Here is a 144,179-nt window from a genome sequence, read left to right as displayed (position 1 = left end):
AGAACGGTTGTGTCCTCACTTACACTAAAACCAGTTTAACGAGGCAAAGCAATCTTGAAAACTACATCACGAGGTGGTTTTCCAAACTGATTTGGAAGATCGCTTCCAAGACTGCTTTGACCGTTCTCACTACGCGATCGATAAACTAGTTTCCACTAAACTAGTTTTAGGAACGTAGTAAGAACAGCCTATATCCCGCTAATGGGACAAAGGTTTTACTGCATGATCTTTATGAGTGTCATGCATTTATTCTTTGATTATTAACCTCTTGGATACATACCACTGTGGAACATACTAGTAGTATCCATGAAAACATCAAATCATATCAGATGCAATGTGTTAAAACATGATGCTCACTCAAGCCATCGTAATACACAGCAATATTTCTTCCATTGGTTTGTGTTTATAGAATGGGAGGTATAACTGTCAGTGTGTTTATGGCACTAACCACCCCTGTATTCCATGATATACGTCCCCCTGTTGACTCCTTCTGCCTGTTCTTCAATGTAGATGGTAGGTTTCAAGAGGGAGGATTTGTTGATGCAGATGCTTTCTAGGAATCTAAAAGCACTCATATTTTACTACCACATCAAGGCATTTATTCATCTGAAGTGTGGATGGGTAGGTGGGTGGAATGATAGAGATTTAATGAATCTATTAGTCTTCACAATATTAACCACAGGACCATTCTACTTTGAACTAAATCTTGGAAAAATGCAATTAGGAAATTATTTGTTAAAGTTGATCCATCATATTAAAGCCTCATTAGCTTTCAAAATCTGTTATAGCCCACTTTCTATGTCATATATCAAACTATTTTTTTTTGTCTGTATAATGGGGATCATTCAAATGCAGAGTGATCGTGAGACCTATTGACATTGCAGATATGAGAGAAACATTTCTTAAATTCAAAAGTTGTCTAATGTGATTGTTCTCTTTTGGATCAGAGCTGACTTACACCTGACGTACATGTGACGTTTGATATTGATGTGGTGTGTATGTATGTAAACCAAGGAATGAAGAGAATTGTCAGAACAGTTGCTCAATATGTTCTTGTTTACTGATCTTGTAATGCTGATGCTGGAAATTTAGGATTGTTGTATTGACTCTATTTTTTTCTTCATCTTGACAGGCTAATACCCCTTTCATAAATATCCTCCAATTAGTCGCCTAAGAGTAATGGAGATGATTTGATAAAAATTGCGTTCATAAATTCAGAAAATAATCCGCACTATTTTTATGAGCGCCTGTCCTGAAAAAGGAGGATAATCGTCATGGCAACCGCACACACCCCTCCGATGCGGTTGCGTTGGAAAAGGGTGACCTTGTGACCGCTCCATGGCAATTATCCGCATTACTTTCGAAATGCGTTCATAAAGTCAAAATCTGGTCCCGACGCTGCTATTATGCGGATAATTGCAGCATCAAAATAATGCGGATAACTCTGGTCCTCCCATTTTACGACCAAATTATGCTGCTATTAGCCACATAATTGGGTTTATGAAAAGGGTATGAGAGTTCATACAGTAATGAGTTCTCATTCTGCTATATAAATGGTAGTGTTATCCGAAGATGGTACAGTTAAACAACAGTTGATAATTTGAGACTTTAGGGATTACATTTGAAGTGAATGATAAATTTTGACTGAGGAGTATCCTCTATTTGTGATGTACGGAAAGTGGCTGTGGACTTTAAGTTTCCACTGACAATATATGATATACCCATATTTATACAAGTAGGAAATAGAAGGAAACAAGTATCAAATTAAAACATTGGACCGTAATGCAATTTCTTTCTACTAGAGAGTTAGCTTTTCTTTGAAAATGTAAGAGCTGTGCTATGGTTATTTACTTGTCAACTCAATCAAGATGAAATCTGTTTGTTGATGATCCCCAAACAAGCCCTAAAACACATTCTGTTAGGCGTTGGTTTTGACAATGAATATGAGCAAGTATTTTGATCCATCTTCTATGAATACCTGATAATATTAAGACATTCCCATCTGTCTTAATTAGAATTCATGTTGATATGTAGGCCTACATGCATGGTGAACTTGACCGTGCTCAGTGAAGATGTACATGTACTGCATGTGTCAACCAGCAACAGTTTGTAGTGAGATGTATCATATCTAGGAGAAGACATAGTAGGGGAGACCGGGGTTAGTTGGAACATGGGGTAAGATGAAACATTGAAATTTTCTTTAACGCCTGTAAAATAAATTTATGCAATACTGCCCTCAATTTATTGCAATAATAATTCAATACTGTTGTATTATTAATAGCAATAAATTGAGGGCAGTATTGCATAAATTTATTTTACAGGCTTTAAAGAAAATTACTATGTTTCAACTTACCCCATGTTCCAACTCACCCCGGTCTCCCCTATAGTTTCAAATCTCAAGTTCAGGCCTATAGAGAGGGGGGATCATGTTTCTAACTCCACCCCATAACCTATTTTACAAAGGAAGGATCCATACATGTATTAGACCTCAAACTAAGACACAGAATAGAAAGTGATACTCGTGTTGTTGATACTACACGGGTAACGGAATACAAATAGACCAACAAGTACATGAATGGTGAATGCTAGTATCAGACAGCGACATGAAAATGTATACAAACAAATAAAGGTATATGATACTCTAAACCAATTTGATACCATTGCCAAGGTCACACATTTCACCATATAGCAATTTCTTTGATAGTGGAGTGTTAACCGGCTTCTCTATTTTGTTTGGGCTATTAACACATTAGAAGCATGTACAAATTGTAGGCCTACTATTGCATTGTAGTTGTTTGCATGGAAAATAAAGTGGTATGGAAATAAAATCAAACTCTTCGACTTTCAGATAAATCTACAATTTATGTATGAATTATGTTACAGATTTTATGATCTTATTTTGAGTTTTTTGCAGTCTTGCCCGATCTTATTAACCAATATAACTGAGCCTATCATTCAGTATGCTATCCTGGACCCTTTAGTCCACCATAGGCTGTCCATGGTATTATTTCATTGTGCATAGTTGGAGCTTCCCAGACGCTGCATAGTTCTTTTGTTTACCCCATGGTGTAGCTTCCACTTCTATAAGGGAAGTCTTTTGTGAACCTCTGTTTTTCTAACACTATTGATTTTATGATTTTAGAAAGAATTTGATGTAATCAGTGTGTGAATAATTAATCATGTATGGGTTAGTTGTCTTCACATACGTGCAAGTATAGGCCTTTTCAGCTTCTGCTATCAATAGTGGATATTAATACACATTGGAAGATTTGAATATAGTCTTTAAAAAAGTGGTTGTTACAATTTTTGTCATGATATCCAGTCATATAGGATGAAACTATAGCATCAAATTAAAATTCTCCTAAGCACAGTATTGCTTCATCATGTATTTTTGTCAAAGATTACCAAAAGAGACAGAGAGATATATTTTAACACTGCAGCGTCTTTTGAAAATGAAAAGAAAAGTTTGAATTTCTTATTGATGTTGATTAAGCCTGAGTCGAATCGATTTTAAAATCGGTGTTCGATCGATGTCATCGAACACCGGTGCAGATTTTGCAAAATCGGTGCATCGAAAAAAAAAAAAAAAATACGTCGGCCGGCCGATTCGTTTGGTTTACACAATCAATCATCAAAATATCAGTAATGTCCAACTTTACTACTACTTACTTGATTTCTATTGCCCCCAAAATGAAACCGATTGAGTACATGTAATTATGATGCTATTCACCATTAATTTGAAGTTTATTTCGATCATAGTTCGAGTCTTACTCGTCTGCTCGTGCCGAGATAATTTATGCACGATGAATTCATGAATGGAAAGTCATGGCCATCGATCGTGCATGCGCAGTACTGTTCTTTAGTCAAACCAGGAAATGGCCGGAAATTGACGCGATCAACGTAAAATAGATCTTGCTTTCATGAACAATATTAATATCATGACCATAGAACATTATTTAATCGTAATATTTTAACAATAATTTGCATATGATAATCATTAATGTGAATTTAGAGCTTGATGTGAAACGTTTGTATTTCGTTTCAATGGCGGACATCTCATGACGATCGACTTGACTTCGAGCTAGTGCACTTGTCTAAAAAAAATAATCATCACATCAGGATTGATTCTCGAACATTGTCTACATGCAAAAACTCTGTTCAAGTTCGTAATATCACCATATAATAACATTTTACATGACAAAACAGAGAAAATTGCGTTTGATTTTTTTCCCCATCAATTTGAAGCTAGTTTGTGCCCCGTTTGTGCCCAACTTTGGGCTCTGATTTCATGAATGGGAAAATATGTCATACGTCATCGAACACGCATGCGCATTGTGCTTATTTTCTCGGAGCTTGGAGGAGACGTCCAGAGATGGAATAACAATAGAAATAATCCGGCCAGTATTAATTCTTCCATATGAACATAACATACTTTGCTGACATCGTCAATATTCTTAGTATGACCATAAAATCTTGTTAAATCGTAATAATTTAGATGAATTTAGGGCTCGATTCGAAACATTCGTATTTATTTTGATCGCATGCTCAATTGCGTCTAAAAAACTGGATTGTCATCAGGATTAATTCTCGAACATCGTCATAACTCATATTCCACAATCTTTCCTCACAATCGTTATATCAGCATTGAATAGCAATTCAAATGACCATCCAGAGAAAATTACGTATTTATTCCCATAAATTTATTTGGAGCTCATTTTGGATCCAACTACACAATCTCAGGCAAGTTATAGCGCTCTCCGTTGATTGCATGCGCTGACGTCAAGCACGCCTGTCGTTTCGGGAGCTGGAGAGTGAGTGTACGGAGCTGCGGACGGGGCTGGTGAATGGACTGCGAATGCTAGTTGACCGAAAATCATTTGGATCGACTCTGCGCGATTCATGTCTTTATTATTGTTTCATTTTAAACTTATATGTTGTCATCTGCAAATATCGTTGTTGAAGATATTTTGGGAAGAATTCTGCTTTGGTCCCCGTTTTTTTTTTGTGTGTTTTGTGATCATGGAAAATACAAACAAACTTTGCTGTCATCTGCTTGTGCAACGCTCATGATCACCCGGCCAACGCCAGCGCATACCGTCAGTGCGTATGCAAAGCGCATCGCATCGACGCAAAAACAAAAGACTAAATTTCCCCGCCTTCAATATTCGATGCATCGATGTTCGATCGAATTAGAGCTGTCGAACACCGATTTTCAAAATAATCGATATGACTCAGACTTAATGTTGATTACTTGTATAGGCATCCTATATTGAATTGAAGGAGTTACAACAACAGTTGACAATGTATTTAGAAATGTATTATAGAAATAGTAAATGACAAAATGGTATTGCACTAGTTTTGACAAATTTTATAATACACATTTGTTGCTTTAAAAATGCAATCTTTTAAATTTTTGTTGTTTCTATTCCATTTATATTACTTGAACAAAAACACCAGAGTCAATTTATGACCCTCAGTTACATGCAAGCTATCTCTCTTGGTTTATATTGCTCAACTCACAGTTTATTTTGCTAGGGGTAGCAGAACAGGGCAGATATTTTTCTTCTCTAACCAAGTTCATGAGCCATAGGCTCATAAATCACCAGGGCTTGTGAGCCTGGCTTCAGAGCTCCTATGAAAAGGTCAAAATGGCTCTTAATTTGTTCACATTTGTGCTCTTTGTTTTATGAGATCTTCTTTTACAGGAAATATGTCGGAAAAAATGGTAAGGAATATTCCTTAAAAACAAAATTTTCATCACTTGTAGGCACATAATTAAATAAGAAGTTGGTATGGGTATTTATGATGCTGTCACCTGTGTATTGCATTATTTCGACTTGGATTTTTGTAATTCAGTAACAGCTAGTGTATTATTGTTCTGGCTTAGAAATTATTTGTGAAGTTTACTTCCATTCTGATTGTAAGTTCCTCCTCGTTTCATGTTAGATGCAACTTTGAATAAGCTGACCTTCTATGAATCATGTTTTAGTTCTCAAGAATCTCACAGCTACATGCTACATTCAGTGCATAATATGAATACAACAATCACCTTCCATGAATGATTTGCAATCACAAGCTCTTATATCTGGAGACTGTGTATTTAAAGATAAATTCTATAAAATTACAATGAGAAAAGTCTCACAGCAATTTGGGGTGTAGGTTATATTATTCTTTGATTTGAAAGGTAATACCACTCATGAATTGAAATATATAGAGTACTGCTGGGGTGTTTATTGGTGCTCATATTAAAATCATCTGATTGATCAGTTAAAATGACTTGATCTTGACAAAATGGGTAGGCCTATATGAAACTACAAGTACGTGCAGACCCTTATGAACATAATTCCAGTTTGGTCTAGCTTGCAATTCCCTGGTCCAGATAGCAGTAACATATCCATTTTCAATATTAAAAGAAAGAATATACCAATTCTTTTCATGAGCCATTTTAATATGTATCTTTATTGGACTGTCAAAGGAATTATTATTTTGTCTAGAATGTGAGCTTCTCTTTAAGTGCCATTTTTTCATGTTTCAGGGCCTCCTCAGAGGAGTGATAGATGAGAACATTTCACCAGCCTGTATGGGTCTCTGGGGCCTCTCAACAACACTTGTTTATTCCTCGAATACCCCATTCAGTGTCTCTACCTCCTTTACTCTAGCCAGAGGAGGTGTGGGTTGAATGTGGTGTGCTTTGACAAGATAAAGTTTCCATCATCAATCTTCATCAAGTTTTAATCTAGTTGAGTAGTGTAGATCATAGTTGGGTGATAAAGATATATATGTACATGTATAACGTTTTCTCTGTTTTTGGCAGATGGAGAAGTTATATTGCAAAATTGGGGAACAGGTATACTAGATATGAATAATGCTGCTCTGGCAATGTAGAGCTGTGGTGGTTTTACTCTTCACAAGAACCAGTTGTATGGCACTCCTGTCAACTAGAAGGTGTATTAAGGCCTATACTTTCATTCCTCATAGGTTTCTTGTCTCTGTTTATGATTGTGCTCTTCTATGAATATGAACAAATAGACATGAAAATAGTCGTTAACCAACACTATCACTATCTCAACGTTTGGGCTGTTTTTTTTTTTTTTTGGGGGGGGAGGTGGCAGCTACTGACTTTCTATGTTCATGCATTGATTGCTCTTTGGTATTGATGAAAGCCTGAAATCAAACTGCAGGGCCTTGGTAATGGTGCATGTCCTCTTCTGAGGCATTGAGCCATTCAAGATTGCCTCTGAGCTCCTTAGGAACTACATGTACACCAATGGTCACCTTACTGGATTTCTTCTTCAGTTTTCACTGAAATGTCTGTCAGAATGATCAATGCAGTGATTGCTGATGAGTGGTTGTGAAATGAAGGATGTAATCTGCCTTTGCTGGGTCACCAAGCACAAAATTTCCAATTAAGATGTGGCTGCCAAGTTCTTCCTGTGGAAGCTGATGCAGGGAGTAGATTGAAAGCAAGAGGGAGCATGCAAGAGTTCTTCTCCATATGTTTGGCTTCATGGTTTCATTCAACAGAAAGCTGAGAGTCGGTTTGATGTTACGCCCTCATGAGAAAATGTGAAGGGGAGGGGATGGTTTTGAAAATTCATCGGTTATAGGGGTGCAGTTTTTCTTAGAACAGATGCAAAGCATGCAATGTGATCATGAAAGGAGAGCTGCATGTCATAAAGACTGTTAGATGGAATATTCAAGTAAATGTTCATGCCATTAATATTAAGACAATGTTTTGTAATGAGTGAACTAAGCTAGTGTTTCATGAAGCATTTTGTCAATCGTTTTCATTGACTAATTTGTTCAGAGTCGATCATATACTCTGATTTCAGTAGCTTATAACAGTTGTCAGTGAAAATTACTGACTTATTTTGTTCCATGAAATACTTCTCAATACTGAATGTGTTGCTGCATTCCTGTCAATGTCTCACTGTAATACGACCCAACGCTGTCCTGTCCCTCGGTGCATGCTCATGGTGGATGCTCAGGTTCTGTTGCTGTGTTTCCAAGCTGCTTTTATGCACGTGCTTGTAATATCATTATTCATTCATGTGATGTGTCCTTATTGATGGAATGGCTGATATCTTCATAAATGTGATCCTTTCCTCAATTATCATCCATTATGGGAATAGTTTTAAAGTGGATTTGGACTATCAGATTATAGCAATAGAGCATCATGCAATGCTTAATTTTGAACATGCATGAGGCAAGCTTAGCTCAACCCCTCTAGCTATTCATGATTAGCCTTTTGAAATGGTAATGTAACTCTGTTCATGTTCAAATCTGTGGTTACCATATGAAAATATCAGATAGTACATTCGTTTGAGGATAGGAAGTACCAGTTCAGTTAAAGGATTCTTCATAACATTAGGCTCTTTAAATGTTGAACGTGATCCGCTGGTTTGCATTTCAGTGCTTATCGATCAGTGAGGGTAGCTATTATAGCCTCCAAAGTTTAGCGAATGGGCTATTTAAGCAGGAGACGAGAGAGTATCAGAGAACAAACTTTAGAATGGATGCATATTGCTGGCAGGGATTAAGTAAAATGCTACTCCTTTAACCTGATCGGAAGACATTTAATTAATACATTGTGTTTGTTACTTCACAGAGCACAGTGCACTTGGATATACAGGTTTTGTTTTATCATTTCAATAAATACATTGCTGTTCTGTTAAATGAAGAGGGAGATGGATTATTTGCATATTTTAAAGTAATTATGAAAAAACAATAATACATGTAAGATGAAATAAAGTTGTGTGGTAAAAAATAATTAATAGCATGAGCCCAAATTTGATTTCTAAAGAATATTGATTACTTTTGGAAATGCAGTTCAATATTTCCTTATCAAATGCTATCTTTGATGTCTTTATTTTGATTTGTTCATTTTATAATATATTAGTGCCCTATATACTTTATGTAAAGTTATTCTAAATTAACCTTGCTAATACTGGTAATTGATAATGAAGTTTGAATTTATTTGAAATGATATTACATTCCAAGTGAGATAACTGTAGTGTATGCTCATTTTACTTACACTGTTAAAAAAACCCTGATTTTACAGAAAATAAAAGAAGATTTTGCAGAAAGCAATACCAGAATCATTCTTTAAATTCATGAAACAGGAATTTTTCTGCAATTTAACAGAACAGGTCTGTTAGAAAAAGGGGAAAAGAGGGTTTTATTTAAGGAAATTTGTAAGATTACACACACCAAATACCAATTTCCTGTAAGATTACGCAATCTGGTAAGATTACAGGTGTTCGCGAGACTCTGCTGCAGGAACTTCTTTTAGTTTAAGGATAAATTTTCTAACAGTGTAGAAAGAAATGACCCATGTGAAAACATCGATTACAGCATTCTGTTTAATGATTCTTATATAGATAGATTACTGTATCTTCTTTTTGTCTTCTAAAAGAAATCAAAGATTTAGTCTGATATGTTCTTGTCCTCTCCATTATAGATGCTTTCTTGTATGTTTTTCACTTCCAAAGCATACATTGTAAGGATCTCTTGCCTGCTCGCTTCCTTCCCGTAAAACCCCATTGTTTGTTCTGCGCGTTTGCAGAGAACAGCATTGGGTAGAGGTTAGGCCTTTCACATCCATATTAAAACCTGACCCTCCCTGGGTCGTCTCCCCTTCTGCCCGCTGGCTATTGCTTGGGGGTATCCTCCCTGGCTTTAAAGAGAGTTCAACCTATGGGTTTGGCTCAAGTTCATGCATAAATATCCATATTTCTTGATGGGGGCTTTCTCAATTACTGACAAATGATCAGATGTTTTATGGCTGTGATTGTATTATGATGGTGAAAGAGTAGGAGACAGGCATGCTAAAATTCATGTTATTGTAATGTGTCATCCATGTAACATGACTTGATGGCTTTGATTACATGTAATATGCTTTTCAAGCCATCCAGAATCAATATTGTCACACTTCAAAGATTCACAAGGCTGATCTATGAAAGGAAGAAAGTACACAATTTCCTTTGGTTAAAGCGCTGTCTAGATTAACACTAGCTGTTCCTAACCAGTTAATGATGTCATAAATAGAAAGGAGAGTGTATTCACTATCTCCTGTTTGAATGAATCATCACTGTTCTTTCCCCCTGAATTAGATTAGAGATGCATTAAGAGAAAAGAGCTGTGTCTTTGCAAAAACTGTTAACTACTGAATCTCAGATGTAAATTGCATCCATTAATCTGTGCTCCCAGCATGAGGTCCTTTTCAGCATCTTAAACAAATTTGTCTCAACGTTACAACTTTTAAAGATTCTGAAAATTAATTTGTATCCAGCCCAGCAGTGCAGAGAAAATGATTTGATGGAGAAAGGGTATGCACCCTATTTCTTTTTACACCGTCTTCACTTAAGTGTTAATAAACTCAACACTTCAGCATGCATCCACAAAACTGGAATGAGTCATCGTTGACTGCTTTGAAAAATCCAGTACGCTATTGCCGTGGCGATACGAAGCCAGGTTCATCAGGTGATCAATAGAAGACGAAACAATGATAGAGGGTGCATCTGCTCTTCATCCATTTGTCACTGGTTAATGATTCCTAGACCAAAGGCAAAATCGGCCCAGCATTTCCTCCTCCAAAAGCAGTTCACGATTCTGCTTTTAATCGCATTTAAGAATCTCTTTCTGCATGAATTGTCTGAATGTTTAGGTGTCCTGGGGAGCAGTATTGATTGCATGTTGCTGGTCTCCTATTGATCTCGATAATATTCCTTCTGGATGATAGACATCAAGGTATTATTTCTCTTTTAGAGGTTTGTTCCAGATGAGAGCTCTTGCCCTTCCTTTGTTTGCATTGATATCTTCCATTTCCCTTATTCCCAAGTTGCACTTTGTCTGTTGAATAATGTATTCAGCTTCAAAGTGTTTTTACTGTTATTTGCTTGTCTGGAATGTGTATGTAGGCTCCTTCATATTTACTCATGGCAATGCTTCCAGTCTGGATCAATCATACATGTATAACTTTGACAGTAATCTGAAACCCAACATTGATTGGACAATTTTGTAACACTTGAACCAGAGAAATCATATATTAGCAATTCTCTGAAATGTCATTTTTACTACCATATTCAATTTCCATGCAAGTCTTTTAAACAAGTGCTATTCTTGACCTGTAAGCTTGCCTGAGGGTTGTCAGACATAACAACAAGCAATGTATGCAGACTGCATTCTAAGGAATACCTTGTTACTAGGATTCCAAGAAACAGACAACCATTAAGCGGAATCACTTATATTAAGCAGGCAGATTCTGATGAAGCTAATTTTAGACAAGAGAAGAAAAAATAAAGTGTCTACCCATCTATCCATCTTTTTTTGTTTACTTTAATTATCCAAGTATAATATGCATGTACAGTATGTCAAATAGAATTTCGTTATGTGATTTAAAATGCATGGTTTGACATGCTTGTCAGTTGCTTAGTAGGTCCTACATGTATACTTGTGTATCATTTCCACCAAAGTGTAATAATTAAAATAATGCAAAGACCTGTATTCAGGAATACCTATCAAGAGCTTGTAGAAACATACCAACTCTGTTTAAAGCTTTTCCATTTTATTTCCTGTCATAAATAAGTATACAATCTATAATTCAGATTATGAGCTGTTGAAAAAAATCATAATATGATTATTTGTATTCATTATGCTTCTCCTCGTCAAGTTGAATTTAAGATTGTCACCGGGTAATGACCCTGCATTTGCATAGTATATCAGCCATATTTAATTTCCTTTTGTTATACATTGAAACATTCATGCATCATGTTTGCAAATCATTTTCATAGCTTGGGGCCTTAACACCTCTGTCTTTTAACACTTGAAGCACAACATTAATCAAGTTCATGCATACTCTGGTGTGGTGCGAAGAGAAAGCTTGCCTCATATTATGTGTCTTTGATACATGTCATGTGCATCAGTTGAAAGCCAAGCTGCTTGAGACAAATACACTCTCTCTGTAAGACTATCTGGAGGAGGCTATTCACCCTGGTCGAGGTTCTTAACCTGTCATCTTTTCTTTCCTGAGCATCTCATTTCTATTTTATATTTCTGATATATTGGTCTTGGTGTGTTGTCCTGAAAAAAAAATTATACATACTAGTATCCAAGTGGAATTTGATCATCATATAATTTTTTAGTAGAATCACTGATTTTCTCGCCTGAATTTAGTTGTTTTGATAGGAGTGATCTTTAATTTATGCAGAACTGTAGAAAAAGGATATAATCAGAATACAAAAATCAGAATAAAGGACAAAAACAAAATAGGAGAAAAGGAAGATTAAGAGTTGGAAAAAGAGAGACAAAGTTTCCCAGCTGAAATTGCTAACACATATGCAGGTGTTTACAGTATTGTCAAAAATATTACATATTTGAACAACCATCATGTCTGTGTGTTGCCAAATATGCCATGTTTGACAAGTTTCTATTAAAGTACCTCCATTGAATCTAATACCTCAAAATGAGTTCAATAGGTCCCGAATATGAGTACAAATTGCTTGACTAGCATGGCTATTGTGAGTATTTGTAGGTTCTATTGTCCAGCTGAGCAAAATGCATCCCAATGAGGTCAGTTCTGATGGACAGAACCTCTAATCTTTCACAAACAGTTAAGAGGAGAGGCTTCTAAAGCATGAAAAATTTTATGATTAGGGGTTATTTCCAGGTCAGTTATTAAGCTATCTGTTTTCTAAGTATTATCATTCTTTCATATTGATCGCCAAAGCTTCACTGATTACTATTATATTGGGAAAATCAAATGGAACATGTTAAGTGTAAGCCTGCTCCTCAACTGCAAACAAAAAATACCTGTTCAAAATATTTATTAAAGATAAGAGTCCACACCTGCATCATGCATGGTGGTATTAGGCAATATTCTGCTTTTTGAATGATGTATATCAGAAAGTAATCAAGTTTTATTTGATTTATTTAAATGATACATGGTAATTTGGTGTAGGCTACGTACATTGTATAATTTGAATTTTGTTTAACACATATAATGTGTACATGCATCACCACCAAAAAAAAATTATACAGTGTAGGCCTACTTATTTATCTAAATTTGCAGATTTTCTTTGTTGATTGTCACAGAAATTATTTCAGTTTAATTTTCTTTGTAAGATCGGCCTATCACTGATCAGATAACACGGGTGATTATTGTAATTAGTAACCATCTATTTTCTGGATAGAGAGAAAAAAAAGTTTTTTTTTCTTCTGTTTTTAAAACTGCTTACATGGGAGATATCTTAATGATATATTGTGAGAGATATGTGATCATAACACACACAATATGAAATCTGTATTTATCATGACTTGTAAAATAGATGCAATTAGGAATACTGCTGTATCGGCTCCTCATGACATGGCCGACTTGGCATCTAGAAAGGAAAGTCTTGATCTCGCCTCTTTCCCTCTTGAAAATCATCTCCTTATTTACGCAGACTCCATGGAGTCTTACTCGTCATTGAACGTGATGTTGACAGCCCTTCAGAGCAGCGTAAGATTAAAGCACCACTGATTAATTAATCCATTCCATCGCTATTGTCATTGTCAAGAAAAGAAACAAAGAAAGACATGGAATTTTGAAATATAGTGAATTTCATCTCATTTACATGGCATCACTGTTTGTTACTGAAAGAAAAGAATTAATGAAAACAGTCTTTTCACTTTCACAGCAAAGAAGATATTTTATTCTAGAAATTTTTCCTATCTGAAGAAGTAGATTTTAAAGGAAACTGACCATACAAATCAGGCTGTACTGTCTATTCATGAAGAGTGGATAAATATGCTTATAATTAATTTCGTAGAAAAAAGGTTTTCCTTTGTTTTACAGCATATTCAGCTACATGTATCAGTTGACAGATTTTCCTGTTAAATATTCGTAGATATTTTGTTTATGTTATAAGGTGTTTTTTTTTAAGATAACACCAGATCATGCAACATGGAATTTCATCTTGCAGTAATCATATCTGTGAAATGAAACAGTCTTACCATCCATTTTTCTATGACAGTTATATCATAAAGAGTGTCAGATTTTGATTCTGAAGTACATGGAGCACTAAAAGCCTGAATAATGGCCATTGAATTGCCAATGTACAAAAGGAAATCTTGTGTTTTTTAACAAGCTTATACTTCATTCACTATTTGAGAATTTATCTCCACTCTTTTTTTAATCTCATGACAATTGTTTAGATTCAGAAGGGTAATATTTATGAGCTCTGTTTATTCAACTATTCTTTCAATCTGCAAAGTGCTGAAATATTGATAAACATAAATGTGACTTCTGATCACAAAGATACACAAAAAGTTGCTTCCTCTTACAAAGTTTCCTCAAAATCGGTTTAAGATAGAAAAATGGATATGGTATAAAGTAACATGAGTGACAAAGAGAAAGTGAGAGGTGATGAACGAAATGGGAAATGCAAGGGATCAAGTTTCTATGTTGAATTCACAAAGTGACAAAAATACAATCGTGAAAAGATCAATTTTGTAACAATGATAATTTTTTTAATGTTCATCGATTCCATTTCATTTTATGATGCCAATCATTCCATAAAACTATTCTAATTTTTAGCATTTAGCCATATCTCATGGGCAGGATTAGTATGAATCATTTAGATACTGGAAACATGGAAGGGAGAAGACTAAATGGTCCATATTTCTCTTTTAGCAGAGAAGGAGAATGGCTATTACTATTGATTTATTGGAGTGCTAAAGGTCATAGAGCCTTCAAGGAGTTACAGACACTGTAGGTGGTTTCAGACCGCCTCGAAGTTCGCCAGTTCCAGGTATTCTCTGATCGGGAAATTTACCCCGATCAGAAAATACCAGGTATTTTGGTAATGTGAAAGCAAACTACGCGTAATTTCCCCGAAAGAAAATACCCGCTAAATAGTAGGTACTTGGCGAAATTACGAGAACTTTCGTGGGGATTTTTCCAAGGTCGCAGGTATTTTGGCGATGTGAAAGCAAATTACGGGAACTTTTAGCCCAGCGTGGGCGCGGCGGCGTGGGTGGCTGCTGGGCTAGTGATTTTGAATCTCGCGCCTTACCTGCTTATCAGACCATACTGCGCATGCTCGTAACTTCGGGAACTTATCCCGAAGGATGTGTTTCGGGGCGGTGTGAATGCAGGAATAATTAACGGGTATTTTGTAGCCTTAAAAAGTTCTCGTAATTTAACGGGGATTCTTGTGATCGAGGCGGTTTGAAACCGCCTACTGATGATAAATTGGAGGAAATAGTCTTCCCCATCATCTAGGTACCTTGATTTAGGATGAAGAAATATGCTCATCATGAATATCTGCACTTTAGATAGATTTGGCAACCAACAACATCAGCGGGATTGATTTGTCAAATTTAGGAAATAAGAGTGAGGGATGTGATGATAAAGGTAGTGAGAAAAGAAGTTATGAAGAAATGGAGGAACCCAATAGATTGGAAATAAATGGAACAATGAGAATTGTGGAAAGTGATGCACTATATGTTTAAAAAAAAGTTAAAGAGAATATGCCTGTTATTACATGTACGTCAGGGAAAATGAGTCCTTCACAAATTTCACTTGTCTGGGTAACTACACTAATGTGTAATTTTGGTGAAAGAACCATGCACCATGGGTAGATCAAGTTAGATAATTAGCCAATGCTAAAAAGACAAAGATGTAAGAAATTTTAGTGATGATGGCTTTTGAACCAAATCCTTCAAACAAATGCCGTACAAAAATATATTACAGTTCAAAATGTAAAATATATAGTGCTATTTGTACAGTGATAAGAGATGGTTTTAATTAAATAAATGATATCTGCATAAAATCTAGAAAGAGATAGTAGAAAAGGGGGGAAATACAGTAGGTGTAGAATAGAGAGGGAGGGAGAAGAAGACAATGAGATATAAAAGAGAGATGTGGGGTGGGATATAATGGCAGGGAGAGAGATGGGATGCTAGGCATGAAGTTTTTTAAGTTTTTCATATCAGATTATATTTCATAAAGCTAGTTTGAATGCAGACTACATGCATGGAGAAGAAATTCCATTTCAGTATGAAAAGAATGGTGAAAACAATCCAAAAGATCAGATTTACCTGTCTGGTGATTCATATAAAATTCATAATGCAATATGCATTCTTTAATATTGATTTGAATTAGCAAGGCTCACGTATCACCTCCATTTCCTGACCCACTAGCGACTCCAGCACGTACCTCGTCAGTGAGACGACATCGGCTTCTTCACAAGTGCACCGAGAGATACCTTTATCCCAGATCCTTCCCAGGTTAGGAGGATCAGTGTCTAGCTAGTTATTTGTCCTACACTGTTCATCCTTCAGTCCTACATGTTTATTTTGGTGTATATCTCTCAAATGTTTGTGAAACGTGGGCTACATGGATTACACTGTGTTCTGCACAAGAGAACCCAAACCATGATTTTTGAAAGAGAAAGGATGTCTTTTTAATCCCTGTTTGTAGTGTACTTGCAAGGTGCTTGCCATCATTTCTAAATTAATTTTTGTTGATAGTGCCAGTGATACTTAAAATAAGTTATGGTCTCAAAACCATCCTTCATTATAATTTTAAAGTCAGAAGTACTAATTATATTGGTTACAAATATGTTAAAAACAAACACACCCTCACTTGAAAATGGGTCATATTTCACCATTTGTTTCTTAATAATATTAATTTCCGAAATGGTTTATGGATATTTGTTGTGAAATATCAAAGAGGTTGACCCGATTCTTAGTTTTTTTTTAAATCTTTCTGCAGTTAAACCAGATGTTAAGAATAAGAAACCCTATACAGGCTTTGCTATAAATTTCTAAAATATCTACCACTAGACTTATGTTAAAAGATAATAACAATCCACTTTTATGTATTGTTCAATACATCAGAACAATGACTCTAATTGCTTTACAACTATATATTACCCTGGTCATCAGATTTTGACATGCATACAAGGTATGAACTTACACTCCCAGGGGAGCATTCGGACAAGAGTTCCAAGACTTGATTGCAAGGCATACAATATTAATTGTGGAAGTTAATTCATTGCATGTTTTATGGCATTGTTAAAAAAGCTTTTTTACATGAAATTATAATGAGTTGATATGTGAAGCAAGAGTAAGCCTAACTAACTACAGTACTCTGTTTATTAATATCTTCTACATGTAGAATGGATAATGACAACCACACTTACTTTAGAACCTGTCATGATTGGAATACATTAGCCTGGTGATTCATAAGCAACTAATATACCAATTTATTTCAAACATGAGAAATACCGACAAACAAAAGTGGCTAGGTGTTTCAAAGCTTCAAGCCATGCTCCAGATTATTATGGGCTTCTTGACGGTTTCCGATTCTCGTTTCACTTTCTTGGCACCCCTTCCATAAGGCAAGTAGCTTGTCATGCTTTAAAAAGTGAAGTGCATTTTCCTGTCTCTGTTTAATGCATATTCAAGATTTAGGTTGTGAATCTAGGACATATGATTGACATAGAATGACAGCTAATTTTCACCTGTCTTGGAGGAGAGCCTAAATCGTTTTTCCAATTTTGATATGAAATTTTTTTATTGCATATATTTTTATGTCTTATGTCTTGTAAGGTCTAATAATTAATACAAGATGTCAAATTCAATTAAACATACATGTAGTGATTGAAATAATGATGTGGCCATTATGATGAAAATGGTGTATAATGCGTCGGCCTATACAAGTCCATAGCATGATAAAACTTTGTGGAGGCTTTGCATGGTTGTACTGCTGAGTCGCCAAAGAATGCACGAAAACTTGAAACGGGTGTGTTATGAAAAATCCACAACCTCTTCTATGGCATAGGCCCTGTACTTGAGTATTCTGAGATGAATAAATGTTTTATGGATATAGGACAATTGCCCAAGAATGTTTCACCCAAACCACTGTTTTTATTTACATCCTATGTTGAATGATAAGAGCATTCAGGTCCTATTGTATATCATCTGAGATGGTATTACATGCATGTTGCTTTGGTATTAATTTATCAGAGAGGAAGTGTATTTCAGATGAACAGATGAAAGGATTGGTTTGAATTTGGTTACTAATTCTGGAAGGCCATGGACCTACAAAGTACAATGGAAAGACTTTAGCTCTCAACAGCCACTTTTACAGAACACATGAAATTACACACAAGAATGACGTACAGTGCATTATATGCTTTTAACCACATTGGTACTCAATAAGATACTTAATATTTGCTACAGGCATGCAACAGGTGATATATTCTTTATAATCCATTCAACTATACCGTGCCAAAAGTATTTGCAGTGAACCCTTTCCAGTTAACTTTTGAGCATACTACCCTGTCTGACCCCACAAAGCACAGGCTTGCAAGGGGAACTGAAATCTCTGACTGAGAAATTTTGCCATAAAATGGTTGAAAGCCCAGAGGTGCAACAACGTTCTAGATTCGTAAAGAAATGCAAATGCACACATGACTTGTTTGGCCTCAAGCAATACTTATTTTGATGGACCTCTTCTCAGCACCACTCGAAAAACGATGTCCGTTTGCTATCCCATAATGCATTCGTTCTTAAATCAAGAGTGATAGATGTTCACTACCCCCCCTCCCACACACACATTTATATCTGCAAGTGCATGCAGTGCTCATAATTTTATCATGAATACAAGTCTGATATATCTGACTTTGCATAAATCTTGTGCAATTCAAATCACCATCTATGTGATTCGCCAATAGATGTATTCACAATTATAGTGATTATTTAACATTTATTTAGCCCTAGTGAAAAAAACAATGATAACTAAGTATCAACAACAATCAATGTAATGTCACACGAACTACATTGACAATGATATCAAAATGAAACTTAAACATATGCACAGACATATACATTCAAAAGCAGCACATTAAATAAGAATCAAGTACTCCATTGTTTCACTTTAAGTGATTATCCAACAAAACCCAAATTTCAATATAAACTAAGAAATTGTCAGATCTCAGTTGTTTTTAAAGAGAGGAGTTTGTTGAAAATATGTTTTAATAATGCCATGATAGGGGCCAAAATATGCATTACAAAATGCATCCTTTCCATTTACTTAATAGAAATCTAGAATGCTGATTGACATCAAGTGCTCAAAATGTTCAATTTTAAAAGGTGTAACATATATGATTTATCTGGAACGCTATAAACATGTTTGCTATGTATTTACATTATGTTGCACTTGACTGTCTGACTATGCCTTTCAAGTTGATCACAAATTAAATATTCCTCTCTGTGAATGGCAGAGTGAGTCTGAGTTCCAATGCATTTTGGGACAATCTAATTACAATATTTAAAATAAATGCAAACACAATCCAGAATGTGGAGATAGAGGAAATCTTTTACTGTCTACGATAACATGATGATATCACTATATCAACCCTAGATTCATATCTACTCTGACAAGTTTTGTCATCTGTCTTGATGCCACTGTGCCGATGGTAGATCATTCCAAATTAAGTCTAACCATTCTGATTCAATTGATCATTATCGTGAGAAAGCCATCCAATGAGTGGAGTACCAGGATATTGTTTACTATACTGGGGTATGAATAGCAATTTAGATTTCATTTAGGTATATTATCGGCCTTCAAAATCAGTGCCATCTGCTTCGATTCAATAAATTTAGAAAAAGATTATTCGAAAAGGTTGACAAAAGATTAATGTCAAGGTTAAAATCATTTTTATTTCATTGTTAGAATTTCCAAATAGCATCAATCTTACATCAACAATACACCAGTCGGGGGGGGGGGGGGGATTTCATCTTGTGATAATATTCGGGGAAATGATTCTGATTCAAATGGAAAGTGATGAGAATATGAAATTGATTTTTAAATGCTTATAATGTAACTTCTGCTAGTGTGATAATATTTTTTCCTGGTCATCTTATTTATTAACCCACATTTTCTGTTATAAGGAAAGATAAATACAGGCATCTTGGAATTTTGCACTTAATTATTGGATCAAAGTCCATTATTTGTTAAAGTGAAAACTATATCTATGTTAAAATTTAACATGCATGTACTAGTACTGTTAGTAAAGTTTCGATAAAAGAAAATGTTTTTTTTTCTTTACACCAATAAAAGAATAGAAAAACACAGATAAAAATGTCAAATAATGACAAATACTGCAAGTCTGTTTTTTTCTTATTCCAGAAATTGAAGAGCATTACGACCCTGCTTATCAATAGATATCCATCAATAAACTGCCAACCCTGTCCATTTCTTCCCTCGATCATAGAAGGGGTCTTTCGCATACTAATCTCATTCCTTCCTACTCTGTAATCAATTTTACCCCGATCGATGCCCACATCAAGATGCAGACACGATGCTGACTTTTATAGAAGAAGACATTGTCATGAAAAGAACCCACTTACTTTTCTTTTTCCCCAATCTGCCATTAGCCTACATAACTGAATGCTAGATCGTGAGTGGAATATGACATTTGAAATAAATTTTATTAGTTATATTTTTACATCCCCTGCAATTTTACAAATTCCTCTGTAGTTATATGAGTTAGTTAGCATGCATAAGAGGGAGGGGAGTAACTAGATTGATATTCAGTTAAATATTGTTATTAATACAACAAAATAGATAGAGTTGATTATGTGATGACATTTGTGGAGGAGTATTGGATATGATACTGGTTTTATCTCCTCTGTTAAATCTTGTGAAATAATATTTAATGTATGTATAGATAATTACTACATGTAGCATTTTCATTTTTTTCTATTATCACCCAACAGCAAGAATTTTCCTAATGCGGGCTATTAGAAAATTGTATTTCATACAGCCACCATGCATCATTTATCACTTGAATGAATATGACAAAACTATTTTGTTATCATTCCTGTTGCTCCAGAAAATTTAAGCACATTGAATATGGGGAGAATTTATGAGCTGCATTGATCCTCTCTAACAGACTTGCTCTTTAAACTCTGTCATACAAAATCAAATGAAATCAATCAATTTATTCATAATGTTTGTCATGGTACATGAGAATTGCTGTCTGTTCATGGACATGCAGCTCGATGCCAATAAAGGGTCAATTGATTTTTGGATAATGCACCACCATGATGCCATGATCCCTAATGAAATGGTAGACAGAACTTCGCTATCATGCATAATCATGGCAGTGCCATAGCTATTTCTGTCTATTACGATAGATCAAAAATCAATCCACCCAATTCAGTCTAATGGCGTGGATTGGCTACTGAGACCATCCGGTAGAAATGGATCTATCCTTTCCTAATGAGTGAATTTCAACAGAGATCAAGAGCTGTCTCACAAAAAATGTTCTTTTATATCAATGTCAAAATCATTTATAAGCTATTTACTTTATGAAATCTGATTCGATGTCATCCGTTCTTTCAGACATATCAAGGATGGTAACAGTGGTTATAAATATGGAATGATCTGGAACGGAGAATAAGAATGCCTATCAACTATCGTAAAAGAATGATATGATGGCGAATAAAGTCAAATTGACTGGTTGCCTAATAAAAATAGAACCCCCCTCCTATCGTAAAAGAAGTGTTAACAATTTCCAAATTACTCTTTTACTATATTTGTTGAAAATAAATTACTTATTTTTGAACATTTTAGATACTGATGACAAATCAGACAAATGTAAACCAAATTGAATGCAGTATTATGTCAGATTTTATTGGGGAGTGTCAATTTCCCAGCTATGTTGTATGAATCTTCTAACCATGGTGAACTTGTCTGACCTTTTTAGATGAGAATTTTTTTTGAGAGGAAGTGGGTCTTTGGAGGTTTTCGGGAGAAACATGGCGATATAGGCTGGATAAATAAGTTTGGTCTCAAGGGTTGTTTGCTAGTGCCACTCTCATGTTCTTAAACCATAAAGTAGTTATGTGAAAAAATATGCAGGACAATCACAGGAGATATAAGATATGATAGTCTGTACTATTCCTGAAAATTGCATTAGAGTGATTGAAAATATTTAAATGAAATTATCAAATGTGAAAATACATGAAAGAGTTGGCATGTGAAATAAGAATAAAAAAACTGATTTACTACATCACAAAAATACAAGGTTTTCCCCCCTTTTTGTGCTGCTCTGCATTGCAATGTGATCATTATTCTATTTTTAATGAAAAATAAAATTCTTTATTTTTCCCTTTGTACAAAGTTTTATATTTAAAGTGATCAGTGATGTTTTATTTTTATGTTTACCATATTAAATAGATTTGCTTTTTTATGATTTTGCCAAGTAAATGTTTAGGCCTAAACATTCTGACTTAGATATTAACATAAAAATATTCATGAATATGAAAGTAGGTACAAATCATTACAGGCCACTGGTGGATCTAGGGAGGGGGACACAGCTGGCCCGTGCCCCTTTTTGAGAGGCACAATAACAATTTGTAATTTAAAAATGCCAGTAAAACAAAAGTGCCCCTCCCCCTTTGAAAGTGTAGACCTTTTTTTCTTCTTTTTGCTTGTCAAATTTTTTCTCGGGGAAAATGTGCTCCCCCTTTTGAAAAATCTTGGATCTGCCCCTGTTACAGGCCACAATGTGGCTGTCACGCGAGTAAGAGAGCATGCCTTGTGTCATAATGTACACTTCCATTGCAAGTAATGAGATTTGTAAACTAAAATGTGAGAGGTAATTTAAAGCGATGACCTCATATTGACATTAACACTTATGAATGCACTGCTTTCTGTTTGAACTGTGGCATCTCATTTTGAGAACATCATATTGAAGTGGACTTTATATGACTTGTAAACTCAAATTGCAGCTATACCAATGATGGCCTCATATTGACATTAACGCAAACATGCTTCACATAATCTTTTTGGAAAGAAAAATTGTAGGAACTCGTTCATATTTAGAAAGATGCCTCAAGATGTATTTATAACCCTCTCTTGTGAACCCCTATTATGAAAAGGCAGTGTCAATTTCCACATGCTTAATAGTGGGTTTGAAAGGAAAGCTGGGGGAGCAATGCTGGAGAATGCTCACACATGTTAGGCACAGATCGACATTAGGATAGTTTGAAGCATGTGAATGTTAGATGAGGTTGAATTGGAGATGATAGAGTATGTCACTATGGGGCCAGTATTAAGATTAGGAGAGAGGTGTGGGAGAGGAATGCTTAGAAGGAAGACACAGTACTAGGCAAGAGGAATCGTTATGCTAATAGTAAAGGTATCATGCAAGGTTTTGATTTGAACTTGTCCAGGATGTAAAACGAAAATCACCCTTCTAGCATTCGTCGTAATCATAATGCAGACTTTTATGTCAGGTAGCAATCATTTGAGCTTTACTTAGCAGAAATTCATGAATTAACAGTATAAAATGTTCATGTTCAAATAATTTACCCTAAAGAATTCTCATAGTTATAGCTTTTCATGTGCTGCAACTTCCTTTGCACTACTTGGCATTGTGTAGGATGATGAGCCTTGACTATTTATTGCTTTATAAGATACTACAATTTTGTCTAAAACATTCAGGTATTGCTTGTTGAACACTAGGAAAAAATAAGCAAACCTCTCATTCCATGAGAATTTTTTAGGGGACAATATTGATTCTTTCCTATCAAATAACATGAAAGCGAAATTCAAGTCATCACCATTCACAATAATTTCTGAAATAGATTTTAATGCTATGAAATAAAAAAAACTAGCTGAAACAAGAGTAATGCTGAAAATATACAACATGAATAATCAGACATTGGCACACCATAGACTACTATCAGACATACCCATCCAAAGGCTGAATGCCTTAAAATATGTGAAGTCATTTCAATTTAATAGTCAAGGTTTGATATTGTTACCATAGAAATGTCCATATATGGAAATCTTTCCTTATTCATATTGCACTGTGGATTGCAATCATATAATCAACAGTGATATATACAACACATCTACAAAACTGTACTGATCATTTGAATGAATTATTAAGTTTTAATTTCTATTTTTTTCGTCTGTAATGAGTAATAAATTTTTCATTAAACTATGTTGGCACTTTTATGATCTATTTGGATTTTAGGGGATATAACTTTAAAATATATGAAGCTGAATCCATCCAATGTACATTGCGAGCTAGTCTTCTTGTTACACTTCCATACCTAATCACCCCATCTGACACCAACAGTGAAACATTGAGAAGATCAAGTATATATCAGTGTGTGGATCTGGGTAACTATAGCTTCCCATTTTCAGGTTGAACCAGGAGCTGTGATATTCACACCCTTGAGGCCAACCTGGGTTGCACATGGAATGCTACATCAGTAACATTTGTAACCCCGGGGCCCAAATGTCACCGGATGTATCAAGCACTGGGATCATTCTCTGGTTCTTCTTTCAGATATGATATCTGTGTTCAGACTTACACGATTATTTCAATCATTGTGTAGAAAGAAGTTATGAACTTGTCTGTAGTTTAAACATCATCATAATAATCCAGAATGGTTGGACCCGTAAGGGCAGAAGTAGTTTTTTCTAAGAGTAAAGAGATTACCCAGTTTTCTCTTTAAAAAATGTGTGCATGTTGCACTTTTTAGAAGATGTTTCTTTGGATGATGCTTATATTTTCAAAGCAATGTTCCTCTTCAGTTGGATATCTACCTTTAATTAGATTCCTCACTTTCTCCTTCTGAATGCCTATCTAAATACTATGTCCATGTAATGCAACTAGAATGAACTAGAAATTGTTGACCTATAGAATTTTCTTGTAAGTTTAGGATATCCTTAGTGCTCCTGAAACATGTAGACACTGTAAAGTGTATGATAATTATCAGAAATCCACAATTTTCAAGATGTGTTTATAGTCGAATATAGAGTATACTTTGAGAGCTAGATTGTTTCATGCATGAACACGGATAGTATTAAGTAAGTTCATGTATCAAGAACTATGGCGCTGGAATCTGTGTTCATGAAAAGAAGAAAAATAGCTCATAGCCAGGCTCTGCAAACAATCATGCCCGATGCTCACATAGAGAGAATTTTGTTGAATGGAATCAAAGGAAACTAATATTTATGTGAGAGTTGAGGCAATATTTTGGCAAGAGCTCAATAAATATTTGCAAGCTCAGTTTAAATTGAGTGTTTGTAAATCTCTTGGGGGCACTATTCTCTTTTCCTTTTTTTGTGTTTGTTGATGAATTTTAAATGATATAAAGGATGAATTATAGTAAACCTAGAGGAAATTTTGATTTAAATGTTATGATATAAATGAATGGATTGATGACTGCCATCTTGGATGTTGTATCAGCAGTGATGCATGAATTAGAGTCATGTATTATAAGTTTAGTTTAATATTTGTATTGGAAAGAATAATTAATTTAAATTTGGGGAAATATGAATGTCAAATGTAAACTGTAAAACAAAGAAATCATTGGAATATATTCAAATAAGGAAATTAGCTGAAATAGCTACTGCTTGTAATACACTTTCATTCTTAATACTACCTAGTTCTAAACTGATATTGGTGATATAAAATTTTCGCCCTCCTTTTCGTTTTCCTCTACAGATGGTGTAAACATTGAGACGGCAACCTGTAAGTTTCGGATGATAATGGTGACCCACGACATGCTCTTCAGCAGTGTCACTGTTCAGGTAGAAGATATGCAGTCTCATGAATTCCTGTCTCCAAAGCTTCTTCAGTTCATTGATGCCCTTGCTGGTATAATTCCTGCCAACCAGGACCTGGTCTACCTCTTCAGCATCAAAGATGAGGAAACTATGATCCTCAACATCACCTTTGCTGCACAACGTCCTGATGGATCCTTCTTCAGCTCTCAATACCTACAGGAAAGGGTCTATCTCAAGCGTAGCCAGCTTTCTGAAGCGCTAGGTGCTACTGTTCTTCCATTTGGGGATAACCTTTGCCTCAATGAGATTTGCAGCGACTTTTACCAGTGCATTGCCCCTCTTGTCTTCTGGACACCAGGTGGTTTCATTGCAACAACTTCGGTCATCTTCCGTTCCATCCATCCAGAGACGATCTACAAATGCGACTGTCCTCCCGGGTTCACAGGGAACTACTGCATGACAGAGATCAACTTCTGCTACTCCAACCCATGCATGAACCAAGGAGTTTGTGTTCAGAAAGAAGCTGGTTATACCTGCCTCTGTGAAGAAGGATTTATAGGTAAGTTCATTATGTGTCTTGTGATTTGTCCTAATTTCCACATTCAGTTAACTATCATTTCCTTCTTTCACCACATCTTTATTTAGTACCTCAATAACTGGTGACAAGTTTATGTATATGTTTTAAACAGAATTTTATGAAAAATTTAACTGATAGAAATAAAAGCATTTGCAACTTTGTGAGAATTTCTAGCAGTTTTCATTATGATGGAGGAAATGCAGGCTTACATTACCTTTTTGGATATTTCATATTTGTTAGTCTCTCTTGCAAGAGAAGCAACAGTATACTATTTGTTATGGAGAAAATGACCTGCCTTACATTTTCCAGGTAAATGTGCAAACTGCATGCATTTCCACTCAAGGCAAATGAATCCCTGATTGATCATTTAATTTTAATCAAGCGGATTTACCATCCACCAGTCTCTCCCTGGTACTCTGATGATAAAGCGCCAATAAATCACCAACAGGTCTGCCAGACATACTGCACATCATTCTGAAATTGTGCCTGGTGGCGGAACAACCAGCTCACATGAAAACCTAAATGGTTTAGCCTCTCATCCCATCAGGCACTGTTCACATTGTCAATATTGAAATACAAGGATAGGGTTTTCAAGGTGTAATTCTGGATCTTGAAAATAATTTGCTACTGAGAAATCCTCTGCATATGCACACCATACAGTACGGTATTTTCTAATCAATGTTATATATATTACACAACAAACCACACAGCATTTGATAGTTTTCATTTAACTTGGTAAATAATGTTTTAAATACAAAATACGGAAGAAACACCTCAATCCAGAATTAATTTCAACGTATGATATAATGTCTGTATGATATAACGCCTGTATTTATTTAGACTTGCTCTTGATGACATCAGATATTTCATTGATTGAAATTCTTAAGTCATGTTTGTAGTCAACTTTTCAATATGAATACAGACCCTTATCATGGCTAACTTTTAAGTGGATTTGATGGCTGTTTCGGGCTGGGCGTAAGAAAGTCAGATCCAATAAAACATGTCCCCACTGCATCACAAATCATAGGAGATAAACCCAATTGGGAGTCATGCCATTTCATAATATTTTACCTTTCCTCTGTACTCTAGTCTTGAGGTGACAGATCAATTACCCATTTGTACAGAAAAAAGGAGAAAACAACATGAAATATTTCAAAATGCAGTCTATTCCCAAGAAAAAATTTGTCTTTATTTTTTTGCTGAAAATCAAAACCTTTTGCAATTTTTACATTTTGCTTTAAAATGCATAGAATAGAAGTGGAAATCATAATTGTATAATCAATAAAAATGAATAGTACTGAAATAAACTTTAACATAAAGGATATGAGTATCAAGTTTATGAAAATCCATAATTTATTGTTCGAAATAGACATGAAATGAAATACTATGAAAATTTGCTTTGCCCAATTGATCGTGGGCCCGGCAGCCACTGTGCAGCGCCAGATCGACGAGGCTCTATCCCTTTAATCGTTGAACGCCAAACAGGGTAGCAGCAACTCCCATATTTTCACGTCTTTTGGTCTGACGCGGCCGGGGTTGAACCCCTGACCTCCCGGTTGTGAGACGGACGCTCTACCAACTGAGCCAACACACCGGTTATCATATGAATTATGTCTAAATTTGTATTTATTTTCTAAAATTAGATAAGCTTTTTGTTATGATGAAATAAAAAAAATGAAATCTTACTCATTTCTTTCTTACATCTTGATGAAAACATTTAAAAGGATTAATAATCCACCTGATATTTGTTGGGATATTGAGACCTCTGATTATTTTTTTTCTTTAAAGATTAATGTCACTGAGTGCCCACACATTGACCTCTGTGTTAGAATAATGAATTGGTTCCTATATCTCTCTCTTTCTGGATAATGGATGCTTGAAGTTACCCTCAAACCCTGAGGCCTTATTGTAAATTGAATTGCATGCTAAGTGGACTACACCCATTTCAGCTCCATCACTGGAAGGACTCTATTATCCCTTGTGAGAATTGTAAACAGAAATGGAAATTTGGTTATTCATTATATTTTCAAGATGACTTGACGCATGGCACTTTCTGTCTTATTTTAACTGTTTGAAATGTATTCCTATCTTCTTTAGATAACATCTGTTAGTCTCCCTATTTTTGGTCTCTCTCTCTGTCTCTCTGCTGATCATTGCATATTTCATTTTCTTTTGTCTTTCCCTTGAAAATATATGTTTTAGAAGTACATTTTCAGTTGATGATGACACTAAATTCAATTTCTGTACTTGTTCATATGTCATGTACACTCCTCCATCTTTTTATGTGAACAAATATCATGCAGAGAACTATACTTGGTATTATGTAGAGATATATTTTTCATAGGACAGCGCCCGGGGGGGGGGGCACTCAGTATATAATGCATAGTGGGTATGTGCCGCAGAGGGGACCCCCATTTTTACACCCAAATTTCCGTTCCAAGGCATAGCATTTTTGTCTTATTGAGAAAATAAAACAAAGAAAGCCGCTCCAAGGCATAGCATTTTGTTCTTATCGAGAAAAAAGAAGAAAGAAATCCGCTCCAAAGCTTCGCATATTTTTCGTTACGCCTCTCCGGTCGCATTGATCTGCAACAATTTTGGTGAAAAGCGGCCGCCGAGCGCTGTCCGACCATCGTCTCTGGCGAGCGCACCCGGCGGAGGCCGCGTTAGCTGCTTCATGCACGCATACCCGTTCCATAGGGGTGCATACGCACGTACTCGCATGCTGGCGACCCGTTCCAAGGACCCCCGTTTTCACAAAATTGTAGTTCCGAAGACCGTTCCGAGGACCCTCCTTTTTACAATAAGCCCGCTCCAAGGCCCCCGTTTTTTGTCTCGTCCGCGGCACACCCTACCACTTTTTGGTCGAGTGCCCCCCGGGGGACAGCGAAAGTCAGTAGAGTTTCGGTAAGATGTTTCAGAGGAAGCTGGAAGCTTGATATCAGCTAAAACTTTTCAAATACCTCTTTGGTCTAAAATACTAAGAAGAAGAACCCTAGTTTGCATGGTCCATAATGTTCATTGAACTGCAGTGTTAAGGTAAGGTATAGCCTCACAGCTTGATTGACACAAACTCACAAATAGGACGCATGCTACAACATGCCAACATACAAATAGAATACAGACAGACGAACAAATATGTGTGTGCTTCAAGAAGCAGCAGGAGCCCTCTTTGCTTATGAAGGTTGAGCAAGGTACACTTCGCACCTCCTGCGGTTCCAGTCGTAGTCTAAGTTTAAGGAAGAAAATTGGTGTGATTATACAACTGAAAACCCTCATGATTTTCATTCTTTGATAATGTTGCCTCATTAAAATTACCAAATATGAGATTCATATTTTCCTTTCACATGAAATTTGCTTTTTAAGCTGAGAATCAACCTGCAATATCTTTCTTCAATTTGTTTTAAAAATTAAACATTTTGGAAATAAGATCAAGTTAGATACATTGCCAGATTGAATTAAAGTAGTCAGTATTACATTGAACCCGTAATGCCCAAGATTAGGCATAAAAAAATGATCATTTTCTGTGGCTTGACTGACAGTATAAAAATCTGCTAACGTGTATTTTTTAATCAATTCGGGAAGAAAAATATAAAAATTTGCAAACCAACTCTAATTTTTATATTTTTTAGTTATAATTAAGTTGATAAAACTTGGTAAATAGTGTGGTAGAATGTTGTTCATATTGTAAGCAGAACTTTTATGTCTTTTATCATGTTTATAGCGTTAATCATAAAAATATTTCAAAAGTACAACCAGAAGACCTAATTATTTCCACCTTCGTGGCAAACAATTCTTTTTTTTTTGGGGGGGGAGACTCCATCTAGGGTGTATGGAATTAAATATAAATTGAAATCAAACAGGCTCAATTGGATTAAAGTGTCCAATGGGCTTAGGCTAATATGGCTTTTAGTAAAAAGTGATTAAAACACTTTACTAAATCTATGAAAGGATAAAACTCAAAACAATGTTTATCCACCGGAATGCTATCCCATCACATTGTGGGATAGGAGACTAAGCAAGAGAAGATAGCACTTGCATGAACTTTCAGTATTTTCATTGACGAAAAACCGCACAAGCCATCGGCACAGCATGGTGTAGAGCATTGATGGTTACAAAGCAGGCGGTGAGGAAACTACAAGGCATCATTGGTTTGATGGACGCTAGCTATCACCTTTCGTTACATATTCATTCTGCCATGTTTTTGCAGGAGTGTCATCTCAAGAGCATGGCATGGTGCAGTGAAGCAATGTGACTTCTGGGCTCAATATTCTGTTTCTTAACTGCTTTCATTTCTGTGGCCCTCTTCGCACATTGGATAGAAAATCTAGATTATTAGAACTTAATTGAAGATGAAAATGTTGAAAATCAGTAGATTAGATAAATTATGGTCTTGCATTGGTTTGGATTTACTTATAAAAAAACATGCATGAAAGTTGGCATTGGTATACCCATGTATTGATCTGTAGGCCTAAATTCTGGATCAAAGTGTGACAAATAATGTCTACTATAGTACAATTCAAATTATATGCACTGATTTCAGCCATGAAAGAAATCAGCCATTTTTAGTTGTCTGCAGTGGATGTAAATACAAATGTAGACTCATAAATATATGATAATTCTTACTTTAGAATTTCTTATTTTTGGTCAAAAAACCCTTCAATGTGCCAACTCCCATCATGCTCCAATCTGAAGTTATTTCCATTACAATCCCCAAGACTTTCCCCATTCTTGAAATTTTATCCACTATGCCCTCAAAGTACAGTCCCATTTTTGTCAATAAAACAGGTTTTTGAATGGCATCTTGAATAGAACCCAACTTGCCAGGATAATCTGCCCTCTCTTTCTTTCATTCTTCCATTTTCGCCCAAGTTTTGTTCCTTTAAAAGAGAGAGAAGAAAATACCTGCTGTTCTGGAAGGTCTGTAATAAGTTCACCCTCTGGTTGAGGTGAATTTCCTTTCAATAAAAGCAAGATCAGAACAGTTGGTATAGAAAAGGTGTTAGAGACAGAGGCATTTTTGCCCACTTTGTTGTGATTTGTTCCACGTCAGTTTCGCTTACCTGCAGAGTTCTATTATGAATCCTGTAATACCTCCAGTTTAGTGACATGTTTCTTTAATTCATCACACTCATTTCAATGCTACACATTGTGTAAAGATTAAATCACTTTGCGTTAAGTAGATTTATGCTTTGTCACCTCATAATGTGTGAACAATAGAAATTAGAAGAAAGAACTTGCCATGAAAAATACTGAAGAAATAGATGACCTCCTCCTGGCCCTGTAGTCTAGTCAAAATAGAAGTCAACCAAGTGGCAATTTGTTTAAAGACAAACAAACCAATTTGAGGGATATGTATAATCTAATATACAGCTGATATCTCATCTTAGTGTGACTTTTAATTAGTAAGTACCATAATTTACATGTACTTGATTAGAATATATCCAATGAAACAAAATACATCCCCTCTTTTCTATATTATTCTATTAATTTTATCCTTTCATTAAACATGTACAGGCGTGTTCATGATGACAAGTATATTGATATTTCTTCGAACCATTCTTCTCGCCTCTGTCGGATAGTTGTGTCCAGGATAAATACAAAATGAATTTAAAAAATGAATCAAATTTTAATTATGAAATATGGCAATATTGATGAGGGGTGGATCCATGATTTTTCGAAAGGAAAAATTTGACAAGCCAAAAAAAAGTCTTCACTTTTGAATAGAGGGGGGGGGGCCACACTTCTATTTTAACGGCATTTGTACATTACAAATTTTTATTGTGCCTCTCGAAAGGGGGGGGGGGGGCACGGGCCGGGTGTGCCCTCCTGGATCCACTGGTGATTTATCACTTTAAGCTGTAAAAATTCTTTGTTTGAAAAAAATTCAGTTGTTTGACAAAAGTTGCCAACTTTTTTATTTTTACTTTAAAGACATAAAATTTAGCATGCATGCATGCTGATGAATCATGTGTGATTAATTTACATTTTTGCAAGATTTTATACTATAAAGTAATTTAACAAAATATCCACAAGACTGGCAATAAGAATTTCATGTAAATATTCTGGCACATTGAAGTTATGTAAATATTTAATTTTGCTATCATGTTCAATGAGTCACCAACTTAATGGTTATATTCATAGGTTTGATGAACTATAAACACTATTCAATTGTTGCCTGTAATAGAGATGATTATAAATAAAGGAAGGACCTATTAGTGTAGTACACGATACCACAATGAGTGAATGATCAAGGCTGATCTTTGTCGTCCATCAAGAACTAATTGATTCATCATCACTTTCTATCTCTTCAATCTTCATAGCAATGTAAGATGGGGTATGACATTAGATACAGAAACTTATCACATTGTAGACAAGTAATCAAATCCATTAATAAATTTTGAAACTTAAGGTAACACAAAATCCCTCATAATATTCAATGCATTGTTACAATATAATTATATTTTTATGTAGGCCTATGCCAAAATTTGACATTCATTGATTTTAATTGATTGCAGTAAATTTTTTGTTTGGATTTTGTTTGGGTATTTTGCATGAAAAAAAAAGAAAATGATTTTCTCCAAAGAAGTTTGTGTTAGAGGCCACTTAAAAAAGGCAAAATCAAGATGATGGTGATATCGTGTGACATATCTGACCAATTTTCTCCCAACTGTAGCATTGTAGCCTCTGGCCAGGCATTAAACCATTTCAATGAAAGCTAATAAATAATTAGTATATACGACCCTACCAATACTTCAATCTTGCCATTACAAATGAAAATCAGTATGATGATGATAATGAATGTTGACACCTCCATCAATAATCAATCAACCTTACAATGAATACTCTCCTCCTCTGACTACCCATACTCAATCTGGTCATCTCATTATCATTTATCTATACCTCTCCATCTTAGAGTCTCATTCACACTTAATATAACATGTTTGATTGACGTAAAGAAATACCAATATGTAATTAAATACTTATCAACTTTCTTGTCATTCCATGAAGGAGTTCTTATTGATCACACATCATATAACATGTTCGATGGATATGAAGAATTTTGTTATAATTGAATTTATATCCTGAAAGTGAAACTTGTACCATAGAACAGTGTCTTTTCTCTGTGTGAAAATGATGAAATTGAATATCTCTTTTTATGTTTCTTATACAGCTGACATTGGTATGCATTTATCAAAGGCAACCACCAAAGACTTATCTTCCATTGGCCCATGTTCATTTTGAACTATAAACCTTTATTTTTCCATCAATGTGCTATGACTATTTCATGAAAATTTCCTGTTATTCTTTGGAATGACACTGTTTCAAAAGTACTGGGCCCTATGGTAACAATGGTTAACAATCGCTAAATGGAATGGGTCGAAGAGATCGTCGTTGCATGCGTATTTTGCTCAGTTAATTGACTATGAACTCTTTTATATTGGCGATAAATCGCTAACCTTTGTGTTACTGTATACAGTATAGGGTCCTGGTTATGAGAAATAACGCCCAAATCAGTTTTGTTCATTTTTGTTTGAATTATGCAAACTACTCATAAGACATATATACCGTGTTTACACATTGACTCGGCTCGGGTGTTGAATCCGCGAGCCGGGTTGAACACTGCGAAGAAGGGATCAGAGATCGCGTTTATTCGTACATATAAAAAGGCGAGTTCAACACGGCTCGCGGATCTCGAACGGAAGAAGAATTATGACGTCGCAAATTAAACGCGGGAAATTCACCGCCGGAATCGAATATTGTCCGTGCGAACAACAACAATGCCAAAAGTGAAAGCGCGCGCAGTGACCTGGTCAAGAGAGTTCGACACGGCTTTCTGTTTACACACGAAAAAATTGCCGAGTCTGACTCGGCTCGCGGGTTGAAACCTACGATTTTGGCGGATCAAAAAAGCCGTGTTCGACACGGCTCGCGGATCACACTGATCGCGTTTACACAGCATAAAATTGCCGTGTTGAGCACGGCTCGCATGTCGAACCCCCGAGCCGTGTCACTGTGTAAACACGGTAATAGTCCATAAGAACCATTGAAAGAGGGTGAAAAATTAAGAATTATGTGTAAGGATTCTAAAAGTTTTGTTTTTGTCTAAATGGATATCTGGTGGGTATGATATCAGTATGTGTGAGTAGTCTGGTCAACAGATGGTGATGTTGAATTCATCAGTCAAACAACCTGTCATAAGGAATTTAGTTTGACTCTCTTGATTGGTTCAAGTATACCTTGATAGGGTTGCAGGTTGGTATGTAGTCCCCACTCTATTCAACCAATGATTGGTCTAGTTAACAGACCTTATAAAGATTTGCTGTTTAGTTAGTTCTGGTGAGCATTTCATGAAACAATTGGTAATTTTAATGACTATCATAAGCTACTGAAATCCTTGCTTCTGATTGGCTTAATACAAATTTGTGAGTGAAGATCACTGATGAGATGCTTCATGAAACATTGTATAGACTCTTGTGCTTTGCCATTGGTCTCTGACGGTAGATTTGCTACAAGATTTGTCTTTTCAATAGCATGGCATAAATGATAGGATAGCAAACAAATTGAACTTTTTTATATTGATTAGCAGTTTGTATAGGATGGGTTTATTTCACCATGCATGGACCTATGAGCAGAGAAGATTTAATCATTGTGGAAAAAGACACTCCTGTGGTGTTCAGGGTCCCATTGCATAAAGTTACTATTATGGTAAACTTGCTATTCAGTGGTAACAACCATGGTAACAATGCTTAACAGCCAATCAGAATCAAGGATTACATGTAAGTTACCATTGGATGGTAAAGTTACCATAATAATAACTTTTCTGCAATAGCACCATTGATTGTATAGTGTACTGATGGAGGGTAGATATAGGAGCAATTCAAATAACTTGTCATTGGTTTTGAGTTTCCTCAATCAGTTTTGTTAAGTACCATTTAGTGTTTCAGGTTGATTAGTTCCCGCTGTGCTTTAGCACTATTCTAACCCTCTGAGGTTTTTAATAGATTGTCAAACTAGTAGTGAAAAACCTCCACTTACCTACTAGTGAAAACCTCCATTTACCTCCTCATTTATATTTCAGTATGGTAGATTAGTGAGTACTTAAACAATGTTATATGGTGCATGCAAGATTTTTTAAAAAATGTTTCCTGAAATTCTGCTTATAGCTCCAAAATGATAATATCAAATTTTCATTTTCAGTTGGAAAAAATAAAGAGGGCAGATATCTTACTATTGAGTGAATAACTGAAGATAGAAGTATGATTTTTCAGGAGAGTGTATGTTGTTCTTTAAATATCATTTCCTTTTGTGAGCTGGCATTGAAATGCATTTTATCAAGGGCCATTATTTCAGTTAAAAAGAATGCCCGTTTATTGTTCTTTGTGATCAAATGATTTGAGCCTGTTCTTCATTCTATTTCACTTAGGCCATGTTTATGCTTCCACTTTTGAGGCCAGAATCAGCATTTCCAAACGTGATTAGTCCAAAACATGGTTGCGTCCATGCTTACTTTCATTTAAACGCTGTTTCAAAACGCCGATCGTAAACTCACAAAAAGGTGCGTTTGTAAACTTCGTTTGACCAGAATCAGGCTTTCTGGGGAAGTATAAACAGAACCACGATCGCAAACGTGTTTAAATGACGTCATTTGGTACATGCTTCCGGTGAGATGAAAATCCGCGGGCAAATACAGTCGCATTGCCCCATGTTATCTCCACGTAATAACAACTCTCGGAAAAAAAAACTTTCGAAAAAAGGTGCGCCCGATTTGACCCGCTTTCCTGTGAAGCCAGCTGGAGATCGTGATTTCGCCTCAAAAAGTTAAGCATAAACAGCACTCCCAGAACCACGTTTACGATCGGCGTTTTGAATCGACGTTTGAAAACGCCGATTCTGTCCTCGCAATGAAAGCATAAACACACCCTTAAATAACAATTCAAAAACTTTCCTGAAATACAATTCTTTTAAATTTAAAAAGAATGGACTAGTTTTGATCCTTTATAAATCCTTCATGAACTCTTGTGCAAAGTGCATCTATTGCTTTGTCAAAGGGGATTCAAACCCTGATAAGTTAAAGGTTACGTGACCTTTAACCTCTTATAAAGGACATGATATTGGATGTTTGCTCTTAGGTTTCAGATGGAATTCAATTCTTTATCATATTTTTCAATGTCACCTGTGTTCTATTGATATGAGGAAAATCTAAGAAAAGATCTGTTCAATAACACTAATCAACATGAAAGTCAATATCATGAATAGAAGTGAGGTTTCAAAACACTAGGTCTTTATTGTACAAGCCAATTCTTGATATGAAATCAGAATGTTATGTATAAGATTTTGAGAGAAAGAAATTCCATTACCCTTGATGCAGGATAAGAAGGAAAGGAAGAGCTACTTATGGTGAAACAAAATCTTGTCCTCATATTTCTGCTTCCAACCTTGTCATTTTGGGTTGAGTTAAATTTGACAACCTCCACCCCCTCTCCTCTCTTTATATCAGTCAGTCTGTCACATAATTTTTTACTTCACCCTTCACATGTTGCTCTGGAGCAAAATTTCCTCTATTTCATTTTTTTTCTGAAGAGCAGAGTGTGCCTTGATTTGGTCATCTCGTTCCTAGAAGATTCTCTCTGCCTTCCCTCTTCAACTTCCTTAATCAATAAAATCAATTGGGAGTGTGTAGAGAGTGGTGCCCTTCATATTGCCACCCATTCCTGCCCAATAATTTCAGCTCCAAATTTGATCTTTTTACTCCCCTACTCTTGCATTCATGAAACTGTGAGGTGGCTCTGGCATGTAGGAAGAGGGGGTTAAAGTCTGTATGTGTGTAATTCTGCCGTCCCTTGCCCCGAATGAGAATTTAATAATTCAGAAGCAGTACAGAAGGATAAGAGGATTGGTATTTGATGGGAGGATGGTGGAATCATGTGGAAATTCAATTTGACCGATTAGTAAATGGAATCAGTGGATGCCCCACAGGTTCTCGTTATTATTTTTTCATTTGTTTGTGTTTTGGTGGGGTGATAGACTAGGGGTAACTTGAACATAGTTTGATTTTTAAATTGCCTTCATTTATGATATGTGATAAATCATATCCATCTGATTTTTATCATTGCTACATCATTGTAATTATGCATGCTATTAACGACTTTACACCATTATTATCAGTCACTATTTATCATTTCAATTTGTCATATTGCGATTTCTTGCATGAATTCTTGAAAGGTAAAAGTAACTAAGTTGTGATATAAAATCAAGCCTTAGCAATTATATATCCTAAATTTACCCTTACATTGATCTTGAATGGAGCATGGATCCACAAGACAGCTGATTGATATACTGGAGTCCCTTTCTTTACCGTGGTATTATTCATGAGAAGAGATGCATGATGCAGTGAACTGGTAAGAGTGATGGAAGTTGATCTCACCAAGTGGCATGCATTTTACAAATGGAAAAAAAAGCAACATTGTGGCTTGTGTTGTTTCTCGTTTACAAATCTACATGATGGTTGTGAAGTTAATGTAGCTTTCAGCATTCACTCCTTGTTCTAGAAATGGAGTACATGTCAGTATCTCTATCACAGATTCTGTAACATAAGGGGAAGTATTCAGGAGATTTCTTAATTCTTTCTTCTAATGCAAACAAAATATTGTGTAATGTGTATATTTCATCCCAAAACAAAAGGAAAAATAACCTGTGAATAAGAACTCCCATTTATTTTACCCATTTCGTACATTGCTATATTTGGATGGAGCGTCTCAGATGTGTGAATGTCATGTGGGTGTCACAATATTATCTTCAGATAATTGCTATGGTTAGCAGGCAGTGAACGACTGATTCCGCTGACCTCCTTCAGCAAATTGGCAATAGCTGTTACCTGACTTGGCCTCCTGCAGGTGCTCTAGTACAGAGTGTAGTTGCAGGTGTCGTTTGATGACATTACTGAACATAGCAATGGATATTATACAAACTGTTTTGACAAAGGTTAATTACAATCATTTGTCATGACAATTTTGAATATCAACACAATTTTTGTTTCCCAAGTAATTATATTTTATAAGGAAACAAAAATAAACCCTTATGTAACAGAGATTATCAGGGGTAGATATTAACTTAGTAAAGATGATAAATTATTAACCAGGACAATAGATGAATTACACGGAAATAATGGTGTTTCGAACCTCAGTAGATCATGTTATTTCTTCACTTTTGTAACTCATATTTTATATCTTTATTATAAAATTGTTGAACATTCTAATGACAGAGATATTTACTTGAAATGATATATGTAAATTGCAGTGATAAAAAATGTATATAACTTACATTTGCCTATTCTGCATTGAAAGGTTTGAAAAACGGAGGCAAAGTGAGAGATTTTGAGAAGGAAAGATGGGGATTAGAGTTAATTTTTTTCAGTTTACAAAATCAGCTGCTGAAATGGCCGATGCTCCTGGTAAATCAAATATGATTCGATACAGAGTGAGAGAGAGAGTTAATTGATGCACACAGTCCTAATCAGCATAATTTTCCAGTCATTGCAGTTTATAATTTAATCTGTGTATGGGATGATTGAGCTCTATAACATAGCCACAATGATGATATTCATTTATAGGCAAAGCAGGGAATTATGTTTACTAGGAAATACAAACATTCTTTCAATAGGTAATCTACATGTTAGGATCATCAGGAATAAAAAGTAATGTAAAAAGGTAATGTTGTAGATCACAAGTATGGATGATCAGCATAATAATTGATGTTGACATTATAAGGATAGCATGGAAATATCAACTACATAACCACTGATGAATTCTTCAACATGTATAACTTGTTGAAATTTAGTCTTATGAACATGTGTTTATGTAGTAAAGGTTAAAGTAGTAATAATAGTTGTATAGTTGATTTATACAAACAGATTTATGAAATAGATTTACAAAATAGTCAAGGGAATAAATAACAAGGTGTGATCATTGATCATAGATTAAGACAGCTCTCATATCTGCAAAAAAATCAAATATCCCACTGGCTCTTTGTTTTTTTGTGTAGGGAGATATATTTCTACATTTAAATATATATTTTCAAGTACTCAAGGCAAGCAGCCTATGTGTAGTTTCCTTTGTATAATGGGGACGATCGTGAATTCTAGTTACCTCTATTTGCAAATCAGGGCCCCACGCCTTGAAAGCATAGGAACCTGAATGAGTTGAAAATTACAGCACAACAATCATGCAATCCATCAGGCGGCTGCATGCATTTAGCAATGGAATAATGCAGAACTATAGATCGAGTGGATTTGAATTATCTGGAAAAGTGTGGTTTTGAGGGAAAATGTGGTTGTTTAGGAGATGAGTAGTTGTAAGATGTGAATTTTTGAGTTATCATGGGATAGCAAAATACATGATTTATTCCCCTTGAATGCTGAGGATGATGTTATATGGAATAGAACTTGTTGGAAATCTATGTTGAATTTGTTGAGATAAAGGGAGTGAAAGTGAGGAGTAGAGGAATAGAAGATGAAGAAATAGAAGAAGAGGAGAAGAAAAATAATCTTATGAAGAAGAGGTGTTCAAGGAAGAAGAAAAAAGGAATAAGGGATAGAAAAAAAGAAAGAGAAATAAGGGGAAAAGAAGAAAGCTTAGAAAAAATAGAGAAGTGGAAAAGCTGAAGATCTTTAAGTGAAGAGAGTTAGAAAGAATAATTTACCAGTATGCTGATAAATTTCATTCCAGAATTTAAAAAAATCAAATAATTACAATATTGTACTAATACATCATTTTATATAGTGCATTATAAACAAGACATTATGAAATATCAAGGCTTCATGATGTTCACTTTTGAAGCTTTATTTGGGAGCTGATTGCAAAGTAGAAAAGCAAGGGTATTATAACTATTAATCTACTTTTTTTTAAATCTCAAAATAACATAATTACAAATACCAACATGAATCACTGGTCAAATGCATCAGGACCTTCCAATCCAACACTAAGCATTTCATCGATAAAAGATAACATTTATAGGCCATCACATATCCCACAATTTTCTATAATATTCAAACAAAATGTTTTAACATTTGATGTGACAATCTAAAAGGAACAAATAATCTGACTTGTTATATAAACACTTTAAGTGGAAATTTAAGACTATCTTCCATTCCTCATCATATGTACAAGAGCAAATTCAATTCATTATCCTAATCATAAACAGTGATTGTACCATCGGCTATCACTAGAAGCCAATTCGTCCCTTACTCTGAACTAAAGGCTTGCAATTTATCATTAAGTATAGTATCAGTAATTTACTCAAGAAAAATAAGATAGTAAGTACAATTTACAATAAAGTGTTCAAAATGTTGTTTCTTTTATAATTGTGTCTATGTAACATATAAAGCATTCAGCTTTTGGAAACAACATATTTTTTTATATATATTTTTTTCTAAACCTTCATTTGAATTTTGTAGACTCTTCATGAGGTGTGTGATGGCATCTCTTAAAAAGTTCTAAAGCTCATGAGTACATTATAATTGTTCTTCATCATATCAGTGGTTGTTCTTTCAGTCATATCATTCTCACACTATATCATAACAAGAAATGCACAAATGGAATTGAAAAATTTTGAATGTATTTTGAAATGGAATGAAAGAATGTGGCAATAAATATTGTTAGATAAGTGTTTCTAGAAGATTCATTATTTGCCTAGTGTATTACATGAATGTTCACTTAGAGCATTAATTTCCAATTGCATTAACCAGGTCATCACTTCTCAATTAGAGATCACTCAAAGTCAAGTGCACTACCATCCCACTAATTTAAGAAGCTACACCCGCAGGCCATGTATTATCTGTCTACTTTGCTTTAGCTGAACTTCACCCATCCAATTTGTAGCCAATTGGCTGTTACAGGGGCGATAATGTCTGTTCCGTCCGGAGCCATCTTGCTTGGTTGCATAGGGCATGTTTACATTCTTATTTATGCAAGGAATAGGTAATATAAGGGGAAAATATAATGCTGATTAGAGCATTAAGTTATCACTATTTTGATATAGAATTTCAGCAAAGGAGAATATTCATCCATTGGAAGTAAAAATTATTTCAACAAAATATACAATAGTTCTAGGGGGGAAATACTATACCATAAATATCTTAAATGAATATTTCTATTAGAACGATAAGATAACGCTAACCAAATTCTATTTCAATGTTGATGTCTGGTAGTGATTTATAAGAACATGATTCCCAAAATCAGCAAATAACACTTAATAGTGGTTATAAATTTATAATGGTTCACTACACAGAGCGGATCATAATTATGTCTCATTTTCACTTGAAATCAATCTTTAACCTGGTGGGAGTTCTATAAAGCCATTTGTAAAACTTCGTACAACTGGAACGTATTCTCAGAAGCTAAGTCAGCTACATAAGGATCATTTATCAATAGGAGTGGTCACCAGTCATTCTCAAAGTCAGTCATAACTTTTGCACCCAAAGTCTTAAGATATATACACCTAAAAATAATTTCTAAAACCATTTTACATTTTCTGAAGCCAGAAGGGCAAAATTATTTTGTCAAAGGGAGATGCCAGTTTAGCTATAAATGCTATGATGGAATAATTTATTTCAATAGCATTTAGATTATAATAAATACATTTTTCCTCAAGATTAATCATAATTATTTGAACACAGCCTTGAATAATGTGTATGTCAGATGCACTGCAAGCGGCAGTGATAACGATTAGTCGGCTCCACAAAATGGAGTGCTTTGCCTGTGGGATAAATACATTATCCAAGGAGTATGGGGAATAACATTCAACTGCTGGTCAATATGTCATAACTTTATCTTTAGCCAAATCCATATGTCATTCATATTCTGTCTTTCCATTTTTTTTCTAGGGAGTTTATCTTTATATATATTGCAAAATGAATTTAGTATTAATGTGCCTTTTTTGGAGAGAGATTCTTCTCAGAATGGGAAATGAAGTCATTTTCCTTTGCTTCATGCCATTTTTATTGAAGCGTAGATGCATCTGCCATAATAACCTCAAGCTTTTTATGTAACATTAGTATGACATTTTCAGGGATAGAGCTAAGCTAATCCTCCCTTATGGCATGGATTGTGCATGAAATAATGCATGATCACAAATTTGCCTATTCCTTCATTTATTTTCTCAGTTGTATCCCACTCTATTTTTTGAATTTCATTTTGCTCCCTTGTCATTTTGCTTTGTCTCTTTCTCCTATCTTGTATCCTTTTGTTTTTCTATCTTTATGTTCTGTGAGCATGCATTCATTTTCTTTTTGTTAACTTTTGCATCAGTCCCCCCATCTCAATGCTCTCCCCATCTTTAGCTATATTTCCATAAGACCATTTTTTAAACCTCACATTATCTATAATTACTTTTTGCTTTGTTCTTGTTAGGTTTTATATTTTGACATTTGGTCATGTGATTCACTGTTTCTTTCCATTTGTCTAATTGTAAAAAAAGAAGAGAAGAAACATGATGTAACCGAGATATTAGTAGTTGACAGATAATCCTCAGTACTTGGTAATTATACTCGTCCTTTATAATAATCCAGGGTCATTCAGAGTAAATTCTTTCATCTCTTACATACTTCAACCTTCAGATGACCCTTCATGTCCTCCAGTGAAATCTTTATCCTTCTTGTATCCTTCACAGTTCTATTTAAGATTGATTCAAAGGAGTATTTCAAATTTTCAAGCATCTTTCTTGAGTACACTGGTAAAACAAGGATGGGTGAGGGTGGTGGATTCCAAGTTGGGTTGGGAGGGGGGGGGGGAATCTTTTGGTGGTTTGAAGGTTGAGGAAATTACAAAAATTACATTTAATTAAGTCAACTATCTATAGCAATCTTTTTTTTTTTTTTTTTTTTTTACTTTGCATTTGAAAATTCATGATATTTTGTTAATATCTCCTATAAACCTTTCCCTCCCCTGCATACTTCTAGATGTTAAATGATATCCTTGGATGAGAGGCAAGGATTACTGGGTATCCTTTACGCCTTTGTTAGTTCAGGGTGTTCCATTGTTGCTGCAGCTATTCATTGCGGCCCATTTCTGGAGGGTGGGGGGGGGGTTGATGGTGAGAACCCATCTCTGATTGTCCCTTTGCTGAGCATACACATGAATGATGCTAGGGTGAAACCCCAAACCTCGTCCATATTTATCCTCATCAAATCAGACACCCTCCATAATTCCCACAAGTCATGCGTGAGTGCTTCTCCGATTACATCTTTCTCACCTACTAAGGGAGGGGTTAAAGCAAGTTTTTATTCTCCTAATGTGGGGTATTTATCACCTTGCCATGCTTCCCTTTTTACACCCTTGACCAGATCTTTGTTTTCCTTTAATTATTCTTTTTTTTTAAATGTGAGAGATATTAGTCATCCTGAAGAGATCCCGAGGATAGAGGGGTAATTAGAAAAGAAATTAGGTCAATGATAAATACAGCAATTAAAAATGTCTTTGATCTTACCCATTCATCACATGGATGTAGGGTAATGTGACAGCCACATTGCTCTAAATCACTGTTCAGAGATTTGAATTAACACTTTGGACTGGTGCAGATATAATTAGAGCCGAGAGCAAAAGTTAAACACAAGATAGTGGGAATTTGAAATGATCTTTATTAAATGGGTACTGCAGGCTATATTTTTTAACAGATTAAGAAAAATCAGACAAACAAAACACCAAAGATTTGATCAAAATCGGATAAGGAATAACAAAGCTATGGCATTTTAAAGATTCACATTCTGGAAGCAATTCTAGGCATGTCTTCATAAATACTCAATGAGCAAACTGATGTCATATCTCCCCTTGTCCTTTTGTATTTTATTAAATGAAATTAGGTTCATTCATTTTTTTTCCTCCGAGAACCAAAAGTATTGGAATAACAGTTGATTAAGTGCATTAGATATTCATTGCTGTAATTTATTTCATTACAAGGGAAGCCTATCATCCACACATTTGTATTAAGCGCTATATAAATGTTACATATTATTATTGTTATTATCTAATGAATATTCATGACAACGTTTCACAATATATTGCTAAACTATAAAATTCAATAACATCGCTATTTGTTATCAGATTTTTGATGAAATTTTCAGCATTTTGCTCTTTGAATTTTACTCTTATTCATTTAGGTATAGATATTTTCAGCTCGGAGCATCCCTTTAATATTTTAATTTCATTCACACCTTATAGCGTTCATAGAACACAAGCATTACATACGTGAAAATAGTAAGATGTGATCAAGAGTTGAGGGGTTAGTAGAATGTAGACAAGAGGGATGGTGTCTAAAGATATAAGATAGGAATACAGAAAGAAGAAAAGAGAGATTTGTTAAGGGGAATTGAAAAGAAAAAGGGAATACTTGTCTCCTGATTATACTGTTTTTCTCTGTAACCCATGAAGATTCTTAGATTCATGTTATTTTTTTTTCTGTGAAAATAAGTTTTTATGAAACAGCAAAAAATAATAGAAGCAAAAAGATATGAATTTTGTGGGTGCTCAAAGTGATGGAGGAAGAAGTCAGAGAGAGATCTGGAAGATTGACTGGTATCCTTTATATTATTTCATAAGAATCTTGCATGGTGGATCAACCTTGGGTAGATTGAACATCCTCTATACAAGGAGATCAATCTAACAGATCTCTTGAGAGTTTCTGAAGGTGGAAGGTTTGTGTTTTCAGGGCAAGTTTTGATCTTTGGCACTGCAAAACAAGTATATCTATGGCTGGGAGGTTCCCCTGTCAATTGAAGAAATATAAGGGAATGAATAGAGAATAATAGGGAAGGTGAAAAAGTAATTACATATTATATCCTTGATTCTCATTCTCTTGTTAAGCCCCCCTCCCATGGGAAAACACAACATTCTTAGACAATTGCAGTTCAGAATAGGCTGTCTGTAGGTAACCTCAAAATGTATCATTTAGTGCCTCTGGTGTTTCTTGAATAGACATATTGAAAGTTAGCTCTGTTGAAACTGGCTTGAGATCCTCATGATTTCAAGCTTATCATATGACCTGTTCATACCATTTGTACATTTAATTTATGTAACAGTGAGAGATGAATTTAGGCTTTATCTAATAATATTACATGTATGTTGCTATATGTTATGATATGAAAAATTGATAAACCCTGCATAGTATTATATTATAATATCAGTAAACTGTTAATCTTTCTGAAATATCTTTGTTCACTACAAAATAAAATTCATTCATGCACTTTCTAAACATTTCAAACGCGGCATTTGGTATATCAATTCAAGTCACTCTATGTTAGAATTGTAGACATTTAGCTTATAGATCTCCAATCCTATAATCCAGTTTAATATACTCATATAATTTGAAATGTTTCACTTATTTTTACTTTGCTTCATAAGTTGTAAACATAGCAGAACGAGACTTAGTATTCTCCTCATGCATATTCTGGACTATTTGCTGAAGACATGCTTCATACATCATTTTTACAAATCCCACCATTCATCATTTGAAAATAAATCCTCTAGTATCGTACTCAAGAACTATTCTATAAAGGAATACTAAAATAAACCAGGAGTCAAAGAGCAGAATATGCCATATTTTTGTGATTAAAAATGGATGAGGAGGATTGATGTCTGGGATTGGGGTTTTGAAAGAGGACTCTTCGTCTGTCATAATGAAGGATATTTGTCATCACACATTTTACAAAGTGAAGCAATGAATAAACAAGGGTGACTAAAGGTTACTCATTATCACAATGTGTGGGCTGTCGCAAACATTTACTTCTATTTTCAGAGAAGTTGTAAAAGTTCCCAAGTTGATGAGGTTTGTCATAAAATCTCTTGAATTTAATGTATGATATGAAATGAAAAACATGTTGATTATTTATGAATACAATGATTTTCCTCCTCATTATGTATTTACACTTATATACTACAAAGAAAAGGGTGAAAAGAAAATACAGAAGAAGTGAATAAGTAAAAGTAATTGTGAAGTAAAACATGAATATCGTTGGAGAAAATGATAAATTTGACCTCAGATTTTATTTTGCCATGTCCAGATGCATATTTCATTTGCTTGGTTTTTTTTGTAATAGTTTTTCTGCATAAATCACAAATATATATAAATAATCTAATGAAAATCAAGACCTGGATAATATGATTAACGCCTACAATGATTTGAAATAGTGTGAAAGATATATGCAGTAGACAACCATAGCCAAATACACTATAGAATAAAATGGAAGATTTTCAGTAAGGTGATATCTTCATGAAGTTCATATCTTCATCAGATTGTATTGGAGAAAACTGAGGAATATATATTTTACATCCCCATATGGGTGAATGATAAACCTGAAGGATTCTGTAAGATTACCTTTAATAGCAGAACACTGTTGACTGATAGATTGTAGTCACCCTAGAGCTCCTAACAATCTATCATCACTGAAGATACTCAGACATTATTAAAACAAGCTCTCTAAACACTGGCTAGATTGGGGTACACACAAACATAGAAATGCACACATGGGGCTATCATCAAGAAATGATTCATCCAAATATTTTATTTAAAGAGGGCCAGCCTCCAGGAATTGTTTTTAAACACATATACTGATATTTCAAACCAATTTAACAAATTTACATGTATGATATGAATTTGGTACAATTTCATTCCTCATGAAGGGTACTTCTATCACCTGTGAGATAAAGAGATGATGGGACTTTGTAAAATTGTATTCTGAATCAATTCCTTTCTGGCTCTCAACAAATGAAACACATAATCACTCCAAGCTGACCCTTGTAATGGTTTCACTATGTGAGTGATGTCCAACATCTCATTAAGATGTCCACAACACCCTGCATGGTAGAGTGCTCATCCCACCGGCTGCTCAAACATTGGCTACTTGGGCCCGCTTGACGGCGGTGGACAAACTTTAATTTCCTGTTATTAGTGTAAGGCACAAACATTTACTCCTTGTTCTAAATATTGCTTTCCATGGCTGGCTCGTCTGTATGTGTACTTGCTAGACAGTAATCATTCAGTCATATTGCAATATATTGGAATGATCAGAAGATAAAACCATGTTCTGTCTACCTCATATAATTCATGTTTAACAAGTTTCATTGTGTTATTATCACACTCGACTTAGATTGGTTTCCTGTCATATGAAAAAAAGTGTGATTTCTTTTCATTATACAATGTCAGTAATAATTGTGTTCAAGCATGAAATGTCTAGTCTTTCGTGGACAGCTTCTATGGTGTTCTATCTGTATGCATTCATGGTCACATTCATTTTGTGGTATTGAACTCACTGATTCTTGTTTGTTTGGGCATATATTATAATGTATTATCCCTGGATAAAAGGTTTTACATGAATTTGCACCTGTTACAATGTGTGTATAAATATCCAAACTTCACTTCAAACCCTACCTTTAGTAGATATACATAGAGCAATGAAAGTCTCTTGAAATAGATTTGCCTTCTTACTTCATCCAATTCACTATCCAATGCTAGAGGAAATATGAAGCAGTGGATAGATGCCTATCCAGAGTAATTTCATTTTTTGGGGTAGCTGGTAATCAGATTTGAGGTCCACGTGTGCAAACATGGCTGCCATGGTTGGCACGTGATCCAGTCATCTTAGATTCCCAAAGGAACTGACAGACCATCCCCATTCCATTAGTGTCATGGTCTAAGAACTCCCTCTGATCTGATTGGGTTACCTTCAACTAGTGGTGATGAGTAGGCTACCAGACCTTCATGAATAATAAGGTGAACCTTACATATCCACAAATTAAAGTTAAGAATATTGGCCTTATCCTTCACATGGTAGTATAAGGTAGATATAGAAACACTACATATTTAATGATTAGCTGAATACTTCTTCCAAGTTTCCTTGATTCTTATGTCTTCTATTGATAAGACTCAGCAGCCACAATATTTTGATATTCATTTGGATTTAAACAGATATTGGACATCTTCGTAAGGCTTTGTTAGTGCTCATCAAACACACGGCAATCCACAACTGTAAATATCAATTCCTGAATTTAAGATGGTTTTAGATTGGTATATGTTTGCATTTTGTGTCTACAGTAATGTAGCTGACATTTCCCTCTTCAGTGCCTACCCAAAGGTTATACTCAGTCCAAATCTACATAAGATGATATCTCTGAATTTGTTCTGTTTTTTCATATCTGTTCTGAATTCCTGTATTCTCTTCCTGCATTTACTACCTCCCCTTTTCTGCCTCCTTTTCACATTTCTTTTGCTTGCCTTTATCCTGCCTGGATTTTTTTCTCTTTGCCCCCATTCTTTTTCATTCTCTACTTCTGTATATGTGCATCTGCACTTCTATCATTCAATTCGACTCTTGCTAAACTTAATTCTCTTAATTTACATGAAAGGAATATCCAACAAGTTCTCAGTCCATCCCAGATTGATCCTCTTCAAAGTGCATCACATTGTCACTTGTTCATTGCATTAAAGCATTGACCCTATTACTCAAGAGAGTTCACTCCTTATGTTCCCTATAGTTCATCCTCCATGTTTCCCCTACTGAGTTCCTCAACCCTAATCCTATAACTGAGGGTTAATCCCTATCACTTCTTTCCTGAGGACATGATTTGTACGTACGTCTCTCCTCGGGCTACTCACTCCCTTCTGTCTTTGTCACCTAATTAGCATACACCCTCTGTAGGTTTGTGTGATGTTGAGCCGATGTTCCCTCTTGATGAGATCTGTTTCAGCATCCATAATGCTTTTTCTTCTTGATCTTTACCAAGAATGTATGATAAAAAAAATCATGTTTTCCATGACTCAGAAATATCCATATGTTGAAGTGTGAAAGAAGCACTTCAGGATATGAGGAATAGTAGGTGAAAAAAATTAATTCTTCAATTTAATTATTTCTGTATCAAGCTAAAAGAGGATTGCACTTGAGCCGGGGAAGATAAAAGACATTGCATTTAGGACTATAAATAATATACAACAAAACCTCATATTTTTAAATACATGCATAGAAAAGTGATAGAAATGTTGCTTTCTACTTTAAGATGCATTTTCTATTTAACAGATATTGACAGTAGGGGTTATTTTTACAGTGCATAATCTAAAAACTTATAACCAAGATTTTCATGAATTTCCTTTGTCATCATTATGATTGAATATTACCTCCCATTATGCTTACTGAATATTGACTGATTATTTCTCATTTATAGAATATGAAATGAGAATAAAGACATGTTAATTCTTGAACGTCATCCCTGATAATATGATGGCTGTAATTTGCATAAACTCTTCATCACAGTTAATTACACAACCACCCATATTCCTAGTTTACCATTCCAATCAAAGACTGTATCTTATGAAAATATTGATTTGTGCTAGACTGTCATTGGCTAGTGAACAAAGAGGTGGCAAGAAATTGAAAATCAATCTGATTTTTTTTCTTTATGCTTTCTTCCAGGGTGTTTGTCTTTCCCCAAATAGGGTGTATCTCTAAACTTTTATTAACCTTGCACTATCTTCCGGCAACCTTGACTCATAATTTCCACAGGGGAGACAAATGATGTGAAATTAATTTTGCTATGTTTATAGGTAGCATGACTGTATTTTAAAGATATTAATGAGATGTAGAGATGCACTGATTATTTCATCCAGGATGTTGATCCAATATTATGTTTGTTGGTCAGTGCAAAATATAAACTATAGGGTTTTTTCATAGTTTTTTTTTTAAACATGATTTGAATTTTATAAATAGATTGCACATTCTGTTGTGATATTTGTAGAAGTTTAGAGATAATTTGATCTGAAATCAATTGACTAATAACATTTTAATAATATTTTTACTCATATTACCTGGATTGCCACACCAGAATTTAAATCCTTACATTTTAAAGCTTTCAGCATTTGTGTTTTTTCATATTATAATATTTTCTATCATCAAATATAGTTTTTCTTATCTTTTTTTTTTACCTGTGTGTCTATTACTTACAAGGTACTATTAAATTATGTGCTCTTTGTCTGAAACCCTTGTGCAATGTTATGCTTGCATTTTACAAAGCAATTGGATATAAAGATTACATTTGAGTTGGATTTAATGAAATAATGTTATGTTTAACAATAGGTCTTAAAGCATAAACAGGATACTTGTATTTATTGCGCAAACTTTTATTTTCATCTTCATTTAGGAACGAACTGTGAGATTGACATTGGTACAGGACGTTGTGCAGGGGCAACAGACAGCATCTGCAAACATGGTGGAACCTGTCGTAACTTCCTCAACGGAGGCTTTGATTGTAGCTGTCCAAACCCTAACGAATTTGATGGTCCATTTTGTCAGATTCGGACAAGGAATTTTCCACCAAATTCATTCATGATGTTCTGGTCGCTGAGTCAGAGAGTGAGGCTCCAACTGTCTGTCAGGTAAACAAAAATATATGAATATGGAATAAAAAAAAATCCTGAACTTAATGTTATTTATATCCAATATGATTCAAATCTTGTATAGTGATTGTTTCAAATAGCACCAAATTACGGACATCATTTAAAAAAGTATTTCAAGATGCATACGATGATATGAATAACTGAAATCACCCAAATATCAGGTTAAGGCTCTTTTGGCATAAGGCCGACGATATATTCTAGCTATGAGAAAAACTTCCAGTCAAACCTGGATAAAAAAATTCCCCACTATACTGTTTTAAAGACTGGTTTATCTCTATAATATTGTTGTAATTCAACTCTGTAACAGTTTATTACTCCTCATGAATTCTGAATTAGTGGGGTTCTTGTCATTAATTTTCCTCAAATGGCTTTGATGGCTCTACCTGTGTCTACTTTAACCAATTCATAATGAATCTCCTTTGGAAGATATTGGTATTAAAAAGTTTTATAGCACTTATTAATTTTCTACATTATATCCCTTTGTGCTTTATTTTCTTGGCATCCATTTGACTCCCTTCCAATCGCATTTGTTAGTATTTTGTGAAATTTCTTTGTCTTTTCTTAATGGAAAATGACTAATTGTTTTACCCTGTTACGCATTTGAGACAATCTAATAGTGTGCATTAGACTTCATTAAAATGAAGCAGTACATTGAACGATGTTAGACCCAACTGTTTTTGCGAGAAAACAATTTTAAAAACATATCCATTAGTAGATTGATAGATGGGATGCTGTAAAATATTGTGCCTATACCCATGGAGGCTCTACACTCTCTATTATTTTTCACATTTGACCTGGAATGCTTCATTAATCACAATTACTGCAATCCTGGATTGTTAAAAAGTTTGTTAGGTCTATTCAATCAACAAGATCAAATTCATGCATTAAAATGTTAAGAATTGATATGAAATTCCCATCAGTTGTATCAAAACAAGATTTATTTTGTCAAATTCTCTAGCTATTCTCATGAAAGAGCGATTATGAATTGATATAGAAAGAGTTGTATTTTGATCTTTTAGTATCTTCCAAACAAGAGGGAGAATGAATGTACTTAGTGCCCTTAGGCTTCACTGAGGCAAATAAAAAAAGGCTGATGATTATGATGTTTGAATAATGAGGTTATATTCCTCTATGTTGGTCAATAGATGTCTCTGATATGATAAATGTTTTCCTGTGGTGGTCTGGAAGAAGAGAAGGGGAAGAATGAAGTCACTATACTCAAATAGATGTAACACTTTTATGTTCACATGGTACTAATCTAAATTAGAAATCGTACTAAACCAATCAAGTTTTGGATTCACATTTTATTGTTTTAATCATCAGTTTGTTTTTGTGTACAATATATCTTAAACCATAAGACTGTCAGCCTGGAATTGTTTCTTCATTGTGCTACAAAAAGTGGATAATTTGTCAGCAGTGCTCTTTCAATGTCAAACTGCTTCATGTTTATAATCTGAGGGATCTGCATATTTTGTAATTGGAAGTTGAATTTGAAGGTTAAACCTATAAGTTTATGGATTGCCAGAACCTTGAGTAAGAACTAATCTAAGTCAATAATCAATATGATGGAAGCTCTTCTATTTGATCTAGCCTCCTGTCAATGTCATATGCAATAGGTCTATTAAAAGGACACTGCAGAGTGAAATGAGGCATGTATCAAATGCAATTATGATCTTTTCATTTCTAATGTTAATTTTCAAATAGTTAAATGCTTTATGAAAATTGATGTCTAACAAACGTAATATTTGGTGGTACAAAGATTCTAATTTTTGAAATATAATGCAAAGATATTCTGTTTCATTATAGTCTTACAGGGCCCAAAAATTTAAGGGAAGAATTGGAAATCATAAATGGAGAGAGAAAAAATATGGAACAAACTGAGACAGAAATGTGTCTTTTGATAAAGAAAAGATTTATATGTTTTGATGGATACACCAAGAAGAAGAATCTTTCTTCCCTCCCCCATGATTTTGAAAGTAGTGAAACAAAACAAGGAGAAAAAAATGAGAGAAAAGGTAGAAGGAAAAAAGAGAGTATAAAATTGAAAAGTTTAGGCCATTGAAATATTGGATGTTCTTTTATACCCCTATAATTCAATTGAGATAAACCATCTATAAGTCATCTTCCCCTCCCCCAATCAAAGTATCATGTCACCACCCCTGCAATGAGCAAACTTAATTCACTTAAACATTCATACAAGATTTTTTTTTAACTACACATAAAAGATTGGGGAAACCAAATATATATGTAAGGAAATATCTTGCAATTTAATTTAGATGATGTTTGAATGGTGGTATGAACAATCGCGAAAGTGGTTTACGGTACACCATGTGTAAAGTCTAGGAAGGAATATGATGAGAAAAGAGGATAAAAATGGAGATGAAATAGACAGGCGAGAAAGTGGAGATTTGATTTGATTTAATCTTTGAATATAGTTGAAGAAGACCCTTCTAATCTGGCATGCATCTTCTATTCTAGATCCATCTCACCTCATTAACCATTCCAATCAAGATAGCACACATCTCCCAGCCCAAGCTCAGCACAACAAAGCGTTTCCTGAAACCTTTCTCATATCGTCTTAGCTTTCCTATTGCTATGATTCACCAGTGTCGTAATGATTCAGACCTTGTTCAAATTTACCCACGTCACCAACGATACATCTTCCAATTATTCCACCCATTCCAACCAACCAAAGTCCCATTTTTTAAATCTTAAGAGGTGAGGACTCAGAATTGTCTTCTGAAATACATGATGGTCTGAAGATGTAGGCATGCCGATGATGACGATGATCAACAAGTCAACATACTGGAAGTGCCTCATTCTCTACTCTTTTGGTTAATTCCAGCAGACAAAGTGTTAGGATAAAGTGTAAAAATATGATTTTTTTTAAATTTAGTTATAACCTGGTAATTTTCTGTCCCATTATTCATTATCTTCCAAAATATTTGCAACAATTCATTTAAATTTTGAAAATGTAAATATTTATCAAAACAAATCATTCCTTTAGTTAATGAATTATTGATGTTTTGTATGCTATGCAGAATACTTCAAGTCATACATTGAATAAACACAATGTTGTACATGTTTTTTTCTTTAAGTGAGAGATTCTATATTTACCTCTTGAACAAGTGAAAGAGTTTTCAATCATCAGACTATGATGAATATTTAGTAATTGTTGGAATTCTTTTGTTTTTCAGCTTTGCCTCCCTGGAGCCCAACGGACTGATCTTCTACAATGGCCGCTACAACCAGCAGCATGACTTCATTGCTCTAGAGATTGTCAATAGCCAAGTTCGCTTCTCATTCTCTACTGGTAGCACTGTCACCACGGTAACCGCATCAAGACAAGGAGGAGTCAGCGATGGGGAGTGGCACACTGTTGCAATTGATTACAATTTCAGAGTAAGTCATAATCTCTTACGACACAACGTTGCTATTTATACTTGAAGGGTCAGTATTGTTTATGTTTTCTATATTCTTGATATGTTTGGAGCTTGTAGTAGAAAACAAATTGATTCATATTCACATGCTTTCATTCATCAGATCAATGAAAAAGGCAAATATCTTGGTGTTTCCTGTAAGAGTGTTAACATTATTAGTGGGCATTCATTTGCTAGTTGACATGTGGAACCCCATGAGGCCCCCCTCCCCATTTTCCTTCTGCACATGACCAATCTTGCATGTAATGACCCTATTTTCCACTTCTTCACTGCACCATGCACAACTGGTCGGAATGGTTCGTTTAAGTATCCCAGAGGATTCTGGGATTATGTGTTTCTTTCATCCGGATGGCTCGTGGGGAAATTAATAGAAGGATATAATTATATTAGGAGTTTATGTTCAGAGTCAGCATGAATCCTTTCATTAGCATTATTGAAGAGGTTGCATCTAAAATAACAATGCAATTATAATTACCCTGTTGGGTTTCAATTCATGTACTTGGTCATACTAATAGACTGGTAGAGGAGTAACAATTTTTGTCTGAGCTATTGTATTTTTTTATAAAATGCAACTTTGGTATTATATAAAAATACCTCTATCACGAAAAAATATTTCATTTTTACTTTGAATTGTTGCCATTTTAACGAAACTGCATATTGTCAGGCTGTTAAATCTACCTGTTCTACGCTTTCTATCTGCACTGAAATCAAATACCATTTTCTTTACCCTAGAAACTCAAGAAGTATTGAAATCACATTGAGATGGTCCCAAATCTTCTCTATCTCCCTCTTTTCTCATGTTAAAGATGAAATATCATATGACCCTGAAAGGGTGTGCTATCAAATCATCTTCAGGAAGCAGTGCGGCATGAGGCAATCTGATTATGGGTCTTGATCATTGGATAGAAAAACAGGATCTCGCAGGCATTTGCAGCGTAACTAGATAACTCTAATCCCCTTCACCATATTTGCTATGGGATTATCCATGAATGGGAAAGCGATGTGTTTGGGTTTTGAAATCAGAAAAGATGAATATTGCATGCCCATGGTCCCAGGTTAAGAAAAAAATGTGTTAACTCAGTTGCCAATTTGAAGATAAAATCTGTATTTTAGAAAGTTTGCCTTATGATTTATACTGAAACTTTTTTTTACTTAAGTAGAATCAATATTACACATTTAATACAATAAATTAAGTTTCAATAATGGCAAAGTTGTCCTGTAGCATTAGAGGAACAGAAAACTTTTTTTCAAAAGTCCCATGAATCTGTTATTGAAGTATTACCATGTCTTACAAAGGTTAAGCGAACTCATCAAATCATATCCCTTACAATGACAATATTTGTACAAAATGCTTTGAAAACCGGTACAAGTCTATGAAATAAAATTATTTCATAAATGATATTTACATGATAGTAACATTGATCTTTAGAATGACCCTATTTTTGTCTAAGACAATAATACTGATATCCAATAGGAGATGAAAGGACTGGATGATAGACAGTTATCAACTCACTCCCATTTATTAGAAATTGATTTCTAATCCTCAAGAAATGGGGTATTCATATTTGAGAAGGCAGCGCAATGATGATGCACGAATCCATCCGAGATGGAGAATTGCTGGAATGGATTAGTAGTGCCAAACAAAGTTTTATATGAAAGAGCACCATTTTCTGTCATTATCCTTGTAGATATTATGTCAATAGAAAGATGATCTGTCTCTAGATATGAATTATTTATGACCATTTAATGTTCATGTTGATCAGCACAACTTTGTGTCTCCCATGAAACTGGATCTCTTGATATTGCTTTTTACCACACATTGAAAAAAAAAACATGTTGTTTAAGCCTGTAAATCTAACAAGTTGTTTACATTTTTTGTAACTGTTCAAACCTTTTAAAAAAATTGTTAAAAAAGTTTAAACTTTAGTTTTAAGAGTGACGGGCTTAAACAACATGCTCAAAATATTTGATGTGTTTACAGTACAGGATCTTTAGTGGGAAAACAAAAAATGTTCTCATTATTAAAAATTCCTAGCACCAAATTAAAATCTTCTTTTTTGCATACATACATGTAGGACCTATTGCATGATTCAGTTTTCCCCATTTTGTACTTAGTAATCATTAAGAAAGTGATTAAAACATACTGACATTAAAGCCCAGATAATTCATATTATTCATACAGCTGCATTGCACGGTGCTTACTGGGATGTGTAAGAATTGTGTTCGTTTCTAGATTGGATTATTTACATAAATTTTCAGTCCTTGTCCCTCATGTTTGTCTATACGAGAGGTGAAAGTAACTTGTTACCTCTTACCTTCCAGCTCTTACCTTGTGTAGTGCCTCATTTATCACAGTACTATTGCCTCTGCTCTCTCTTTAAACCACTTCACAGAATTGAACAAAGATGGAGAAGTACAATACTTGGAAATCATTTTTGCTCTAACATTCAGGCATTCCATCCCACAATTCCTCTCAAGATGTTTGGCATTATAAAGGATTAAGAAATTTTCTTGGGAAAGGTTAACAGAGAGTTGTGAATTATATAAAGAAAATAATTCACATGAAAATCTTGTAAAATTTTATTATTTTCCCATTATTTCAAGAATAATATGTTTTAATAAGTAGGCATATATGGAGTATATGTCCTTGCACTTTGAAAAACTGGGTTCAAGTTATTTTTTTTTAGAAAGATACTATTTTTGAGAAAATGTCATATCATGGGGAAGCATTTTATTTTACCCTCTGTCCCATACATGTACAATCCTGTACTGCATCCCAGCATTTGACTTTGTGATTTGTAGAGAAAAAATGGGATTGCCATTAGTCTAAATTGATATGAATTGAAAATTAATATGCAGTAATAGATTGTTCAAAGTGATTTGTAATTCTTTATAAAATGATAGATCAGAATATATTAACCACTCTGATATGCCATATCTGCATGTGCATTCTATTGGGACAGTACATGTAAACACATTTTATCTCAATTATGGACATACATGTAGTGGACCCTTTCTGTAATTTCATGAAAGCTATTACCAGGGATGGCTCATCAGATATGTATATTGGATGAGCTGTTGATGGCCTAGATAGCCTTGATATTTGATAAATCAAAGATGAGAAGTGATATCAAAATGTTAGTTGCTCTGTGTTGTATTTGGTTAGTCTCAAATTCATGCGTACATGCATATATAATTTACCTAATCATTAGGTTTCTGTAGAAATATTCAGCAAGTGAATTTAGTGAATTACAGAAGATTAATTGTATTCAAAGATAGAGAAAAAGATTTGGTTTAATAGTGAGAACCAAATTATAATTATTGTGAAAATAATTTAAAGTAGTCTCACGTCATGCATGGTACTCAGTATTTATGCTTTATATATTTAGTTACATCTGAACCAGTATTGCTACTTAGGATTAAAAATTCAATGTGAATCTAATTATGTGATCATTTTTATTCCAATTGGAAAAGTAGTCAAACATTCCAAAGTGCCAACTGTCTTCTAAGCCTTCATTTAATTGTACAATATTATGTTAAATTCCTTTCTCTCTGTGGTAATACTGCATTGATATTGTCTTCTTTTTCGAGGTATCAGAGACCTTTTGAATTAATAAATCATGAATGTTTAATGGCAGCGAGTCCAGCTAATTCAGGAAATGCATCCTTGTTGGACTGTCTGGGCAAATTAATGGCCAATATTTCAGTCCTGCTTCTAATTTCCGAAAACAGTTCCAATCAACCCAGTTTGGCTGGAGAGGAGTTGGAGGCGTGGATCTCCTTAAATGTCAAAATGCTAGGCTGTCTGAAAGGGTTTCCACTTTCCAATCTTTTGTTCTCCTATGTACTCCAGTGAAATATAGCTACCATTTTGAGTTTTTAGAGTATGCAAGATATCTTAGGCATTTTAAATATTTTATTTTGATATAAATAGATACTTGCTGTTGATACAACATGACATAATGATAATAATAGTTAGAATTCAGGTTGTTTGAATAGAAAATGAAATGAAAGCGGTCATTTATACTGTTAGAATTATTTTTGCTATGGGCACATGTATTAGGCCTATATATAGGAATATTTCAAATGTAATTTGATATTTTCAATTGATTTGTGACTATATTGTTTTGAAATACAACTCATTTCTCTGTCACATAAGCTTTGTGGATCAATTGGAAATGGTTGGGTTTGAATAGACATACTATTAATCTCTGCATTGAGACGACAGGTGTGATAGAGAAATATATTTTTTTTAAATGGAATATCGCAAGATAAGGGATGACATTTATATATATTGTTTGAAAGATTACATGAATAAAGGGTATATATATCTACGTTATCTTAAGTTATCTTCAGTTTCCAGTTAAATCATTTAATATTAATTTCTTTATGTCAGTGCCCGAAAAATGTTTTTAAATCCCCAGCTTGCAGTGAAACCTCAAATATTTTCATTGTTTAAGAATATAGAATCATCACTATTATTGTTAGGGATATTTTTACATCATTAACATTCCTGTCATCTCTATAAAGAGGGACATGTAAACCATTGCCATCGTGAGATGCAGTGTTATCCCTAACTTTAATCCTGATTTTTCCATTCAACACATACTTACTTTAATGAATTCTAAAAGCTTTCTCCTTCATCTTAAATCCTAACTCCCTTGGATATTCTACCAACCCAAGAATACAGTCAATGACCGACTAAATGTGAATATCGTAACCCCCCCCCCCCCCCCACCTCCTTCACAGGTTCAGCCTGCTATCCAAATCCATGCTGCAACTGCTTTCTCTTGGCATACGATTACGCTATTTTCTCCAGGGCATGTGCAGTTCTGCCCTGCATTAAATGAAGTCTGCAAAACCCTCCATTTGGTCAAAGATGCATGAATAATTTGCAGGACAATTAATCCATGTATGATGATGACCAAATAAAGATAGAACAGCTTTCAGGCAGCAGGATATGGCTACCTTGGTATTATCATGGATCATTGTTTTGTTGATGATGATGTTGATGGATGAGTCAGCTCAGTTCATGAAATCATCAACCACTTATTCTCAGCAAGTAGGGAGTATGAAACTCATTTAATGGTCCTATGCTCATTCTTTATTTCTATAATAAAGCACAGGCAATGCATTATTTATAACCAATATTTTTGCTCTTATTGAAAAGTAAATGTAAAAGCAATTTATTTTCATCATGTTTATATCTTTCCATTTCATCTTTGCTGTATGTTATTTCCAGTAAAACACTGTTAATGTGATTTATGGTTAAAAATTCTTTTATTTTGATAAATTGATATTGTTCTGTCTTTAGGTTAAATTTCAGTGTTAAGGTTAAAATTCTGTCCTTTACTTACATTTGCTATTTTATATGGTCCTACAAAACAAGAGATTATTTTAATGAAACTTATTTTCTGAAGACACTTACGATGCTTCTATCTCTTATAAATGTTACACAGTCTCTCTCTCTCTCCATCAATTAACCATTCATACAGTGATGACAACATCATCAATACTCCATTCTCTTTCGCCAAACCCATTAATAACGTTGAGCATTCTGTTGCCCCCTTCCATCTAGTATCCACGGACCCAACGGGTGTAAACTCATACCACTTCACCAACCCAGTTCTTTGTCTTCCATGTTTGCGCAAGCTCTCTCCTCGGTCATGAGAAGTTTGAAATTTTGATTTTGTATTCTCTCTAACGAGATGAAGAGGAGAAAAAAAAACCGGCAATGGAAGGAGGGATTTGAGATGTGGGACGAGGGCAAGGGCCTCCAAAACAGTGTCGAAGGATGAAAATATCATTACCAAAACTTATGTGCAAATAAAACTTGAACCTATGATTGAGAGAAGAGAAGTCTAGGCTGTTGACACATTTCATGTATGCTAGTAGTTGCACTACAGTACTACATCATGGATACTGCTGCTTGTGGTTTAAGAGTGCTACATAAGAAAGAAAAATAGTAAATGTAGGAAGTGTAATCACCATTTTAAAAAATTCCCAAGTTCACTGTAAAGTTAAAATTAAAATTCATTGATAAACTTATTTTGTATGTTCATGGATTATTTTGGCTGTTATTTTAGTATTTGACATTGAAATCTGAATGAAATCATTTGTCTACTACACATAAATCATTATCAGCTTTATTTCCCAGTAAGTTGTGGCAGCGGTGGGATTCAAACCCTTGCTATCACTATCCTACATCATGAGTAGGATATGCATTGTAATTCATTTTATATTTGCTTACGATATGTTGAGGACACTCTCATTTTACTACAGCATTATTGAGGCAGAACTGCATTAGAGACAAAAGTGTGAATGCAGAGGTGGAGAAAGACATACAAAATTCTTTCCAGACAATAAAATGGTTCTTTGAATAGAAATGATAATAGACATGCTTGGTATGTCATGCTTATCTTTTAATTTGAGAAACATCTATGATTAACCACAGTTGAAGAAAAAGTTGCATATTTGCATTGTGTGACTGTGTGAAAAAAGCTAATAGAGAAAATCAGATATTCACTTAATGGGAATTAGATATTCACTTAAATTGATTTCCCTTTTTAAAACAAGTGAATTTCTTATTATAGATATCTATGGAGCCTTATGTTGATTAGGTCTCGTATAAATCATTACTAATTTCATGTGTCCCAAGAGACACAAATATTTTTTTTTTCAAATGACATATAGAACTAGACTGTCCAGTGTCATTAATCTCACATAATTTCTGTATTTGATGGTCTTTTTATTGGTATAAAATAGGAAGTAAAATTGGGTACTTTCAGCTCTCCAAAGGAGTAATAAAGCAAAACTAACTTAAAAGTGGTTTCTTTGTCTCTTGGGACAGTTTTGCCCTTTTTACACAGGATTTTCTTAACCCCGGACTATCGCTAACCCCTTACTATCCTTAACCCCATACTATCCTTAACCCCGTACTATTTTTTTTCCTTTTCACACATGCCAAATTGTTATTGCTAACCCCGGATAAGGAATGCTTGCTTTTTACACACGAAACTCGCTAACCCCGGACTAGTGGTTTTTGTCGACCATTCGTAGTACAAGTGCTTCACTCGTACACTTTTTACACACGCTACAATTTCCTTAACCCCGTACTATAGGTAGGGCCAAATTGCCATTTAGCCCCACCTATAGTACGGGGTTAAGCTTAGCCCACTTTCGTTTTACACATGCGATCTTAACCCCGTACTATTGCTCTTAGCACCGCAATTGGTGGGATAACCCTGCTTTTTTGCAGGGCCAAATAATCCCGTACTATAGGTGGGGTTAGCCCACTTTGCAAAAACGCTGTGTAAAACGAAAGTGGGCTAAGCTTAACCCCGGACTATAGGTGGGGATAAATTGCCATTTAGCCCCACCAATAGTACGGGGTTAAGGAAATTTTAGCCTGTCTAAAAAGGGTATTTGTGCAAACAATAAAGACTTTGGAAAATTATTTTTCCTTCATATTTTCCATGTCCTTTCTTCCCTTCTCTTTTGTCATCAACCTGTAAAGTCCTGACTGGTATATAGTACACTCTTAATTCCACGGATTTAAAATAAATCCAGATCGGCTGTGAATAGTGACCAGCTGAATATAAGATTTAGATTTAAACCTTGTTGATTTAAATATTGATTCAAAAGATTTGAATTTATATCTTTTGAGATTTAAAAGTTAATCCTTAAAATTTAAAATAAAAAAATCCTTGGAATCTAGAGTGTATCTTTTTCATTGTGGTTATTTATTTCATTTATATATTTTTTTATTAAACAGTAAATTTCATTTTCCATCTTGAGTGACAATTAAAAAACTAATACCAAATCGCTTTGCAATCTCTGGATTTTATATCACCATTAAACAGATCCAGCAAAGATCCAGCAAAAGTGTTTCGATATTGATAACATGCTTTGAAATTTATTATCAGGCAGACTCTTTAGATTTAATTTCAATTCAGCTCCATCAGAGCATAGTCCAAATACATTCTTGCCTGCTTGGCTGCCTCTCCAAAATCAAATGCATTTGAGTAGTGCATGAATTAAAAGAAAAATGATGGAGGAAGAGTGAAAAAAAAATTCCCTGAGGTGTGGATGAATGGTGGCGGCTCTCTTTTCATTTGTAGGTTGCCGACAGTGCTTATTTTTTCCTAAAGTAATTCAAATGTTTGCGTATTGTTGGGGGAATTTCCATGGAATATCCGCTAATAGCACTGACAAACTATGATGAATGTGGTATTGTGTATTGTAGTAGAAGAAATAAACGGGGAAGAGCAGGATGAAAGGGGTCTGGAAATATTGGCCGCCAGCGTTTTGCTTTTTCACCCATTTCATGTGATGTTGGCTGCTGAGATATAATTGAGATGGTGGACAAGTTTGGATTAATAGCCCCTTTTCACCTGTTTAGGGTTTATTAACTACTTGCCACAGTGACATGTTCTGACAGCAATTTAGCCTACATTACTTCAATCCTCCAGAAATTCATACAATGACCTGAATCCAAATGTAGAGCACAGCCTGATTTATTGCATTTTCAAGATTTTTTTGTCCCATTTCAAATTAAAATTTACATGGTAGATTTATTGAAGTAGCAGTTTGTAATAAGGGTTTCAGCAATAGCATCAAATCCTATTTGCTAATGTATTTCCAGCATAGAGTTGGCATTTACTGGTCATGCATGCATGAACAATTACAATTCATTCAGTTCCCATTAGTTTCGAGGTATCAAAAGTAATTTAGAACTCTTCTTTTTTTCTCTCTATTTGAGAATAATATTTATCTCCAGCCATGTGCAATCAAATCTATATTTCAACTGGCTAGTTTTAAAGGAATAAAGAAAACATGTTAACATGTACCAAATAAAGGAGATACATTATTTATCATAATGAGGAATGAAACATCTTGAAGAAACGTTTTTAATGCTGGGAAGAAATTTCATGAAATATTTACAGATTGATGCAGTCGCATGGGTTCAGGCAGGGTTTAATGTAAAATTCATAGTTGATACATAGTAGGGTAGACTAGGGCTGTGAAGAGTCATAACAACCAACACCATCTTGGTTGAGGATGTTAAAATTTGATAGGATTCTAGGGACACTGCCTTCAGGGTAACTCTTTTCTTATGAATTATGAAAAAGGTTTGAGGTTAAATGAAAAAACATAAGTGAGATAAGTGGATTGATTGAAGATTTGGATTGAATGATCGTGCTTTTCACTATGTATGTCAAATTTATGCATGGTAGTTTGAAAAAAATAAATGAATTTAAAGGTTCCTAATCTGTGTTTACTTCAACAGAATGTAATACATGTTTATTTTCATGAATTTCAATAATTATTATATAAAGAAATTAAATAAAATACATTAGCATTAAAGAAGATAATAATTTCACATATAAATTTCATCTTTTGGGGAACAGGTAAAGAATACTTTTAAAAAATAGCTTTGATCACCACATGAAGGACAATAGGAATAAGTAAACAGAGAAATTGTAAAATGCTCCATATATGAAAAATTATCTTTTTCTGAATATTGAAGATAAAAGTTAAAAGAAAAACTGTTAATAATAAACTTATTGATCCTATAAATGATTATGTAAAATTTAAAGCTCCCATTGAAATTTTTTCACAATTTTCTGATTGTTATGTCAGTTCACCTAGATATCAATAAAATAGCTTGAACATCATTTTCACCAAATGTCTTAAGAGGATATAAGGGGAAAAAGACAAGATTTGAGTTAAACACTAGCCTATTAAATACATGTTTAAAATCTCTCTATTTTGGAGGGGTTAAAAGTACGGTATGTTATCTAACTCAATTTTTGATAACATAATAATACAATATCTGTGGAATGATAGTGTTCAATTTTGAGAGATTATGTACTAGGTCAAATATAATGTATTTTAAAATAGTTTTTATTGATTTTAGCCTTTTGGACATTTTAACAATGGTGATTATATACCATTCAAAATGTCTTATTGTTCTGATTTCTTTGTTATTGTCTTTTTTTTTATTGCAGACTGCTAGGATTATTCTTGATGATTGTGATCCTGCTGTTGCTCTTGATAATGGTCATCAGTTTGATGATTTTACCTGTGCTGCAGAAACACAATACCTTGGAGAACTCAGGTGAGACATGCATGTCATTCTGAAAATAAGGTTAAGAATATCCAAGTCTCCATTTTATAGTTCAGATGTAAATTACAAGATGAGATGAGCTTCCTCTATCTCAATGCAACCTAGATAAAGAAATTGCCCAGCTATCACTGTCATATTTCAATCATGATGAGATTCAGCTGAAATACTTGGACAAAACTTGTGCACATTAATATGTGCAGACCCAGAAATTGATATTAATGTGCTGATCATATTTTATATAGCAGATAAAAGTAAAATCTTACAAAGGCACAGTCATTTTCATACAACCATCAGTGTATTACAGGCTTGCTTGCAGCTGACTCATTTGTTCAGATTTCCCTTTTTTTATGGAAAATTACAAAATAACAGGACTCGGTCAAATATCCTTGTGTAAAAACATGCCTGTCTATGTGTCAATTGAAAGTTTGCATGTAACTGTATACCTACCATTAGTGCTGTGAAAGATTTAGATATGTAAGTACTACTATTTCATGGTTATTATTTGTTCAAGGGCATTTCAGACTGTCCAACAGCCTCATCTTCAAATCCTTAGGATAAAAGACATGTGAGCAACATTTGCTACAGGTTCCTTTATAAGCCTGTATCCAAACACAAGCCTTCTCCTCATTCAGACTATAACAAACATTTGTTATACTATACACAAGTCATGTATTTTGACATTTAAAAAATATTTATATTTATCTGTTTTATTGAAATGAGCTGACAAAGTGTGCGATGTGTGTAGTTACTATTTTGAATAAATACCAATGAAAAAAGTTTTATTTCATCATTTGATATAAACAATGTACAGTGGTGGGTATATTACTTGACCAGCTGATTTTTAACTGAGCCTTTCTATATTTGTTTTTTTATACATGTTAATGTAAAAGACAAATATTTCTTTCTTACTTGTAGACCAGTTTTTAATAAATGATAACATTGCTTTTAATACAGTATTCATTATACCATGGTTGTATAATCTGGTCTGAACAGACTTCATTCATCCTCCATCTTGCTAAGGCATTGACAGGAATAGGATAAAGCTATGGTTAGTTGCAAGCACTCCCAACTGTCTGCGGCCAAATATTAGAGAGATGATTGATTTCTGCGCCCAGGCTGTCTCATTTTTCATCTCGTATTCTGAGGGGTGCCTCCCTATTTTGTACATCAAAGTATGGGAATGCTATGCCGCTTTAATTCTACGAGGGATGAAGGCATGGCCAAGGGGAGAAAAGAAGGAAAGAGAGAGAGAGTTGGGGGAGAACATGGAAAAAAATGTAGATGAAATCATCAAAATAATGACTAAAGAGATGGGTAAATAACCAGAAAGTAAAAGAGAGAGTTCTTATATTACAAAAGTTCCCTTAATAGACATGAAATTAATGTTTTAATTCTAGAAAATGATTCAAACAGTACATGTTATTATTTTATTGGTTTTAATAAAAGTGCCAATGCATAAAAAATTGACTTCTCTATAAAGAATTAAAAAAGAAAGAATAAAGTTTATGGTAAGATATACTATAGAAAGGAGATAAGAATGAAAAAGTTCATATTTTATAGATGAAGTGAAGTGGTAGTGTTTGGGGGGGGGGTGGTAGTCTAGACAGAGGTAAAAAAAAGATTGAGAGACATTAAAGTAGCTACTAGAGGAAGGATTTCAGCTCAGAGCTGGATAAAAGGGTTGGAAGAGGATAGACTGGGAAGGTGAACTAAATGGGCTGCAAATTTGTAGTATCTTGTTTCAAATAACTAGCGCTGATGAAAAATTCTGCCTCGGGTGTTGATTTGTAGGAACATGGAGGGTATTGAATTTTTAGAATGCCTCCAGGCTAGAATGTTAGGAAGGTACATCAAAACAAAGGAACAGAAAAGGCTTCACCAGCTTTGCTCTGTCAAGGAAAAAAAAAAGGATTATTAGATATACAAATGACTAATTGCTCTGAAAATGAATAGAATCTACTGTGATCTGGTGTTTAATTTCATTCTAGCTTGGGCATGGATTTTTTTAAGGTGTTCATGAGAAAATAAGACTCTGTTCTCACTACCTTCCCGAAACTAGTTTAATGTGTAAATAGAACGGTCGAAGTGATCTGCCAAACCGGTTCATGAAAATACTTCGCGATGTACTTTTCAAGATCGCTTTGCCTTGTTAAACTGGTTTTACAGTGAATGAGGACACAAATGTTCAGAAGCGAGGCGGTTTCATGAACCGGTTTGGAAGTGATTAAAGGATTCGCTCATTATTTAGTAGCGTATATAAAATTGCGCAAAAATTGAAAATTGATTTTTACAAAGGGTTATTTTATAATATGTTTCTTAATCAAGATGAAAAAATATTCTTGTGTGCCATTCATTTCATCACTGAAATATCCTAAACAAAAGCAAAAATCAATTTTAACTCATGATACAAGTTTCTGTATTTCTCTGTAGATTCCTAGATCTGAATGGACCCTTTATCATTGGTGGGCTCCCAGAGCTACCAAGTGAGTTCCCTGTGGAGAATACAGACTTCAAAGGCTGTCTACGTGATATATACATCAATAATGAACTCTTGGACCTTGCTACCAATGTGGAGGACTATAACACCCAGCCAGGCTGCCCTCACATGGCTAATTTCTGTGAGAGTGACCCCTGTCATACTGGAGGAACTTGTGAGAATGGATGGGATCGTTATCATTGTCACTGCTCAGAAGGAAGTGGAGGTGTTAATTGTCAGGAAGGTATGGTATTTGTAGGTTTTTATTCTTCTAGTTTTGCCCTTTGGAAAATTATTATAAAATAGCCTGAAATAAAATAACATTGATTAAAAGGACTATTGAACTTTGAAACATATTGTCAAATGTAGACAATGCTGAAATATAGACTTATGAACCAGTGAATCTGTATTTATATATTTCAACTTTTACTATTATTATTAAAGTTTAAGTTACCTATTTGAAGCATGCTCTGAAGAAAGAAACCACAATGTTACTGAAGAATGTATATACTTGTATTGTTCTGATTTCATCCCTATTGATATTATTTATTACAAGTACTGCTCAACTGAAATTTCTTGTTTTTCAGTATTGATCTTTCCATCATATAGTGAAGTTCTCCTTTCTCAAATAACATCAGTAAATCAATAATTGAATATCATCTTTTGAATAATTACAGCCTTGTCCACACCGATTCGTTTTATTGGTGAGAGCTACATGAGATTTGATCTTGATCATCCAATCACCTTACCCTGGACCAATCGTGTTGTATTCCGTACCGGCCATGCCGATGGCGTCCTCATGTTTATCCAACTGTCAAACAACATCAACATTCGCATCGAGGTATGTTTGTATGTTCTGCAGAGCCAGAAATGTCATGAGAGATGTGTACTTATATTTCTTATATAATGTGTATCTGTGAGATATGAGCTGAGAGGTGATAGTATTGAAGTTGTTTGTTCTTCTGTCTGTAACAAAACCATAATTTAGATTTGTATAGTTTAATAAGGTCTAATCAATTATAAGCACATGTCATTCCTTTTATTTTTCTTGAACAAGAATCAATCACAAGAGAAGTGTTCAGGATGTCATTTATTTTTTTTTTTTTAGTAAAAATTGCTATGAACTTATAAACTACCATCCATGAAGAATCTATACAAGTACCACCAATGCATTGATAATGTAGCTTAACTCATTGAAACTGTGTGGAATGTGGGAACATTGTTCTTTGAAGGATTGAAAATGAAACTGAACCACATAAATCTTCTGAACTAATCCAACATGAATTTCAAACCATTGGACCCATAATTCTATATTTGAAAGAAATTTCTTTGGAATGCTATAATATGACTTCTAATTGGGACATAAAGCAATCATGAAATTTAAAAAAATGACAATAAGGTGAAGCTTTAGATTATGATGAGATTTTAATAGCTTATCATATTTTCATATATGCTTAACCGCTCACGATGGCGTTCTCCTGCATTCGTTTAAATTGTTATTTCTTTTTCATTGAATATTGCTTCTTGTTAATATTTATTTTTCATTGCTTTGCTATGACTATTGCTTAAATTGTTTGTAAAACTTAATTGTATCACCTAGATGTTATGTTGCATATTTATGCTGAGTGCAGAAATAAAATAAAATCAATCAATCAATATGCTTAACTGGCTTTGAAAAATTGTTCCTTTAATGCGTTGGTGTGTTATTTCTTTGCCTGATCCAGCTTGTTGAAGGTCACCTTCATTATGTGACCAGTTCAGTGGATGTCCAACTTGACCAGGCTATATTCAATGACAGAGAATGGCATGATATCAAGGCAGAATGGAAAAATGATAAAATCAAACTCTCTATGGATTTTGACAAGTACAGGGTAAGTTATGCTTAAGTATTACTGATAATATTATTGTTGTGTTACTTGAAGCATTTATTATTTTAGCAAAACAGAAATTAAGATATTTTCTGTCGCTGTAAAAATGTAGTAAAGTCAGTATATCTATTATACTAAAAGGATGAAAGTGAAAAGACACAAGGCCTTTATACACAATGCATTCAATCATATATAATGCAATTTCATATCATTCCCATTACCTCCCGTATTACTACTAAAAAGCATCATCTTTCATGTAACACAATCGTTACAATTTTTTTCTGATAATGATACAATCTTTGTTTACAGACATCTGTTCGTGCGACTGATAACATCAATGGAAAGACTGTACAGAGGGTTGATCTAGGAGGTAGATTAACTGATAATGGAATGTATAATGCTTTCACCGGATGCATGCAGGTAATTTAACAATACTTAAATCTCATTTATTGCAAATTTGTATTGCCATATACATCCCATGGCATTTTTTCGTCTTCTCCAAATTCAAAATAATGTAGAAGAAAAGTGGTTAGTTATCTAAACTTCTCTGTTGGAAACAAATGTAAATAAACCTTTAATATCAATACCCAAGCACCAAGGCATAAATCACGTCATTTTGTACTTGTTTTGAAATATGACAATCCCAGATAGTGTGAGGAAAGTAAAATGAAAAATATTACTGTGTTCATTCTATAAAAAGAAATTCTAATGAAATATTAAAAAGAATAAAAATGTAGATATCAGAGCTTTTGAATCTCCCTGAATTTAATGATTCTAACATGATTAACCTTGAGTAATCAACATCACTCTTATTTTCTAATGAATTACTCCATTGTATGAGGATATATGGATACCATAGCTTAACTTACTATACTTGTTAAAGCAAATTGTTATGTTAATGTATGATGTTTTTGTGGAAGAATGAAGCAAAACAAATGGTATAAAATTTAAAGAGTTAACATCAATTGCATATTGTCTTAAAGTAAAAATTGTATTTGATTGAATAATTCGGATATTGTATATTATGTAATTTACAGGGTATGTCTATTGGTGAAAGTCACCTTGATCCATCTACTGTTGAAGGAGTGAACATTGAAGAGGGCTGTAATGTCCCTAAAGCCTGTGATACCGCTCAGTGTCCAATCAACAGTGTATGTGTGGATTTATGGGATTCATTTGAATGCCAGTGTGATAAAGGTAAACTTCCTATTGATTCCATTATTCATTGATATTGATATATATGGTTGTCTTGCTGAGAACTGAAAATCTGTAATATTGTATTATTGTAAAGGTTTACAGTGTAAAGAGTAAGCACAAGAATAAAAAAAAATCACTGAATTCAGTGTCTGAAATCCGAGATCTTAATTCAATGTTTGGACTTTTAATCATAATGCTGTATAATAAATTTGTGTGTTATCTAGATTTGTTCTTCAGTAGCCACCCAACTAACTCAGTATACGCATTAAAGTAATATCTAGCTTGACACTTATATGACACATTGTGTTGGTAGTGTCGTTAAACCCTAATCAATCAATCAATCAGTAGCCACCCAACTAACTCAGTATACGCATTAAAGTAATATCTAGCTTGACACTTATATGACACATTGTGTTGGTAGTGTCGTTAAACCCTAATCAATCAATCAATCATACATTTTAGAATAATAAATTGATGCATAACCAAAGGAAGTAAATCACATCTTTAAGTAGCACCCTCTTGGACATAAAATTCTTCAAATTGAATGTAACTATTCCAGCTGTAATCTAATGTTTGTTATCCTCTTATCAGGTTATGTTGGTCCCAACTGTGTATCTGCCTGTGACCTACGTGTCTGTGAGCATGGATCCTTCTGTAATCTTGACAAGTCTGCAGAGTTTGGCTACACCTGTACCTGTTCTGACCTCTACTATGGAGATCACTGTGAGAATATCATAGATGAATGTGATGATGATTGGTGGGGTCATCAGATATGTGGACCTTGTGAATGTGATGAGGAGATGGGATTTGAATCTGCCTGTAACAAGACAACCAGTGAATGCTATTGTGCTGTGAGTATACATACATTTACTTTACTAGCAATTCAAATACATTGTCTAAAGTGAATCATAGACTTAGAATCTTAGAAGTGGGAAGAATAGAACAAATGCAGAAAATGTGAACATTCAGTCCAAAAGATAACACTTGTGAACTCATTATGAGATAAGATATTGACAGAGGAGGAAGGAGGTCTTATGATGTATGTAAATGAGCACAGAAATTAGAATAAATTGTAGTCAATACACACACATAAATATAGCTCACAAAAATAATAAGACTTATCAAAAGAGGTAGACTCCTTCAGAAGAAGAAAACAAAAGGCTGGAAGGGGGTAGGTTTGGGACAGAAGATGGACAGAAAGAAAAAAAGAGTCTTGCAGAGAAAGTGAAAGTTTAAAATGAAATATCATTATAGATGGTACAGTCTGAATTTGAAATGTATAAATCTTGTAAATTAATTATTTTAATGCATTTGATTCTACTAATGATATAGGAACATTCCTACAGACCATCAGATAGTGATACCTGCTTTCCTTGTAACTGCTATGAGATTGGATCACTAGGCCAGGATTGTGATCAAGAGACTGGGGCTTGTACCTGCAAGAGAGGTGCTATTGGTAGGCGATGTGATGAATGTGTTGATCCACATGCTGAGGTCACTCTTAGAGGTTGCGAAGGTAATCATAGATCACTCACCAGGATTTCCTTACTGCTTGTTATCTTACATTTATACAAGTAACAGTGAATGATCTGTTCTTGTTGATAGATGATTTGATTTCATATTCTGAATTGGTAATTTTTAGAGATGATAGAGTAGCCAATAGGTTTAAAGCACTCCATTTATAAAGATGATAGAGTAGCCAATAGGTTTAAAGCACTCCATTGGATTTCCTTTTCATAGTAATTAATCAAAATTTTCATTGTTGTTTTTCTTCTTTATTTTTAGTGGTATATGACTCGTGTCCTAAGCGTTTTTCTGAAGGTCTTTGGTGGCCAAGAACCAAGTTTGGAAAGACAGCTATCCTTGACTGCCCAGGAGAGAGCTATGGCTTTGCTACACGATACTGTGATTATGAGAATAACTGGCAAATGCCCAACCTTTTCAACTGTACCTCAGATAATTTCCTCCAGCTTCAGAATATAGTAAGGAACTCTTTTTTTCTTAACAATTTCTTATTTTGACATATGTTCATGATATTAAGTAGAACTTGATAATCCAATTGGTAAATAATGGTCACTCAGCATACAGCCAGATTATCATGTTGAATTCTTTCTAATTTCTGATGTTCAGCAGTTCATCAGCATAGAATTACTGGATATCTCAAATACGGATACCTATGTTCGAGATTAGACAGAAGATTGTTCACAGTAGTCTGTCAGGATGCTGTCATGGCACTCAGTTGAATGAATATGGTGTTTTTTAATTGATTTTCCAAGATTTGGCAGTACTTAATAAATGATAATGTAAACAAACTGAAAATATAGCTTTACCCTGTAATCAGGAGTGCAAAGAGTTCATTATATTCATGGGAATATGATGTTATACATGAGGTGTTAAATAAATTGATTCATTATTTATGTTTACAGCTTGAAAATCTGCAGAATGGTCAGAAACTATATCCAGAAGTTTCCTTCAACATTGCCATGAAGCTCCAAGAAGCAACTAATGAGACAGATAATTTCCATGGGAATGACATCAATATAGCTTACCAGGTCCTTGGCTATCTTCTCAGACATGAAAGTAAACAGGTGGGACTGAATGTGACTGCCACCATCATGAAGTCCTTTACAAAGGTATGAAAATACTCTCCGTGCTACTTCTTTATCAACCAGTTCTGTATCACTGATAGATCCTGTCTTGTGTACAAAAATATTCAATTATGCCACATGATTGGTGCTTTATTGCAAAATACTTCTATTCTGTAATAAATTTACTTCACTAAGGATTTTCTTTAAACTAAAATTGGTCATATTTGTTTGCCATAATGGAATAGCAACCATCTCTAATATACTTATTGTCATAATTCACAAGTTTTCTTACCAAACAGTTGCTTGTTGTGTACTTTTAGATTTTTTTGTTGTATATCATCACCATCACATCATATCCTTTTTTCACAGAACATTGTTGAGACAGTGAGCCGATTGTTTGAGCCTCAGAATAGAATTCATTGGGAGATGATCCAGGAGACTTCACGAGGAACGGCTGAGATCATGGAGGACATGGAAAAATTTGCTCTCAACATTGCAAAATTCACCAACTCTTTCTCCTATACCCCAGAATTCTCCATCATTACCCCCAATATCAGTAAGTCCTGTTTTATGCAATAGAAGTGAAGTTTCTGAAGATTTAATATTTTCATTAATATCATTTTTTGCCTCTAGATTTGTATAAATTTGTATTTGAAGAAAAAGAGAGTAAGATATATGAAATCTAAGCCTACACAAGAATAATAAATGATTGATTTCTGTATATTACTCATATGATTGACAAAAGGGTCATTAGAATATTTAATACATACATTAATTGAATTGAATAATTAATTAATGAATATATTATTGTCTCCTCTGCAGTCATGCACCATGATATCATCCTGCGTGAAAACTTCTCTGTGAGAGCTGTCCCTGAGTACGGGAAAGAAGCTTTACTTTCCCTTGATGATAACTCTCAAGTTCACATCCCTGGTGATCTGATCCAACCAAGGACAGAGATTGATGATCCTAATCAGATCTCTATTACTAGTAATGTTGCTGTGACAGCCTTCATTCTCTACTCCACTCTACAGAATCTTCTTCCTAACAGCACAATGGACAATGTCAGGTGAGCTGTCACATACAACTCCATATGGTTACAGTTCTCATATTATCCACCAGTCATTTTGATTGCATGGGTTTTCATCCCACCGCTGCCACCTTTCCAAGTCACTGCGACAAAAATAATAAAATCAATTGTACAATTCACTGCAACTATAAGTCAATGGCAGACCATGTACAGAAATTGTCAATCTGTTGTATATATATCAAATGTATTACCTCATATCATCTTGTGATACAGGACCTAATTGCTCATCTACTTTTTTTCCTCATATACTTTGAAAGTAAATGTATGAACTTATTTCTGATTATTTAGTTTTTGCTATATTTCTTTCTCCCATGTAACTCGCATTGCTTCTTGGTAGAAAAAAATCTCTATTTCAACTGACCATGATTTTCATTTTGTATCATATCTCCAGGAAACCAGATAACCATGTTGGTCAGATCATAGATTCTCCAGTAGTATCCTTCTCTATCTATGATGAGCTAGCCAATGGTACGCTGCCTGACCCTCTCCTGTCTCCAGTCATTATAGAGTTCCAGTCTATAGATGCAGTCAACAGGAGTGGACCGCAATGTGTCTTTTGGGATTTTGAGTAGTAAGTACTTCTTTGTAATTGTCTTAAACAGAATTTGGAAGGTTGTAAACAATTTTTTTTGGGGGGGAGGGGGGTTCCAGTGCCTTTCTGCCCATGTGATATTTTCACTCTAGAACAGATCCTTTTTAGCTACAGTTGGCTCTGCTCATCTAAACATTGACTATTATTTTCTTCCAGCACTATTCATTGTACAGGAGACAATATGTTATCCAACAGAAACAACTGATTTAAGATATATGTATTCTAATACCTGTAATGGTGTAGATATTTTCTTAGTACTCAGATAACTGTGAAAGACAAATATTTTTTCTTTTGATTTTTGTAGTAATAATGGTACTGGTGGATGGTCATCTGATGGTTGTGAGCTGAGTGGATATAACAGGACACATATCAATTGTTCCTGTACACATCTTACTAATATAGCAGTCATCATGGATAATGCACCTTACATGGTAAGCTATTCTGTCTACCAAGTCCTGATGGTAGAAAGGGTCATTCAAATGGGGAGATCGGTGTTGACCTAATATGTCAGGAATTTATAATGATTTCTTCATTTTTTACAAAGCCTAATGTGTTTTTAAAAAAATATCCTCTCTATAAAGGAATCTGTAAGGATAAGTGGTTAGTCTCTGTAAACAATATTGAATTATCATTGATAATAAATTTAAAAACAATATAGAATTATGCAGAGTAGATTATTTATTATAAATTCATGTTCCTGAATGATATTTTCTTTCATTTTTGTGAATAAAGCAACACCCATCTTATTCGTCTCCTGAATTAACAAATTTTTTTTTGGTTTTGTTTCAATAATCCTATTCCAGTATGTAGAGGAAGTGATGATCACTCTGTCTATAGCTGTCTATGTTGGTGTTGGTATTGCCATCTTGTGTCTCCTAATCACCTTCCTAACACTCCTGGGCGTGTCCAACCTGCACACCAATCTCAATAGCATACATATCAATCTATGCTTTGTACTCATCGCAGCTGAGGTTACATTCGGTGTTGGCATCAGTACAGAAAACAATGTAAGTCACAATTCAAATTCAAAATTCTTTGAATGAGATGTTATGCTATACATTATATTAATATTCTATACAATATTGATATCTTTGAAGCCTAATTCTGGACATATATTCTTTTTTTCCCCATAACAGTATGCCTGTACAGCCGTGGCCATCATCCTTCACTATGCCCTCCTCTCAGCATTTGGCTGGATGTTTGTAGAAGGTATCCATCTCTACCGGATGATGACAGAGATCCGTGATATCAACACCGGTCCCATGACATATTCCTATGTATTATCATATGGTCTGTCAGCTCTAATTGTTGGTTTGGCTGTTCCACTCAGTAACATCAATTATGGCTCACAGGTCAACAGCAGAAATGAACACTTGTGAGTTCAATTTAATTTCTTTGATAAAATCTTATGAGTTCATGAATTCATGATGCAAGTAGTTGAGATTAGATTATGCATTTATGACAGAATTTTTAAAAAAGTTAGAAATGGAGATGGGTGTTTTATAAAGCTGTTCGTAAAGTTACGCACAACTTTACACTGCAACATGTACTCTTATGTCCTAAATTAATGACATGGATGTATCATTTAGCACAAGAAGGGGTCACCAGTCATGCGTAAAGTCATTTGTATCTTACGAACAGCTTTATGAAACACCCACCTGGGGGATGTAACAGATATGATTGACTACGCATGATGATCAACATAGTCTAATGTAAAAGTAAGCCCTATGATCAGATATGAAGTTTCTTATGAGGCACAGATAACAGTGAACAGTTGTAATGTTATTTTCAACATGAATCATATGTTTCTCAATTTATACAAATATAAATAATTCTAATTGTCACTTTTTTGTGGTGTGGTTTTTTTTTTACTTTAAATTTTAAGTAATTTATTTACAATTGAAATATGTTTAGTCATTGAGAATTTTTCCCCCCAAGTTTAAGATGTCACATTCTGCTTCTAAACATTTCATTTCCTTTGTTTTTATACAGCTGTTGGTTTTCTGTAGAAGACTTGTTGATTTGGAGCTTTGCTGGACCAGTTCTTGCAGTAGTAGCTGTAAGTAGTTTCTGTAAAAAAAATTATCAGGATAGACTCTATGAATGTGTGTTATCCTGTGATGATAAAAGAATTTGGTTGTTGCATACTTTCACTTTTACATTAGTTTGATATACAGAGTATATAGGGACAGTGATTTTCCGCGATCGCGGAAAACGGACGGAATTCACGGAATCGGCTGTTTGAAACGGAAAGTGGCTTTTCAAACGAAAATCATGGAAAACATGTTTTTTCTCAAAATGCACAAAAAGCCAACAGAAATTAATCCCAAATCCTCAACAAAATACTAATATCAACTGAAAAAACACGATCTCACTTTGCAACAACATTCATGACAATTAACACATCGTAACTACACTCGAGCCTCTCCATCACTCGATCGTATCCAATTTGTAGTTTACACTTACGTCCGCATAGAAGGCAGAATCCGGCCGTGTGTTGCTGCCCTCTGCGTTCGGTCATAATATAATGATCACGGTGATTCATCAAATCCAAAATGGCGGATATTCGGAAGTCGTCGACTGCTCAAAACGATGTCCGAAAAGTCCCCAAATCAGCGATAAAATCCCATTTAACAATAAAATAATGCTAATAATATGAAAGGTGAGAATATATTAATGTTGATTATGTTTCCCTAATTTATTTTTGAGCTCGAATCTCTTCGATTAAAATGGATTTTAAAGCGATGTTAGTACATTGGTAGATGCAAATTTTGAGCAGCGCTAGCATTTTGACATCGCTACTCGTTGCGTATTGGTTTTCTATGTAAACGGAATTGTCAATTTTTCTTGTACACAAAGTCTATGGGGAAACGGAATTTCCGTTTCCAGACATGCTGAAACGGAATTTGAGATTTTCTGAAACGGAAAAGGCAATTTTTAGAAACGGAAAATCACTGTCCCTAAGTATACCTTTATTAAATAAAACATAAAACTTACATAAGTACAGCCAATGGGATGATTGTAATTTCAGATAATTAGGTCAAGATCAAAGGTCATTTGAGTTCAATGATAAAAGTACAGTTTTGGGGTGAAAAATACATGTTGGGAGATCACTGAATACAGTTTCTCATTCCCAGAGGTTGGAAAGTCTGGTTTTAAGGTGCATGTTCACATTTTTTTTGTGGGGGGGGGGGGGAATTTCATGTTTTTACCCATTATTATTATTATTCATTTGGGTTACACACAGTTTTCAGATCTGGTTCAAGCAACAAAAGCATAATTGTTGATATTCGTATTGATTTTTTAGATGAATATGGTAGTCATCTTCCTTGCCATCATGGAGTCCTGCAGATCAGCCAATAAGAATCCAGAATTTGGCAAACTGAGGTAAGACCATAGAGATAGTTGTGTGGAATGATTTTAAGGGCTTGGTTTTAGTAAGGATTTAATGCACTTATAGTTTTTTTGTGTGTGTCTTCCATAAGCTATAGTCCTCCAATATTTCAATTCTGGACAAACACCTGTCAATAGAATTCACTTCAGACTGGGTTGATATTTGATATCTTTGTATCGTAATACCAATTATCTTAAAGATGTGAAGAATCAGTGAAGACTAATACTGTAATAAAGATTTCTTTCTAATTCAGGCATAGAGCATGAAGCCCAAATCATTTTTCACTAAAACATTTTACTTTTATTTTTCTAAACATTTAGTTATGCAGTCTTTTACAACAGTTGTTTCTGCCAATTCAGGTGTATGGATATATTAGATTATTTGTTCTCATTCATATCAAGCCATAATTATCAGGTTAATCATATTATATATATATATATGTTGTACTGATTAGATATAATGAAGTTATAAATAGTCACTTCTATACAAGATTTTCTAGACAAAAGTACAAGTAATATACACATTTTTTTAAAGAAGATATAAAAAAATCACTTTAAACCGTCATATTTTTCTCAAGTAAAATTGTTTTTGTCTTGAGTAATTATATTGTTAATGTTAATGGTCTCCAAGTCTGTTAAACTGTTTGTTTCTTCTTGTTATTCACAAATACTAACTCACACACACACCTTAGACCACTGATGTAAGTTTTTATCTGAAAGCTGTGCTAAGTGTTTTTTTTTTAATCTCAAAATTATTGTTTCCAGATTTAGCCTGCTTGTGTTGATGTTTATTATATTATTTTAGTTATATGAAAGGGGATATTGAACTAATTGAAATATACATTACAAGTTGCTTCATTCCATGGCAAGCATGTTCTTCTTTGATAATAAAGTCAAGCATTTCCTCCAAAAATGACTAATGCCAAAAAAGAATGGAAAGAAAACAAAGATCTACAAAGCAAACAATTTTCCCTTTTTTAAAAGTTTTTTGTTTTCCTTGAATTGTTTTCTTCAAATATTTAGGTTTGACTTGTTTTTCTGTCCCTAGTAATTATATATTTTTAGTGTGAACACAATTTTTTTTCTGTTATTTTAAGTTGGAATAGTTATGAGTTTTCTGAATCATAGTAACTTTTCTTTATTCAAAATGAAAACACTGTAATCTTTGTATTAGGGATTTTGAATAATTATGCATTCATAAACTTTTCACTTCTCTATCTTCTCTCTAATGCATGATAATAGCTAATTTTCCATGCATAGCTTTTAATATATTTTGCTTAAGTTTATTTATTTATTCTTTATACTTTGCTATGGTATCTGTGTAGTATTACAGTGTAAAAGATCCATAATTTAATCAGTGATAATGTAGAGATAAACATTAAAAATATTAATTTAAGCATAATTTCTTGGTACTTATTTTGAATTTTCACAGTTGTATATCTGAAAATGCACAAGTAGTCACTTCTCTATGGCATTTGAGTAGTTAGGCTATGCACAGTTTTCAAAACTTTGTCCCCCAAAACTTGGCACCTTTGTGTAAAATCTGTCTTTTCTTAGTAAATAATGAATATTAGAATTGTATAAATGTCCTGTATAACTGGAATAGTTTGCATAAAGAAGTCAAATTTTCCCATTTTGTGCATTGTAAGGGATACTTTCTCTTGGTAAAGTTGCTGTTATGGTTATTAGGTCCATGAATGAATTTCTTTGAAATTAGCTTAGTTTTTTTTAATGTTAATTTAGGTAAATTACTTTCATATACACTATTTTTTGTATGTCTGCTTTTATGACCCAGCTGTTATTACTGAACCCTGATGATCATACTTGTTTCCATATTATACAGGGATCATTGACACAAGCATTTTCAAGAAGTGATTTATGATTACACAATTATTTGCATCATTCTTTGTACGATATAATACCTCATGATATTAGAGGGTATTAGATGACTTAGCATTAGGTTTACTTTGGCTGTATAGCTTTGTTCATCATAAAGTGAGATGAATCCTTAGAAAGTGAATTTTTCTTGAAATTTTCTCTCATGTAGGTGTATGTGAGCTCTTATTTTATTTGTCTTTTGTTATACCTTAAAAGATGAAAAATCTGGTTTAAATTGTGTCACATATTTTTAGATATAAGTGAAAATGATTGCATATTGCATATTCTATCCTATCGTAAAGCAATATGTTTCCTTTTAACAATAGTGTTATCCCATGAAAATTTATGAACACATCTGAAATGTATTTTTTCTTAAATCTATATTTCTAAAACTTTTTATGCTAGTTTTCTTGTTTTGTATGATTAATAAATATCGAGCAACATATGTTACCCCATGATTGGTTATATGTTTGACATTTTGATGGAAGCACTTGCATATTCTTATAAATACAGTAAGCTGAAATATTAAAGCTAAGTGTGTTACTTTGTAGTTGTAAGGTTCATATGTACGTCGTTATTAACACAAGATGTCCACACGTTTGCATTGATCTCTGAATTGAGGAAAGGGCATCTCTCACTAATGCCAGTTTTAATGAGAAAATTATAAATTCATCGGTTCTTTTTACGTTAATTACCTGTACTATTTTCTTTGTCCTTTGCTAGGTCTGGTATCCGATCAGCAGGCATCCTTCTACCACTGCTTGGTATTACTTGGGTGTTTGGTTTATTAGCTGTCAATCAAACTCTCATCATCTACCAGTATCTATTTGCTATCTTCAATAGCATTACAGGAATAGCCATTCTCCTATTCCATTGTGTGCTTGATTATAGGGTATGCTATTTTCACTCATTATTTTTGTCTGTTTTTATATCAAAGGTTTCAACTAAAAATTTATATCAAAAGTTACAAGATCTATCAGATTTTAATACCCATCCACGCTCAAAGTCTGTTTTGAAAATATTGTCATTTTCTCTACTTTGTACTGTGTTCTTGCCAATATGTGATTTTCCATAACTTGTATGTGTGTTCTTTTTATTGAGTGAATAAATGAGTAAAATTGTAACTCTTTTGCTTGCTTCTAAGACATTGGAATTAATTATAGACTGTTGTATAACAAAATAAAAATTTACATATGTCAATAATGTATTTGTGCACTTTTAAAGTACAACTTGATGAAATAATTGAAAGATCAGTCGAAAGTTTTCAGATGGAGTTTAATCTTATTAATTGTAAACTCACAACTACGTGATAACACAGATGGAAATTTCATCTTACAAAAGTTCATGTCTTGATTCTAAAAACAATTTTTTTCTCAAAAACTTGGTTATTGAAATGTTTTTTGTTTCTTTCAGGTACGGAATGAATGGTGTAGATGTTGTCACAGGATGCAAGGAAAACAATACAAACCAGAAGTTAATAACAGCATTAACTCAGTAAGTTATTCAAAAATTGTACAACAGGAAAAAACTTGACTTTAATTTAGAATATATCTAAATTTGTACTGTAAGAAGTATATGAATTATTGAATCGTCAGTACAAATTATTTTTTTCTGATATTGTTACCCCAGAGATAAAAGAGTTGTTAAATTATGAATATTTAATTTAATTTCTTTTTTGATGAATAAGAGTATAAAATATTTAATATGACTACTCTATCACTTGGTAAAAATGCTTTATTTACTCATTTCAGTCGAATCCTGCTACTTGGAGATTATTAAGATTAAAGATGAATTCTTTCTTCTGTTTCTTTTTAAAGCGATCTGCCCTGACATATAGTAAAAATGATTCCATCGGCACACCGGGTAGATATAACATTGGCATATCAACAGCATCAATAGGCGCAAGTAGCCGTTCATCAAAAATGAGTAACAACCCTCATGTTTATCGACCTGATGGCTACCTACGCAAGACGGCCAGTACAACTACCACTTCACCATCAGCCCATTTTGATTATGTGCCATCCTACTACAAAAATAATGCTGAAACAAATTTAGATGGTAAGAACATTATTTTCAAAATAAAAAGTTGATGATGTTGTATAATCATTTCACTGCACTTCTGCATGAATAGAATCAGAGAAGGCTAATGCTAAAGTTATTCATACATCAGATTTACTGAAATATTTGATTGCCTTGAATACGTCATATATAGAATCATGAGCTAGACAACTTAATTGTCAATCTTTCAAATTTGAATATTTGAAAGATAACCAAGAGATGCATTAAGAGATGCATTTGAAGAGCAAATGACAATGCATCGTACAGGAAACCATCATCAACATCAACATCACCATCATTGTCTTCTAGGTATATAACATAGTATGAATGTCTCTTATTAATCATGAAATTATTGCATAACCTTGTCCTCAGTAGAATTTAGACTTGATATTCACATTCCCAAGCCTTTCCCCATGCCTTTTCATATAATTATCTAACCCATCAACCTTCGTGCATAGCATTAAAAAAAACCTGTACAAATAAATCCAATGCATTAAAAAAGTATATATCTTGAATCTTATGGTGTATATGACGTTTGAGTCAATAAAAAATGCATAAATCCTCTTGAATTTTGCAGCTATTTGAAATCACCTTTTCAGCTTCAAAATAATTTGATAAGCAGTTAAAAAAAAGACAATAACGAAATTAACTGTGTATCACTAATATGAGTTCTAAATAGTCCTAATATGATTGCCTTAGAATAGTAAAAAAATGGTCTAATAAATTCATTCAAAGAATTACAGAAGGCATTCATATTTGTGACAGATTTATTGCTCTATATTGAATTAATGTTAGGTGATGTAAATGAATAGTATAAAATCTGATAGATTAAAACATTATTCTGTTTTTTGATCGATCAGCTAAAGCTTTTTAATGGGCTTACAGTCCTTTAATACATTTCAAAGACCTCCATTCTTGCTGCTTAAAAATAAATTGCGATGTGAATGGAAAACTAATTGTAAGTTTTATTTAAGAACGATTGGTAGTAAAGATGACTAGTTAACATCATTGATGTACATTGTTCTAACGGCATGCTTTTGTACCATTTGCTTCTTGTTCCATGCATTCATTCTTTACACACACAGCAGCTCATATGGGTATGATGGGACACACCAACCCTGTTATGAATGTATTAGGTGAGAGAGTGCATTCTGTCTGTCTTTCACATTCTTGTTATTGTGATGTCATATCACCCACTTATATTTTCTAGTTTCTGCTAGATCATTCAGATATCATTTCATCTTTAATGTTACAAAATAACAAGTAAACTATGCTATTTTCATCTAACCCATTCATTATAAGTTTTCACAAGATCTTTATACTTTGTAATTTTAAGTGATTTTCTTAATTCATGATCAGGTGTACCGGTAAATATTATGTTTTTATAGGTCCCTAGTTTTAAAGGTTTTACCATTTTATATGATTACATTAAAATCTTGTTTCTGTTGCATAAAAATAGCTATTTCAGTAACTTTGCCATCCAATGGTAACTACCATGGCAATTAAAATAAATGATTCCATGAGAATCATTCCATTTGTTGGGAAAGTTACCATTACAGTAGCTTGTATGCTATGGGTCCCTGTAATGATAGATAGATCTATACAGTAGATAATTATATTCTTAATTCTGTCTGTCATTTGGTATCACTGTTTCTTGATTTGTGTTCTTTGTGTTAGTTGAGTTTATATTCCTTTGTGGTTTAAATGTGAAGTAGTTTCAAGGTGCTGAGAATTCTCATTTTGTAGATAGGGCGGGGCAGATCCAGGATTTTCCACAAGGGGGGGGGGACCAAGGCAAAAAAAAAAGAGCTTTGACCAAATATTAATGATATTTCGTTCCAAAAAAATTTGACAAGCAAAAAAAAAAAAATTGCCTTAGTGTAGGTGATGACAATGAAGTTTTCCATCTCTACATACTGTAATGATGTTGATATGTTGTTCGGACATTCAATATTTGACATTGATTACGCTGCACAAAGGAAATCTGATATTTCCAGCTTTCAAGCAATTCAAAGTTTTTATAAATTTTCATAACTTGTTTACATGTATATGCTTCTAAGATATTTCTCCTATTAGAAATAGAATCAGGATTGTATCCTCTCTAAACTAATTTTGTAATAATCTTAAATGATCGTAATGGTTTTATTATAGAAGCAGTGTATACCTTTCAAAAGGATTGGCCTGTCAAGCTGTGTAAGTAAAGTCCCAATGGACTCACTGGCCTACTCATGGAATGCAAATCAATTCTGTTGCACTGGATGCATAAAGAAAGCAAATTTAATCTGATTGAAACCATACTGACAAGCACTGTGAAATCACAATACTAGATGATGTGTAGGAGCCCATCTAATAAACAAGATCTCATCTTGAATGATTTTGTCATTTCATTTTCATGTTTGTGTTCATGTAAATGTTATGTGTGTGATGTCCTTACGACTGTAATAAATAAATCACAAGGAGAATGAATGTACATGTATATTGAGAAATTCCTTGTGTTTCCTCTTGAATATATACAATGATTCGTATAGGCCTCCCCTTTCAATCCAATCCAATCTTGGAATTTATATAGCACCAATTTATGTTTTGGAATTATGAATCCCAAGGTATTATGCACCTATCATTGTAACTGCAGCCCATGTGTACCCTGGTACAACTTGGGACTTCGGTCCCTCAAAGCTGACAAATCCCCAAGGACTTCCATGTTGGGCAGGCCTTCATACCACTGGAGAATTTCTAGCTCACATTCGCTGCCACAACCCATACATGGTCCTGACATGGGTGGTTTCATTCAAGTCAATGCCACATCCAGGTTTTCATATTTAAAGCACCATAGTCACAGTACAGTACACTAGCACTGTGCACCTGCGTGCGATGTTGACTGCGAAGTTAGACATTTGGCCCATTCGCTGCAACGTATAGATGCCATACCATATTGTGAATCCACCGAATACATGGCACGTAACCCAGTATTCCCTGATAAACTGGGACCCACAGTTACAATTGACAGGTGCACTTATTTTGATGTAACTTAATTAATCTTATACACAAAATACATTTTGATAGTAATTATATACAAGTGTTAGTCCTTTACGTTTATCACTTCACCACTTAAATACTAACAATATTCATCTGTACTTGCCTGGATTGCATTTCATTGCATACCATCAGACTGGGACTATGATTATAGTATTGCTAACAGAACACCATCTTCAGGCAGCTATCATACTAACCCTCGTAGACGAAAACGCCGTGGTAAGATAGCTTCTACTGGCCAAATCCGTGGTTGTCGTCAGCTTAATCTGTTCTCCAGCCCCACTATCACTGCAGAATATTTGCTTTTTATGATTTAATACTGAGATATGTTTGGTAATGCTTTGTCTATAAAATTTGAGCAATATTCCATCTTTTATTTTTCCACCTGTCATTTATGTACACAGTGTCTGTGATTTGAGTATGATCCACATGTTTTTTCATATGTTCTGTACTGTTATTGATATTTCCTTTCTGATCACAGCTTCTGTTTTCATTAATACAGTTAAAGTTTTTATTTGTAGGAGTGAAATTATATGATACTCATTTCTGCTTAAAAAAAATATTGCATTAAGATTGATTAGTCATGATACTTTGTTAAAGAAAAATATATTTATCATTTGTAAAGTAAAGCATGTATATCGATTTGTTCAATATGAAAAGCATATATCGACCATAACTTTTCATATGTATTTTCTAATATTTTATATTAATTTTGCTCTCATTTCAATAATGATGCTGATCTAATTCATGATTAATCTGACATGAGGGATGTTAATTATGTGTATGAAATCTGTACATGAATACTTTTCTGTCATTTATTTGTATATTTTGTTTGTTTATTACTTTGTGACTTTATTCAGCCTCTGAGTTTTCAATAAGTAATTTTCTGAATTCTCTTGCATGTGTATATTCTCCCTGCAAAGACTTACACATAACTGTTCTTGAAAAACAAATGAATACTACAATTCATTAACATACACAAATGCATGTGTTTCACCTACCTTTTTATGTAAAACTCTTTAAATGTTATTTTTCATATTTCAATTGAACTTTTGAAAATATGTTAGTTTCTATCACCTACATTTGATAGGCTGAAGCCATATGGCTCATATAATGTGTATTTCAAACAAGCTAACATTGCACATTGTTTAAATAATCCCACATGATCTATTGCTTTTACATGAAATTTCATCCCAGGAATTTTCTTGCATTTCTATTCATTATTTTGAATCGGGTTTTACATTAAAACATTTTGATTTTTTAATTGGGTTTTAAATTGAAAACACTTGGATTTTTCACAGATATCGGAAAAAAATAATTCTCTCCTTAATAGAGCTTGTCTCTTCACCCAAACATCAAATCTATTCCCTACTTCTGTTATAGGAGTAAAGTTGCTAATTTTCCGGATTTTTCCGGAATTCCGGATTTTTTCCTTTGCTGAAAAATATTCCGGAAAAAAAAATCGATTGTCAAAGTGAAATCCGTAAAAATTTCCCCTCCAAATCTTGTCACGGAGTTCGCTACGGAGAGCGCAATTTCAATTTTGGATGGCCAATTTGCGCAGACGGAAAATTATTAGCGTTGTGCGCAGCATGAAGTTTAGCTGGTACTGTACTTGCACGGTACGCGCGAGCAATACATTGTAGCAGTTGCAAACGCCGCCCTATACCCTGCAGGGATACGGGTGTCAGCGCTATCCCAGTCGGGCGATCGCCCGGTAGAACCGCTCGAAGCACGGCCCGGTGTGGCTGCAATTGCCTGCTGCTGCGTGAGTGATTGGTTGTCTGCCGCGGGATTTCAGCTGAAAACCTATTTGCTACCATGAAATATATGTTCTCTGGTGCGTATTCATCAATTCATATGTGTGAACTATCCAGCATTTTGATAGAAATTGTGATTTATGGATTTTCAATAGTATAGGATTGTCTTGTTGATGAGTACAGTGAGTGAAAAAGGGCACCCCAGCTGCTACATACACCCGTCCCGAGTCGCACCCATGGCCGCAGCATTTTAACCCGCAGCAGGTTAACCCGTACCGTAATGAGTACGGGTTACATGATTTTTTTTTTTGAGCACCTTTCTTGCCTATGATATGAAGTTTATTATGTCATTAATTATTTGTTATGTACTACTGTAGATTAATGATTTCAGCCCTCTAAAGAATAAGAAAACGTTCCAGCTTCAGGGGGCTTCGCCCTTGACCCCGCCAGGGGCCCTGGGCGGGCCCCTGGACCCCCGGCCTGGGTTTTCAGGATTTTTTTGAGCTATCAGTTAGCATCTCTCTAGGAGTAAATGATAATAATATGATTTTTGTTTCTCTTCAGATAATGATTCTGATTCAGACAGTGATGCATCAGTTCAGCGTCAAAGAGATAGTATGTCATTAGCATCATCTCATTCTTCTGACGATGAGGAAATAGCACCCTTACCTAATAAAGAACAATGGAAAAGCACACCTAAAAAAGTTCATTTACCAGGTAAATAAAGTATATCAGTAGCAAATTGAAATCTGATGTTAATTATGTTATTACTTAAGTATAAGCAACTGTGATATTATTTTAGAGGGCTGGCTTTGACTTTTATGCTTAAATTAAAGAGTCTATTGTTGTTTATATCTCATTCATTTAAACCTGTTTAAGTGTGATGTAATACATAAGTAATTTTGATATTTACTTTGATCCGACGGCGGGTTAAAAAAACCTTCCTACACCAATGACAATTTGACAATTAGATGGATTAGATAATTGGTGGATGCTAGCTACTGCAGTGAGTGATCTCTCGAGCAAAAAACATGCATATAAATCATATATATTCATTTACGGTATGAGAATATTGAAAGAGATAAAGTTAGATTGGTGATACTAAAAGAGTGTATTGAATTTTAGTTCTTTAACATAACCTAACTTTTTTACTTTTCAGATAATATTCCCCAAACTACCATAGCACCAATCCATAGTACACCAAAAGGTAAGAATAATTGAATTTGTGAATTAGGATACTTTCTTTATTGCGATACTTTTCTGATAGCATCAATAAAATAAGGATGGATTGATCATAATAATGATCTAAATTTGAAATGAAATGGGGGTAAAAAGTTGTATTGAAATAAAATTGATGATAGATTTGTAATGATTTTTTTTCATGTATGGAAAGGTAATAATATATATTAATAAAAATGGTTTTCATTATTCAATTCAATTCATTTTATTTCCACAATTCAATAAATATTACATCAAAATTGCACAAAGTGATTCAAAGAACAATGAATAATACAATACATAGACTTACTTGGTACAAAAACAAATGGATAAACAAAGTACGGAACATTAACAGAATATTAAAAAGTGGAGGGACAAACAAAGGCCCGGGGCCTGTCAAGGGCTTGTCCCCAACATATAAAGATGACATATGACTATGTCATCTTACTAAACAGATTCACTTGTATATGTTCGATGAATTTGAATAATGGAAGAAATAGCTTATTTGGTATCCAATTTGACTTAATTTAAGTATTACAGGCTTTTTAAATTGCATGCTTTATTTTTCTCAGTTGATTTTTTTGCCTTCAAATCTTGTTTTTTTTTATTTCCCTGTATGAAATCATAATTTTCCTTTTCTTCATTTTTGTGCAGTAAAACCATCACCAGAGATGCTTCACAAGAAAATATATTCTGGTGATATTTTAACAAATGATAATGAGTCACGCCATAGAGCAGAGCTTAAGATATTAGATCCTAAACTCCCTCCACCAGATAGTGATAGAGATGGAAGTCAGAACAGTGGAAGTGTGTCAGGTTAGCATACTTATCACTATTCAAATATATTCTAGGCAAATTCATTTTATGAAAGAAGTTGGAAAACAGATGAAGTATTGATTTTGGGAAAAGATAGTGAAATTTTTGTATTTCTGATGGAATGTCTTTTGTCTAACTTGTAAACTTAGTTGTTCAATCATACCTTGAACTAATATTTATATAGCATAAGTTCTGCAAAGTGTAGTTTGTAATAATAATAAAAACTTTCATTAATCTGTGACATATATATTTTTTTTCTTTCATTGCCTGTTTATTTATTAATTATTATTTTTTTGCTTCAGACTAACTGATATATGGACTATATTTGTTTTCTTTTTGAGTGATATTGCCAGAGTTATGTGTATTTTTCTCTATATTTGCTGCTTGTGTTTAAAATTAATTCATTCCATTTCATATTGTTGCTTCATAATGTATGAAACACTTACATTATGTCCCTATCCTTGTCCTCCTACCACGTACAGGAAGTCGGACACACTTACCGGCAGTCTCTCAACGTCCTGATATCCTACCATTAAAAGGTATCATGAAGACACCAGGTAGCTCTCATAAAGGATCACCAAATACCACAAGCAGCTCACATAGTAGTCTGACTAAGATTCCAGCTGATGTCACAAGCCACAGGGACAAACTGACTGTTAGGCCGGCTGGAGGTCAAGGAGACAACGATTCAGAGTGCGTGCCTGTCACTGATCTTTAAATTGCCTCTCTTTATATTCCCTTTATTCTGTGAACTTCTTTTTAGACCATTTTATGATCCCTAACCCTGAAACTGTGGTTTGTTTATGTACGCAAATTACACTTGTCTTTGGTGAGAGGGTACTACATTAACAGATGATATAGGATAAATATTCTTGCTGCTTTTATAATAATAATCATATAAAAATATACAACTAGTACACTTCATATCCTCTCTTGTATCTGTTTGTAGACAAATCTTTAATAATCTTATTTGACTCTAAGAAATGACTTTGACCTGACCATTCTTTGTAAGGCCTTCTGTTAAGTACTTCAACAAAATGTACGTCCACAGTTTTGTTCAATTCAGGGTTCGTCAATTGGCCATTGTGTCTATTATCATAACCATAAAAATAATAAGCAGATACAGGAAATGACTCTAAAATTTTGACAATTAATATTTAGTCCATTCGTATGGGATTTGAAAAAAAATGCTATGAAGCTATGAACAAGAAGATGATTTTATTATATTATTGACATAGACACACATTAAAATGTAAATGTTTGTGACAAGCAGTTGAGAATATGATTTTTTTGGGGGGGAAGCATTGTAAATAAGACTTTTGAGCAGATGGGTATATATATGAGTAAGGTGTGTGGACAGGGAATGTATTATACTAGACTGGTGAATGGGACATAAAATGATATGATGTCTCTATATATGTGTGTATGTTGTGCACTTATTACTTGTTATTTATATGCTCTTTTTAATCATGAGATTGAGATCAGAAATTAACATATCAATAGATAGGTTTGTTCTCATTTTACAGGAGATGGGGGCTCTTAAAACAATCATTATTATGCTATATGGTGCTGAATGAAAAAAAATGAAGTTCAAATCTACTCCCCACATGTATTGTACACATTACATTTTAGGAAGTGAAAGGAAAGGAGCTTGATAAATGTTGTGATTTTGTGTCATTGTGAAATCTGTGACTGCTACATTTCAAAGATATGTATATTAAAATCATGTTCATATCATGAATTATGGACAAAATCGATATCTTTCCAAGCAAGATATAAATAGATGAAAGATGGATTAGAATTTCTTGGATCTATACCTCAATATTGTACTAGAGGCATGTACTACAACTGTGAACTACTAAGAATTATGCTTGTTTAATGTGATGCTTTGTATGGGTGATTATTGTGACCTTGTTGTATGAAAGTGCACTGCAACTACATGTAAATATAAAATAACAAATTTCAAAGATGTAAAAGATGATTCTGTCCTACTTCCCCAACACGTACAGATGCATACTCTGGGCCCCGCTCTGGGCAAAATTGAAATGATTTTTATTAATATAGGCAAATTGATCTACTATGAACTGAAGAATTCTAAATGCTCAAAGAAAATTGTTAGCTCTAATTCAAGCAAATAGAAGACAGGCCAAGTGTAGTTCTCCATCAAAACATAAAAATGAATATCAGAAGTGGTAGACTTTTTAATTTAAGAGGATTTACATATGTTATCTCCTTGATTCTTCATCCCTGGCAACATATGACTTGGGTCCACAATATAGAGTTTGTCTCATCTTGTCCTTTAGGAGTTTGATTTGAATAATCCATTGCGCTGCCCTCTGTTTATTTTGTACCCATGTATTTAAATTACAGTTGTGAGCAAAATATAAATAGGGAGTTTTTGCACAGTGGTGTAGAATGAATCCTACAACGCAGCCAATGCATTGATAATACAAGTCAAATCACAATTAAATCTTTGTAAAGGGTCGGTGAATTGGAACATAAATTTTGTCTGTGTGATAGCTGACGAAAAATTGCCTATGTGTTGTCATGGCCGAAACTGCTGGTTTTATTTACCAACCCTCAAGAGACTTCATTTCGATTTGACTTGCATTTTCAATGCATTTGCTGCGTGATAGGGTTCATTCTGTGCTCTGTGGGAAAACTCCCTAATATCAGGACTACATCACCAAAATTACAACTTTTTCTTCTCTTTGTTTCTCTTATTCAATAGTGATAAATGAACTGTCTGGTAATAAACAGTTAAGTCAGGCTGCAGTTTTATCAAATCCCTTGCATGTTTCCCAATGTAATCACATCCCAGTTTTCATAATGGAACTTGTTAATTCAATACAAGCAAAAATAATATCAATATTTCATTGTTCCTTTTACATGATTTCCTTCTTTTATATGAAAATGTTGATTTTTACATTGGTTTTATAGGGAGAGGAAAAAAAATAATACAAGTAGTTGAAATTATCATGATCAAGATCTGAACTTCTAGGAATCCGCTCAAAGTCAGGTCCCAATCCCTTTTTATTGTTCTTGAAATCAGAGTGATGTTATGCTGTGACCATGTTAGCATGATTTTACCTTTGTTTTTCCTTTTGTTCTTATTATTTCACCAGTTGTGTTGATTTAAGATCGTAAGTAGCCAGGGGATATCTCCCTTCTAATACTAACAATACATTTTACATCATTTTGGTTTTGAATAATTTGCAGTGGTATTTGGTTTGCAATTAATCCATGTAATACTTAATTTCAAGAGATGTAATTTCATTCTTTACTTAAATTTCATTGGGGCAATTTTTATTCAATCAATTTGCATTATTCACACTTTTTATCATTAAATAATCTTTAGAGCTTTTTTATGGGTAATAAAGGTCAATCAAAATAGTTTTCAGCAAATTTTTGTATCCAGAAAATTCTCTTTCCCATTGACAGCAACTTATAAGGAGGTGTGTTGTGTCTTGATAATTGCATCATAGTTAAACCTTTCTGATTTTTTGAAATTCTTCATTTTCATATCTTGGACATAATTTCTTTGCAGTGCATTGCTTATTTTTTAATGACCTTACATGAGATTTCCTATTCAAAATAAAAATGTCTGATTTTTATTTCTTCTTTTAACTTTCATTTGCAATGGTAAATAGCCATAGATATCATGCAAAACTCATATTTTCCATCTAGATCTTTCTTGCAATATAAAGCATTTTTTTTTATCATTGTGATCTTTATAATATGCTTTTTAAAAGAAATAGGAAAGAGTGTATGATTTAACCATACTATGCTGTCAGTTTCATGTAAACTTTGTCCATTATGTGCATGTTGCAACCCTCCTGAGCTGTCCAACACCTCATCTGCCCCCCCCCCTTTTTTTAAATAAAGAACAACTGATTAACCCTCTCAGCATTTCAATTAGAACTTGTAATTTCAACATGGACAAAGGCAAGTAGGAAATCCAAACCCAGTAATGGTAATCATTATTTTGTTATTGATCTTCAGCTTCTGATTTAAGAAAAACTTCTGAAAATTTATTTCCTCTATGATTTGAAATTTGTTTCCATTTAATTATGTTTGCATGATTATTATGTGTATTTATAAGTTTATTTTTGTTTCTTGTCTTATTTTACACCCTTTCCCTCCCTCCCTCCCTTCCTAACCTTTTAAATAGTGGTGGAAGCAGCAATGAGACTTCTGTATGACAGTAATAACAGCTGAGAAACTGCACTTGATGGACTATAAATTTTCTACCAACGAGGGGGCAATTGCAAATCTACTTGTACAGATAGGCTAATATGAGTTTGCAAACCAAGGACAAACTGGAATATTTTAAACAAGAGTGAATGGATTGTGAAAGTTGATATCAAAGTGTACAGTTTTTGTTTTATACTCGTGTTATTAAGCCTGTATTTGCTCAAATATAATTGTTGTAAACCATGTGCAAATGATATGAAATGCATGTACTATGATACTGATAACTAGCATTGAAAGTTTTCTTACATAAGGGTGTCTATGATTTGATCTGAAATCTTTTTGATATTTGAATGAATTTAATGAGTAATATATTAAGATTTGTTGATTTCTAAGCTCTATGTTTCTTTATGATACAAAATGAAATAACCATGTCCATCAAACTTTGGAAAGTACATGAAATTGTATATGTAAATTATTTGTACAGTACTATTTAAGAACAGTTTCCATGAAAGTACAGTATCATCATGAGAAAAAAAATATTACTGTTTGTCAGTTGTTTTTTTTCATTATTTATGTCTATCCTGTCTCACAATGTACTGAAAGCAAAATGAACTCTGATCTTATTTTGAGCATGTGCTTACTTTGCTTTAAGAATACACTGATCAAGCTTCAAAATAGGAGAATCATTCAATAAAATAGGAACAATAAAAATGTTATGTATACAGTTTAAATGTTTTTCATTCACCATAATTAGTGATGTTTTACTCTTGCAATGCTTGTATAAAATTTCTTTAACATGTGTGTGTGTTTTTAATATCACTGCTAAGCAGTATATTCTTTATTTTAGTCTTTATTGTAGTTATTTATTATTTTTGCTGTTAACATTCTTTTGTAATTATGATTGAGCTAGATACAATTTATTGCACCTACTACATTTTATTATCATTTTGTTGTATAAAATGCCTTGCCATGTTTAAAGTATTTGTATATTTTGGTTAGCACATTTTTTTCAATAGATATATTAATTGTAATGAAAGAGAAATTTTAGATTATACCCTCTTGGTTTTTCTATCACTCCTGGTATATGTACTTACATGTAGATTACTTCTCCAGTTGAGATTTAAGTTTAGATAGAAATTTTCACCTTTCCCTGTATTCAGAAGTATGGAAATGATTTGTATAAATTTGTTTTATTATTTCTACAGAAAATGGCCAAAGACTTCCTATTATTAGGCAATATATCGTTTAATAATGTAAGCACAGGTGTTAAGAGATCAAAATCATATCTCCATCCAATGTATCACCTTTGTTGATTTGTACTATTTGCACAGTTCCATTTAAAACAAAAATTAATCTCAGTTCATGAAATAATTTTGGTTTTGTATTCATGTTGGTGTCAAGGGACAATTAATATAGCTGTTGCTTTCTGAAATGTTGGAATGCCAAACCACTTTAATTTAATAGGATGTTAACTAGCAATTTTTTTCCTACAGTAATTTATGGACCATAACAATACCAGATCAGTCAAGGAAACAATTACCGACGGATAGGGAATGTTGGAGTTGGAGTTGATATGCTTGTAAATATTGGTTTTGAATGGATGTTATGTACATGTTGAGATATATCTGTATTGATTGTGCAGATGTTATAGTATCAGCTGCATTTTGTAAGATAAAAGAAAGATGTTACATTGATCAGTCATTAAGTGATTAAAACCTAGGGATTGAAATATATTATGCACCCGAAAATGATAGACAGGTACTGGATCACACATAATTTGAATAATTCTTTATTATTTAAAGGATAAAAGAAATGTAAGAATGAATAGAAAATAAATTTTGGATATTTAATTTGGATATTTTGTTTCTTATATATTGATTTCATTCTTGAATGTTTTGTGATTTCTTCTGGAAATATTATTTGAATTATGCAATTTTTGTTATCTTCCATATGATATGACTCATTGAGCATCCTTGTATAGCTTCCTGTACTATGGTCTTTTCTTTCATTGTTTGATAACCATTTTTGACTCAAAAGTTATGTTTGTTGTAAATTTTTCTGGATGCAGTTTGATAAGCTGCCTTTTTAAACCTGAAATTGGCACTGGAATGCTCTTGTCAGACAAATGTTTGTAGGGTTGAACTATTCACATACAATAGCTCCCCCCTCTAGACCTTTGTTTGACCTGTACATTCCTCTGAATCAATTGGGGTGTCCAAACCACCTTAGGATTGTATAGATCTTGTCCTTGTGTGAGAAATAAAGTCTTACTCTGTTGAATTTACAGTCCATAGAGAAATTCATTTTTTTAGTACATTCTAGATGTTAAAGCTTGACTAGTACCAAATCCGATCGAACAGGAAATAGAAATTTTCTCATATGCTTTAGTTACTTCTGTTCACTGAACTTTAGATTTTCATTATTGAAAGAAATTAACAATTATATGATTTGATATTTCCAACTTTCTTCCTGTTTCAGCCTTCTTCCAATATGAAAATTAATGAACATTCATAAACTGATTTGAATGTTCATAATAATGTTATGAGTGTCTTTGACTCAACAAGGGTCATTGGATAATCCATTCATATCGAATTAAGTTTAACCATTGTTGTGTCTTAAAATGGAAATGACTTTGTATTCCTATAGTAGAACACAATACTCTTTAGAAAACTGAATATCTCTAACTGTACACTGTGCTCTTGTAGTCTTTATGGAAGATGTGTTCAAATGTAGTCATATCTTTTTGAACTGTCAGTTGTTCACTTGTTCTGCTTTAGCTTGCTGTAGATGTAAGATAAAAACTGAGAATAAAAAAATGCAGTCATTCTTGTCAAAAACTGAAAAACAATGTTCCAGATTTTCTTTGTTCAAGTGTGACAGAGTCATTCTTTCTTTATATAAACTGGAAATCTTGCCATGATTGGCAAATAATTGGGAACTATCAGAGCTACCAAGTCTCACGCATTATGCGTGAGACTCAAGCATTTTGGACTCTTGTTCATCCCCTCAAATCTCTGTCTCACGCAACTATCACAGCCTATCCCCATATACATTGTACACAATGTCTGTAATCTCACTCAGATTCACAGAAAATCTCAAGCATAGCTGGTCTTTGAACTTGGCATCTCTGAACTATACAAGTATACTCCTGTCTTCTGGTTAAATGGAGTAACTCTGTGGTATGGGTTTTTTAGAAAATGAGGTAAATTTGCCATTGTTTTATTTGGTGAAGAAAAAAATACAATTCAGTATCAACTATACAAGATAAGAAATATCAACCATTGAAACACCAGGGACAGAAAAAATTTAATTAAATTACTGTATCATGAAGCCTCCTGCGAAAATGTATAGAATTACTTGAATTTGAAATATCTTATTTCAGAAATTGGGGGCAATGTGACTCAAATTCATTGGGCATCAGGTAGAGCATAATAAAATATCCCAAATCAAGAAAATAGTTACTGAAAAAAAAATCAGTTGCTTCTATTTTCCAGTGGATGGCAGTATAGATATGGACCTATCTTAGATATTCATTCAACACGAGGTTTTCTTTGATCAGATAAGATTGCTGCATGTTCATGAAACATTTGGTGTATTATTTTTCATTACTGACAAAGGAGCAGCTTACTACTAAGAATTGCTTCAACCCTTATTAAACGGGGGGGGGGGTCAATTTGACCCCCCTCGACAAATTCATCACTACGCCGTCGCGCAAAGTTTTTTTATCGCGCCGCTCACTGAATTTTACTTTCAAGTCTTGCGCATCTTTTGAGACCAAAATTGTGACGCCCGGGGACGCGGTTCTGAAATTACGCAACATTTTGGAAGTGCATGTCAGACCCGAAATTGTTCAAAAACATGATTCCGTGTGTTTTTCAACCAAAAATCATAGATGTATGATTATTTTTACTTTTGTTGGTTTAAATGGATTTATTTCATGCTATTTATGATCGCAGAAGGGTCCCCGACAAAGTTCATTGGAAAATAACAATAAAAAACAAAGGTTTGAAAAAACAAAGAAATACATAAGAATTTAAAAAACAATAAAATACATTTTTACAATTACAATTATATTTTTGCAATTTTTTTTGGTAGAAATTTGTTAGAAATACAATAATTGATACTCCAACCAAAAATTAGCATTCTGCTAGCTATGTATATTGAGTTGAAGGTAAAAACATACACAAAAAACAAAATTTAGGGCAAATTTCATACGCTATTTGCATAATTAATAAAAATTATCAAAAATTAATTTCTTTAAAATTTTACCATCCAGTCTTGTAGTTTACATCCGGCTCTACGCGAATGCAAATTTTTGCAGCGATCGCGTGATCAGCGGCAGAGATCTAAAGGGGGGGGTCAAATTGAAGGAAGAAAGAGGAAACTATTCAGAATAACCATCAATCTATCAAAATATAACCTATATCTTTTCAAAATGAAATGATTGGAACATCAAATGCACATCATTTTCCCATGATTTAACCATTTTTTTTTTAATTCTGTGCTTGTATATAAATTCACTATTTTGAATCTATTTCAATTAATTGGCAACTGCCCTCATGAGGCTAAACCTAAGAAACATGTACTGAATGACAGAAGTCAATGATATAGAACATCACGAGTTCATTGACTAAATAAGAACATTCGTCCATAGCATCTTCACTACCATAGAAATCTTGATATTGATTGGCTATTGAGCATTGTTGCTATGGTACATGTAGTTGGTATTGATGTTGCCTTGTGATCTGGGGCCCATATCATAAAAGACTTAACTGTTGTAACTTTGCCATTATGGCAACTACCATGGTAACCTTGATTCTGATTGGCTGATGAGCCGTTACCACGGTAGTTGTCCTTTATGAAACGGGCCTCTGATAGGGCCTTAGTAACCAAAACAAAATCAATCAAGACATAGTTATATTTACAAATAAGTATTTATTATCCATGCATGTAATAAGGATCTCTGGAAAAGAACAAATAAAAAATAAAACAAAAGGGAAATGGCAACCAATAAGACATACATACTTGACATACACGTATAATGCTCCTATAAAACGTCATAAAATAATATGGTGCTTAACAGAAACTAAAAATAATTGTAGATCTATAAAGGCAGGAGGAGTAAGAACATCCTATATTCTAAAGAAAATAATGGGACAGAAAAGTGGAAAAATTGAAAGCTTGCCATTGATATTATTTGATAAGTTAAATTTAAGGGACTCTAAATCAACATAAATTGATGAAAACTTGCCGATTTTTATTATGGAATGTAAGCTGGAAAGGAGCACCAGGTATATCAGAAAACATACTTTCCTCTAGTTATAACAAAGGAGAAATATGAAGAAAGATTTCTTTATTTACTTACGTTGGCACAAGCATGCTTATTTACAAAACATACTTTAGTGATTTCATATATGTAGAAGCTGTATACTTGTAATCAAAGATAAGTATGAATGAAACCATACTATTCTCTAATATCACATTATATACAATTGAATAACGCCAAAGGTTTGATGGCCATCAATAACTAAACATCCTTGTGAATTGAAATATCTATCATCAAGTCAGAATGTGTTATATCAGAGTTTTGTGTCCAAGGCTAATTCCATTATTACAGGGTGGGAAATACCTGTACATCCAACTCCCAAACCAAATCTCCCTCATTATTTCACAGTTAGATGGCTATCATAAAATGAAATAAATTCAATGGTAAAAACATCACAGAATAACAAATATTGGTTTCAGAACATCAATAGGAGTGAAATTCCTACATGTATGTATAAAAGAAATGCACAATACAGAGAAAAAAATAACAGAACAAGACAAAATGGAGAGCAACAAATATTATAGATAAGGTTAAAAGGGGAAAGGCAGCACTAATTCATTGTACATAGTACACTGATAAATGATCCTTTACCTCTGATCTTATAAGCTATGAATGCAAAAAGGAAGTTAAGCAAAATTCAAACCCCTTTTTTCTCATAAAATAATATTTTGTAAATAAATTGACATCATTTCTGGGAGTGTAAAACCACAACTAAATTTAGCTTGATGAAATAATAGAACAAAACAACCGTTCAACTTGGCTATGTACAATACAAGTTCACCTAAACCGTTGAAAGCATTTTCAAGTAAGCTCAAGTTCTTGAATAATAACAAAGACAGTGAAAGCGGATGAGCATGCCTTTAAGAAGTTGATTTGCTAAATTATATTCCTTAGAACAATTTCTGGCTCAATATTAAATCCTCACTCAAGGTTTCACTAAATTGCTTTGAGGTTGGGGTCAATTCTATCAGAGTATATTCATGAAAAGTACTCAGACCCAACAATTGATTTCAGTCTCCCAACTCAATATTTTCATCACCTATCTTAGATATTTGACTTTCTATTTTATTGCCGGAGTATGAAGAAAATCATCTGGAATTTTGTATAATAGACTGAAGTTTCCAGAACCATAAGTCAGGACAGAGCTAGTATTATCAGTTGACTACATAATGACACTGCATTAAATTTAAGCTCTCCTCCCATGTCAAGCTCTCACAACTCACTAAAGCCCGGCTCACACCTTTGCGTTTTTAGCTGCGTATTGCTGCGATAGCCGAACGCAGTTTAAACGCAGCCTTAAGCAGCACGACGCAGCAAAACATTCGGCAGCCCTCACACTGTTGCGGATGGAGCTCGTTATAGCTCGTACATTTTTTCGAAAAATGAACGCTTACGGTCGCTTTAGGTTGCGTTAGCCACTCGTTTGTTGCTCGCTAGCCGCTCGCCCTACCTCGTCTCGCCTCGACTCACTGCTCATTCACTCGCTTTATCTCGACTGCTGCTCGTTCCGCGGCGTAACAGTTCGCTCTGCTGCGTAAACGTGTGGTCGTATATTGCAGCGGTGATGATCATTTTGTGGTACTAGCCCGGGGGGGGGGGCACTTCCATTCACGAGTGGATACCAGCAGCTCAAAGTAGCGCTGCGTTGGCCTGCGTTAAGCTGCTCGCTGTTGCTCGTCCTTGCTCGCATCAGCTGGTTGCCACTCGTCTTTGCTCGTATGGATTTTTCTCTTGCGTTCAGTTGCGGAAGTTTGAAAAAAATTCAAACTAGCGAGCTAGAACGCAATGCCTCTACGTTGGTCTGCGTATTGACCTCGTTTAATCGCGTTGTGTTGCGTTTATCTGCGTTCGGGCAATACGCAGCTGAACGCAAGCTAAAAACGCAAAGGTGTGAGCCGGGCTTAAGAGCCAACTGGAATAGGCATTTACCTAGTCTTAAGATGTAATGGCTGTTTGTAACTCAATGGAAGTAATTCATGTCCCATTCAGCTTTAATAGCTAATCTAATGCTTGTAATGGTCTCAAGTGCCTAAGTAAATCAGTTGATAAAACCAATGTTGCTCTTAAGAATTATATTGAGCCACGGAACAATTTGCTTCTGATCAAGGCCTATGTAAATTACCTTCTGATATCTCGAAATCCAGCCACTTGGGTTCAAAGTTGCGGAGGTTTTGACAAATACAGTCCATCACATTAGTAATGTGTATTACATATGATACTTACACACCAATTTGTTATTCTATATAAGAACCATTTTTTCCTATTTTTTTCTAACTGGGCATAAAGTACACAATCTGTATGAAATTGAGGGTCAACAATAAAATGAGCTGAACGATTAAAGTCCCACTAATTTCATGATGGCACCATTGAACATCAAACCAAATGTAATGTTCAATATATAGTATTTTAAACTTACAGAGCATCTTTTAATTTTCAAGAACTACAGTATAAGCCACTATTTTCAGGACTACACCCAACTGCAGCTGACAGAGATACATAAATTTAGACGTAATACAGCATTTTCTATGGCAATCAACACATGTATTTAATGTTCTCATTAACGATGTTGTATCATTTCTGATTTGATTTGTCTTAAACTACAGATGCACTCTTCATGAAATTAGAATTGATAGGAACATAGTGGCTAATACAAACTCTTATCTGCTTAATATTATCATTGTTCAGGTTGTGGTTCTGTAGCTGTGACTGGTTGTGTTGTTTGACCTTCTCCTTTATTGACATCACTAACACACACCCATTGACCTTCTAATGATTCCTTCCATAAGCTCACCTGTGAGAAGTATAAACAAGATATAGCTAGGTTAAAAAAATAGCCCTAAGTGTCAAGATTTATCAAGTACATCATAATTAATGCTTAATTCTGTATCACAATACACTGAAATATATCAATGCCAATCTCTTCTAATATAATCTAGTAAAAGGATCTGATAATTACAGGGAACAAAATTTTACGAAGAAAATTTATCATTAAATATCAGAAAAAAAACATCTAATATTAGGAAATAAAGGTGTATGTCTTCAGAGTGCTCTGAAATTGAAAGAGGGAAGATAATAGTTGCTACAGCTAAAGGTAGAGAAATTCCTCAATGCTGGTGCTGAAACTACAAATGCCTTGTTTATGAATTATGAGGTTGTACTAAGAGCATATGGAATGTGAGGAATAATTCAGAGATAAAATCATGTTGAATTAAAATTTTAATTTAAGACTTTTAATTTTAATTGTCAGGAACTACCAGAAGATGATACATCAATCTCTCTCTTACCTTATTATCTCCTCCTGATACAGCCAAGATATTACCAGTCACTGACCAGCTTACATGCCAAACAACATCGCTGAATTTATTCAGAATCTGAAATCAAACAATCGTCAATCATTATTATACCTGTAATCCATGAAATAATGCTATGCTATAACAGCATAACTTAACAAAAATCTCTTGATTTCAGGTTACATGTATATCTACACCATAAAAAAATGAAATATACTTGTTGCTATTAAGTTGCAATTGTTATTTGCATGTAACCATTACATAATAATTGTGAAACGCTTTAAACAGAACAGCCGTAGATTGATAAAGCGCTATATAAATGCCAATTAAACAAAACCAATTTCTTGGAGTTCAAGTTATGTCCACTCTCTAAAATATGAAAATGATCATGTTACTTGGGTGAAATTAATTCCATTTCATCTAACCATTACATTATTCAAAAAGAAAATATAAATAAATGTGATGAATGTCTGCAAACATACCTTAGGAGTCCATGTACTACCGGTACCTTCATCATTGGTCCAGATAATAACCCTACAATCCTGTGAGCAGCTTGCTATGACACTGTGAGGAAGACCTATAGAGGGCGCCCATGCAACGTCTCTTACCCAGTCACTATGTGCTTCAAGTACATGCTCATCCTTCCATTCTCCGTTCTCCTCCCTGTATGATGATTATTCAAAAAGATTTTTTTTAAGACATATTATTTAACTTTGTGTAAAAAAAAATCACATTATAACACAATGAAAAAAAAAAATTCAATAAACACACAGGTCTATTTGAGAACATACACATCCAATTTATGAAGAGAAATAAAATCACAGTAAGTAAAAATAATATATGAATCATGCAACAAACCCTTCAGATAGCAACTTTCAGCTTAGCTCATTTGAAGTGTGTAGGGGTGACTTTACAGACATTAAATGTCATTTATACACAGTGAACATGGCGCCATAAACGTTAATGTCATACAAACAGCAATTCACCACTAGTTTCTTTCTGATATGATAAGACTTACTTCCAGACTTTGACAAGATTATCACATCCTCCTGTGACAAATCGCCTGACTAGGTTTGGTTTCTGACCAGATGGAGGTTCAATCAGAGAGCCTGGTTCTACAGCTGGAGCCCAACTCACTGAATTACAACCAATCTGAAATACAACAAATTTACTTTCATTCATCAGTAACTTAGAAAAAAAAAACATTAACAAATTCAGTTAAAAATTAGCTGTATCTTACAACTAATCTGAAATTTTAATTATTCCAATCAATAAAATGGTTTCAAGCAAATAATATACATGATATATACATTAAAATTCATTAGCTATTCTCTTTTTTTTAACTCTTAAACATTTATTTCCACAGCATGCATTAGGCTTTTGTGTAAAATCTAGAATAAATATTAATTAAATTAAGGTAATACCATCTAAAAATAACTATAATTATAATAACAGGAGTTAGATTATGATTGTCACAGAAATGATACAGATGAGTATATGAAAAGTCAAGACATGTATCATGAAATAAAAAAATAACCTCAAAGAGAGGGAGGTGAAAGGAGGAAGAGGAGAAATATCTTACAGCATGAGCATCCTTGATCTTCTGTGAATCCCATTTACCATCATTATGTGTAAGGACTGAAACAGATCCATCAGATGAAGCTGCAGCTAAGACTAGACCAAACTCACTTGGTGCCCATTGGACAGAATTAACTAGGAATAAAAAGACAATTTCATATCAAACATTTCAATCTGTGAACAAATTGCATTTGATGTGCCTCCCATGAGCTGATGGCCAATTATATAATTACGAATTGAAATATTTTTTAGCATTCCCCTAAAATATACAAAGCAATAAACACATATCGATGGAAGATCACTTCTGTTCACTGTATCAAAGAAACAACATTGTATCCAAAAATGGCAGAAACAGAATATTTCAAGATATTTATACTCAGTCTAGCAGTCAGCAACTGCACTATAAGTAAATAGTTTCATTTAACGAAAATCAAACAAATAGATCATGTTTTTCTTGTTTATCTCGTGATTTCCTTGGACAATGCTTATTAGTAAAAAAAAATAAAAATAAAAACATGTTTCAAGACTTAATATTGAGACTAGCTATTGTTATTATCATTTTGTATCTAGGTAAAGTTATGTTTAGATTGTCTAACCTGATGATTCATGGTTGCTGTATTCAAAGAGTTTATCCCAAGCACCATTAGTCTCCTTCCAGATAATCACTTTCCTATCATAGGAGCAGGAAGCAAGGATATTTCCATACATTGGATGGGCCCAAGCCACCTGCCAAACGGGACCTTCATGGCTAAATGTGGAAATATAGAAATAATCATTTAGATAGATCTGCAGAATAGCAATTTGCACTGCTTTCACCATTTTGTCAGCCATCATATTCTATATGTTACATGTATAACTATCTCAAAGGCCCGAATTCAAAAAGGTGGTTTCTAAAACCATCAAGTGAACCCATGGTTTATGCAGATTTCCTTTATAATTTATGCTTATTTACCCCATTAATAAAAATATTCCAATGCTGATGCGCGCTTTTGACGCAGTGTGCCAAACTGATGCCTGTTGCCATGATTAAGTACGCAATTTTACTCATGAGTGCACTGTTTGAAGAGTGGATTCAACAGTGGACTCATGAATAAAATAGAGTAGATTACCACAACAACCAGTGTCAATCTGGCGCAATGTGACAAAAGCGCACATTATCAGCATTGGACATTTTTTATAATACCAGTTCGCGGTAAATAAGAGTAATTTATATAGGAAATCTGCATAAACCATGGGTTCAACCAATGGTTTTAAAAACAACCTTTGTGAATTCAGGCCAAAATGACTTAAGAGGAAAGCTACAAAATTCATAACTCTCTTTTTCTTTGTTGGTTATTCAAAACATGTTGATGTTTCTCTAAATAACCTTTTGCTTTTCTGCATTAAACAGCAAAACATTGAGAATTTGGGTTGATTTGATTTCCCTTTAAATCTACATACATTTTGTTTATTGTAGCACCCTTTTGGTGCTACATAATATAGTATATGTAGCGAAAAGGATAAAACCCTTGTATTACCCCCCCCCCCTTTGTAGCGAAATTGAAGGAGATGGTCAGAACAGAGGGTTTTTAAGACCTGTACAGACTGATAGAGAGTGAGCAAAAGAAAGAGCCAGTGGTCAGTTCTGGCTAGCGTGGGTAAGAGTCAAGTGGTCCTTATTCTCAGAAAATAATTATGTGAATGACATGAATGACGTAGAAGTATTTTGGGGAAAAGTTGATGGATTCTTCCATCTTTGCTACCCTAAAGGGGTAAGCAATAATTGTTCACTGGTTTTATGTTTGTTAAATGAGATGACCAAGGATAAAAAAGTGTTTCTAGTTATAAATATACACATCCCTTCCCCAAAATAATGGTATTGTCAAAAATACCTACATATAGAGCTTCTGGAGGCATCCTCTTCACAACTTTTGAGATGGAGAGAGAGAATCTTCCTCCAGACATCACTTTTCAATAATTTCCGTATTTTCCTGATTTTCAGGTAAGATCCGAAGTCATCCTACTATATTTCAGTTTATAAGATTATTTAATAACTGATCTCATGGATTTACTTTTGAATGTTACTTTTCCAAAATTGTCTTACACATTTGGCTTACTATCAATCTTTGATTAAATAATATTTTAAAGTTTAGTTTGATATATCTGATGATAGACACTATTCTATAGTCTACATCTTATTAAATGTTTGAATTTCATATAATTGTTACTAACCATCTATGATTATTGTTGAGCATGGTGAAGCACTTGTTATTTATGATTGTCTAGCAGGGCGAGCATGGTGCGAGTTTTATAGTTGAGCCTTTTGAACTTTGCGAACTACGAATTTTAAGCAAGTCGCGAATCCAAAACAACTAAACAGTATTATTCTGGTCAAGCGGATGGGCTGAGTTCCCTATCTTGCCGCGTTAATACTGTGCGGACTCTAATGTATCTGATTAAAGACTTTCCTGAATATCATTGTGCTAAACCATTCTATTTGATTTTCGATTTGATATTATGTTATTGTAAAACCTTTACTAATCCTAGTTGTTATAAAAGTATTAGAGATTAAGTTTGATATTTGATATAAGAAAAATTAATCATGTTTTCATTAAACTGATTAATGTCATACACAACTCTTGAGATGGAGAGAGAGCATCTTCCTTCAGACATCACTTTTCAATAATTTCAATATTTTCCTGATTCTCATGTCACTGGTCATCTGACCATGAACAGCTTCTACATTTTATTTGTTTCTGCACTGAGACCCTCAATGTCATTATGTTAGTCTTACTATCAGTAGTTATTCAACAACTGTTGTAAAAGTTATGTTTAGTTAATTAAGTTACGAAGAATCATTTGAACTATATGTTCATACCCGTTGGGATAATTTTGTAACCAAGAGTTACATCATTTTTATAACGGTAAATATCATGTATATCATGTTAATTTAGCTTAGAATTAAAGGAACATATATCCTTTACATAATGAGTATGTTAATTATTTTCTTGAGTATTATTATTTACATTAATTAATAGCATAGTGTAAATGTTGTTGATTGATGGTGTTTGATTCTGTGATGTGTGATTATTACATAGTAAAATAATTGCAACCTAATAGTGTTCTTATTTAAGTTCTACCTCTGTAGACGGACAGGGTGGGGATTCTTTGTTTAAAAACCCTCCCGCTGCACTGTTGTTATTGTAAAGTAAAAGATCCTCCCCCAACCAAAACGGTCCCGTGCTACATTATCATAAGTGAAGTTATGGTGAGTTACATGGTGAGTTACTTGTAATGTAATGTGATATGTAACCAATAACATACCCTCTCAAATTAGCAACCAGTGTCTGTTGTCCACCCTTTACATCAAAGATCTTAACAGATCTGTCTGAAGAACATGTTGCAAGTCTAATGCCGTAGTAGTCCATCTGAGCATCATGCTAAAGGTTTAAACATCAAGAAAATGAAAGAACATGTAAGAGCCATGATAAACTAACACAACCCTCTACCGGTTAGTATTAGTTTTAAATAGATCAGAAAAGGTTTGGAATTATCAAAGTGATAACAGGTTATATATAAGCCATTGGTAGTCACCTATGAACGCCTAGCTTAGCCGGGTAATATAGGAGGCCTTGAGCACCTAACAAGGTGGATATGTGCGCAATATAAATACCCTATATTATTATTTTTTCAAATAGCTCAGTTGACACTTGCCTGCATTGATGTTCCCGCATAGTTTGTGCATGGGCACGCACTCATGCGGGCCAATGCGCAAATTATGCGTGCCAGCTTGCGGATAGGTGCGTGCCAGTGCGTGAACTGTTCGTGAAATATGCCCAACCTAGTCGTGCCACTGCATGGCATCGAAATAGAAATTTCATGGCGCAAAAAATAGAAGGCATACCCCCCAAGGTAGTGGCGCACAGATCACGACTAGTTCACGACAGGGTCGTGCATACTTTGTACATAGGCTAAGCATACTACATGCATAGTTCGTGAATGATATGCACGAAATTGTGAGTCGGGACTGTGCGTAGACACTGCGTGAGCTATGCACGAACTATAAAAAAGAGCGCGCAAACATGTCGTGAACGTGTCAGGACCATGCATGAACTGATATTGCCAAGTCCTGCCATGAAGTGTCCCGCACTGGCATGCATCGATGCAGGGTAATGCGGGCACCACGATGTGTACATGTGTCAACTGGGCATAAGGCTACGTCTCATCTGCTCTTTCTGCCAATAGTATCGATATCAAGGGATTCTAATAATACACGGAGGAAGCCTTTTGTGAAACTTGTTAGTACATTGTATATTGGCACTAACTCTGAGGTTGTTGAAAAGAAATACAACTTACTTGTCCTGGGGCCCGTTGCAGAAATAGTTGCAATCAATTACAACTCTAAAAATCATGCACAACTTGATTTTCAACCAATCAGCAGCGGGCATTTGGGACTTGCGATTGATTTTTTGACTGGCGTTTAAACGCAACTCTTTCTACAACGGGCCCCAGGTATTGAGAGTGCAAATATACTATTATCAACATTTTTTTAAAGGCATATGCAATGACTTACAATCATATCTTCATGAGCTGTATCCACAGTACTGATTACAGAAACCTGAAGGAGAAACAAAAAAAATTGTGAAAATTTATCTAATTCATCAAATTTGTAAGAAAAGACAAAAATATATAATGTACTATACTTTTAAGGAATGAAGATCACCTACTGCATGGGGTCTGGGGCATAGCCCCAGTAGCTTATTTGCATAAAATTTAACAAGCTTATAGCCCAATGTTGTATGCAGTCCATTTTTCTTCCCACTCTTTATTTTGTATCCTCGGCAGCCCAGTCACGTTACTAAGTTTTTTTTCTTGTCCCTTTTCCTTGTTTTCCAATTTATCTTTTGACTAATTCCATTCTACCTTCATTTCACGATATTGATTGCCATTTTGTCATCTTTCAATTTATTTCCCATCATGCTATTGCATTACATAGGCCTATTTCGAAATGATTTGTTCTTTCTCAAATGTTCTTTCGTTCCTTTTTCCACTTTCCTTCCTTTTCCATTAAAAATATTTTTTCTTCTTCATTTTCTTTTCACTTTTCCCTTTCCTTTTCCCTTTCCCTTTCCCTTTCTTTCTCCCTCCCTTTTCTTTTTTCCCTTTTTATAAAAATTTTCATGGTGAAATCCGCAAGGGGGGGGGGGCAGATTGTACCTACTACTTTTTCTACTTTTTTGGTCGAGTACTCCCCCCCCCCCCCCGTCCATCCCTATTTGCTATAACATGTAATAATAATTTTTTATTTATTACTGACTGTAAAATTGATGTATGGAGCTTACTTTATGGAGTAAAAAGAGAAGAAAACCTTAAAGATTCACAAACATAACTGGATAAAATCTAAATTTTCATTATTTTCTTTATCTAGAACATGGTGCCCTTTTAGAGACACCTTTCATTGATACATGTATTTTAATGAAAGAGACCCTTGTCCAAAATATTCAATTCAATTCAATTCAAGGTTTATTAAAAAACATGAGTCGCAGCCAAATGGCTGAATTGTTCATGTATACAAAGTAAAAACAATAAAAAGACTCATTACATATTTCAAACATTAAAAAACAGTAAACTTTGTAAAAACTGACATGAGAAATATGTGTATAGGCAAGAAAGAAAATTCATATACATGTACATAAGATAATGAGGAAATAGTAAATTAAAAATAATAAAAACAAAATACGTAAACACTTGTAAAAGATCAATAAAAATATATGGATATTAAAAAGAGTTGATTTCCTCATTCATTAAAAAACTTGATGTTGCAAGAATTCTGGTATTGCTTTCAAATGAGTAATGGGTTTATTGATTGGGCATGTCTTTATTCAGGAGATCTATGAAATATGGTATGGGGCTATTGCGAAACCGATTTGTCTTACATTTGTATTGCTGATATCTAGGAGTATGTCGGAGATTGATGGTTAAGTTTTTTGGAGGAGGTAACCAGGTACTGAAAGTTGGATGTTTGGTTAAAGATATTGCAAAATCCAGGCTGAGTTTCTGCCTTCTGTATTCCAGAGTAGGAATTTCACATGATAGGCAAGCACTGGCATAATCTGTGTAGTTTGGGCCCAACATGATTCTACAAGCTCTTTTTTGAATTTGCTCTAAAATTCTTACATGTTTCTTTGTAAGGCCACCATTAAAAACTGGGGTGCAATATTCCATAACAGGACGAATGTAGCCCATGTATACCAATTCCAGATCCGATAGAGACAGCCCATATCGCTTCAAAAGCCTAAACATGTACAACTTCCTGTTACATTTTTTGATGATTTCCATTATATGTAGGTCCCATTTTAGATTGGATTGGACGATTACACCAAGAATTTTAACAGATTGAAGTTTTTGTAGAGGTAAGTTATTAATATGAAAGCTTGGCTCAGCAGGAGGATATTTGGAGAATGTCACAGTTAGTGAAGAACATTTTGAAGGGTTCAACTTCATGTGGTTAAGGGAGGACCACTGATCCAGATTGTATAATGTAGATTGTAAGTCAGAAGGATAATTTTCTTTACGACATTCCAACAAAGTAAGATCGTCTACATATTTATAGCAATCGACTGATGTGTTTTCACAAGCATCATTTATCATAATCAGGAAGAGGATAGGGCCTAATTTAGTCCCTTGGGGCACGCCAGCGTGATTGGGTGAGTAATTAGACAAAGTGCCTTGATATTTTACACATTGTTGACGATTTTCCAAAAAACTTATAATCCATTTAATGATACAAGGTCGAACATTGAGTTTGATCAACTTCCTAACGAGGATGTTATGATCCAGCCTATCAAAAGCCTTTGTGAAATCAGTACACACAATTGTGGATAGACTCTTGCTCTTTTCGCCATTCTCATACATTTTGTGGAGCAAACTCACAAGATAATGAGTGGTCGAAAAACCAGATCGGTTTCCGAATTGTCGTGAGTCAATTTTGTCAGTGATATCTTGAAGAAGCCATTTGGCTATAAAAGATTCTGCAATTTTTGCAAATTGACTTGTTAATGCGATTGGTCTGAGATTGTTAATGGTTGCCGGTAATGATTTCGGAATTGGTGTTATTTGAGCTGCTTTCCATTGTTGTGGTACTATTCCTGTTTGGAATGATAGGTTGATCAAATCAGTTAAAGGTACACACAATTCATATGCAAATTCTTTCAAAATCCTGAGAGGTAAGTCATGAGTTAATCCAGCTTTACCAGTCCGCAATTTCCGTAGCTTTAAGTACACATCATAAATTTGAACATGAGGACATGAGCATGGACATGGTAAGAAAGCAGGTAAAGACGCTTTGTCAAAAGGGGGAATGTCAGCTGCGATTGAAACAAAATGCTTGTTAATCGCATCCGCTACCAAATTCAGTTGATTGGGATCAGTACCAGGGATTTCGATATTTACCGGGTCAGTATTCCTATTGGTAAGCACTTTTATTTGCTTGTACCATGCTGATGGGTTGTCGGTTTTTAAGTTACTAACACGGGTGCTGTAATAATGACGTTTAGCATCAGATAAGGAGCGAATTACTTTACTAAAGTACAAATTATAAAGCAACTAAGTAATTTCAACATTGTATTAGTTCAATATTCTGAATTTTTATATAGAATTCTTATTTAAGAGAGTCAAAAGGGGCCTAAGCTTTCGATCCTAGCAGAATCTTCTTCGGAGGCAAAATGACAAACATATAAAGTGGAACAACCATAATATAGACCACAGACATGCAACAGCAACACTGGAAACAAGGAGACAAAAGGGGCATTAGTGAGAAGGGATGACCAATCAGGTTAATGAAGGGGATGAAAGAAAAGGAGTAGGCAGACACAAAGGGAAGTTAGTGTGGGGCTGCGTTTATGCGACCTCAACCCAGAATCATGATTTGAATCACGATTTGAATCATGATTCAAAACAGCAACATGAATCACGATCCGACAGAATCAGCGTTTATACGACCATCTTTTTAACGCTGTTTCTCCCTGAATTCGGGCCGATCCAGTGCGCAGTTTGACCCAGGAAGTATAGGTCAACATTTTCGCGCGTGTTTCTAACTTCACGTCGGCTGCTAGATTTTGCTGCCGCCGGAGCTAACGCGCGATCGTTTGTGCAAGTGCAACGTTTACTCGGCTTCCGAAAAATATATCTTTTACTTCCAGAATTCCGTGTATTGTACCTCGTATTGTTTTTGATCGGGAACCAGAAGGGGTCATCATCCTCCCTCCCGATCGATTTTTCTTGTCTATGATCGTCCTGTACTGGGCACGAATTCTGTTTATTTTGTCTCGACAGGCGGTGCCACATCTCCGTTGAAATCCTTCCCTCGCAAGCGCCGCTGAAAGGGACTCGTAGATCGTCTTATTTCTGTGAATCCCGGTAAGGGATGCTTGTGCTTCAGGCTGAGCCCAAAGCACAAGCAGAGCCCTGAGTTCGTCGTCAGTCCAATTTGTGCCTTTGGAACTTGAAGACATGATTGATGAAATCAATGAAATATACAAATGACGCTACAGTACAACCCGGAGGTACAATACACAGAATGATAATTCCTAAATGCACGTGACAATAATTTGGCATATACCAGTACTAGTACACTGGCAATACTGCTACACGAAAATTAACCTGCACGAAACACAGCACGCGCCTTTGAGTCGAACCCGGAAGAAGCACGACACAATGATGTCATAGAATCATGATTCAAATCACGATATCATTTATGCGACCTTTTTCGTTCGTGATTCTACAGAAACGTCTTTCAAAACGCCCCTTTTTCCGTGTTTCATGTTTGTGATTTTAAAGACGTTTATTTCCACTTTCGACTAATCGCAATCGTGATTCTGCAGAATCGTGATTTGAATCATGATTCTAGGGTAAAAAAGTGTCGAATAAACGCACCCTGGGTGAGGCCAAAGAAAGACCTCAAGCCAAGAGGGATTAAGATATGAGGCAGGCAACATCAAACAGGATCTAGAACAAAACAGTGATAGGGGGTATGAGGAAGAGATGAATAACAAGAGAATTAGTGAGAGGTGGGTCAAACAGATAACAAAGAAAGGCAAAATAAACTGGTACATAAGAGTGGGGATAAAGGGAAAGAAAAGGGAGCAACTGATAATGTGCAAAAGACATGAGTATGTATGATAGAGCATTAAACAAACTAAGGGAAGAAAGTAAGTGTAAGAATAAAACTATAAGTATAAAAGTATAGAAATTTATCCAAAAGGAAAAAATATATATGTATATATATATATACAAATGATGTAACTGATATTGTAATCCACTGGGTGTGACGGAAAGAACAGAAGACTACATAGTAGAAAAAAAAAACCTGTATATAAGGAAGGGAAGCAAATTGCCTAAAAGGGTATCAGCAAATAAAGAAGCTCATACTTATACTAATTTTGCATATTATGCTTTAAATGTTAAATGTTATTATTATCATTATAATTATCTATAATCACATATTAAATTCTAGTATTTGTTAGATAATAATTTGTATCTATAAATTGTTCTTCAAAACGGCATTAGGCGTTTGAAGGTTCAAATATCAATAACACTTACCCGTAAACCAATTTCACCCTCTATGGATTTCCTAGGGAAATCCATCCGGGTGTCTAGGTCTCACTTCTGCATCTATGGGAAGAGTGTCAAGGCTCCATGATGAAAAAGTATACGTTAAAATATTTAAAAAACATCATGGAGTCCTCAAGGCTACCTTAGACTGCAGTTACCCCTAATTCCTTTCAAATGATGATCAAAACATAGTCATTTTCGATCCTTTCGTTGGTCAACATAAGTTGCCATCTTGGATGACATCATCATCCTTACAGACATATTTACCAGTCGCTATATATTGTGATTTGTGCCGCTGCTTTGCGCTTGTACATGTAGGTGTGTGTGCGTTTGGAACTTGTTGCTTGCATTGATTGGCCAGGATATCAAAAATTCTAATCGGATAAAAAGTACAACTCGTTGAACATACAGGGCAGCAACACACGGCTGCAATTTTTTCCTCTCCGGCAGAAAAATTCAAAAAATAAAGAATGAATCATCGGTAACGTATATTTTCGATATTTTCTTGCAATATATATAGTATCAAAAGAAAGATTTGAGTCTAACAAAAATAGTGGGCCTTCATTCAAGATAACATAATCTCACTTAGAATTTTTAAAAATAATAAAAATCTAGACAAAACCTGGTCACCCGAATTGGTGGACCTGATTACACATGAAGGCTCGCACTAACACACTACCGATGGTGAATGGGGATGATAGTAAAATGTCAGAAATTGTTAAATAAATCCACAGAAACTACGGTTATTCCTGTCTACATCCCCCACTCATGGGTTCATTTCATCCTGCGTGCAAAGGAATATCAAATGCATGCAACACATGGGGACACATGCCAATCCTTCACAGGCTTTTGCCCAAATACAACGCTAAATTAGAATTTCACATTGTGCTATGACACTAACCGAACCATATGGATCCTTTGGTGACTTCTCTTTGCAGTTTTTTTTTTATGTATTTTTCTTAATCTTTATGTAGATGCCCTTCGATCAGCGACTAAATCAATTTTGGCCTGAAGAGGGTGCGCGATATTATTTATAAGGCTGTAACTGATTTTAAAATCGGCTCCCGATTTTACCACAATCACCTTCTGATCTTCGATCATGCCCCTTGAAGGAAAAAAAATCAGATATAAAAATTGGCGTAGATCTAATTACAGTGCGTGATCATTGAGAATTTATTTCAAGATTTTTTTTGAGGTGCTAGCTATTTAGAGTTCACATTAATCAGGGAGAAAGACGCTGTATTATCTCTGACGATGTTTACAAGGATAGACATCTCCTCTTCAACCTCGTGGTGATAGCAGACGCCGCCGTGAACTTTTCAAGGTCATATCACTGACGGACATCGCTGTGCTACTTTCTTATCTCCTTTATGATGATAGACATCTTCTCTTCAAACTTGTGGTAATAAATAGCGGAGGCTGCCGTGAAATTTCAAAGATTGTACTTCTGACGGAGCTCATTGCAATACTGTTATACATCGTTTATGATGATAGACATCTTCTCTTCAACCTCGTGGTGATAGCGGAAGCCGCCGTGAACTTTTAAAGATTGTACTTCTGACGTTGCTCATTGCAATACTGTCTTACATCGTTTATGATGATAGACATCTTCTCTTCAACCTCGTGGTGATAGCGGACGCCACCGTTAACTTTTAAAGTTCATATTACTGATGGAGATCACTGCGTTACTATCTTACCTTCTTTATGATGTTAGACAACTTCTCTTCAACCTCAATATATTTGTCTTTGCAACTTCGTCGGGAGATGCTTCTTTTATATTCCTTCTTGGATATCAAAAAGTTCATTTCTCTAGATAGTAATAAGTTGATTTGAAAACGCTAGCTCCTCAAAACATTTTAATAACACGTTCCGAATCTTAGCGCATGCTTGACACTTCTACTATGTTTTCAATGCACTTGCGACTTTAAGATGATGCGTCATATAAGATCAAGAGATCATTCCAATAATTCTAAATCGCTAGCACCTAAAAATTATTATAAAAGATGTTGCCCCGATCGTTCATTAACATGTGATCTATGAGAATTATTTTCATTTTATTTTCCTTCGCGACTTTGATCGGAAGATGCGTCATTCGTTTACCTTTCTAATAAAAATCACTTGGTTTATTTCAAAGCAGTAACATCTCAAAACCCTTTTAAAACATGTTCCAAACAATCGTGCATGTTCGTGACTTCCATTCCAATACATTCGTCTTTGTGAATTTATCAGGAAGATGCGCGTGACCATGAAAAAATATTTGATGTATTCCTTTGTTTTCAAACATCGCCGATTCCATTTTCAATTCGATTTTGATTTTAGAAGCTTAACTGCCGATCCGATTTACAACATTATTTATAAGCCAGTTTGTTTAGGGCTCTGCCCTCTTCCGCTTGTACTGCTAGCTGCTTTCTAGGCACTCAGCATTATTTTCCTCATTATGTTGTTTTTTCGCTGTCAAGTGGTATTTTCTATTGTAGCGCCATCAGCGTTGACAACTTGAATCAAGACTGTTCGATAGAAAAAAATTGCATTTCAAATATTGTTTGCACAATTTCCACCGCAGTATTCAGGATCTTCGGACGGAGTATCTTGGCCAAGATTTGGAGGTACAGGACATGTAACCATTAAAAATTATTCATTTTTATAAGATCTATAGGCCCTATTAATATATTTACAAAATAAGTTATAAACTCATAGCTCATGATACTAGGAAGAAATTTATATAGTGAATAAATGTACAAAGTTTTGGCATGGTTTATTCCCTCATATTCGTGTGATGAATGAAAAAGTCAAAATCCAGTCAAATCACAAGCGTTGTGCGAGGTTTATAGTATAGCTAACCTCACAACTTAACTCGGCGTTGTGGCGTGCGCCTGTAATCCAAGCTATGCATGTGGGGAAGTTACAAATTGATGCAAAGGTTTGAGGTTCGAGCCCTGGTCACGTCTTTCGGATGGTGACATTAAAGGTCGGTCCCAGACGTAAATAATCATATCTGATTGATACACGTCTGACAAAACTCAAATACACACACACACACCACACACACGCATGCATGTGTGAGCTGAGTGCCCTCCTCCATACGATATAACACCACACACCTTTTCACATACGGGACTGAACACAGAACAATTATTCATTGAAAGAGCTATTTTGGGTTTAAAACGTTGAAAATCTTGATATCAAGTATTTCATTAGAAATGAAATGCATCGATTTAAAACGTGCTATATGAATAAATCATTTTCTTACCATCTTTCTCAGAAATTTTACAATTAATTCATGAAAAGCTAAGGCGACGTGGCGGAAAGCTGTTTGTCTTCTAAGTCGAATTGCAAGACCGGACTCGACTCAGACCCGGTACGGTGCACGTACATATCATGTGTCGATGTCGCGTCGCGAGTAGGGCCGGGTTGGTGATACCGATTATAGGTTAATTTTTGCAACACACTGTATATGCATGAGCGGAAATCCCAGGGGGACAGGGGGGGACGCGTTCAAAATCGAAATAAAACATTATTTTGGAAGAGATTACCTTACTTTTGGAGTGACAACTTTTTTTTTTTTTTTTTTTGCTTGTCAAATTCATTTTGTTCGAAATTACATATGGGGTGATGTATGCATATGATAACCCATTTATTTGTATCAATTTTTTCCGCCCCTTGTCGATCCCCCTACCTTTGGGAGAGATTTCAGCTCCTGACTGTAAAGTAGGATAAGCATTTTCTTAATTTTTTATTTCTTTCTTTCATTTTTCTTTTTTCTTTTAATTCTTTTTACATTAGTTTTCTTTCTATGAACTTCTAATCATATATATGAATCAAATCATAAGGATCAACACCAACATTCAAATACATGCAAAAGAAAAAAAAAGATGAATAAGATATCAGCAAACTGTAGAGGGATACTTCCCAAAAACTAAGATTGTTGATCGATGAAATAAAAGAAGAACTTGATGCAGGGTGACCAGATTTCACAAAATGAAATACGGGACAATCAATAAAAAAAGATCAACATAGATAGCAATGTTAGACATGTGAAAGATATAAAGAATTGAAAGGGAGGGTAAACGAAAGAATGAAGGAGAGAAAGAAAAGGTAAAACTAAAGAAATGAAGAAAGAAAGGAAAAATGAACTGAAGGGGAAAATGAAAAGAAAAACATTAAAGAAAATTAGAATAAAAGAAGGATGAAAGAAAGAATAAAAGAGAAAAAAGGTTTCCGTCATTCTTTGAAATGAATATAGAAAGACAAAAAAAGAAAGGAAGGGAAGATGAATAGATATTTGAAAGACAAAATAAAGGAGAGAAAGGAAAAAAGAAAGTGAGAAAAAAGGGGGAGGAAAGAAAGAATGAAGGAAAGAAATATTTTCCTTCATTCTTTGCCAAGAAAAAAACAAACAAAGAAAGAAGAAAATAGGACGGGAGAAAGGAAGGGAAAGAAATGATAAGGGAAAAGAATTGAAAGGAAAAAATAAAATAAAGAATGAAAGAGAGGAGGAAAAAGAGGGAGGAAAGAATGAAGAGGTGAGAGAATGACAAAAAGAGAAAAAAATGGAAGGAGAGAACGAAAAAATGGAGAGGAAGGGAGAAGGAAGCAAAGAAAAGTTTAAGGAAAGAAAGAATGAATGAATTCAGGAAATAAAAATGGAAATTTAATAAAGAAAAGTAACAGAAAGGAGGAAAGAAAGACAAATGAACAAGAGAAAGGTTCAGGAAAAAAAGATCGGAAATAAAGATAGATGGAACAAAAAAGGGCAAGCAGGAAGGATATAAGGATGAACAAAGAATGATACAAAAGAAAGAAAGAGGAAAAAAGTTCAAACTTCAAGCAAACAAAAAAATCAAGTCATCTAACAAAAATCATAATGAAGTTTGGTGTTTTTTAATATATTTTCAGAATTTTGAAAAACTAAAATTCTTTAGAAATGAGTAAAATTTTAAAGTGAAATTTTGTCAAACTTAAAAATTTGATGAAACAAAGCGGCATCATACACAACAAGACTCAAAACGAAAGCTGAAACAACAAGATCTAGTTATGAAAACTCAATAATTTGTTCCACCGATTACATCTCCAAATTAGTTTCATTGTTATCTCTGCTTCGTCATCTGTTGGTTATTTGATGAAAATTCACCCCTTTTAAATGCATTAACTACATTTTGTTCAATATTCTTAAATACGGGACAAAAAGGCGTCCCGGGAAGGGTTTGTCGGGACGCCGGGACAAAGGAGCAAAATACGGGACAATCCCGGGAAATACGGGACGTCTGGTCACCCTGACTTGATGTGCACTTAAAAAGTAACTTGATGTGCACTTTAAAAAAAAGAGCATTCGAACAAAAGGGGATAAAATAACGTTTCATCAAGTTTTCCGGTACTTGAGATTCTCAGTGTAGCATCACGTATCTGCATTAATTCTAGATTTGTGATACACACCGTTTTTTTTCTGTCTCCTTCTTCATTTTTATTTTTAATTGATTTTATTTTTTTATTTTTTTTTATATATATACATGTAAGTTAAAATTCCTATTATTTCAATAGGCATTTATTCCGGCGTTATATTTGACCCGTACAGTAAAGAGAGAGAGAGAGAGAGAGAGTGTGTGTGTGTGTGTGTGTAATCAAGTAGTGATAAAAAAACCGATTTGATTTGACTAAAGAATGAAGAGCCCCATCCCACACCCGATGTCCCGTCGGTAGATTCACGATTGGCGATAGTCAGTCTAGTCTGCAGGCACAGACCCTGATTGAAACTCACAAGCGCTTCTCCACGCAAAGACTAGGAGATTCACTTTACCAAACTTTTAAAAACTCGTCAGTGAGGATATTTCGCCCTCAACCTCATTTTTAACTATGGCACTTTCAAAGAAGTTCCGTTTAAAGGTTTTAATCCTTTATATAACCTCCCAGCCCTTTTCCTCTTTTCTACAGGAAACAAAACTTTAACAAAATGTGTCTACCGATGCCGCAATTAGTTTCTATTCCAAACTCCCATGGAAATTTAATTGGACGGTGATTGGGCAGTCATTTTCCATGACAAGTTGTATGAATATGTGTCTTTTAATATATGAAATACAGGCCCGGATCCATGCAGCTTTCGCCAATATGGGGGGGGCGGCAGAAAATTATTTCATCTCCATTTTCTAAGATTCACTATAGCGTATCCAGCATCAATCATGAAAAAGAAATGTATAGGCCCATTCACAAGCATATATAGAGTCACTATTGTACCCAGCAGTCATTTCGGCCCATGAAATGCTTTGTAGGCCTAACACTGGATACGCACCAGATAGGACAATAAAAAGCTACTTTGTTGTTGTCTTGTTTTTATTAATGGTCACAGTAGAATATACAGTAGTCTGGATGGACAACTTCCGGCGGAAGTAGGGGGATTAACATAATTAATTTTAATAATTTTTTTAATTAGGGGTGTGTTGATTTAATGAGGTCATAAACAAAGACTTCTTGTTTATTTGTAAAGGGGAATTAACAGAATTAATTTTTGAATTAATTCTGTTAATTCGGTGTGTTGATTTTAATGAAGTCAGAGACGAAGAGTCATTCTTTATTTTTAATAATGGAAGAAGAAAATGAAATATATTACAAGAAAGCATCATTCGTAATGTAATATTTTTTCAACACTGTCTGAGACAAAACGGTCAAGTTGGAGATGGAGATTTTTGTAATGTGTGGAGAGTAGGGATTGATGATGGGACAATATAATTAAGGTAGTGAGTTGGTCAAGTATACTCTTTTGAGTGGGGATTTTGGATACAGGCAGATGTTTGCCAAGCAGGTGATCTGTGCGTGTGGGGTCTTGGATGCCGACAGGTGTTTGCAAAGCAGCCTCATGCATCTTTGTTAGGTTATGGATAAATTTATTAAAAGCCAAATAGTTTTCAAGACATCTGCAAGAAGCTATGTTGTAATTGGATAATTATGAATTAACGGTGACCTCGTGAAACACTTGGTTAAGGTGATCATAGGGATGCATCATGGATTGGTGGCCCTCGATGGTCATGAAGTTAGAGTAGAATAGTATTATTGGTTATATACACAGTGAACCTAATTTCAGGGGAATCGCTTACAATTTAACATTCCTGTTGCCATGGTTTCATACATGATAGCTGTCACCCAATCGGTACGTCTCATTCCGCCATTTTGCCACCATTTTGGCGTTGCGGCGTCTACGGCGAAACATCAGCATCGTCATGATCGTGGAGTTGTGGGGGGGGGGGGGTAATAAGAGAGTTTCGGGGGAATCCACTTCATTCCCTCATATTATTCCAGCAGTGTGGCGTTGCGGCGTCATTAGGGTTGCGGTATAGGAGGATCACAATTTACCATTTGGCAATTGAGTTCGATGAAGTTTGGTGATGTTGGTCCCAATTATAAATCATCATTTCTCATAGATACAACAGTCATGTCTGTAAAAAGTTATCTCACACACACACTCTTACAGAAACAAACACTCTCCAGGGGCGGATCCAGGATTTTGAAATAGGGGGGGGGGCGCCAGCGGCGAGGGAGCGAAGCGACCGAGCGGGGGGAGGGTGTGGGAGGGGGGATACCCCCTCCCACGGCAAGGACTTTTTCAAAAATCATGTCCAAAAGTCGTATTTTGAGAGCACCTTTAAAAGAAAAATGCACACTTAAATCACTGTAACTTCATGAATAAAAGACACATACTGACTCATTTAGGAGCTGGTTTCCAGTCACACACCGTATAAGCGGTCATTCAAAACATACATTTGGCAAAGGCTCTTCACTTGCTTGCATCGTGTGATTGAAACGTCAAATTTAAATGATACGAAACTGAGACTTGTATTCGATAAGTTCCGAATAATCCATTCTGTTTATTGTCATGTGTGTATTTACATTGTGTGTTTCAAACGAGAATTGTTTAGTCGTATGGCAACATGCATAAAATTTGGTTCTTTTTTCCCCAAAATGCACAGTAAATTGTTACAAACTACAGAAAAAACGACATCATCTTCTGGTAATCAACCTTTTCCCTCGTATTATTTTCAAATCATCTTCAATAATCCAGTCATTCTGCACAACCTCAAAGTAATATAATGCTTCTTAAGGGGATTCTCATCATTTTTATTGTTTACGTTTTCGATTTTGCTGGCAATTTTTTTTAAAGATATATTTTAATCAGCAAACCTATAGATTATCAAACATTAAAAATGGGGTAAGGGGGGGGGTTAATGTCACAATTTCTACTTTTTAACAATACACATTGTGTCCTCGGGACGTTTTTCCCAGCACAAAAGTATTTTTATTCTCCCCAACCCCCACCCCCACCCCCGTCACATAAAATCTATGCTCCTTACGCTGACATAATAGCTGCCTATACACAGCAAACGCGGAGTGGGGTCGACTGGTGATTGAGCTAATTTTGCTCCTTGATAATTCGTTGGAATGATTGCTTCGGCGAAACTTAGTTGGGGCGCCCTGGATAATATGCCTCTGAATCTACCAGAAAGTGTAAAAGTTAGTTTACATTAAATACAAATATGTCTGACCTATACATTTCAGTGAAAACGTACATGACCAAGGCAGAATGATAATGCTGCGCACGTGGCGCCCGATATAGGGCTTCATCTTTGAGTGAAGAATAATCTCGGGGATAGACATTATCATTCGCATCGTTGACACTTTCTCTCGCGATCTGTTATTTACGATTTACATGTATTTGCCATAAAGACGGACAAACGCATTACAAAAAACACAAAATTTCGGGAAAAAATGATATCCAATCCAACATCTTCACACTGGTCACTGCACTGCAACTCCCGATTACAAGTGGTGCAATTTTCCAACCAATCGACTTGCGCGCCCTGGAATTCCGGAATTTACATATTGCAATATTGTATGACAGAGGTGCATTTGTGCGAACACAAAGGCCATGAGCGTAAGTTAAAATATAGTTTTGACTAGATCTAGCCCTTGAAATTGACTACATTGTACCAATCCAGTAAATATAACCATAAAAAAAAAAAAAAAAAATCCGGCGAAAATAGGGGGGGGGGGGCGCGCGCCCGGGGCGCCCCCTCTGGATCCGCCACTGCTCTCTATTTATGGGCTAGGAACACTTCTTCCAATTGTTTGTCGCATGACCCTGCATACCCCCCCCCCGTTTATTTTCAAAATCTTCAACCTGGCGAAAACAAATAATAATTCAGATCGAGTGTCAATTCGAAGAGCAGGAATGTATCAATGTTGTCGATAGACTCGGGGCACTTTATCATTATCGCCGTAACATTGCCGTAAACAAAGCCATGTACGCCGCAAATGAAGTGCTTTCAATCATGTCACATCGTATAGGCCTAAATGAAATTTACAGATTTGACGATGCGATTGAGCGCCTAAATTCTATTTGCAATGTTACTTTACTGTAAAAGAGATATTCTAAACTTCTCTGAAAGTAGTTTCCATACAAATTTATTCTGAAATGATATAACACCCTCTATCGGTCACATTATCCAAATAATAAATGTAATAATTCATCACGAACCAAAAATGGGACATGAATGCATGCAGGGGCGCAGCAAACATGACACTTGAAAAATCGCGTCGCACTGAGGTTTTGCGTTATAATAGTAATAATGATAATGATAACAATAGTAATAATAATGATAATAATAGTAGTAATAATGATGATGATAATAATAACATTTCTTAATTATAACAATCGCGAAAGAATGAAAGTTATTTGTTGTTTTAATTTGTTTAATCAAATCCTTGCAAACATAAACTTTGATGATATGATCCGATTTATTGCCCTCTGTACATATATTTTCCCATAAAAATTATATATTTTAAACTTCGGTCTCGGGAAATACAAAATTGAATGAAAATTCCAAATGATAAAGTGCCCCGAGTCTATCGACAACATTGATACATTCCTGCTCTTCGAATTGACACTCGATCTGAATTATTATTTGTTTTCGCCAGGTTGAAGATTTTGAAAATAAACGGGGGGGGGGGTATGCTGGGTCATGCGACAAACAATTGGAAGAAGTGTTCCTATCCGATTAATATAGAGAGTGTTTGTTTCTGTAAGAGTGTGTGTGTGAGATAACTTTTTACAGACATGACTGTATCTATGAGAAATGATGATTTATAATTGGGACCAACATTTATCTTCAATCACCAAACTTCATCGAACTCAATTGCCAAATGGTAAATTGTGATCCTCCTATACCGTAACCCTAATGACGCCACAACGCCACACTGCTGGAATAATATGAGGGAATGAAGTGGATTCCCCCTAAACTCTCTTATTACCCCCCCCCCCCCCACAACTCCACGATCATGACGATGCTGATGTTTCGCCGTAGACGCCGCAACGCCAAAATGGTGGCAAAATGGCGGAATGAGACGTACCGATTGGGTGACAGCTATCATGTATGAAACCATGGCAACAGGAATATTAAATTGTAAGCGATCCCCCTGAAATTAGGTTCACTGTGTATATAACCAATAATACTATTCTACTCTAACTTCATGACCATCGAGGGCCACCAATCCATGATGCATCCCTATGATCACCTTAACCAAGTGTTTCACGAGGTCACCGTTAATTCATAATTATCCAATTACAACATAGCTTCTTGCAGATGTCTTGAAAACTATTTGGCTTTTAATAAATTTATCCATAACCTAACAAAGATGAGGCTGCTTTGCAAACACCTGTCGGCATCCAAGACACCACACGCACAGATCACCTGCTTGGCAAACATTTGCCTGTATCCAAAATCCCCACTCAAAAGAGTATAGTTACTTGACCAACTCACTACCTTAATTATATTATTGTCCCATCATCAATCCCTACTCTCCACACATTACAAAAATCTCCATCTCCAACTTGACCGCTTTGTCTCAGACAGTGTTGAAAAAATATTCCATTCCCTTCATTACATTACGAATGATGCTTTCTTGTAATATATTTCATTTTCTTCTTCCATTATTACAAATAAACAATGACTCTTCGTCTCTGACTTCATTAAAATCAACACACACCTAATTAACAGAATTAATTCAAAAATTAATTCTGTTAATTCCCCTTTACAAACAAAGAAGTCTCCGTTTATGACCTCATTTAAATCAACACAAACCTAATTCAAAAATTAATTCTGTTGATTCCCCTTTACAAATAAACAAGAAGTCTTTGTTTATGACCTCATTAAATCAACACACCCCTAATTAAAAAATTAATTATGTTAATCCCCCCTACTTCCGCCGGAAGTTGTCCATCCAGACTACTATATCTTCTCACAGTCTGAAGTTTTAAGTATTTCCTAGGTATATTCTTATTAAAAAAAGATAAGATGTCCCATAAGTAGGCCGAGTATGCGAGCCCGAAGTGCAAGCACATTTTTGGCAATTTTCACTTTCCAGTAATAAAGGTCAAGTCCACCTGAGATGTTGATTTGAATAAATAGAGAAAAATCCAATTAGCATAACGCCGAAAATTTCATCAAAATCGGATGTAAAATAGGAAAGTTATGACATTTTAAAATTTCGCTTATTTTTTCACATAACAGTGAAATGCACAATTCACTTACATGCAAATTGCACAGTCGATGATATTCTTCACTCACTATTTCTTTTTGGTTTTCATTGTTTTAATTGTACAATATTTAATTTTTACAAATGTGACAATAAGGACCATCTTGACTGAACCATTGAGAGTTAAACAATGCTATATCGATATAGCTTCACATGTTCAGGGAGAAATTAAATTATTGTTGTTTCACTTGACAATGAGGAGAAAACTAGAATATTTCATATAAGAAAATACAAAAGAAATAGTGAGTGGATGACGTCATCAGTCTCCTCATTTACATACTGACCAAGATGTACATGTAATTGTTTTGTAAAATGGAGCAAAACCTTAAAATTATGATGAAATTTTCAGTGTTCTGCTTGTTGGATTTTTCTTTTTATTCAAATCAAATTTTTGTTGAGGTGGACTTGTCAGTAAAGTTAAACATTCTGAGCAGTTTTCATGATTTGTGTAATCTTTAATAGGCTCTAAGTTGCGTGTCTAAAATAAAATATTAAAGAAAAAGTATTGCGAGCGCAAAGCAAGAGCATATTATTCATTAAATATGCCAGCGAGAAGCGCGAGTTGAATATTTTTGTTTTTCAGAATTTCAGACCTGATCACTGGACATTCTAAGCACTTATTTAACACTCAAGTGAGCGCGAAACACGAGCTGATTTTTTTTTCCAATCTGAAAACTATATACTCTATAATTATGTTATGTTGATTAAAACCTTATCAGCTCGCGTTGTGCGCTCGCATTATTTGATTTGTCAATTATCTACCCTCTTTGTGTATTCCATAAAGTTCTAAAAATACCTTTTCAGGTCTGATTGTAAAAACGTAAAAGTATCAGCTATATATAGCGCTGCGAGCTAGCATTTTCATTGAGCTATGTATACCTCTATGATAATTATATTACAAACTTCTCAAAATTCCATTTCCATGACAGATTATCAAGGAAAAAAATCGACTCGTGATTTGCGCTCGCATCAAATTAATGTTAGAAATGTTAACCCATGCATCTTATTCATAATTACGAAGGTGTTTAAATTGTCCAGCTTTCTGGCCCTGACATCAACAGATTTGGGCTCTTATTAGGCATATTAGATTATAAATAAGATAATATATTTTTTTTATTAATTCCTATATGATTAAAGTGTCCCCTTTTCGGAATGGGATATCGACAAGTTTCATCTCGCGCTTAGGAAGCAGAATAGGAAGATAGTAATCACATTTTCATATGATGACGAATGTTCTTAGAACATGTAGAATGTCAATGTCGTAGATCAAAATAAAAATGAAAATAATATCAGGTTGCACTTTGCACTCGGATCATTTATTAGGTGCAATCCAATCCACTTCACAATATTTCTACACAGTTCTTGAAATAATGCTTAAAATAAGCTTTTACAGATCAGAATTTGAAATATTTTCAGCTCGCGCCAGTCGCGCTCGCATTATTGATTTTCATGATAAGTAATGTATTTAGAATCCCTAGATTCTAGGTCTAAATATAGAACACGGGCATGCATGTTTTATTGAGAAACGCAGCTTGCTTCTTGGTAAAACGTACTTCACGTTTCAGATCAGAATGTCAATTGTTTCTTGCTGGCATTTATAACGTTCGAATTCATAGGAAGAAAACAAAGCATTGGACAGGACAGCATTGTTCGCAAAAAATACAGTGCCCATCCAATCATTTGTCTCCTTCGGGTCACGGTCCGCCACTATGCCCAATTGCCCATCAGTTTTCATGGTTTACAAAGCATGTTTAGAGTTTCATGTTTTTAGGTCTATAAGGGGAAAGATAAAAGAAAAAGAAGAGGAAAATAAGAGGAGGAAGAGGATTGAATAAAATTAGGTACGGCCGTGAGGGGAAAACTTTCGTTTTATGTCACTGAATAAAAAAGGTGGAAAGAAAGAAAAAGGAAAAAGCAAGGGAAGAAAGTGAGAGAGAGAGGGAGAAGAAAGAGCAATATAAAAGAGAAAGAGTTAACATAATATATAAATCAAATAAAAGAGAAAGAGTTAAGATATAGCAGAACATATTTCGAAAACCTGTGCCACCGACCAAGACTTACAAAGGGTCCCGCTTGATTCTGACATCGACACCAGAGAGAAGGGGAATTTTCCGGGGGTAATTGTCTTGGGGTATGTATCCTCAGAGGTAATTGTTTTTTTTTTTTTGGGGGGGGGGGTATTTGTCCGGGGGTGATTGTCCGTTGCCGTTGGGTATAATTTTCCTCGGGGGTTAATTGTCCGGGGGTAAACTAATTGTCCTTAGGGTGATTGGCCGGGGGTAATTGTTCTAGAACCTTTAGAAAGTATATGGCCCTAGTACATGAAACTTGGGCATACAGGTATTAGATTAATCAAGTATTATAAGAACATCCTGCCTGAGTTACAGGTCACATGACTAAGGTCAAAGTTCATTTAGGGTCAATAAACTTAATAAGACCATGTTGGGGGAATCAACATCAAAATCTTAACATAAGGTTAAGTTTTTGAAATTTCATCATAACTTCGAAAGTGTACCTAGTTCATGAAATTTCGTCATAAGTTTATTTAAGTATTACTGAATTTTGTTCGAGTTCCAAGTCACATGACTGAATTCAAAGGTCATTTAGGGTCAATGAACTTTGACCAAGTTGGGGGTATTTTGTTGAATTACCATCATAACTTTGAAAGTTTACCGTGACGGAACTGATTCATATAACTTGGACATAAGAGTAACAAAGTATTACTGAACATTCTGTGCAAGTTTTAGGTTACATGATGAAGGTCAAAGGTAATTTAAGCTCATCATAAGAGTAATCAAGTATCACTGAACATCCTGTGCGAGTTCTAGTTCACATATGATGAAGGTCACAGGTCATTTAAGGTCATCAAAGTTACCATGTTGGGGGTGTTTGTTGAATATAAACAAGTGTATTGTTTAAGTACATAAAACTTGGACATAAGAGTAATCAAGACTCACAGAACCCGCACAGAACATCTCGTGCGAGTTTCACTCAGCCAGGTCACATGACCAAAGTCAAGGTCATTTAAAGTCAATGAACTTTGGCAATGTTGGAGGTAATTATTAAATTTCTGTCATAACTTTCAAAGTTGGACATAGCCTATATAGGGGATATAGGGGTAATCAAATATCACTAATGGGCCTACATGTATGGTCACATAAAATCAAGGTCAATATCATCAATGAACGTAGTATTTTACCATTGTATCATTCTATGAATGGTGTGGTGTGGTGCCGGAATAATTATTTTATAGTAGTTTTCAACGTAAGCACTGCTGTTATATTGAATCAAGGAGATATCACCTCCTTGATTGAATCGCGTAATGCAGGTGAGACTGCAAAAGGCAATAGAAATGAACAGGTGCACCACGGGGTGCATCCGGGGGTGCATCACCCCTGGCCCATGCAGTCGCAAGATCTTATTCATAGTCACCATTACCCCCTAGTCTGCTGGGCAAACCCTTCACTCGAAATAAAGGTTTGATTGTGCAGCCTACTCATGCCTTGTGTACTGAAGGCTCTCTCGCTCAGGTATTGGAACAGCAAGTATTGTATGTGCTAGTCTTTGCGTGGAGGCACACTTGTTGATCAATGTTCCAATGAGGGTCTGTGCCTGCAGACTAATTACCCCCATAAAGTATCTTGTGAAGTTGTGTGCATAGCTAGTTCAGTGTTACCGGTGTAAACAATTTCAGTAGCAGGATCAGCTAGTGCGATCGATTTAATTCTTCTGAGCACTTTTTCGTCAAGAAACCAAATGGCTAGTGATGTGTCAGATGTTTGTCAGAAATTACAGGTAAGATTTTTAAACATGAAGTTAATGATCGAATGTTATGGTGATGGTTTTGCGAGTTTAGTTTTATTCTTCAATCCGTGATCAGACCGGGTCGGAATTTATGGTGCAACAGCTCGCAGCTAACCCCCTGAAATTCGGCGTGCATTGCGACTGAACGACCGTAGGAGTCCGCCGACACGAATGACAACAAATCGGTAATACCAATTTCTGCCTTTGTCATATACTTATTACTAGGCCTACTCCTGTCGTATTGATTAAAGAAGAAATGAAGAGAAATGCATTTGGAATGGATGTACTTTTGCACATTCATTCCAAAAGTTTTTTTAAGGTCAAGTCCACCTCAGAAAAATGTTGATTTGAATCAATAGAGAAAAATCAGACAAGCACAATGCTGAAAATTTCATCAAAATCAGATGTGAAATAAGAAAGTTATGACAATTCAGAGTTTTGCTTATTTTTAACAAAATATTTATATGAACGAGCCAGTTACATCCAAATAAGAGAGTCGATGATGTCACTCACTCACTATTTCTTTTGTTTTTTATTGTTTGAATTATACAATACTTCAATTTTTACGAATTTGACGATTAGGACCTCCTTGCCTGAAGCACAAAATGTTAAAATAATGGAATTCCACGTGTTCAGGGAGGAATGAAACTTCATTTCACATGACATTGACGAGAAAATAAAAATATTTCATATTTCATACAATAAAATACAAAAGAAATAGTGAGTGAGTGATGTCATCAGTTCCTCATTTGCATACCGACTGAGATGTGCATATAACTGTTTTGTGAAATGAAGTGAAATTTTAAAATCCCATAACTTTTTATTTTACATCCAATTTTGATGAAATTTTAAGTGTTATGCTTGTTGAATTTTTCTCCTTTTATTCAAATCAAGTTTTTGTTGGGGTGGACTTGTCCTTTAAATATTTCTGGTTTCTGGAACATGAAGGTGCATCATCAAGCCATCATCAAATTACAATTGCCTAGCCCTGGATGAAAATCATTAGATGATCTATCATCTACATGTAGTCTGTGTAGGCCTACCATTGCTTTTTTCTGCTGAGTGCTTTGTTCTACTATGGAGGACAATTATTAGTTTTAGAGTTTCAAGCATCATCATAGAAATTTTCTGGAATTCATTTAAATTGTACACGTTGTAACATGTGAAACCTAAATTGTAAAAACAAATTTATATACTGACAAAAACCATTGATGAATAAAAATTTTGCTTATATCTGCCAGCTAACTCACGCTGCCAACAATCATTTACCTTGTCACCTTAATCAGGGTCAGATCCAGGATTTTCTAAAAGGGGGAGGGGCACATTTTTCAGATCAAAATTTGACAAGCAAAAAAAATAGGGTTTTCACCTAAAAATTGAGGTCTTTTTGTCTGCAGAAAATTTGAAAAGCCCTCCCCCCCCCCAAAAAAAAGTGTTTTAACTGAAAACAGTTTTTTTTGTCCGTGGAAAATTTGAAAAGCAAAAAAAGGTCTTCACTTTCAAAAAGGGGGGGGGGGGCGGCACACTTGGGTAGAAACGAGATATCTACATTACAAATTTTGATAATGGCTCTCAAACTTTGCACATGGGTCGGCTGTGCCATCCTCCCCCTGGATCCGCCAGTAGCCTTATAATATTTGCATCATAAGGCCTATTGAATGACTCAGAATGGTATACCAGATATATTCAAAGAGTTGGGGACAATGTTGTGCTCTGAGTTGCATATTGCATTTAAGTACTGTGATGGTATTGTATTTTTTGCGCATTCTTGCATGTGTATTAGACTGCTAAATATATTATGGTCATATTGAACGGCAAGAATTTTACAGTAGCCTATATGTAATATTTGTCAGAATTTGTCATTTGACAGAAAAATGATGCAGACCAGGACATCTATGTGATTTTCATGCATCACTTAAATGTTCTTTATAATAATGCACATTATTGCAAATAATTCTACATGAATACTCCGTATGAGGTCAATGTTTTCCACATGTTTTTACCTCAGGAGTGCTCATGAACATGTACACAGATGGAGGTGGCCAATGGAGACATTCTTGTCTGATTCTAATTATTTCAACTTTATTTGGAATTTGAGAGCATTCCAAATGTCTGGGCCCATTATGAGCCTTGCAGTTTTGGTCGCATCAGAAAAATATACACACATTAGAACTAGGTGGTATATTTTCCTTGAATATACATTAAAGAAAAGTGTCACATTTTTTTATTACACTGTACTCAGATTACACTTTGCACAGATGTCACTTGTTTAAAGGTAAATGCTAGTTTTGGTAACGATATCAAAATGAGTTCGTACAGAATCCAATGAAATGACCACTAAAGTGTCTGTTTGTATAAATAAAACGCATGTGCCAAAGGATTCTAGAAGAAATTGTGTAATTGCTGAGAAATCAGCAAATAAGCACGGGATTCGGGTAGGGCGTCGGGCCCGACGCCCTAAGCAATAATTATACATTGTCCCACGTGCGCTTATCTGTGTTGGGGATTTTCGGTGTGAACATTTTTCAGCGTAGATTTCAAGATTTCACAAAGTCCAGTTAATGTAACTGTACCAGATCTAGATCCTCGATGATATACTGGCAATTAAGCCTTGTTTTACAGACTTTCTCATGAAATCAGTGTTAACTGCAACTACTGGTATTTCTCTTTAAACTCAAATGTTAAAGATGGTCTGAATTATTATCTTCTGTTCTCACCTCTCAACTTTGACAAGTTTACATTGTCCATGTATATATTCTACATGTACTTTACTTTTATACAATTTTGAAAGTTGGGTTTTTATTTATCATTTTTATTGAATAAAATTCAGATCACCTTTAATAAATTTCATAGTCAAAATGTTACAGATTATATTGTATGCAGTGTACCTTTGGTAGGCCTATTCTAATTTGAAGTTGTTATGTTTTAAAATTGTATCTGTATTTCTACATCATCCCTATATCAAAGTATTGTAATGGAGCATTAAACATCCTGTAAATCTACCAAAATAAATGACTTCCTCAGGAGTCTACTCATTTATGACATAGAGTTCATAGGTAAATTTCTTTATTCTAATTATATAATGATGAAATCATTTGATCTAAATTCTGATTATACAATCATAACTGACTGTCAATGAGTAAGTTATGTATTTTACACCACTAGACATGTTAAGTATCATCTTGAAATCTTTTTGATAGATTACACACTCTGGCCAGTATTCTGAAGTAAGGTTTAACTTAGACCACGGTCTAACTCTGCTAAAATTATGGGGAGCCGACAAATCCAGATTTCTGTCTATTATGTTTATTATTTTGTTTTCATAACAAAGAATAATACTTCAAAATACTTCAGTTGTTATCCCCAGACAATTATTAACAATTTTAGGGTCATATAAGTTAATTAATTGGTTGTGTAGGCCTACTGTTAGTGATTTGTGCCCCAATTGGCTATCCACAATCAAACCACAACTTTAAACCAGGGTTCAGAATAAGGGCCTATATATCTCTATGGCTTTGCCTCACCCTATCCAATAGAAAAAAAAGAATGACAAAATGCATTTTTGGTAAAAGAAGAGGGTAGCACGGCGAGAAATGGTTTTGATAGTAGGCCTATACATGTACATACAGTGAATAGTAATACCCATAGGTATACAATGATTACAACTTTTAGAAATCCATTATATCACATATGTATTTGTCAGAATTTTTTTCAACTTTGCCCCAACTGCTTCTGTTATTCATTTCCCACTTTCTTTCAAAACATTTTGTCCTTTTCGTTGCTTTCTCCTATAATTCTGATATTTCATGAGGCCTTAAGTCTTCCACTTTACATGTCTTCTAAGAAATTACATAATATTTCAATCATATACCCGGTAGCTAATAAGCATTATTAGGACACCCATAATACTTGTTAATATTTAGAAATTATTTTATTAGACATTAGCCCATTTATCCTAGTAATTACACAAATTGTATGAAGTTTTTAAGTTTGTAATTTGGTTCTTGATAGTGTTTGTATGGAAGTCTTTCTTTGTTGAATTTTTAGCAAATATTGAATTTGATCACCATAGTGATGGGAAAGTATGTGTTGACCCTTGGTAAATATTTCAATTTACCCAGACTTTAGTATTGGAAATCTCTTGAAAAAAGGTGTGAAGTTTTCATCATCAATATAAAGGCCAAGTCCTTGCCAACAAATAGTTAATTTTTGATATCAAACAAATAATGTTAAGATTTATATATTATCAAAATCGGATGTGAAATAAAGTTTTAATTTTGATCACTTCTAAATTCTTAATAACTGCTACCTTCTTAAGTTCTTTCTGGCTGTGAAATTCATGTCATTCAGTGCTTATCCTTTAATCTAGGCTGTTATTAGCTATTAATCTCTGAGTAACTTCATTAATTTGTCTTGTTTTTCAACACCAGGGAGTTCAGCTTCAGTTGAGTCTGGTATTGACTAGGAATGAAGATGTCCTCAAACACTTAGAAGAAGTAGAGAAGATTTTCTTAAAGAATGGCTCCTCAACTGACAGGGAAAACTTCAGTAAGAGTATCAGACAATCCAGACTTATCAGTAGTAAGGTGGGTCAAACATACTGAAACGATTATATTAAGTAATATTGTGTATATGATGCAACAAAACTCACCAAAATTTGTCAGTGTCCAGATATGGCTACACACATTGTCTCACATACCTGTATTACATACTTCAAGTCTATTAATATTTCATGTCATTGATTTCATTTTTATGTCAAGAGAATGATTTTGTTATTACACCAGGAGTCATGTTGAAATACATTTATGTCATGGTTGTGTTCATTTGTGCTACACTTTATTTTTTGATGATATGATAGGTCTGTAGAATTCTTTTGTTGCCTTGCAACATGTTTTAATGCCTCATTTCCATTTAATTTGTAGAAAGTAATATTGTTTTGTTGCTGAGCTTTTTTGTTGAGCTATATTGTGATTTTTCTGTTTGAGCTGATGATGATAGTGTATGTGGACTGATTAATAAGAAAACAATGAAGATATCTTTCTATTTTTTATCTTGATGAAGAAACTTCATTTCTTCTTTCACCCTTAAAGCCTGTATGTCACTGAGATTATGACTTGCATTCATGTTGTAGAATGTATTTGTTTATCTTAACAGCTTGAGGAGAGTATTCAAACACAATGTACCTCTATTGGACTTGCTGTTACTGAACTGGAAAAAAGGAGTGCAGATGCAGAAGAGTAAGTATGAACTTAACCATTCATCAATGTATCTTTAAAGGTCAAGTCCACCTCAGAAAAATGTTGATTTAAATCAATAGAGAAAAATCAGCCAAGCACAATGCTGAAAATTTCATCAAAATCGGATGTAAAATAAAGTTATGACATTTCAAAGTTTCGCTTATTTTCAACAAAATAGTTATATGAACGAGCCAGTTACATCCAAATGAGAGAGTCGATGACGTCACTCACTCACTATTTCTTTTGTTTTTTATTGTTTGAATTATACAATATTTCAATTTTTACGAATTTGATGATTAAGACCTCATTGCCTGAAGCACAAAATGTTAAAATAATGGAATTCCACGTGTTCAGGGAGGAATGAAACTTCATTTCACATGACAATGGCGAGAAAATGAAAATATTTCATATAATAAAATACAAAAGAAATATGGAGTGAGTGATGTCATCAACTCTCTCATTTGGATGTAACTGGCTTGTTCATATAACTATTTTGTTGAAAATAAGCGAAACTTTAAAATGCCGTAACTTTCTTATTTTACATCAGATTTTGATGAAATTTTCAGTGTTATGCTTGTTGAATTTTTCTCTTTTTATTCAAGTCAAGTTTTTGTTGGGGTGGACTTGTCCTTTAACAACAGAGTATGACAGTGGTATTCATGCTGTAACCTATACATGCATAGTGGTAGAATCACACTTATTGTCATGTTTTGGTATAATACTTAACAGCTATCTTGGTAAATTCCTCTTTTTCCACATGTGATTTCCTGCATAGGAAACTGCTACCAACAAAGAGAACCATGTGAACTTTATAACAAGGCAATCATATACGACAAAGGAGATCCTAGGTAGAGATATCATAGATACATATCTCTTGAATTTTCCAAAAGAGGGAAAATTCACAAAAGTATATACATTTCCAAGCTTGTTTTATTATGATAGAATTATACTTCTCATGATTAGAAACATGAACCAAACATGAACGAATATTTTTTAAGGGATTAGACTTATAATTTACATACAGGTCTGCTCGGTCTGCTTGTGGTAAAGATTGATACATGTATTGTATATGTTCACTGTACGTATGCGTATGTGAGATGCTGATTATACATAGAATTTTTAATGTCAGTAAATATTGTAAAAGAAAACATGTGTTGAGTCAGTGTCATTTTGAATTGCTAGTTTGACACAGATTAAACCTTCACTATTTTATTGATTTTATTTTGAGAGAGGGTCTACCTCTGAGCACATAAACAGAGTTTGAACATAAAGAGGTTTTCTTTGAATCATCCTGCTCTATTATCTGTGAGATCAAAGCATGGAGATGTGCTTTATAGTGCTTTGACATCGGTGCCTAAGAAATATATTCAAAGAAGGTATAAATCAATATTTTCAATTATTTTGTTGAAGCCTGCAAGTACGTCATCATGCTGAGGTTGGTGACAATATGGATGTTTCTAGTTGTACACACATACGGATGTATAAGCAGATCCAAGATATTTGTTCCTTGTTTTTCAAATATTTTCAAATTTAAAAGAGGGTGTTTAAGGGGCAAGTGATTGGAATTGGGGAGGGGTAGAGGAAAGTAATAAGGAAAGAGGAAAAGACAAATGAAATTAAAATAAACATTCCCTTCACCATAGTTGGCACATACAAACACTTTGGTATATTATGTGGACACAATCACTTAAGTTCGTGTCAAACATTCCTCTTGTACTAATTGAAAAGGTCAATTCATTACACAGGCCCCCTGCATAGTATGATTTGATGAAAGTGAGCATACACTATAAACCCAGATTGCACGCACACACTTTTTAAAATCATTTTCAGTGAAGGGACCATCATATTATATATAATTTATTCCTTAATGAATTTAATTTGACAATTAAATCAGATTTATCACCCTCTTTCAGTAGTCAGTGATGTTTTGTTTTTCTTTACTAAGGCCCTTTTAAATCCTGAAGTTTATCATATTTTAAATAGTATGAGTAAGCTCTGTAATTGTTGTTTTATTCCACGCATGAGAAAATGTTTTGTACCGAGAATGACAAAAACAAAGACAAATAACATACATGTATATGGGCGATTCCAAGCAAAAGCAGACATTTTCAGTGTCCACAATATACATCCTACAACCATTCTGTATGTATTGTTCTAAAGCCTCAGATGTCAAGATAATTTGACAGTGTAAACTTGACACAAAGACTGACCCCTGTAAAACTGCACCAAGTATTTAAAAAGACATAAGTGTAATGCAACTTACCGTGGAATCACCCATGTACATTATTCTTCTTATTACTAGTATTATTTACATGTACATGTATGTAGATTGGGCTGATCCACTGCATTTTTTTGGAACCTAATTTCTTTTCCAAGACATTTTAAATGTAAACCCTACGTTATTTCATATCGAATTTTAGACCAAGTATCTTACATGTTGTTTCATTTTGTCATTTTCATTTATCTGACAAGAAATTGGATTTGTGAAATATGTGGTTTAAATTGACCCAAACCTAATGCCAGTTTTACAGCGTAAATTGAATCTGATGAAAAAAGTTTCACAAATGATTACTGGTAAAATTTTCACTGTACTTTTCTGCTGATATCAAAACCCTATTTATAATATACTATGATTTTTGTTATGTAGTGCATAACACTGCACATCCCAATGTGAGAATAAGTACCAAAAAAGGTATTTTGCTTAACTGAACTAGATAAACTACATGTAAAGATTAATTTTCATGCAATTTAAAAAATGTGTCAAATTGTAACTATCCGCCTGCATGAAAGTTGATTAAATGCTCTCTGAAAATGGAAAAGTATATTTTGGGCTGTGCATTATAGGTATTGTGTGATAGTTGCTTAAAATGTTTCATTATGCCACATTAAAATGTTCATTGGGAGACATGAGAGGACTGCATAGTCATGTTAATGTACAGGGAAATAGCAATTAATTTCATATTCCCTTTGCATTTAGCAATAAAATAGAAGTTTTTATGGATCAAGGTAGTCAAGGGCACTCCACATAGTATACCATACTGTTATTGATTGCTTTGCCATTAGATGCTGGTATTATGTTCTATACTTTCATCATTGAATACAATGATTACTGTATGAGGAAATGTATAATTTATATACATCATTCACTGGTATTTCTCTCTCAGAGAGACAGAGAAGGGGGGTGGGGCATAGGCTAGGGAAAGAGGGAAATGAGGGGGGAGTAGTATAGATGACAACTGATAATATTTATATGCAGCTTGAAGAATCACAAAATATTTGAATTTTCAGTAAGAATTATCATAAGAAAATTAAATGTTGACAGTATTGACATTAAAGTATTTCCTCAAAGAAAGAAACATGCCAGGTATTTGGCAGTTAATCAACATTTTTTTTTTGGGGGGGGGAGTGGGGAATGTTATAATTATCAGTAGGCCCACTATCTATAAGAACTTCTATAGGCTCAGGCCTCTGCATATTTTCAGCTGTTTCAATTAAGTGATCTTCTAACAGAATATCTTGATATTTGAATGATAGATCATGCCATACATACATGTACAGTCATTTCTAACATTGACATTTAGCACCTCATTTTTACCCCTAAGGTATTTTAAGCTCTTACATGTATATTTATAGTTTGTCCTTTTATGATGTATACTTTATATTGATGTACTGTACTGATGATGAAATAATGATTACACAATTCTGATTCCAAACAATAATTTGTAATTGTTTTGTAAATCTATATGATTGATTATTTACATTAAAAAGACAAAGCACAGGAAGTACACCAAGGAAAGGCAGAAGGAGGTAACTACATTTTATCACACTTTGTCACACTTTGACTTGATGTGGATGCACTATTTGTATTGCGCAATATTTCTATTCAGGACAATTTCAAGTTTTTTTTGTTGCTTGATTTTGCTTGTAATATTTTGCACCGATTTTGTTGTTGTAATTAGGTTAATGAATCATCTAACATGGGTATCCTATCAAATTACATGGACAGAGAGTTAATTGATGTGAGTGATGTGTTGATTATTAATTCATGGGCTTAGACTTTTTTAAGGGAAATATTCATGGTGTAGTGCAGGTTTTTTTTTTGTTCATCACATTGATTTGTTGATTACATGACAAAATTATATTGCATTAAACCTGTTATGACCCCGTCTATGATATACATTCATAGGGTGTAGAGAGAAAAAGGTTGACGATTTGGGGATTCCACTAGCCTGAACTTAAGACAACAAGACAACATTGCAACAAGTAGGCCTTACTCGGCAATTCAAGCCTCTTTATAATGTCATAGCCATCTCCTGTGCACTAGTCCAGTGTTTGGGTGTTGCAAGTAAATCACATACTAGTACTTGCTTTTTTAGAAATTGTTGTTTGTAGTCTGTGGAAGGCCTTGTTGATGTCTCCTATCAATTGCAGATAATGCAGAGATTTAATTTTGCAATTTTATACATCTTGCATTTCTCAGGGAATGCCAGTTGCATACTGATGCCAAAGCAACTTCTCTACCTGTAGGTGGTTTCAGACCGCCTCGAAGTTCGCCAGTTCCAGGTATTCTCTGATCGGGAAATTTACCCCGATCAGAAAATACCAGGTATTTTGGTAATGTGAAAGCAAACTACGCGTAATTTCCCCGAAAGAAAATACCCGCTAAATAGTGGGTACTTGGCAAAATTACGAGAACTTTCGTGGGGATTTTTCCAAGGTCGCAGGTATTTTGGCGATGTGAAAGCAAATTACGGGAACTTTTAGCCCAGCGTGTCGTTGGGCGCGGCAGCGTGGGTGGCTGCTGGGCTAGTGATTTTGAATCTCGCGCCTTGCCTGCTTATCAGACCATACTGCGCATGCTCGTAACTTCGGGAACTTATATCCCGAAGGATGTGTTTCGGGGCGGTGTGAATGCAGGAATAATTAACGGGTATTTTTTAGCCTTAAAAAGTTCTCGTAATTTAACGGGGATTCTTGTGATCGAGGCGGTTTGAAACCGCCTAGTGGTGGTTTGGCCTAATCTCTGTCTTAGATTAAATACCAAATATATTCAATACCATCCTTTATAGGAAGATACCTATGGATTTGGTGTAATATAGAGGGAAGGAAGGAATACTAGAACTCACAGAAACAGATATAAGTAGCACAGTGTATATTACAAGGTTAAATCCTAAGTTATGGATATTTTATTCAGCCTGTGTGAGCTCTGTTTGCTTATGTTTGTGTTGATAAAGTTGGGAATAGGTCACAAGTTACTGAGTAGCAGAATTAACCCTCTTTGCTCTGATTCTATTCAGAATACCCTGAGACACTAAAGATCAGACCATCATTGCTCTGCAACTTCATTTACTGGTATTAATTTTGAGGTCAATGACGATATCGCACGATGCAGTAAATTTGGAATATTTAGAGTAATTCCATAATTACTTGGCTACTATCTATCATTCGGATGATTAAGAATAATGTGTCCTTGACACATATTCTTCATATAGTAATTAAGTTATTAGGTATATTCTCTTGGGGAAGGTTAAAACTAGGTTCTTTCCATTTGTCAGCAGATTTTTTAAGCAATTACTCACTAATTTATTTTTCACACATGATATACTGATGAAAAAGTGAATAACAAAAAAATTATATTGATGATATGACAAGCAAATGCAGTTCCAATCCTTAAGTTCAAGGTCGTTTGTTATGAGTGAACAACTGCTCTACATTTGCCAGTGAATGTTTTCATGGTAACAAAATAAAAAAGCATTATGCCTAGACAACTTATGTCACCGTTTCTGGTAACCCTGACCACTTCTACACTTGGTCGATATAGATTCAGGCTTAATTAGCTAAGATTGCAAAATTTACTTTTATAAAATAAATCATTTCATACATTGTATTTCCTCTCTCGAGCATATTTACATGAAGTACATTATAATTCTTGGGTACCTAGTGTACTCGAATATCATTTCTTACTTTCATGCTTTCTTACTATCCTGTTAATAGGCAAGAATGGGTGGTGGGTCATGGGTTCAATCTCTGGCCGATTCATACCAAAGACTTTAGAAATGATACCCTCTGCCATCTAATGCGGCTTGCTGCATTTTGAAGTGGCTACCCTGGATAAAGAAGACATTATCACTAGCATTTTACTTATCTTTTCTTTCTGTGTCAAGGTCATCTGCAGCTGAAAAGTCTGGTTTGGAATTCCAGCTTAAGTCCCAACTAAATCACAATGTCCTTCTCCATAAGGAGAAAGCAGAGTTGGAGACCAGACTTAAGGAGCACATGGGGACTCTTAAGGAATCTGGTAAACAAGCTGATAAACTGGAAGAGGAGATTGTGGAGACCAAGAAACAGATGAAGAATCTTCTTGATATGTTTGAAGAAAAGGCAGTAGAAGGTGAGTAATGTCTTTATGATACAGGGCTTTCAAGGAAATTTCTTATCTAATGATACATCTCAGATAAACAAAGCTTTCTTTTAAAAGTTTAATTGCATGCCCATAAATTGTATTGTAGTGTTGTGGTATTACTTGAAACAAGCTTCAATAAGTTGTTGGTTATTTTGTAGTGAATTGATCATTATATGTAAGAAAAACAAACTTGTACAATTTGAATTATTTGTTCCCTCTATAATAATGGTTTAGTAATATATAGCCTTCATCTTAATTTGATTGCAGCTGAGAATAGAATAGGTGAACTGCATGAAGCCATGGAGAGGACCCAAGAAAAGGCCAATCAATACCAAGCCATGTATGAGGCTGAGAAAGAGTCTAACTATAGATTTGAGAAAGAACACAAAGAGAGAGAAAAGAATAGATTCAAGATGGAGAATGGAGATGATGAGGGTGATGGTTTAGGACCGGTCTTGATATCAAGGTAAGATTATCAACAACTATTACAATCTAACTCTAGGAAAATGTCTTTCATACGTTTAAAGCAAGGATGTGTCTTATCATGAGTCCTTTCTTACCTATACTGATAGTATTTGGTTACAAATGACTGGAATATCTTCTTCTCCTGTCTCGTGTTGGGTTGGCAACCAGTCAGAAGATGGATATTTTGAACACTGCTTTGATTTGGAGCCTTCTTTGTGAGGATGGAAATTTCTTTCCCTTCATCCTTTTTTTTTTGTTCTATTTTACTTTCCTTTTTTTTTCCTTCACTTTTTTCCTTGACATATCTAGGATTTTCCTAAGCTATGCATTTATTTGCATTCTAAAGACCTTATGTCAACTTAAACTGATGGAAGTGAAAATATTGAAAATCTCATTTAACACCCAAAGAACATGTTTTGATAATGCCTCATTAAAAGAACAAAGTGATGCAAGCACAAATTCTGAATTGACAAGATTTGGACATAAGAATTTGTTTATTTAAGAGAGAGGATATGGATCCAGAAACTTGCCCAAAATATTATTGACCTTGTCATTAAACAACACTGTATGGGTGAGGATGTGGTATTAGAGATATCGTCTGTGGTATTTCTAGTTGCAGTTTGTGGATGTAGATTTTTAGCAGCTTCATATATTTATCTTAATATACAGACCTCAGACTTCGGTGAAAAGATCAAAGTCGACACCAATCGACCCATATCACATCGACCCTCAGTACCAGGTATGACTCCAATGAACATTATTCTTTGACTTTACTGACAATACTTGTTTATGAAATAACAATTTGTAGACTTTTTTCTGTAATCATGATATTATCACAGATTTAACATCTGCCTCCAAGTCCTGGGAAATACAAGGTGTTCTAGATTAGCTAACATAATAAAAGTATATATAAAGTTTTATATTTAATGTGTTGAATACCCATTTTTACACCACATATGTGAACCATGGTTTAAGTTGCATTTCTGTCAAGAGGTTCTCAACTATTATTAAAATCATTTATTAAAAAAAAATTTTAAACATTTTTTTAAAACCACCCAGGACTTTGCATGCACAGGTATGTGTAGGACCTATAACTTTACCATAATGTGCTCTCATAATACAAAATTACTTGAATGTTTTTTCTTTTTCTTTTCCTTTTCTTGATTATTAGTCCGTTATGGAGGAAAATAAGGCCTTAAAAGCAGAAGTAGATAGATTAGTGAATGATAATGTACATCTATTAAAGAAGAGTAAGCAAGCTCAAAGGGATATTGAAACTATTCAGGTAAGCATTGGATTAGTTTCCTCTTGGGTTGATACCAAGTATGAAGAGAAATTATTTCTAAAAAGGACTGATTATGTAATATATGACAGACATGTAGTTACTAGACATAGCTTAACTTGATCAGTTACTGTTAACTGCCATTTATTCAACACGAGAAAAAAGGATATTGAATAATATCAACAAAGTTTGTTGCAACAGAGAACATTTTAGATGAATAAATTAATGAATTAAGGAAAAGACAAAATACATGGATAAAACTTCTTCAGGAGTTTACAATGTGGTAAACTCCTGAAGAAGACAGAGGACCGTTGAATATTAAAAACTTCATTGGCAATCAAAGAATTATCATCAGCATTATTTTGTTACATTACTGAAGCCACTACGTGAAACTTTAAGATGTTTGCATAAAACTAGATATACATATATTACATATATAGGATTATATTTTACAGTTTCATATTTAGGGTGTATAGCTCCCCTCTTTTTTCCTTCAACAGTATCACCCTTTGGCAGGTCTTTGGATTTGGTCCAAGCAATAAATCATAAAATCAAGGAGTATAACTTCCTATATAGAGTACATTACTTCTATGACTCAGTGTTCATAGGCTATGTTGCTAGGCAATCAGAAACAATTTGAGATTATAGTTAAGTGGTGTTGATGTTTCAGGGCTTGGCAATGGGCCCTACTCTTATCTTGTGAAATTAAGTAGGTCTTAAAATTTCAGCTAATTATGGTATCATAGATAAAATTCTATACATGTTTATAGCTAACCCCCTAGAGAAATGCTAATGATTGAATCCATATTTATTTTTGAAGCCTTCATTGTATACATTACTATCAGATTTATGCCTTATGATGCAGTTGAGCCTCCCACATCCCACATTAAAAAAAGGAATACAGGATTATTCAGATAATGCTGTATATACATTGTGTTTTTGTTTATCCAAAGTTAAAAATGTTTCAAAGTCATTTTAACTTTCAAATGTTAATCTTAGTATTCAGTTCTCTAGAATTTCCATAGTTTAGCACATATTTATATGATAAGTTACTTGAATGTAAAAAAACAGCCTTTAATTGTAAGATTTCCATTGAAACATTTACTTGCTTACTGTTGAGAATGTTGCCATAATAGCGATTGTTAAGTTTCATGCAGTTGGACTTGGACTTCGTCAGTGACTTTAGCTCCATGTGATGTTGGTGGAACATCTCTTGCATTGAGTTTTGCAGATGATGTCATTGTTTTGCTCTGGCTGAGATCGCCCTATACATAGCAATCAAATTTGTCACTGGTTTGCAAGTCATATTTGATAGTTTTCTGACCTGTGACTGGAGATTTTATTCTTGAAAGTAATTATAAAACACAGAGTGTGTTGTATCTGTTCTGTTTTATTTTTATCTCCATGTTTCATATACATATGTTTTTTTTTTTCAGAATCATGTTGCAACTTGTTCAGGTCAGAGGGATGAACTAAGAAGAAGACTAAAGAAAGAACAGGAAGAGGTAAATTTCATTCTAGTCATTAGTACAGGGAAGCGAAATAGTACAGGGAAGCGAGAGGCGAGTTTGGGTTATGGGATCTTGTTCTGAGGAAGGGATAAATTTTATTAATTTTCTTGCATTGCAAAGTTGAATGTTATACCTATGGTCAAAACACTTTTTTGTATTATCAATTCCTCTCAAATACCATGTTGATTTAATTATGTCGAGTCAAATTAAATATCATAACACAGAAAACTATTAAGGTTGGATGGAATATAAAAAAGCATTTTTAAATGATTTTTAACAGAAATGTGCAGAAACGTATATGGTAAGCAAATGAGCCTCTGGTATTAGGTAATTGCTTTTCTTTTTGCATTTTACTATTTGATTATTTTTTTCAATATTTTGCACTGATAATGTGTAGCATGGTTTGAATATTATTTAGAATATGTCAAGTCATCATAACTGTAACTACGTGTACAAGGGAGAGTTGTGTCAATGATATTCCTTTTAATTCAACTCATTATTTCCTCTTTTATGGAGCTTTGGAAATATTTATAGAAAATATTTGTGTAAAAAAATATGTATTGATGAATATCTTTTTATATCGATTTATCTGATGAACAGAAGCGTAAGCTTTCATCATCAATGACGAGGCAAGCATCTGATTGGATCATGCAGAAGAAGATGGTTAAAGACATTGAACATTATAGTAAAGCCGGAAAGGTTAGTAGAAACATTCATTAGTGGACTTATTATATTTTACTGGAATTCTAAGTGATGTGATTGGAATGGGTAGTAATTACGCAAATACGCTTTCATGGAAGTTTTGACATAAGGGCCCTTTTACACAAAGGTTAGTGATTAATAACTATTTTGAAAGAACAATTCTGATTGGTTCTTAGCCATTCTACTGAGCAAAATGCGCATGCAATGATGATCTTGATAGGCCATTTGATTTAGAGATTAATTTCTAACCTCTGTGTTCCAGGGATCTGATCTCATAAAACAATTTATGTCTCATGTGCATGTCGTTGTTGAAATGAGAGGTCAGAGACGTAAAGTATAATAAATGTGGCGTATTTGTCATGGTTTCCAACCTTATTTAATATGATTGAATTTGTAACACTCTTATTTATATATATCTGCTTTCTTGTTGATGGTATCTTTGAGTTTTGTGCACAACATGATTGCCAGATGCATCTTTATATATTGCTTTCTAATCCCTCCTGAGATTCTATTAATTTTTTGTTAATTTTCTCCCTCACAATTTTTGTCTTGCTTTTCACTTTTTGCTTGCTCCATTTTTCTTATATTTAGCAATATGTTTCTATTTATTTCTCCATCTTTCATGTCAGAGAGCATCTTAGCAGTGTATGCTATCCATATTTCTCCCTCATTTTAACTGTTGAAATACAGGTGAAATAAAATAAATAAAAAAAACTATCATAAACCAACAGCAGAAATAACAGAAAAAAAATTGAATTCTCAAAGAAAATGTGAATCCTCTGAAGTGTTTTTTTTTCTTTTAATAATGTTGTTGTTAAAATTCTGATCTAATTTTTTATATGCACACATGGGCAATGTGCACTAAAATGTACGTGGTGGTTTAAACACACTCCATGTTTTAAAAACCTTTGTGAATTCAGGCTAAATCAAGAGACTTGTGGACATGCCACTTTATTTCTTCTTGGTCTTTTTTTATATGAGACATTTATTTCCACCCATCTAATCACTCATCATTATGTGTGACACTTCTGATAAATATTGAAACAAGATTCTGCTCGATTGAGTAGAAGAAATAACCAGTTGTCT

At 34.4% G+C, this 144,179-nt stretch overlaps 3 protein-coding genes across 12 annotated transcripts in view; 2 read left to right on the top strand and 1 right to left on the bottom strand.

The window, feature by feature from the left end:
• Positions 1-25,500: 25,500 nt before the first annotated feature.
• On the top strand, positions 25,501-95,148 carry LOC121410424 (cadherin EGF LAG seven-pass G-type receptor 2-like). 6 transcript variants are annotated; one of them, XM_041602507.1, is made up of 32 exons: positions 25,501-26,144; positions 50,342-50,576; positions 53,795-53,999; positions 64,048-64,157; positions 66,597-66,886; positions 67,320-67,483; positions 68,367-68,513; positions 68,820-68,930; positions 69,548-69,707; positions 70,299-70,558; positions 71,040-71,223; positions 71,493-71,689; positions 72,134-72,340; positions 72,665-72,851; positions 73,118-73,364; positions 73,777-73,956; positions 74,282-74,408; positions 74,781-74,984; positions 75,114-75,352; positions 75,970-76,036; positions 77,285-77,364; positions 79,972-80,140; positions 80,662-80,742; positions 81,066-81,306; positions 82,395-82,442; positions 83,458-83,499; positions 86,664-86,816; positions 87,259-87,306; positions 87,972-88,133; positions 88,616-88,826; positions 91,259-91,276; positions 92,305-95,148. In XM_041602507.1, the coding sequence occupies exons 1-32, from the start codon at positions 25,562-25,564 to the stop codon at positions 92,333-92,335; spliced, it is 5,388 nt and encodes a 1,795-aa protein (XP_041458441.1). In that variant the 5' UTR covers positions 25,501-25,561; the 3' UTR covers positions 92,336-95,148. The 6 variants fall into 6 exon arrangements, with proteins under 6 accessions (XP_041458441.1, XP_041458440.1, XP_041458444.1 ...); XM_041602506.1 differs by having other exon boundaries at positions 82,392-82,442; XM_041602510.1 differs by lacking the exon at positions 83,458-83,499.
• A 4,411-nt stretch (positions 95,149-99,559) lies between these two features.
• Positions 99,560-115,470, bottom strand: LOC121410423 (protein SEC13 homolog). The gene is made up of 9 exons (XM_041602505.1): positions 115,363-115,470; positions 107,074-107,118; positions 105,825-105,940; positions 103,118-103,269; positions 102,526-102,656; positions 101,962-102,095; positions 101,426-101,606; positions 100,938-101,024; positions 99,560-100,444 (listed from the first exon to the last, which is right to left on the bottom strand). Exons 1-9 carry the CDS (start codon positions 115,363-115,365, stop codon positions 100,328-100,330), a joined length of 966 nt encoding a protein of 321 aa, XP_041458439.1. The 5' UTR covers positions 115,366-115,470; the 3' UTR covers positions 99,560-100,327.
• Positions 115,471-127,377: 11,907 nt separating this feature from the next.
• The window catches only part of LOC121410422 (nuclear matrix constituent protein 1a-like), a 27,015-nt gene continuing 10,213 nt past the window's right edge, over positions 127,378-144,179 (top strand). For 3 of the 5 annotated variants that reach the window (XR_005969334.1, XM_041602500.1, XM_041602504.1), the window contains exons 1-10: positions 127,378-127,484; positions 131,924-132,079; positions 132,648-132,730; positions 136,499-136,537; positions 138,895-139,121; positions 139,401-139,599; positions 140,268-140,337; positions 140,770-140,883; positions 142,317-142,385; positions 142,992-143,090. Coding sequence is in view for 4 of the 5 variants with exons in the window: in XM_041602500.1 (XP_041458434.1) it covers positions 127,446-127,484; positions 131,924-132,079; positions 132,648-132,730; positions 136,499-136,537; positions 138,895-139,121; positions 139,401-139,599; positions 140,268-140,337; positions 140,770-140,883; positions 142,317-142,385; positions 142,992-143,090 (1,095 nt within the window). In the remaining variant the exon portion in view is untranslated. The remainder of the gene's footprint in view (positions 127,485-131,923; positions 132,080-132,647; positions 132,731-136,498; positions 136,538-138,894; positions 139,122-139,400; positions 139,600-140,267; positions 140,338-140,769; positions 140,884-142,316; positions 142,386-142,991; positions 143,091-144,179) is intronic. The other 2 variants (XM_041602501.1, XM_041602503.1) reach the window with 2 other exon arrangements.

This window comes from Lytechinus variegatus, chromosome 3 (genome assembly GCF_018143015.1).
Source record: "Lytechinus variegatus isolate NC3 chromosome 3, Lvar_3.0, whole genome shotgun sequence".
NCBI lineage: Eukaryota > Metazoa > Echinodermata > Echinoidea > Temnopleuroida > Toxopneustidae > Lytechinus > Lytechinus variegatus.
Note: the sequence above shows the minus strand (reverse complement) of the source record. Positions and strands in the feature narration are given on the sequence as shown.

What these genes read in the sequence shown, in the direction of transcription:
- LOC121410424 (XM_041602506.1), top strand. Translation starts at nt 25,562, where the DNA reads ATGATAATGGTGACCCACGACATGCTCTTCAGCAGTGTCACTGTTCAG. An exon ending in TCATGAAGTCCTTTACAAAG is followed by an intron (nt 72,341 to 72,664) that starts GTATGAAAATAC and finishes CTTTTTTCACAG; the next exon opens with AACATTGTTGAGACAGTGAG. An exon ending in TAAAAAAGTTCATTTACCAG is followed by an intron (nt 86,817 to 87,258) that starts GTAAATAAAGTA and finishes TTTACTTTTCAG; the next exon opens with ATAATATTCCCCAAACTACC.
- LOC121410423 (XM_041602505.1), bottom strand. An exon ending in CTGGTTGCTAATTTGAGAGG is followed by an intron (nt 103,270 to 105,824) that starts GTATGTTATTGG and finishes TTCCACATTTAG; the next exon opens with CCATGAAGGTCCCGTTTGGC. An exon ending in AGATCAAGGATGCTCATGCT is followed by an intron (nt 102,096 to 102,525) that starts GTAAGATATTTC and finishes GTTGTATTTCAG; the next exon opens with ATTGGTTGTAATTCAGTGAG.